This window comes from Aquila chrysaetos, chromosome 19 (assembly GCF_900496995.4).
Source record: "Aquila chrysaetos chrysaetos chromosome 19, bAquChr1.4, whole genome shotgun sequence".
NCBI classification, from domain to species: Eukaryota; Metazoa; Chordata; class Aves; order Accipitriformes; family Accipitridae; genus Aquila; species Aquila chrysaetos.
The window spans coordinates 16,306,926-16,436,234 of record NC_044022.1 but is presented as its reverse complement, the minus strand read 5'-3'; the positions used below and the strand labels follow the sequence as shown (position 1 = coordinate 16,436,234).

At 44.3% G+C, this 129,309-nt stretch overlaps 4 protein-coding genes across 10 annotated transcripts; 2 read left to right on the top strand and 2 right to left on the bottom strand.

Annotated features, from left to right (window-relative positions):
- Positions 1-13,222: 13,222 nt before the first annotated feature.
- LOC115353592 (high affinity choline transporter 1-like) lies at positions 13,223-20,917 on the bottom strand. The gene is made up of 8 exons (XM_030043245.2): positions 20,675-20,917; positions 19,521-19,634; positions 17,775-17,930; positions 17,132-17,280; positions 16,479-16,622; positions 15,332-15,485; positions 14,237-14,454; positions 13,223-13,744 (listed from the first exon to the last, which is right to left on the bottom strand). Exons 1-8 carry the CDS (start codon positions 20,850-20,852, stop codon positions 13,223-13,225), a joined length of 1,635 nt encoding a protein of 544 aa, XP_029899105.1. The 5' UTR covers positions 20,853-20,917.
- Positions 20,918-25,564: 4,647 nt separating this feature from the next.
- On the bottom strand, positions 25,565-41,502 carry LOC115353491 (transmembrane 4 L6 family member 1-like). 4 transcript variants are annotated; one of them, XM_030042986.2, is made up of 7 exons: positions 41,351-41,502; positions 39,405-39,565; positions 38,191-38,373; positions 34,712-34,777; positions 29,077-29,222; positions 28,109-28,295; positions 25,565-27,594 (listed from the first exon to the last, which is right to left on the bottom strand). In XM_030042986.2, exons 2-7 carry the CDS (start codon positions 39,426-39,428, stop codon positions 27,574-27,576), a joined length of 627 nt encoding a protein of 208 aa, XP_029898846.1. In that variant the 5' UTR covers positions 39,429-39,565; positions 41,351-41,502; the 3' UTR covers positions 25,565-27,573. The 4 variants fall into 4 exon arrangements, with proteins under 4 accessions (XP_029898846.1, XP_029898847.1, XP_029898849.1 ...); XM_030042987.2 differs by having other exon boundaries at positions 38,191-38,370; XM_030042989.2 differs by lacking the exon at positions 39,405-39,565 and having other exon boundaries at positions 38,191-38,370; positions 41,351-41,498.
- Positions 41,503-56,554: 15,052 nt separating this feature from the next.
- HEPHL1 (hephaestin like 1) lies at positions 56,555-92,504 on the top strand. 4 transcript variants are annotated; one of them, XM_030042977.1, is made up of 20 exons: positions 56,555-56,790; positions 66,092-66,336; positions 67,111-67,323; positions 69,135-69,314; positions 70,320-70,574; positions 71,614-71,782; positions 72,507-72,646; positions 72,825-72,956; positions 75,734-75,945; positions 76,396-76,546; positions 77,762-77,974; positions 80,818-81,031; positions 82,671-82,810; positions 83,633-83,773; positions 86,924-87,030; positions 87,479-87,701; positions 88,443-88,582; positions 89,196-89,355; positions 90,664-90,744; positions 90,823-92,504. In XM_030042977.1, the coding sequence occupies exons 1-20, from the start codon at positions 56,621-56,623 to the stop codon at positions 91,023-91,025; spliced, it is 3,489 nt and encodes a 1,162-aa protein (XP_029898837.1). In that variant the 5' UTR covers positions 56,555-56,620; the 3' UTR covers positions 91,026-92,504. The 4 variants fall into 4 exon arrangements, with proteins under 4 accessions (XP_029898837.1, XP_029898838.1, XP_029898839.1 ...); XM_030042979.1 differs by lacking the exons at positions 56,555-56,790; positions 66,092-66,336 and adding an exon at positions 67,399-67,485 and having other exon boundaries at positions 67,233-67,323; positions 90,823-92,501; XM_030042978.1 differs by lacking the exons at positions 56,555-56,790; positions 66,092-66,336 and having other exon boundaries at positions 67,161-67,196; positions 90,823-92,502.
- A 1,726-nt stretch (positions 92,505-94,230) lies between these two features.
- Positions 94,231-121,733, top strand: PANX1 (pannexin 1). Its single transcript, XM_030042980.1, has 5 exons — positions 94,231-94,492; positions 104,643-104,782; positions 115,464-115,687; positions 116,695-117,365; positions 119,418-121,733. Exons 1-5 carry the CDS (start codon positions 94,312-94,314, stop codon positions 119,501-119,503), a joined length of 1,302 nt encoding a protein of 433 aa, XP_029898840.1. The 5' UTR covers positions 94,231-94,311; the 3' UTR covers positions 119,504-121,733.
- The last annotated feature ends 7,576 nt before the right edge of the window (positions 121,734-129,309 follow it).

The following is a 129,309-nucleotide window of genomic DNA, read 5'->3' as shown; positions in this document are numbered from 1 at the left end:
AGCAGCCTGTCGCTCTAACCTTCGCATGTCATCTCACAGCTTGTCACGGGCAAGCCTGATATTATCTCTCTTCAAGTCTAGTCTAAAGCTCTGTCAATGAGCGCTGCTAGCTCATGAGCAAGGACTCTCTTCCCCCTTTGAGAAAGGTGAATCCCATGCGACACCAGCAGGCCTGGTGCCATGTAGACCATCCCATTATCAAAAAACAAAATTTTGGCAGTGACACCAGTCATGGAGCCGTGTATTAGTAGACTGGGTCTATCTGTTTCTTCCGATACCACTGCCTGCAACTGGAAGCAGAGAGGAAAAATAACCTGTGCTCCAGATTCCTTTACCAGCCATCCCAAGGCCCTGAAGTCTCTTTTGATTGCCCTTGGACTACGCGTTGCACCAAAAATAATAGCAAACTAATAATGCACTTCTGATTAAAAAAAATATTTATGTTCCAGTTTGGCCAGACACCAGAAGGTCAGTCATTCGTATAACCCTTCACCTCACATCAATGTCTGAAGTTATTGTCTACTGTCTAGAAAAGGGCTTGGTTAGTGTTACACTATACAGAGAAGCTAGAAAAGGAGCTTTTATCAATGTAAGAATCATCTGACCATTTTCCAAGGTACTCTAGTTCTACTTTGCTGACCCATGGTACTTTTTGCTGTTGATCATTAGCACTGTGAATTTTTTCAGTTGCAGAATTCAGCAAAGCAAATGGCACATCTACCCACTGTGTACAGAATGAAAACAATCTCAAAAAGGGGCAAATACAAAAGGGACTCTTATGTCTTCCTTTTTTTCTCTCTGAGTTTCAGTTCTATCCTCTCCATTACCAGAATACCACAAGCCTTTGTTGTCTCAAATCTTGGGATGCCCCAGGCACTCAAGCCTGTCTTCCATCTCCAATTTGGTCACTGCAGGAGTAGTGATATGTACAGATTGGGTGAGAACTTAAATAGAATTAAGCGTGAGTAATAATTAAGCAAAGCAATAATTAAGCATGATTAAGCTGGTGTAGTTGAAATGGACCATTTAAATATCTACACTTTAGTCTCAACAGCTCTTTTTATGTGGATCACCTGAGCATCTCTCCATTTCACTTGGCATGAATTTGGTGCAAAGAATTTACTTTGACCTGCCCTGTCAGCACAGCTGTGTCCTCACGTGGTCTAACTGAGCTGCCGAAACCAGAACCCTCTTTTTCTACCACTGATTTAGCTTGCTCTGGCTTTGCAGAAGGGCTGAGCAGGGGTTGCCCACAGAGTCTCTCCAGAGAGCCAGGCTTGATGCTCCTCACTGCCCGTGTTGGCTCCCATGTCTGGACATGGTGCCTGCGGGGCAGCTGGGAATACACAGCACCGAAGCAAATCGAGTCAAGCCCATCCGGCCCTGCAGAACGACTGCTGAAGCATGTTAGGCATGTTGCCTTTCAAATAAAGACTGTGATTGAGCAATGGTGGTGTAATTATGGTGTCTCCTGAGGAAGCAAGTATGGGTAATTCAGGGCCCTCACAGCCCAGACCCTTGCACATACACTATGGATGGTTTCCTCCTGGAGCACACAGACATCACAACGCCAATTATAGCCTTGGCCCGACTCCCCACCTCAGCCTGCGTGTGGTGGGGAGGCATTAGGAACTGCCCCAAACATACCAGAGATGGAAACTTCATTTATTTTTTCCCTCTGCTTTGCAGGAGTGCAGTGTGGATAAGTGGCTGGTGGAGGAGGTCACGCAGCACCATCAGTGACAGCAGATGACCTCCCAACAATCTTAGCACGGTGACCGGGGACGGGCTGCGGGTGCCTTGCCAGGGCCCAAAGGCCACCGACCACTTGGGGAGGTGTATATCTGACTGGCAAGTGGCAGGCCATGGTGCTTGGTGGCAGTCTGCATCTCCTGGTGAGGATGCTTCTCGTGGTACTGGGAGAGCCACATTCGGGGTACGGGAAAGGCACGCTCTGAAAGGGAAGCGCTGGTTTATGTTACTTGGGGCTGCGCTTAGGTGGTGCTAGAGAGTAAATATTCAAAACCTCTGCGATTTGGGTGTCTGGATGGGGAGTCCCTAAAATATCTTGTGAAGAATGGTGATCGGGTGGACTCAACGCTGCCCAATAAGGCACATGTCACAGGACGTGCCAGGGCTGCAATGTTTAAGGAAAAGGAATCTTAAATTCTCTTAGCGCTTTAGTACTTTCTCAAAACTTGATTTGAAGAACAGGAGATGCTGCAGTTTTATCCAGTGACAAAATCCTTACCTGACATCCCCACCAGATGGATATTTAGAGTGATACAGTCCAAATAAAAGTTCATAGACCAAACAGTGGCTTATGCATTCTCTTGCCTACAAGGGCACAGCTCGGGGAGCGGCGAGCGCAGGCTCTATCCTACCTCTCCTGCTGATCCTATTTCTTCCAGCTTCCCAAGAAACCTCTTTCTCCTTTCTTGCCATGCAAATCAGGATTGGCACCAGCGGTTTGCATTGTCCTGCAAGTTGTGCAGGGGAGAGGGGAACTGGGTAGGGTGGTGTTCATCTTTGGCAAACCAAGGCGGGGCTTCTCCCATATTGAATCTGCCTGCAGGAATTTGGAGCCTGAGTGAGTTTTAGTGTCACATTCACCTGTTGAAGGTAAGCATCCTTTCCCCCTTTGGTGTTTTATAGCCCTGGTGCACACAGCATTTGGATAAGGGCTCTTGGACATGGTGCTTGCTTTACAAAAAATGTGTAGGACCTAGAATCTGGTCCTTCACAGCAACAGGGCCAGTGTATGACGTTGTTGGACTCCACAGTGGAAGTACAGCTAGAAATTCCAGGTTTTATATCCAACTAGCCAGTTTTAAGTTTTGCTGTTGGTTTTAACAGTAGTGTGCCAATCTGACAGACATTATCTCCACTGCAAAGTTAAAAGCAGGGTCTAACATGGCCAAACCTATGATCCATATTGCAAGCTTGCCTTTTCTATGCTTTTCCCCAGCTGTAGTCTTGCCACCCTGTGGGGTTCATTTTGAGTTTCCAGGAAGGGGCTACACAACAGCATGTGCAGCTGATCAGCACAGAGCCTTGTCCAAAGCCCCAGGATTTGCTGGAGCTTCGTGTGTGTGTACTGGCCCTCACATGCAGAGAGACCACTGCAAGACCATGACCTCAGTATGTGTAGTGTTTCCTAGATTTGGGTCGTCATCATGAAGTGAATGGGAGGACTCCCTTGAATCAAGCTGCACGTGGAATTGAAAGAAGTGCTTGGTCCTAAGGATAGCAAGCAGGGGCAGTTCATCTAGTGCTCTTGAAAGGTTTGCCCAGCCTTCATCTACTTCAAACAGCATTTATTCTGTAGGTTTTACTTTTCTAAGTATCTCTTAGTTCTGTGCATTTAGTACTTTCTGCAAATTTAAGTTTAACTGTATACTTCTGTATCCCAGATTTCTGTTTCAAATGTCTAAACAGTTCTCTGTACCTGGAAGGGCTTTGGAAAGGTGGTCTCTTAATGAATTGATGTGGAAACATCAATACAGCAACTGGGGCAAGAAGTTTGATATTCAATCTGTATTAATCTCTGATCCTCATTAAATGTTTGATGTTTGATTCCTGCTTTTGGGACAACCTCTTGTAAGCCTGTGGAGGACCTGTATTTTAATTGGATGAACTGAAGGAGCCCGAAGACAGAGATTGCAGGTTTGATTTCAGCCTCATTTCCACTTTTTTTCACAGTCTTATTCCCAGACTGATGCATGCAAAGGTGACTTTCCTCCTGATGAGAGGGTTATATAGCCAAAGCAACTTCAGCAAGGTGGGTCTTAGACCTATCTTGATGGGATTAAGCAGTAATCTTTCATAGACTGCATGCAAATTAGCATGAATTCCTGCTAAGGTGGCATTAGTTTCCTTGAATTATGTGAGGACACAACATTGGCATGGCCTCAGTGACTGCAATGCAGTTAAAGGCTGTCTTTTCATTTATACTTTGCTATTCAGGTGTCCACCAGTGCTCACAGACACTAAAGAATTAATTTTCAGAGTAGTGTGTTATTCTCAGTTGCCTGAGCACCTCAGAGAGGGCACAGTTAATACAACCTGGCTACATTCTCGCTACAGACCCAATTACTTCCCATATCCCTTCTCCTCAAGCCCAGAGCAGTGGTGTGAAAGCCTGCCTCTAACCAACCACAGCCATCCAATGAGAAGCTACACCTCAGTGGTGCATAAAATAACTCATTTCTGGAAACCAAATGTCTCTGGTTTATGTCCAGCGTATAACTCCCTGTCCATAAAGTGCTTCTTACACTTACAACTAGTGACCAAGTAGTGAGGCCAAGAAATTAAAAAATAAAAAGGTCCTTTCAGTATGTAAATGGGCTTCTTTATCTCTGTTTCACTACCCAATGAATTGATGACAACTGCATAGTTCCTAATATTCAAAGTCCAGTGTGTGTGATACCTAACTGAGAAAAGTATTACTTGCAAAAGTCTATCCTGAAAGTTCCCCTTTACCACCCATAAACTTTCTGCTCCTCCATCATGCATTTCCTTTAATTAATGATGATATGATACAATGGGGTAAATTTATGCAACACTGCGGAGGCACAGGACAACACACACAGACCAATGTGATCAGGTGAAGCCCACTTTACTAGAGCATCAGACATCATTTTATACATTAGTTACATCTGTACATGCGTTTAGCTATTTTACTATTGGTTGCACACATTATTCACGCACTGTTCACGCGTCTAGTTACACTTAATGATTGGTTATATCAACACTGTACAAGCGCATAAACATAAAACATAATTGGTTATACTAACTAAAACATACGAGACTTGTCTCAGTCTAATTGGTCAAGATAAACTGCCGAATTGAGGTTGTTTGTGCCAAGTTCTCTTTATCGTGGAATGTGCACCTGTGTTTTTCTAATTGGTATCTTTCTTATTTTTGTCTTCTGTTTATTCTGTTCAAGGCCTTCTAAAGGCGTCTGGAATGCTCTTGCGACCATTAGCTAAAAATGTTCCACAACACAACACAGTCCTTTTTCTGACCTCAAAGGCAGGTTTGGATGAAGGTGGATGTTAGTAGGTGCTGAGCTTCTGGCCATTGTTCAGTATCTTACTGTCACTTTAAGCATCCTCCAGGAGGGGATATTTCCCCATAGGAGAGAATACGCTCACTTCGAGCACCATATGGTTATCCTGTGCTGTGTTCCTCAGTCCTGTTCCCTGTGTGTTTCTCTTCTTTCCTGTAGCTCTTCCCTCTTGTTTCCTTGCCCATACCAACAAACATTTTCAAACTGGCAGGACTACCTACCTGTTCCTTCCTAATTCCATCTAATATGATAATCACCAATTAGATAATTAATCTTTGCAATTAATTATCCTAGTTAGGTTTGAAAACTTAGTATGATTAAGGGATGTGCAGGGGAATTAATCTCAGTTAGGCATTGTTTCAAGCTGTCCTGCTCAGTTCTGTTGCATATCAATCCTCAGACTGTGCTCATCACGCTGTGATCTGAGCCCTGGCCAGAGCTGTGTTATGTGATGTGCAACACAACATTGCACAGTTCACCAAAATTGTAGAAATTGTGGAAAAGTTGGAAGTTTTTCAGTTTGCTTTAGTCCTATAGTGTAAAATTTCTCTCCAATCCTGTAATTATGTCAAGGTCTGTTATTCTTGAATTAAGAACATAGCTGAACTCTGGGAGAAAATAAATCCCATGTTTTTATTAAAGAAAACCCTGTCATGCCCTTGCTGCAATACAATGCAAGTGTCACAGCTTGCAGTTGCATAGCAAGAATTCCAGAGTTGTAAATATGCTTAATTTTTTTTTAATTCTGCTTTCTTCTTCTTTAATAATCACACTCTCTTTCCTTGTCTTTGCACAGACAACCTCAGGTCCAGTATACAGAGAGTCTGCTGATGTTGGACCCAGTTTAGATTTAGAAATCCAAGTCACACTATGGTCTTGACTTCTTCTCCGTTGTTGGAGCTTAATGGTAACAAGCAGGGCTCTGAGCATTTGTCAGCATTAAGCTAAAAGTGGTAGTGGTTGGTTACCTGAATGGTATCTGATGGCCCATCTCTGGCAGTGTTGGGAGAAGTAAGGAACTGAAGGCATCACCGGGGTTTGCCCATCTGAACTCACATACCCTAGGGCTCCCCTGAATGAATTCCTCCTTAAAACAGAGGATAACTTTCAGAAAAGCTTCCAGTTTCACTGTAGCATTTTCAATAACCAAGAATCCACCTCAATCATTGGCAAATCATTCTAACATTTAATGGACCTTACATTTAAAAAGGTGAGCCTCATTTGTAGTCTGAAGTTGTCTAGTTTTAACTTCTAGACACTGGATATTGTCATAAGCCCTGCCTGTGAGAGAAGAGAGACATTATCAAAGTTGTAGGAACATGCTCTGAGTATGATTCTTCTGCTCTGAGTATGATTCTTCCCATCTAAATTTCAACATTACAGTGCGTAGCATCATTTGGGGCTTCCTTTCAGGACAACACAGCCAAGAGTTGGTTTTAGACTGCGATTCACCTGATCTGTCTATAGACATCTGCGTTAGATGATTGTCTATTGGCCCATACTAAAGTGCATCTCATTTGACCAGCTGAGCACACAACGTGGACTGCTCCTCATTGCCTACCCAGTCACTGATAAGTGCAGTTCAATAGCATAATGCCAAGAATAAACCTCACTAGAGATTCAGACACTGGATGATAATTTCTACTTGTAATTACATTTCAAGACCTGTCAGTTAGCCAGTTGTTAATCCACCTAGTGTACATGGCATTGATTTTGTATTGTTCCTGTTTCTTAATCAAATTTCTGTCTGATACCATCTCAGACACTCCAGAGGAGAAGTAGTCTAAAAATGTCAAGGAAAACCAGGACAATGGAAGCCTCAGGGTATCTCAGTGGATCTTGCCAGCCCAGGTGACAGTAGAGTGCTGCCCACATGCTGGTGTTTGCTGCTTTAAGTCTGTCTGCTACAAATATTTTAACCACTCATTTCAGTCCCAGGTCCTGGACCACTGACTGTCCACTTTGCATGAATGTTCATTAGTGCATTCCCTGGGTCTTTTTTGGAGTGAACCATCTGGTTTCTTCGAAACCAAAACTCAGGTGCTATTCTGGAGACAGTTCACTCCAGAGGACTGAGATTGCACTAGACTGGGCTCCTCCAACTTCTGCAGTCTTCCACTTCTATTCCAGCAAGCTTTGCACCCCCACAGTCTGGTTCATTCACTCTACAACTTGGCCTAGGGGCCCAGGACTGCTCCATCCTGCAGAAACATTTAGTCATGTAGTCATGTAGACATAACCTTTGAGTCCACCGGGTCCTCTCCCTGCCCCATGGAGTCACCCAGCACAAGCAGCATCCAAGAGGCTTTTCATCTCCTTTGAGGCAGCTGACCAAAATCCAGTCCAGCCACTCTTAATCTGAAAGCTCTTTTTCCCATTTTTAGAATTTTTCTGCTCATTGTCATGCATAAACCACGACGACATCAGGAGCCTTGAAGAGTTCTTATCACAGCTGTATTCACATAAATGATCCAGACCTTTCTGGCCTTTTTGACCCAGCTTTTGTTAGTTTTCATAAACAACTGCATGCAGCCAGCTAAGATGGACTTCTGTTTTCATGGACAACTTTGGGTCCAGACCACTGTATGGCAATAAAAAAGGCAAAGTTTTATGAAAACTTTCTAGGATTCAACTGCTTGTTATTCTCAGTGACTAAGGTGAGAACATATCTGAAAGGAGCCCCAGTCCAGCCCACCAAAGGGATGCTGCTGCTGAATGTGTTTAGCCTCTAGATCATGCCACGAGATTGTCGTAGCATTCTTCCAGGGTCACAGAATTCACACAACTGCTGAGGTGGGAAGGCACCTCTGGAAATTATTTAGTCCAAGCTCCTGCTCAGAGCAGGGTCAGTGAAAGTAGGTTGCTCAGACCTGTGTCTGGTTGGCTTTGAGTAACTGCAGGGATGGAGACTGCACAGCCTCTCTGGGTGACCTGTTCCATTGCCTGACTACACTTACAGTGAAAAAGACTTTTCTTATGGATTATGCTGTGTTTCAGTTTGTACCATTGCCTCTTGTCCTCTCACTGGGCACCACGGAGAAGAGTCTGGCTCTGTCTTTTTTTTTTCCACCCTTCAGGTATTTTTGTACATTGATAAGATCCGCCTGAGCCTTCTCTTCTTCAGGCTGAACGGTCTCAACTCTCTCAGCCTCTCTTTGTATGACAGATGTTCCAAACCCTTAATCATCTTCGTAGTCCTTCACTGGACTCTCTCTCACCAGGGCTAAGCAGAAGGGAAGGGTCACCTCCCTCGACCTGCTGGCAATGCTCTGCCTGATGCAGCCCAGGAGGCTGGTGGTGGTTTTTCTCTCAAGGACACGTTGCTGGCTCAGCCCCCAGCCTGTCCTGGTGCCTGGGGTCGTTCCTCCCCAGGTGCAGGACTTGGCACTTCACTTTGCTGAACTTCGTGAGGTTCCTGTCAGACCATTTCTCCAGCCTGTCCAGGTTCCTGTGGACGGCAGCACACCCATCTACTCTATCAGCCACTCCTCCTTGTTTTGTATTATCTGCAGACTCACTGAGTGCGCACTGTGCCCCAACACTGAGGTCATTAATGAAGATGCTAAACAGCAGCGGCCCCAGCATCAAACCCTGGGGTACACCACTAGTGATTGGCATCCAGCTGGACCTTGTGCTGTGGATCAGAGCCCTCTGAGCCTGGCAGTTCAGCCGCTTTTCAGTCCACCTCACTGTCCACTTACCTAACCTGTACTTCATCAGTTTGCCCATGAGGATTTTGTTAGTCGCAGTGTCAAAAGCCTTGCTAAAGTAAAGATAAATAACCTCCACTAGTCCAGTGTTGTGAATTAAGCTGACCAGGAAAACTGCCCTCCAGCTGTGAACAGAAGTTCTCGACTCATGCAAAATGAATGTTAACCATGTATAACAGAGCATTCTTCCAAAGATCTCAAAATCCTTTTTGGAGTCAATTAAAATGCTGTCCTTCTTCAAGGGACTGGGAAAGTAAAGCACAAGTGAGTCAAGTGTGTTGCCTAAGGTAGATTTGCAAAGTCTAACTTGTGCATCAATACCTCCAGGGTCAGATAAGATAGCTGGTGGAGGGAAACAGAGGAGGGGAGGAGGAAAACAGACACCTTTGCCAAGGCAGATCCGATATTACTTCAAGACACCTGCCAAAAGATTTAAAAAAAAAAACATTTGGCCAAAGAACTGAAACAAAATACTGTCTGTTCTTGAGGTTGTTTAATGTTGAAGAAAGACACTTCCTAGCAGAATTAAGGAAAACTTTAGCTATACATCATTTGGGATGTTCATGCTTTTGTGTCTGATAATGGAAACCTTACTTCAGTTCACATTATTCTCCTTCTTCTGATTATTCCAGACAGCCCAATTTCCAGTCACAAAGATGATCCTGGGCCCTACCTGGGGGGCAGATAAAGACATGCAGCAGCATTCCCATCCCTGGGGATGATGGATTGCCTTAAGGTTTTAAGGATCAGCCCAGCAAGCTGGCTTTTTTTCTGGATTTACAAATGTCCTGCTGCGGGGGATTAATGCCTTCCAATTCTTCCCTTGTTATAGGAGCACAGAAGTCAGTGGTGGTCTAGAGCAGGAAAAGTTATTAGAAGACCAACAAGCTCTGCTAGCTGAGCTGATGTATTCTCCAGCAGAGGTTGTAGTAAAGTCTGAGAACAGCAAGGGAAGATTGATGCGTGGCATGTGGGGTAAAGCCGGAGAGCACGGCATTTGCATGGAAACAATGAGAGGATCATCCTGGCCCCACGCAGCTCATAGCGCATGTGGAAATATCTCCCTGAGAGTGCCAGAAATGTCTGGCAAACCTGCAAGTGTTTCTTTGCTTTCTTGCTGGACGCCAGCTGTTATTCCATTGAGGACACATTTAGGAAATCCTAAAAATGAGCATAAGTGAAAAGGAGAGGAGATGCAGATTTCCCTTCTGAAGTGTTATGTTCCTATTTTTCTCATCTATGTAAACCAGACATCCAAAGATGCCTGGTGAGGATCTGATGAGATGCTGAGAACTCACTGCAAACCAAATGCTTCCCAAACTGCAGGTCTTTTTTTTTTTTTTTTTTAATTAGACATGACAGATAGGGTATTATTAACCTCAAAAATGCCAGAAACAGGTAGCAGCTGTCTAAGCTGAGAAAAGTTAGTGAAAACTGGAACTATACAGAGTCACTGGCATGGACACATCTAAGACACAAAGGAGGTAAATCCACAAGTGGAGAGGTAAACTGAGGCCCTCCAATACCCCAGCAAATTTTTTATAAAAAGGGGGTAAGGAAAAGAAAGGAATACCGAACTGGAGGCAGTAACCTGTAAGAGGAATGATTTCATGGAAGCTGGGTCATTATCCCCCGTGCTGGCAACACCTCAAGGACTTTGGGTGTGCTGGACTGAAACAACTAGGCATTTTGTCATTAAATATAGGCTAGAATGGCTTTTGTATTTATTTTACTTGCAGCTAATTGCTTTCAAAACTTTGTCTGACCTTGATGAATGTTTTCTTATTAAGCTTACTGGGGGATGTTCTGAGAAGGGAGTCATATAAGGATGGAAAATGGTAAGCATTCAGGAGAGTTACAGTAATTGTGTCTTTGCCATTTTCATCTCTCCATGTGAAGCAGACCGTGTTTTAGTGGTATGAAATTCAGAGAAGCTTTGTAAGGGCACAGTGCCTCTGCTGAGTATGCCAGATACCACTTACAGTGCTAAGACTTTCCTATTTGAAGTCGCTGGGAGTTTTCTGTGGTGACGCTGAGTGGTGACATGATGGTGGTGGTGATGCTCTTCAGCAAGGTCCTACCCCAGAGCACTGTCCTTCGATGCTCTCTCAGGAAGCTGTGGATCTATTGCCCACGAGGCCAAGTGCATGAACACAGAAAGGCTTTAATGTCAAACTTTGAGACTCTACAGGGGAACAGCAGAATTTGGGCACAGTGGCATAGAGAAAAGATATCTTAGATGTAGTCATTTGCCTTTCAGAGCCTCTGGGTGGGATGGTTGGTGAGTGGGACGCTGACCTTGACATGAGGACACTGGAGTTTTACTCTCCTCTGGGCCGTGCAGTGGGTCTGTGCCCTTCTGCAAGTGCAGTATGTCAGCTTTGGTCTGCTCCACACAGAGGGCCGTACAGGTCCCCAAACTAGGTCACCCCTAAATCTTTCAGGGGAGTATGCTTGAATCAGCATACAGCAACTGCGATTCAACAACAAGAGCCCAGTTCTTCTGGTGCTACGGTAATGATAGCTTTGGTGTCTCCCTTAGCTATGCATGACCTCACATGCTCCCACTCAAATCACTGGGGTGTGAAAGACTTCAGTGGGTGACAGCCTAGAGCCATACTTAATGGTAATGCTTTTAATTTTCAAAACAGTTTTTTTTTCCCTTTTCTAGACACGTTATAATTAATATTTTGTGACAGTCTCTAGAGATACAGGAAAGAATTTCTGGTCTTGGTTTAACAAAGGATATCAACAGGACTGCTGTGCACGGGAAGTTAAGTGTTCCCAGGTGTTTACTAACACTAGGGCAAAGCATAAAGTTGTGTGATATTTTTCTGATGAGAGCAGAATCTCCACTTTGCTGAGGATGGGTATTCTAAGGGAGACGGATGCTCCATGTGGGGAGCAGAGTCATCAAAGCCATATTGAGAACTTAGGGCTGCCTGTCCTCCTCCCGAGCCACTGCGCTTGCCTTGGTACAGTTTGGAGTGACACGTAGCTCCTCGCTGATCTTGCTGCGGCTGTGCGTGGCGGCACCGGCAGAGTTTCTCACCTTGTGCATGCACAACGGGGTGTTCAGCCCGTGCTGGAAGCAATTCACTGAGCAGCACATTGGTTTCACTCTCGGCAGCTCAGTTGGTTGGAACACGCGCAGCAGCTCCCACAGCCACTTTGTAAAGGTTTTGTGGCGAGGGGCTGCCCAGAGTGCGGTTCCTGCTGGCTGTTGTGGGTGGGTTGCGACTGACCGCGGGTCAGCCACCGCACAGCTGCCGAGGGAAGTATAAAGTGACAGCCATCCGTGAGCCATCACTGCAGGATCCTTCTGAATCTTTATTTCAGCTCCCATCTTAACGACCCATCCCACTGTGGGATGATCTTGGTCCATCAGACTTCAGGCTAGAGGCCAAACTCACTAGATAGTTGGGTTGCTTTTCTTCCGACCCATTGAGAATTTATGCAAACAAGGTATCAGGGGCTTTTCTGTACAGACTTGGTGGCTTGAATCTTTTGGGATCTTGCCCTCAGGATTTCATGTCCCTGCAGGCAGGTTCAGGATCAGTTTCTAGCACCTTTCTGTCATCACAGTCCTCTGAGTTCTCACACACCAGTTTGTGTATGTCCCCCACACCATCCCACTGCTGTGCTTGGGTAACACCTTCACACGAGTGATTTAACTAGGTGTTTTAGAGAAGACTCATTCAAGAGTCTCTCTGGCACCTCCATTTTTCCAGCTGGTTGAGTTTTTGTAAATAGTGGCTATGTGAAATTTTCTTATCCAGTAATTAATGGCTGCTGCTTCATCTTGCTCATGTGTTTCTGCCCTACCAGGTCATATGAGAGGGGATGTCCTCTCCTCAGCCACATGTCAGCAGACTGGGCTGTATGGCCTGAGACTGCGGCATATGCAAAAGTTTTTGTGGTATCCAGGATAGCTTTGTAAAGCATACAAAGAATGGTGCAGAACTGATATTACTGCTGGACTGCTGTGGTGGTTGCACTGCATTCAGTAATCTGTGTTTTTATAGGTTTGATGCGCATCGCCATCAGGGATGATTATGCTAAAACTGTAGCTGTTGTAATGGGAACAGGTTTGCTCACCTTTTTTTTAAAGTCAAGAATACTCAATCTATTAAACATTAATTTGTTTCCTTTGTGGTAAGAAAAGTATGTGGCTTGAAAATGCCGTAAATGTTGGAGCATGATTTGTAGCCTTGCTTTCGGGTGGGGTACCGGGGCAAAGATTGTGCTCCATCACCACGCGCCTTTAATCACTGCAGACTTCGAGCTCACACATTCTCCTTGGATGAACAGAGCGCGTCTTTATTACTCTGCGAGGACTTTAAATAATTCATTACTAGAGAAAGCGAAGGGAAGAGTGATGCTGTTTGTGCTGTACTCTAATTGCTGAATGCCTCGTGACCTTTCAAATGAGGCCCCAAATTTAATCACGATTCTCTTCTAGCCCAACATTTGGTGAACCCATCTGTTTCTCCACCTGCCGCAGGGGGATGAGGGTGCCGGTTCCCCCTGTGATATTGCAAACATCCCACCTGCGGGGAAGGAGGTTTCTCTGAAACAAAACCACAGCCAGGTACGACACAGCAATGATGGTCCCCAAGGTGAGAAGCATGGTGAACGTTTTAAAGGGGAAGAGCTGACTGTAGGTCCCGTTCACCAGGGAGCAGCCTGGGTAGCAGATGATGGGGGGGATGCTCAGGGCAGGCTCCCCCGCCAGCACCCTCAGGAGGAGCCCAACCAAGAAGCCGGCAGCCGAGCCGTAGGTGTTGGTGCTGGGAGCGAAGAGAGCGCAGCAGAGCTGGGGGAAGAGCAGGGCATACACCAGCTCCCCGCTGAGGAACCAGAGGTCATAGACAGAGCTGGAGTAAAAAGCCAGACCGGCAGCCCCAGCCCCAAACACCAGCATGGAGGTCCTCATGGCCCATAAGACCTCCGTCTCTGCAGCCTGTAAAACAGAGATCGTGACATTACAGACACGGCGTTTACTGGCGGGGTGACCAGCACTGCCCTGCCCTGGGCTGGTTTCCACCAAGCCCATCTGCTTTCAGGCAGCGCTTGCCACCAGCAGCCGCCCAAGGCAGACACCCCTGGAGATGGAGCTGGACACTGTATTTTTACGGGTCATGGCTTTATGCTGTTTCCATTAATATCCTTGTCCAAATTTTATACCAGTCATTTTATAAAGAGCAAATCTTTATAAAAAGCATTTTATAAAGAGTAAATCTTTATAAAGAGCAAATACCAGTGTTGGTATTTGTATCCCTACTAAGGATATGAACACCCCTGACCTGTGTTGGAAGCTCTGGCTCCAGAACTCAGTTCAGCAGCTGAAGGACAGACACTTCTAATCGCAGACCACGCAGGCTGGATTAGAAACCATCTTGAAACAAAAGCATCTTGCCTGACACCAAAACTACTGAATGCTGTAACCAAGTACCTTTTTCCTCAGGATTTTCCTGTAGATGTTGTGAGCGAACATGGAGCCAGCGGAGAGAAGAGCTGAATCTGCAGAAGACATTGCAGCAGCAGCGATGGCTCCCAAACCAGCAATGGAGATGTATGCTGGGCAGAGATAGTGTAAAACAAGTGGCAGTATCATCGCTGATTCCCCTCTCTCGAGTGGACTCGGAAGACCATAGCTTGTCTGGTTCCAGTCTTTAAAACAGAACAAGGAAAAGTCTCAAATCCTTCACTGACATTTCCGTTGTCTTTGAAGCTGCCTTTCCACAGGGACCGGTCACAGCAGGGCTAAGGACTGAAACCCACTCAATATTTTAGGACTTGGATTAATTTTTTTGGATTCTCTTATGATCTCTTGTGATTCCCCTTAGCATGCTGCAGCTCTCACTAGATCAAAGATTTTCCTTTTCCCCAGTAGCATCTATAGAAATAGCTGTGCTTTGTGTGTTTCCAGAACTGGCACAGTTAAAGGTCAACCTTCTAGACCCTGCTGGTGAGGAGAAGGGAGTTTTGCTCTAATGCCTCTAGTAACAGATGAATTAATGAGTTCAACTGATTTCTTTAAATGTTCGGTGATCTGGCTGCTCTTTAACCCTTACTCACAGCCAGCACAGGACTGATCCCCTGGACGGGGGCTGTGAGTTTACAGAACTGAACTTCCTGATTCCTTCAAGCAGGTTTTCTTCAGAACCTTATTAACAATCTGTAGTAATATTGCTGGGTCTTACAGGTGGAAGGCACTAACAGAAGCAAGCATAAGATTTCTTGGAAAATAGGATTATACAGGGTTTTTCAGGCTCTGCCTTCATCTTTCCTCAACACAAGGTCCATGAAAAGCCATTTCATCGTAATGAAATAGCTTTAAACAGGTCTTGGGGCCTTTTAAATGTCTCTAGGTAGCTGTGCACTGAACCTCAGAGGGTACAGACCACCTAGCTTGGTGGCCAGGGCTATGCTTTTAGGTACACAGGACTAGGTAATTTGAAGTCTAAATCAGGACTTCTTTGGACCTTGTTTTAATCACATTTGACAAAACCACGTGCATTATTCAGAGGCGAACAATTAGTTTTACCTGTTGATGCTGCAACTGCACCAATAAGCACGGAAGGGATGGCCATTGAGAAGCACCCAAGTCCAGAGAGGTAGGAGATGAGCCTTGCCTGTCCTGGCGAGGCAGTGGAGAGCACTCTTTGGAAGTAAGTTTGCCATGGGATGCTCCCAAGCACCTGAAATGTTCAGATGTTACCAGTGGTACCCACCAGGCTGCTGTAGGGCATCATCCATCCATTCAGGTAGATGATAATCTTTACTGTTATAAAACTCTCACTTAAAATGCACAAACATTGCCCAGCTTTAACTATCGAGGGTGATATTTCTGATGTTTGACGGTGTCCTTTTCCTTTGTTTTCATTGCGATGGATGTGAAATTTTGATCAAAACAGGTTAATGGTTTGGCAGACTGAGAAAGCTGAAAAAATAGATTGCTTGACATTGCTTGACATACGTGAAACAGGCACAGAGGAAGGAAAAGAGAAGAAAAGTTTTTCAGTAATGCAACTTTTGTAAAACATCTATCCAAACTTAGCTGGAGTATAATCTAAAATTAAAAATAAAATCACCATTTTCGCTTTCTTAGCAGACAAATTTCATCAGATAAAATCTGAAGATTCTGTCCTCACCAAACAAGCTCAAGCTTCTGTGTGTCCCTGTTACCGATCAAGCAAACAACTTCCTGCAGTCTTGGCTATATTGGTAGCTCAAAAGTTGATTTGTGCAGTGGAGCCAATGGCACCATGCTTGCTGATGACCTGCACTCGTGTCATTTTAATATTTTTTTTCAAATAGAGGGAATTTTACATTATTGTGTTAAAAGCACACTATTGAGGCTGCAAGACCAACCTCTCACAAGGTAGGAAATGCCTCATTTAGGTGCCAGGAGTGGAACTAGTTGCCTGCATGGCCTTCATCAAGAGGTACATTCCTTCACGTCGGTAAAAGATGTAGTGTTCCTGCTGCTTCTTTCCTTCGCACAGCTGGGCCCTGGATCTCCCCAGTCCACTCAGTGTGCTGCAGAGTGGCTGAGAGAAGGTTTTACACATTGTCCTGCCCCTGCCAACTGTGCAACGTAGGGCTTCTGGCTGGAAGAACCCACAAGTTTTCCAGCAGAAAGTCCCCACACAATCCCTTGTCCCAACCACCTGTCCAAGAATACTCCATACCAGGTAGAAGAAGTCATCCAGCCACCTTCCAAGATACTGTTTTTCTATCTTCCCAATCCAAGGGTCCTGGTAAGATTGATGAGTTGCTGTGTAATAAATACTTTCCGTTGCAGAGTTCACCAGGGCAAAGGGGATACAGACCCACTAGGATAGAAACGGACATAGTTAATGATTTCCCCAGGGTCCATGTTCTTGGAGAATCTATTCAGATAATGAAATTAAGGTAGATGTAGAACATAAAGTAACATAAGATTAAACCAAGACTAAGTCTTCCTTTCTCCCCCTTCTTTACTCTAGATCTACATGTTTCTGGTTCATGGCATCATCAAGAACATGAGTCTGTAATTCGGGTCAATTGGTGCCTTCAGCAGAAAGATCTCTCTCCTTTCCAGCCAAGATCGTTCTGGACAGGTTCTGCAGACCTTACTTGTGAGCAGCTGCATTCACCCAGCAAGGCCAATAGCTTGTGTGAGCACTGTCTGAAATGCATAAGGACTGTAAGACATTTCAGGAGACCTGTTCTCCTGAAGAGGAACTGTAGGGCAAGGGCTGGTATTGGTAGAGTTATTTTTGGTCTGAGACATACCAAAAAGCAGAGCAGGATTTTTTCCCTTAGTTAGGAAAGTGGTAACAAAGAAATGCACAGGACTTGCCAGGCTGAGGATAATGAAAACCAGCTGGATGACATCTGTGTATGCAACAGAGTAGAGGCCTCCCAGTAGAGTGTAGAGTATGACAGTGCATGCCGAGACAAGGATAGCCAGAGAGCCTCCAATATCCAAGATGACCCTCATTGTTGCTCCTGCAGACAAGGGCAGCAGTCAGGTGTTTTAAGACAGATTTCATTTGTGCAGAATACAGAATAAATAAGGATATGCTATTCCCTTGATGCCAGCATACCACATTGTATGAGAAGCACATGGTCCTCAGAGAGTGGGCAGAGTGAGGGCTCAGGAGAGCCCATGTGCCCTTTCTGCTCTTGCTGCTACCTTGCTGCATGGCCTTTGCCAAGGCACCTTGCCTTCTTGCATCTGTTCTCCCACAGGCAAGAGGAAGGTACTAACTCCTATTACCAGACCTCTCTATTAAAATATCATGAATATATACTACTGTCATTTGTTTCACACCTAAAAACATATTTTCCAGAAATGAGAAATGCTTGTGTTCCTCTCACAAAAGGAGACACAAAGCACAACTTTCCACAGCTTAGTCCAACACAGTTCCCAAATAGGTATTATACTCTGATAGCTGTGCCACATGACCTTTAACAAATACAACAGCAAAGTAAGTATTTACCCAGGGATGCCAGGATAGCTGCGAACCAGAACACCTCTCCTAGGAGTGGTGGAATGAAGAGTAAGCTTCCCATCACGTTCCCATAAGTTTCTTGAAGGGGATCCATCACTGTCACATAATTCTTGGATCTCATTGGATTTACAAAGAAGAAACCACCTATCAATCAGAAGTGATGACATTTTGGTAGAATTTTGCATGTTTTATATTCCAGGCAGAAAAAGTAAGAATACTATGGTGTCTGGGTATCAGACCTGTATAGTGAGTGTGGAATTCGTACATAATGGAGAGAACAATGAAGCCAGCCAGACACCAAGGCCTCACTTCACTTGCCTATATGTAGGGTTTTGTCCCTCTGAGAGGTCCCAGGTTATAAAGGACATCTGCTTACAGGTTACAGATACGACCCTCTACTTTTGGTAGACCTACATCTTTCCAGAGTGGCTACTGGAGGCCAGGTGGGACCCCCTAGGGCACCCCAAATGGCACGAGATACCTGTGTGACTGTAACAGGAACTTGGCTCAGAGGACACCCACATATAGTCCCCTCTCCATCTCCAATGACCTACCAACCTGAGACACAAAGTTTTCTGAAATGCTTCCTGTGGAAAATGTCAGTGGGCAGAGTGAGGCATTGAAGACTCATATTTGGCTAAAAAAGACACAAACTTTTGTCCTTGACCATGTGATGCAACATGTTGATATTCGTTCCTTTTCTGGTTACATTTTCATTTTGGTGGCTTCATTGTCTCTTCCCAGAACTATATTGTTTTAATCTGCACATTGAGCTGAGTCCCACCCACCTTCATCTAAATATTAGACTTCAGACGTACAGCCATCTCATTAAAACCAAAGAATACGTATTGTGCCTAACCCTGAAGCTAACAGGACTGCTTGTCTGGGCACTACTGACCTGAGTAAAGATTGCAGGATCAGACCTGCACTCCTCAATTTCATTAGTAAGAATTACTCATGTAAGAAATGCTGGCAGTATATTTCCAAGCCTGATTCATATTCACGTCAGCTGACTCTTTTCCCTGACTTGAGAATAAGGGTTATTGTTCTTTTAGAAATTCCTGTGCAAGGTCTACACAGGTCTCCTTGCTTTAATCGTCCTGTGTCCCTAGAGAGTTATGCTATAACTCAGTGTGGACTGGAAGAAACTTTGGTCTTGGCAAGACAGCTGAACATCAGTGTGAGTCCGAGTCCAATAATTCTTGGAGTTAGAAATGGCAACTTAGGTATAGGACACTGCGAACTTAGTTTACTTTCAACAAAATAGTGACCAGCTGTAAACTGGGATAAGCTGGATGCACTACAAATTCATTCTGAGATGACACTACTCAGAAGAATGGTTTTAGTGGAAAAATCAAGATGGTATTATTTCATCACACAGAAATTTTGAAGAAAAAATTAAAATGATACCAATACTCTCAATAGTCAGTGAATAAGAGACCATGATAAAAAAGCAATATGCACATAGTCACATGCTTCTAAAGTTCTCAGATAAGATCTTTGTCCTATAAATTGCTCCAAGCAGGCAAAACTCTACAGTAGCTCAAAGTTACCCCTATTTTCACTTTATGTTTCACTTTAGAGGATAGCATTATAAATGCTTATTCTGGATCTGTGGGAGACTGAAGAAGCAGAATCACCTTTAAAATGTACTCTATACTCTGTTATGCATCTTAATATACTCATATGATTTTTTTTTAAAGCTTATGTGTCCTGATTGCATGAATTATTTACCAATAACAAGGGACAAGGCAAACCCCACAGGTGCTTGGACCCACAATAGTCCTTTGGAAGGCAGGTAGACAATTTCAGCTGTGCCGTTGATATATGCTCCTCCAACCCAGGTGGCTGTAAACATGGAAAATGGAAAGGTAAGAATTGTGATACGTATTCTCAACTAGTCTTGTAGAACACTCTGAGAGCTTGGAAACCTTTTCCTCACACGAATATTTAATCACACTTCTATTTTCTTTACGAAGTTTTCTCCTGCAGTGAGATGTGCTGCTAAGTACAGCTAACTGTATTAGAATCTCACCCTAAGTAATCTCCTAACTAATTCAAGAATGAATACCTATGTGTGCATGGAAAAGCTCAGTGTTTAACCATTTAGAGGCAATTTTAATATTCTAATTTTTAATTTCATTTTTCTCAGTGGAAGACTTTTGCTAGAGCAAACAGAATTGCCTTTGTTATCCTTCTGTGACTGATAGACCATCCTTCATGAGCATCACTTACACATTCTAAGAAAATAGACATTAGGAAAAAAAAATGCAAGCAGACATTGCAGTCAGAATACAAACCTACAACACAGGCTTAAGTGTCTTAGCCAGGCAAGTACCACTTGGTGAAGCGTTTACAAAGAACGGGTCAGGGCAGCAAATTTCAGATGATGCCAGGCAGCAATGAGAGAAAAGGGAAGCGGAGGGCAGCAGTCAGTGGGGAAACATTTTCTCTTTAGGAGAGAGACCAATGCTCACCATGAGTAGCAAGTTATTCCACACAGAACTGGATTGTTCCAGGAGTAAAATTCTTCTGTTATGCTGGATAACAGAAACTGGTTCAAGATTAAGACCACAGTCTTCCTTAATGAAAAGTGTCATATTCTTCAGTCACTCTTAAATTAAACTCTTTAACTCTTAACTAAACTCTTAAATTAATCTCTTTAATTTAAAAGAATCTACATAAACATTAGGTTTTGCTCAGTGTGAAGAGGTTTGGAAGAATCCATCCCAAAATGATTCATGAAACCATACTCCTTTAAAGCCACACTTAGGTAAAATCTGCCCTGACATTAAAGGAGTTCACTTGCTTTGAAAGAAAAGTCCCCCAGATCTATGTAAAGCATGTGTTTTAAGAAGAATTTTTAAAAGTCTTTTAAGAAAACTCACCCGTTGCAGTAAACAATCCAATGAAAACATTTATATTCCTGCCTCCAACTATGGCCATTTCAGTTGGGTTTCTGTTCTGCTGGTCCTTTTTGCTTTTCCAAGAAGCCCAGATTCCAGTAGCTAAAGTTAATGTAAAAAACACACTCAAAGATACCAAGCCTGGTATATTTAGAGCCATTCTCTGTTGCTTAATTTAGATCATAGAGAGGAATAATGGCTTGATAATCTTTGATTGAGTCCACAATCAGAGAAAAATAGAAAAAAATCAGAAAAAATAGTGCCACCTTGTAAAGAAACTGCTAAGTATTAGTTTGCTGTACTTTGCAAGGAAAGGTGCAGTACGAAACAGAGCCATAAACCCAAAAGTCTTGAGAACTGGATGCAGAGTCTCTGTCTTCAGAGGACTACTGGCAATTCTTCTGTCTTCCCCTTTCTTCAGAAGATATCCAATCTTATTTTTCTGGGGAGGAGAGAATAAGAGGGTAGGAATTAGTGTTGATAAGAGAAGGGACCCCTGATGTGGAGGTGATACCATCTTGGCTTAAAGGAGGGAAAATGTTATATTTTGTCTGATATGCAACAGTATGAAAATAATCTGTATTTCTCTAGGTTCTAGGCACAAGGTTAACGCAGAAGATAGGGCTAAGAATTTGTCTGTTCAAAGTTGACTGAACTAAACCCACAATAATCATCAAAATAAACCTAGGAAAGAGTAAAAGAAGATTTACCACTGACCAACTGAAAGAGCTGCACGCTGATATTCAAAGCAAGCGCATTATCATTTCGCTGCTGGAAACAGGCAGGAGAACAAGGTGTTGTTAGACTGCAATGAAACTACAGGAAAGATACAGAATTTTTTAGACTACTTTGTGAAATTCCCTTTAAACAGACATAATTCTGAGAAAAACTCATATAGCGTTAAGGAATTAAGGAATGTTTGTTACATTTATTATAGAGTTGCCACACCGCTATCTTTTTAGTTGCTCTGTGAATCTTTCATCTGTCCAGGTATGATTCTTTGTAACCAATTCTATGTAAAAACTGCCCTATTTAAGGCACTTGTTTGACTTTCCTGGATACTCGTGTTTATCTGCAGAGTGGGTAGCGCCTTTCCAGGCGGGAATCACAGATTTCTTCATCACTGATGAACTCTGAGCAGGAGTTTGAAAGCTCAAATCTTTAGGAAGGTTTTCTGCAGTGTGCCACCTCCTGCAGACAGCCAGGAGTAGCTGTGCGTGGAAATGACAGTGGCACAGGTTAAGCATGTCCCATGGGCAGGGCATGGTAGGAACACACGGGCACATGGGCGATGGCTGTGGGAAGAAGAGGGGAGAAGTGCAGGAACCCCATGTTTTCTGTGACACCTCTCCGTACAAGGGAAAATAAGGTTTTTGGTAAGTTATGCAGTGACCTGGTGGGAAGACTCTATAAGGAGTGTTTAAAAAAAAGTGAAAATTAAAAAAGATTAAAAGTCCAAGAACCAGATGATTATCCTGCCTTAGGAGAAATATTCCTCTATATTTATACTCAAATACTATTTTGACTGAGTGAGGGGTTTTAACTTTGAGCCAATTATTTACGTACAAAAAGGGACACTGTGCATTTTTAAGGCACATTTTCTAGGTGGTAATTAGGAACACTCCCTTTCATCTCAATTGCACCTGCTACAAAGTTGTAGAAATTGCAGCTGTCAGTGGCAATGGAGACATTGGTTTCTTTGGGCTGTCTTCCTTGCTTAAAATAGGATGTTTCAAAGACTTTAAAAATGCTATTTACACACAGACACACACTAAGCTTTTTTCTATGAACAAATGTTTTGCAGCATATTTCCTAGGCAGGAACAAAAAAAGGGTTGAAGGTGCACATGGATGGGTCTCAGCCCATTCTGCAGCCAGGCACTCCTGGGAGGAAATATCTGGTGTTGCACCCTTCATGTAGGGGTCAACTAAATTCTACATGTCCAAAGCAAGATTTGAATTTGTTCTTTGACATCGGCAGAAAACATCTGGACTGACTCTGCTTTTTTACCATCTCTTGGGAAAAAAAAAAGAAAAAGAAAAAGTGGCAGGCATAAAAATCTGCAGGGAAACTTCATCCAAAGACCCAGAGAGGTGGAAGGCAGATGTGGTAGGACAAAAGGTAAGTGAAAACATTACACAATGGGATGAAGGAGACTTAGAGAAAAAGTATGTGTAAGGTAGTTCATCTGAAGCTGGAGTGGTTTTGATGATATACAGTGCATGGAAAAAGGATTGTAAAAACATACAGTTATACCAAGAAGACCAATTCCTCACTGAATCTGTTGTTGTGCTCTTTTGCCACTAGATGACTCTCAGCTAATGCATCTATTTTACCAAAAAAAGAAATGTCACTAATGGAGAGATGTTTGAGGCGGGCTTCACCTCCCTGCTCATGACGGAGGGCTGCAGCTTTGGGTGCCAGCTGCTGCGCTCCTCACTTCAAGCTCCCTGCGTAACCCATGGGGAGAAATATGCAATTTTAGGATGTGATTCACTGACCTATTTTAGGTCCTGTGAGGCAGGACAGAGCAAGGGCAGATCTCAGTCTGCTGGACTCAGGGCTGCTTTTAAGAGCACTGTTACTGTACCCAGTAGATGTTTCGGGGCTTGATTTGGCTGCTTACATAGAGGTGGCTGGTGCCACCCGAGACCTGAGGCTCTGAGACGTCCACATGGGCGAGCAGAAGTTACAGAGCCCCTGGGAAGACACATACTCTTCTGGAGCAGCAGCCAGGGTATTCTGGTGTATCTCCAATGGTTCTGGGGATCTACTTGGAGGATACTCTGCTGAGCTCTTGCTTTCTCCTTATCACTTGACCTCGATGGAACAAACTCTGACGTGGGTGGTTGATAAAAACAGAGGAGTGCCTGGAAGAAAGTGAGCAGTGCTGTGTGCCAAGTTTTCCATCGATGGTGGAAATGATCCGCACCGTAGCGAGCACTTACAGCTACTCAGCTTTGAAGCTAACCAACTGGAAGAAATAAAGGTGGACAAAACAGTGGCCTCTCTGCCTTTGACAAAATCCTTGCCCTGCCTTTCTAGGTTAAATGTGCTGTGTTATTGATGATGAGCTTTAGGTGGCCCTCTGTGGCCCACGGGCTCAGGAGGAAAGGGGTGCTGCGGGGCGAGAGAGGTCTTGCAGGGAAGGGCATTTCCAAAGGGTGGCTGTCCCCTGTCACTCCTCTGGAAAGGGACAAGCCCAATGAGCTGGTGCGTGTAGGAAATGAAATAAAATACTCTGAGAATCTGGAAAAGTCCTTTTTTTTTTTTTTTTTTATTTCCTTTGGGATTTTTTTAAAGTTTGTTTGCAAAGAAGTGGTTGCCTGTGAGGAGCTCCCTGGGAGGAGAGTCACAGGGCTGGGGCTGGGGCAGTGGAGCAGAGGCTGTGGCACAGGGAGGTCTGCGGGTCCAACCTCTCCACCGGTTTGCTTTGCTCTGCTCGCCAAGAAAAACTGAGCACTGGGGCCTGAGGCATCTGAGCTATTTGCATCAAAACGATCTGACAGTTCCTCTTAAAATGAGGTGGCGTGGAATAGTCTGTGGTTTCCAACCCAGGTATTTGAATCATGTCCTTGATCCTGGCAGCTGAAACACTGGGCCATTGGTCTCCAAACATTTACAATTTTTCAGATGGTGTCCTTGGTCTAAAATTTTATTCCTATCCCAAGTCAATCCCAGGAACACTTTTTTTCTTTTCCAAGCAACACAGATTTGTGTGTGGCTGATATCCTGCATGAGTTTCAGATGCAGAGGGATAATTTAATTAGAAAGTAAAATATTTTTACTCCTTGTGTGAGAGCCTGCACCGTGAGTAATAAATATAAAAATTAAACAAATATTTTGTCATTATGCCTGTGTGAGTTTTTGACCATTAATTATTTAAGATCGATAGAACTAGAGAAGACAGATTGATAGGTAGATAGGTAGGTAGATGGATAGATAGAAGATGAACAGAGATAAAAGATAGATATAGAAGAATATTATGAGTTCCTTAGTTTTAGTAAATTCTTCATATGTACAATACATAAAATATTTCAGAGGCAAAATACTTCTTTTCCTTTGTTAGATTTCACTGAAATAATTCTTCCCATTTTGAAAAAAAAAAAAACAAATTAAAATCTGTAGTAATCCCAATTCTGAAACACGGTATTTTATCTTTAGTGAAGCCAACTCTGCCTAAACCAAAATTATTTTTATTAGTATTACGTAGCCATTTTTTTTACAGGTCTCTGCAGTGCTTGGTGCAAGGAGCCACCTCCGTTATGATGTGCTGGTCGGCTCCTGGAGAAGGCTCTGGTGACACTTCTGAGAGCTCAGGCTTTGACACATGTAGAAGGTGATTTGGGGCATCTGAAAAGCCATGAGCTGAAATGATGTCTCTGAATTTTAGCCACCTATCTTGGTTAAATTGATTTTTAGCATCCTTGTGTTTGCAAGAGATGAGCATTTGCTTTGGTCACCCACACCTCTGAGCTGCTAGCTCCAGCTGAGATACTTGGGTCTCTAGAGATCTGCAAGTGACACAGGACACGTGGGAGACCCTTGCCACCTCGAGTGGCATCTGGAGGCTGAGCAGGACGCTTTGCTGCACTTCAGATGGCACCAGATGCTCCTGTCTAGGGTAGACAACTGAATCTTGCCTGGAGAGGCAATTCGTCCTGCCTGCTTTAGACATCTCTTTCAGTATGGGCTGGGGGAAGGCTACGTCTCTCCATGGGCTCTGTGGCTTGATGCTCGACTCTTTTCAGTGGTTCAAGTTAGACAAGATGAATTTAACTCTACTTTCTGTGTTATTCCATATGTCTTCCTACCAGAGCTAGTTTGAAGTCGCAAGTCCTTTAGGTCAGACCAATCAAGCCAGAAAAGAACTTCAGAATAACAATATTTAATATTTACATATATCAGTGAGGCCAGTGATTGCACAGTTGACAAGGACAGAGGGTGTCCCCGTTAGCACACAGAGGTGACACTAACATCCCCAGAGCAGGACAGGTCGGAACAAGCAGATGGCAGCAGTACAGTGCGTTTACCTTCCTGTGCTGGTGTGTGCCAGTGGGGACCTCTCCCTCTCGCAGGGCTGGCACAGCCCAGACTGGCTTTATCATAGAGGTGAGAGTCAGGGAGACAAAACCGAAGGATGAGGGCAGGGCTGATATTTAGGGGCTGTGAAGAGTTCATAGAGCCCCTCTGCTGATGAAGGAGTCTCTCTTGGCCCGGCTACGTGCTGAATATCCTTACTTCTAGCTGCCTCCTTGACTCTTTTCCTGGTTGAATCAGTTGGCTTTATTTTGATGTCCACTTTATATGGTAGCACTGTCCAGGCTTCACTGCCAACAACGAACGTGAGCTTTTTAAGCCACCTGGCAGGTTTGGATGCACCTAGTCATGACTGCAAACTTCAGCTTTTTTAACAGAAGGTACTTTTAAGTTTTGTGGTCAAATTTCCTGCTTCTAGAGGTGAAGCTATGCTCCAAGGAAATGTACATGTGCTCCTCATCTAGCACAACTGGCATTTTCTTCCCCATTCTGTATAAAGGGGTTTGTGTGCTGCATTAGAGGATAGCACAACCAACCAACCATGTCTGCAATAACTGTGTTCAGGTAACTTGCTCCCATGCTACATTGCAGAAATATGAACATTTGACTGAGAAAACATAAATGTCTGTCTTTGAAAAATAGACTCCAAGTGCTTTAAATATATTCAGGTTTTCCTAACTGCATACATGCCTACAGTTTGGCTGACTTAGGGAAATCAGCGGCATGTCCAAGAAATAACCTCTGAGGAAGTCACTGAAATGATGGGGTTTCTGAAATTTGCCAGTCATGGACTTTAGCATCAAGGGCTTGATCTTAAATGATGATGAGGAATTAACGCAGTTCCTGGTTGGGATTACTGTTGCTGTAACACTAAGACTGATGCAATTTGTTGCCTTTCAGATTATATCTGTTATTTGCTACTATGCTGCATATAATCACTACCTTTATTGATTTAATGTTTATCTTTACCAGTTAATTGCTTGTCCATGTGATCTATTCTAGAACAGCCCTACAGACCTGTGTGGAAATTAGTGAGATGCCTATGGAGTCTCGTGAGGACAAAATTGGTGCTGAGGTTCTCCTCCTTTTAGTTAAACTGGACATTGTTAAACTCTTGCTCCAAACCCTACTGTCTATATTGACCCAAATGCCCCTCCAGGGCTACCATGTCTCTTAGATGCTCCTGAAGAACTGGTGTAGAAGTGCACTGGACTTTGTCAAACATGATAGCAAGCTACCAAACGAGCACAAGGGGATTTGGCTCCAGAGCGGCTGAGGGAGGCTGAAAACCGCGTACTTCAGTCGCTTCTGCAGTGTTGCACATGTCGCTCGATATATTCTCTGCGCATCCTAATTTAAATCTGGGAGTGCATGGGTAGCAAGTTAATAGGAACAAACAGGTGAGCTCAAGGTGGGATCTGGAGGGGACATGAGGTTATTTACATCCAGCCAGAGAGCACCTGCTTCGTGCAGCTGATAGATGCATACATTAATAACAGTTCAGTTCCCATATACACAAGAGGACAAGTGGTGAGCTTTGGTCTGGGGACCTTTGTGTTTTATGCACAAGTATGGCAGTCGGGACCAGGCAGATTCGTGTTTTTGCCAGTACCTGAGATTTAGTAAGAATATTTAGAGAGATGAAAATTTGGCATCTCAGATCTAAATGATCTAGCCTTTTTCCACCCTGACTTCTTTGTAAAAAATACATTTTGCCCCATGAAACTCCTGAACATTTTGGGCTTTCTTTGTCATCCCCCTAGAAATACAGCACAGTGCACTATCCTTATTGTATGTGAATCGGCAGCTCGGGGCGTGTCCTGGCATTCCCTGTAGGTCATTCACATTCCAGAAATATTTGTCTGAAAGGCAATGAAAGAAAGATGATTAATTAATATTCCAGAGGGATATCAGACTTACTGCAAAAATCTTGAACAATGAAAATAAACAGCGAAAAGGAAGCAGTGATGATAAATGAAACACGAAAGAGGTTTTCTTCTATTTTGTAAAATGACATTTTTACTACTGTTGACCACCTAGAAGCACCTCCACTTCTCATCTCTCTCACTTACAGCTGCTGGGGGGTCATTATACTTTATCAAAATAGCTTCTTGAATAGGAACACAACCATGCAACTGAGTATGTCAATACATCACACTGCTCTGCTGTTTTGAAATATCTGAAGACCAGGTTATCCCTGACTACAATGTGAGGGAGAGAGAGACAGGGTGCAAATGCATCTGTACTGCCTCAGCTCCCCAGAGGAGCTCATTCAGGGGCTGTGAAGATCTCTCTGGTCATGTACCATTCCCAGATCCTGAAAAATAAAAGTGATAAGAACATAAAGCACTCTGATACCTTTTACTGCATACCAACCTTTCTTTTCCTCATACATGTGCCACATATAAAGCCGGTAAGTCCATTGATGACTTGAATAAAACAAAGAATAGCTTCAATCACACCAATGACCAGAAGAATAGAGAAAAGGACAATATTCCAAAGGATTATGTTTTCAGGTTCTTTGCAAATGCTCCATGTTGTCTGGTTGAACAAATAACTGTCTCTGTGATAGAGAAAAATAATTGACAATGAATACATTTCTAATAAGAAAATAAAAAATTGAGAATGCTTTCTGTGTTTTCTGGCATTACATTTTCTGAACTTGGTTGCACAAAGTGAGTCTCAAATTCTACTATAATTGGTGAAAGCTGGTGATTCTCTTCAGAATTGCCTTTGCAGAGGTGCAATTGATGACTAGAGAAGAAAGCCACATCTGTACCTGCGCAAGAATCTCCCTTTTGTTTTATGGCAGTGCTAATAACTAAAGGGAAAGGTCCCTAATGGTTTTAAAATGTGTCTCCATATTCTCCTTTCCTGCTGTGGTATCTCAGCCCAGTCCATCCATCATCTCTAGCTCTGGCTTGAAGAGTGTAGTTGCCAAGGATAACTTTAAAGAGTTAGAAAAGACTTTCGCTTTGCTTTTCAGAAGCAGGCAGAGTAGATTCAATTCATGATGATTTAACAGATTAATGTGGCATACTTACCAAACATTTCCTTTTGACTCTGGCGGGATTCACAGCTCAGCAGCCTTTTGAAAGTGTACTGCAACTTGCAAAAGGGGCTGCTGACAAGCACAACAGAATAGACTCAGGCAGTTTGCCCAAAGATGATCTTTGGTCAGAGGTGACCAGCTGGAACATGCTGGCTCAGAGAAATATGAATTTATTTGTAGACCAGGTGGACCATCAGTTCACTTTGGAAAAATTCAAATTTGCTATAAAAAGATGTGTGTGGGGGGGCAATTAGGGAAAGCAAAGTTGGAGGAGCTTGTACGTCATACTTACTCCAGAGTGTCGTTCCTGAAAGGGTAGAGGTATTCTCCATCACCTGTGTCACACAGAGGGCCCCCAATCAGCCCCAGTGAGGAGATGACCACACAATACGCTCCTCCCGCGAATCCCAGCACAGCCAGGACCACTGACAGCAGCATCTGAAAGGGAAAAGACCTTCAACATCACATGCACAGAAGTATTGAGTAACATGGAAAGCTTACACTGAATGGCAAGGGAACGATCTTTATCTGTTTCTTACCATATGCTGAAACTAATAATAGTAGTATGATATTTGTAGGAATAAAACATAGTTGAATTTTTCTGACTAGTGCAGCTATCCTAGCTGTGAAAGGATTTCAGACTGTATTTGTTTTGCTTTTAAAAGTGGGAATGCCCAGAGTTTTAATTAATCAGAGTTTTATACTTGACCAATCAATTATGAAAAATCTGGTGGTCTTCTTTCAAAAAGCCAATATGAAGCCAGTACTGGCTTGATGTAGTCCACATCATGCACCTTGGCATTTCCAACTCCACCAAGAGCACCTTTCTCAGCCCTTGTACCAACAGAAACTAGCAAGCAACTACCGAACCAGGTATGAAAGCAACAGAAGATGCATTAGTTGTTTTTGCTAATTGATAAGGAAGGCAAAAGAGCCTTTCTTATTGCTGCTTTCCTTCATTTTGCAAGAGCATGACATGTGGTTACCACTGCTCGTGTTGAGAAATCTAATTGTGCTGCGTGTGGCAACGAACTAGCAGTGACTTCGAATTATATGTAATGCACCTGTACGTTTTACACTGGCCACTCCCACAGAAAGTACCTTTGCTCTGTTTTGGGGTAGTTTTCTATTAGTGGATGGAATGCATCTGGTTGCTGTTTGTGTATAGAAACAAGAATCTCAAGCAGGTGCTACTGGTGGTGTATCTGGGACAGGCTTCCCACTAGTCTTGTTAAGAGTCCCTGCCTGTGGTTGTTCACAACTCTGCCAAGAAGGAGAAGAGAAAAGGAAACTCTGGAGCAGACAGACAAAGCCGGGGAAGACCTGGACTGGGGGCAAGGCAGCAGGACTGCCTCGGAGTCAGGGCAGAGGCACGACTGAGGAAGCACATGGGAAACACTCCTGTCCCAGACTTGGGTTTAAAGCCACATACCTCTGGCAACATTTCCCTGTTGCCAGCAAATACCAGTGAAATCTAATAGCCCACAAGGAAGGTAAGAAACCTTCTCCTAATGCCAGCTGCTCCACACAGTGCTGCATTACAGGGTCAAATGGAAATATCCACCATCCACGTTGCAGATTTGTGACATAGTTTTAAAAACTATTCACTATCCAAACATGTACAAGCTGGTGAATGCAGTTTCCAACTTGCCAGCAATGACATTACTGTTTTCTGTACACCTTGCATGCTGCCAGTGTGTGAACTGACTCATTTTGTGTGTCCTTTTGCCTCTAAAGCAATCCCTGAGTTAGAAGTTGCTGGGATTTCTCATGAGATTTATTTCATCATAACTGATTAATAACTCTGTCTTTTTCTGCAAAGCTGGACACTCTTTTTGTCTTTATCTGCGTGTTGGCTGAGTTGCCTCTTAGCAGAGCTTCATTGTCAGCAAAATGTAGGTAATTTAGTATATTGTCCCAGACCAAAGCAGTGCTGGGTTGTAGCTGATGCACTGTCTCTCATAATAAGATCACCAGCCATGCCTCGCGGTGAAGGTGAGTGACTGATACTCTGTCTGAAACTCCTACCTACGCTGAACCACTTCTCCCCACCTATTTTCTCATTTACTTCAACTGTGCATTCTGCATCTTGGTTGAAGGATCTTAATTATGCTAATGATTAGTTTCAGCACAGCGTAGCAGTATGGGCATCCCAAAGACAATTATGATAGAAAAAGTCAAATGGTCTTTTGCTACCACTATGTTTTATGATAGTGGTTAGTACTAGTAGTATTCATCAGTACTACCCTTGATGACTGTTCTTTGACGCATGATTTTCTCATTTGAAATCTGTTGCCTGTGTAGCTAGCTTCGTCTCACCTATTTATTTCCTTTACTATGCGCATGTTTATATAGACAAAGACTACTTGTCACTGAAGAAGGAGTCTGAAGTTGCTGCAGCTGTTAAATTGGCTCTCCTGGGCATTTTCTAGACACACAGTGGCATTTCTCCATTATATCCACTCTTCTGGAGTCTTTTCTGGAGGCTTGTCCCATATTCTATGGAAATCTAGCAATTTTATTAACTATCGCAGCATCTCAACCTTTCAGCATTTTCCCTAGCTGTACCATCTTCATTTATCACCTTTTTTTGAAATTTTTTATTTCCTCATTTGTGTCTTCAGTTGCAACGTGAGGTCTAAGCTGGGACGCTGGAGTTTGTTGAAATTAGTTTCCCATGGTGTTTGCCTGTTCTCTACCTCTTGCAAAGCTCATCATTTTTGCTGCTTTTCTTTTAATGTTTTCCCTGCTTTATCCTTCACACAGTTGGATTGTCTCTGGTGAGCTGATGAAGACTTTTAGCATTTATTCTTTGAGCATTTGCATCAGCTGCTTTGGTGAAGTTACCAAGTTCCTCCTGTCCCAGCTTGTGCTGCTCTTTATTGCCCTGGTTCTTGTTTCATGCACATTTCTTTCTTCTCTGTTTCTTTCTCTGGAGGTGTTTTTTGTGGAATTATTATCCTGTCTAGTTATCCAGATATCTTTGCTTATCTATGTTTGTTTGTCTGGAAAGCTGCTATGGTTATTCTTGTTCTACTAGTAACTCTTATGGAAGGCTTAGAGAAAAATACTGGAGTATATTTGCTGATGCAACAACAGAAGCTGTATTTTGGGGGGGGGCCTTTTTTCCTCATTGTGCCAGTGCAGTGGATGAGTTCAGATGCATACACACTAAGCTGCAAGACACGGAAGCTTTCTAAATCTGTTACTTTCCAAAATCATTACTCCATAATGCAAGGACAAGAAGCCATCTAGGTATGTTTGCAGGCAACAGTTCAAAACGTATTAACGAAAAAAACTTACTCAATGCAGCACATAATCACTGTGAACTGGAGAACTCAATAAGGTGAATAAAAGGATGAGAAATTTACTAATTATTATTACTGCTGTTGATACTTCAGCAGCATGTAAAGGCTGCCATGAAGTCTGAAACTATTAAACCAGGGATTGCACAAAACATAATAGGATGGAGTCCCTACCCTGAGGAAAATGGTTATGTTCTGATTGAATAATAATTCTGATCAGTATTAGTTCTGTAGCCTTTTTTTTTTCTATGAAAAGCAATGCTGAGTATTCAGTGTAAATTATAATTTTATACCTAAGGTCCCCAAAGCAGAAAGGTGGACAATCTAACCTTTGGATTACAGAGTCTCCCGAGTAGTTGCAGTGTGGACTATTTCTCTGCCAGTAGGTAGAAGTTGGTGGAGAAGCCACCAAGAGCTGGGGACCCCATATCGGGTCCACACAGACCCACCTCGCAAGGAGCTCTGGCACCTTGGGAAGTCATAACCATCATGATGTTTGAACCAGTCCCAGGGGTCCTCTGCTCTCCAGCGCCTGGTGATTCACACCATACCCTGCCTTGGGTGTACGGTTAGGGCATCTGAGCAACCCTGCTGTGGGTGTCTGTGCATTTCCTCCTGCTATCCCCAAAGCAAAGTTTCCCTGAGGTTTCTTCTCCTGAAGCAGCATATCATTAGCCTTCAAATCTCCCTGCAATACTCACCTCTTTTTACATGCTTGGAAATCAGTCTTCCCCAGGAGCTGTGCAGGGGAAACTGTTGTTTTTAATGCCATTCACAGCCACTCGCTCATTGCTCATGTCCCCATCTCATCTCTACATTGAGCCATGTTCTGTTTAAACCATGGAGTGACTTGTAGACCTTCACCCCTTTCCACCTCAAAGAGGTGGGCAGTTCCCACAGTCCCAGAAGACAGCATTTTCAAAGCCATACCATCCTCACTGAGCCTATTGTCTACTTTGGTTTGAGTAGCTTCATCACCTGCCCATCAGCTAGCTCTCTTTATACAAGTATCGTAGCACATAATCAAACTGTTTTCTCCACAGTGTCTATCGTATTCCTCTCTAACAGCAAATAAGGAAGAGGAGGAAGAGCTTGTAGGTAACCGATCAGTGATGGGAAGGTGCAGACGGGGCACCTGGCACCCATGGGTGCTGCTAGGAATGGCTCAGGCAGTGAAAGGGTGGCGGAGGGGAGTGGAGGAGGGTGGGGGGTCTGCGGATGTGGGCTGCTGGATGGCACTGTGCTACCGCCCGCGTCGGTGGGCTGGGGGAGTGAACCCAGCCCGTCTGGGGAAGTTTGACTCTTGGCTCTGTAATATTTAGTGCTGGGATGAAGGACAGAGAAGGGAGACCTGAGATGCTGGGTGAACTGAGCCCAGTTCAGCTGGATTTCCCCTCGTGACTTACCACGGTCAGCAGAGCGTGGGAACACCCACAGTACGGCTGTTCTCCACCACCGCTTTCTACGTCATGCAAAATCAGGAGAAGCAGCCGGCTCAGCCACTGGGTTCAGGGTGCCTAGGCTCACACCCCTGCTCTGCAACTGGCCTACTTGGCCATCATTAGCGTCTTCTCTGTGGATGTGACCTTTGGTAAAATCAATATAATGACATGTCCCTTGGGATGTACTTGCAGACATCCTAATGAAGAATGCTATTTTGGTATTATGAATAATGAATTAACTTAAGTAAAACATCTTGAAGAGGTAAAGGTCTTCTCATGGATCAAACTAAATATTAATTGAAGAGTACAGAAGAGACATGCTTTATTGTATGTAATATCTCATTCCAGGCTGGTTCTGGGAAGGATGCAGACTAAAAAAAACATTTCTAACTCAGGTTATTCTTGCTAATAATGATAGCCACACAGAAGTCTGTGCCCAGGGCTTGAGGATTAATGGAGATGCCTGTATAACATGTTGCTTTATAATATTCTTAAATATCAAGGGAAAAAGTCTCTCTGGCCTTTCTCTGGATGACAGAGAGCCCAAATTGCATTTGCACCTTTCATGTGCATAACGCTTGGGCAAATGTGTGCTACGGGTCAAAGCCTTCCATGGGGACCAGCCTTCAGGAAGCAGCGCTGGCTCCTTAGCGCCAGCCGCAGCAGCTCAGGCTTTTGGCATGGGCCTGCAAAGTAGGGGATCTCTCTGTCCCTACAGAGGGAAGCAGGGATGAACCTGTGGAAAAGCAAATTGCCATGGAAGGGTATGGAGGAAACAGGACCAGGTGGAAGCAGCAGGAACAGGCAGCTGTCTCAATCTTTAGATTGCCTTGAGCAGAAGGAAGCTGGAGCCATGTTTTACTTTATGTGGGGTGAAGTGAAGTAGCTTTGTGCCCCTCTGCCCTCAGCGTTGTGCGTAAATGCTCCAGCACCTGCCCTGGCTGGGTATGGTTTCCCTCATGTCAGTGGCTGCAGTATCATAACATTCTTGTTGGCTAACTGAGCCCTCAGCCCCAGCCCAGGGACGCTGTAGATCAAGTTCCTGTTCTGCATTTCCCTGACATGGCTGTTGATGGTGGTGTGATGGTTTGTCATTGTACGTTTCCACCTGCTAAGCAGCCATTTAAGAGCTATTGTGCAAACCGTCTAGTGCCATTTCGACACATAAATATCCACTTACCCCACATCTGTTAGCGCAACATCCTGCTCCGCCTGCTCCCAGCATCATGAATGCCGGCAAAATAACCTGTGAGAAAAGCACAAGCTGAATTGGTGTGCAGTACTTCTGCTGGGATGGTTTTTAAAGTCTAGGAGCTGGGGCATCATGCTCCTCAAATGCAAACCACCTTCTGCCTCTTCTCTGTGAGTTACACCTGCTTAGGTGTCGGTGCTTGCTGAAGAGTAACTTGGGAAGAAGCGTGGGATTACAGCTAGAGCTGGCTGGCAAGTTTCTGGTACAGAAATTCTGATTGCTGAAGCTATTCTTCTTTTCAGCAGGGTTTTGTTGGGATTTTTCAGGATCAAATGTGTCAGTTTTGAGAAAACGGAATTTCTTCTCAGAAGAGATGCATCACTGGAGTAAGAATTATGCCCGTTTAAATTTTCTGAGCATCCTACTCTGGATTATAATTGGGAAATCAGTCTTAAACATCCTGAAACACACCTGACTTTGGTTCTTTGTGCTAAGCTTCTGGAAAAGCTACAAAATGGACTTCACAAGGACATCCCAGTTCGCACCAGCTTTCTCCACAGTTATTATCAGGTGGAGCTGGACTGATACAATGAAATCAGTAACCATCTGTGTCTCAGGATATAATGCCACTTTACAGAGGCACTCTGGAGATAGGAAAAGCTGGATTTAGTTTGGCAGCTAGAGGGCAAGCAAGCTTTTGTGGGTGTAGCTGTGTAGCCAGAGCACTCCTGCTGTCTTGCCTCTGCCCACCACCGTTTGTGTAGGCATCTCAAATAACAACGCAAGAAAATGAGTATTTGAGAAAGTAGGAAATGGTCCCTATAAAGTAATGAAAGAAGGGGAACCCCCCAAACAAACAAAAAAAGTAAAAGCTGTAAAACCAGCCTGACTAGATGTTGGAGAGATGTTGTCCCATATAGGGCAGGAAGAGCAGAATGTCCATGGGGAACAAAGCTCGGGGAATTTATGTGTGCACTGTCAATATCTCTGTTAGACTGTAAGACAGTGTTATGAAACCTGCTTAGATTTGGAGACCCCTAAATATTTTTCAAAGGATTTGCTCTCCATTGCCTTTTACGCACACCCCAGGGGCAGCCCCCGGCACCTGCAGTGGTCACTGGACCGCAGCTAGAGACCTGCAGATGTAGAGCATTGAGGTTAAAAAGACATTCCTCTTCCTGAAAAGAAGTAAGCTCTTAAATAATCACAGGTGGTCCCCAAGGCAGCCTCAGCCCCAGCATGCCACTATCTGGCACTCAGAAGGAGAGCTAATACCTCTGCCTATCAAACCAACACTCCCTTTCCTCCAGGGCTGTCTTCTTTGGAGGTTTCACATCTAAGCTGCGAACACCTCTGTGTCATTTATTAGCCTGGCTCAGGATGAAGGGTTTGCTTGGCAACTTCCTTTTTTTTTGCAGTGTCTGATTATAAACACCTGCCTTTTGACATGGGAATGAAAATTTGCTAGATTTGGCTGTTGTCAGTAAAATGAGGGCTGTGCGTGAGCCATGGCTCAGTCAGGCATTTCCCAGTGTTGCACATAGGCTTTCCATCAGGAAAGACGTTACTATGACACATGGAGCCAGTCTTCCTTTCTTTACACCCTAAACTTTCGAAATAAGGAAATGGAGAGGTTTTCACGTCATATAAATTTCCATTAGAGAAGCAGCAGAGGAGGAGGAAAGGGTGAGGCTGGCTGCTCAGCCAAAGGCAGGTTTTCTAGCTCACAGAGCCAGGCCAGGCTGTTATGAAGTTTCCCCAAAGTCCTAGCTCTGGAGGCTGTGTCCTGGTTACAGGGAGATCCACCAAGATCGGGCAACCTGTTGGCACGACTTCCCTGAGTTTCCTTTGGCGAGAAGCTGGGTGCATGGGGGAAAGCACTGCAGCCTGGTCAGTCCTCACTGTGGGGTCAGGATACAGACTGGGCTGCAGTCGTGGGGCATTCTGCCCCTTGCTTAGCTCCCCAGGAGGCCCAGAAGCCAGACTTCTTTTTTCCATGCTTCCAGCACCTGGAAAATGGAGCTGATGATAATGCTTTCTTTCCCCTTCTCTTCACCTGTGGGCATTTGTCATGCTGTTTTCTGGAAAACACGTACACTCAACAGCATTGTTTGTGGATCAATAATTACTCCTAATGCTGTATTTTGAAGGTCAATGCAAATTTTTCCTCCCCTCTCACTTGCTGTTCTCATTTTTGATGTATGTGGTGCTGGCCACAGGCAAGCCTCTGTGGAAGCCTTAAAAGAAGGCATGTTTTCAATGAGCCTGTGACGCTCTCATGCCTAACGTCTGCCTTTCCTTTCATTGAACGCCAATGACTCCTGGGCTTGCAGTGATACGAATTTTCCACAGGTCTCTCATGTAGTTCCACTTCTTCCTTTAGGCTTACTTCCACAAACTCATGCTTACGTTCAAGCTCGGCATGAGTAATAGGCCCAAGTGGTAGCTGGAAGAAGAAGCAGGCAAGCTGCTGGTGGAGAACAATTTACTGAATGATCTTATACCAAGTTTCTGCTTCAGGAAGCATGAGTCTGAACCACATCCATTGTAGCTTTTCCATAGACTTACGTGGTAGCTGCATCATAGCCTGACTGTGAATGAGATTTGCTTTTTTCTAAGTAAGTTAATTATTCCTAAACATTCATTTTTCTGACGTGCAGGTAGCCAGCTCTGTGCCAGTTTACCATCTGCCCAGGCTGCATAACAGCCAGTACTTGTCATATGCATGTTACTCGCTCGGCTTTTTATCTGCATTTGGGTGGATAATTGGAAGAGTGTAAAGGGAGCAGGCTTTCTAATGAACTGGAAAAGATCAGTATTCCCAAACCTGTTCCCTTCTAGTTATGGATATTCACAGAAAAGTGATGAGTGGTGGAATGGAGAACTGGTTATAGAAGAACACATACAAACCAGATCAAACCCAAAAGGAGGTAGGTGGGTGTGTGGGAACACAGCGGGTGTTTGGGATTTAAGCCATTTGGAGCTCCACATTCATGGAGTGTTGGCTGGGTCTTTAATGAACACCTATTGAAACACGTTTTAGTTTTGCCCTTCATGTTTTTTTGTGAATTATGTGAGCATAAAATCAGTTAGAGGGGTAACGAAGGGGTGCAGACAATAGTGAAAACTCACCACTTCCAGCCGAGCTTAGGACCTCAGCTTTGCTTTGACTCATGGAGGATGAACACCCATGTCACCCTTCTCCACAGTGAGAAGTCAGTCCTATTGCTTCCTCCCGACTTGGAGACCTGATATTTATTTCAGGAATACCTTGTATTCCTGTGATTAGGGACTTTTTCAGTCTTGAATGCACTTTCTCAAACCAGTACCCAACTTCCCAGTTAAGCTGCTCAAATGTTTATGTGAAACATATTTCTATGACTTTTTTTGTTAACAGAGGTTTTCTTAGCCCTAAATTCAAAACAAAACAAAACCTATAAGAAACAGTAACAACACTTCTCTCTTACCAGTATCCCAGCTCCCAGAATGCCATGGAAAAACCAGACCAGATCAGTTATCTCGCTGAGCTGCAGAACTTGTCCATTGGGGAAGTACAGGAGGATGTTGGAGACTATGGCACATGCCGCCAGTGGGAACAGGGTGATCCCAATGCACTTGGAACACTTCCCTGTGCACATGGTAGGTCTCTGCTGAAGAAAGACGCAGGGAGGTTTGGGTTACTGCAGTGCAGGGAGCATGGGATTTCAGCAGTTTTCTTTAATAAAAGAAGAGTCAGTTTTGAAGCAAGAAATGTTCCAGTTAAGACTTACAGAGATAATCCTGTTTTACAGAGCCTGTTCCCTTCAGAGACTATATTGATAATGGAATTAGGAAAAACTGGAATGTTTAACTGAATTTATTTAGAATTGCTAGGACTAAACATGTGTTGATATGAAATGAATGGAGAGTTTCATTTTAGTTCTTCATGGACAAGTGTCTGTCCATTGGGAACATCAGTAACAAAACCATGGCCACACAAACTGATACCCTGGCTGGCAGATTTCGTGGTAGGGCTAAGGCCTTGGGTGGAAAGGGGAGGTGGATGCACCAGGTTGTCTGGGACCACTGTCTTGGGAAGCTGATTTGAAATCTCCTGCACTGAAGGTCTACAAGAGCAGGAAATGACTGCCAGGAATGCCATAGAAACCTTCAGCCCTGCCTTGGCGCTGGGGCTATTTCAATCAAAAATATGTTGTCAGCAAGAATCGGAGAAACTTTCCTTACTGTTTCCTGTGACGTGCTTATTCTGCAGATAAGGGTAGATAGGACTGTGGGTTACAGGTCTGTATGGCACCCACCCTAAAATATCTGAAAAACTGGAAACATGTCTAATCCTGTGGCTATTCGCTAAGGGAAATCACAAAGCTGTCCCACCTCATTTCCAGAGATCTGCCATAAGGTGTAAAACAGCAGCTTATTATTTCACAGCGGTCAGGTCCTTCTTTTAAAATCAAAGACTCAACATAAATGAAGCACTGGTTGAAAGGGATCTCTGCAGGTCGCCAGTCTGACCTCCTGCTGACAGCAGGACTACCACCGACACTAGGTCGCTGTGTCAGCCACGGCTTTTTGTAGCTGAGCTTTGAAAACCCCCAAGAATGGAGCTACCACCACTTCTCTGGGTGACCTGTTGCAGGGCTGCCCCAACCTCTTGGTGAAAAAGTCTTTCCTCATGTCCAACCTGAATCTCCCAAGCTGTAAACATGGCTGTTGCTCCTCGTTATTTCCTCTCCCACCACTCCATCACCTCTGTCACTCCCTTCCAAGTTTGTTGTAGGCTGCTATTACATCCCTCTTCACCAAAGTGAACAACTTCAGCTCATACTGCACCCACGCTGTGATCTATAGCCAAAGAGAAAAGGCTGATCAGTACAAAAGTGGATCCACAGATATTTCTCCATGTCAGGTTGGAAATTTCAGACTACTGGGTCAGAGATTATTGAACTTTCACACTGCCGTTAACTTTATGGCACAAACTGATCACAACTTCTTCATGATGTTTTATCATAGCTTCACTGCAGCTCAAGGCTTTCAAATGTATAAAAATACAAAATATCAATCTGTGGGTTTCTGTCCTCACAGAAAGCTGACAGTTTATGACAAAGATGGTTTTGATCTCCTTTGAGCAAGTTAGAAAATTGAAGAGAAGGAAGATGATCTGAACACACACCATTTCAGTACACAGGCCTGTGTTACACATGCATACACACAGCCACACACGTGCACATGTCTATGCTTGCTACGTGCAAATCGTTTTTGTAATAACCGAGGCAGTAAACAGTGAAATGTCCCTCAATTTAGTCATGTGCATTGGCTAATCCTGAAAGTTTTGTGACAGAAGTTGGTGTTGAGAAGGTATTAAGCAGGCTAGGAGTACAGAAATCAATCAAGGTTGGGTTCCCAAGCAAAAAAAAACCAGGTGAAAGACAGTATGAAGATACTTGAGAAAGCCAGAGACAGGCTGAAGCCGGCTTCATTGACAGAACGAAGACAGCGAAGAGATGAGGTAAGGCATGAAGACAGACCGATGTCCTCAGACCTCTGTAACTGAGAGGGATAACAGAAAGACTTTATGGGATGCTGTATATTTCTGTCAGGTAGCTGAGACTGGCAGAGACTTCTGAGTTTGCATTTCTATAGCAAAAAATTTGCATTGTTCTCTGCTGCTACGAGTTTAATAAGAGCACTATGCTTATATGCCTTTTCTTCTGAGCACTCCACAATAACATCATGCTTTTTAATCCAGCTTTAAACCCAGTTAACTGACATTAAACTATTCCAGAAGGGAACATTTTTAACAAAGATTCTTCTTGGTTTACGGTTATTACCTACTGTTTATATAGTGCTTAAAATTGGGCAGGGCATTTTGCAAGCCTCTGGAAAGAGCTCCAGCTCAAAGAGATAAAAATCTAAGCAGGCTGACACTGTGCAAATGAAAGATGAAGTGGGGAGGGAGTGAAGGGAAATGGAAAGAATATTGGATATTTCACCTGTCTTTCTCTGAAATACCCAATGCATTTGCTATTTTTTTACACTGAATTTTGCCTGCCTGCTTTCCTGTCTCATTCCAGCTTTTGCTTTTCCATGTGTTTGCCCAACATCACCTACTTTCCCTCCCCAGAGAGAAGCAAACAAGCACAGGCACAGCCTAGCCTTGTTCTATAAAAGCTAAGTCTTGTAGGCGAGTTATAAATTCTCTTCTGCATCTTTCGTACATAGCTGGAGGGCCCAATTCTCGCCCAATTCTCATGAAGAAACACGATGCTGCTTTGGCTGGAAGAACAGGGGTTTACAGCCCATTCTCTCTGACCTATCTCAATACCACTTCAAACTGCGAGGAGAACTTACCTAAACATCAATCACCAGACCTAGCGAGAGCCTCTACCACCAAAATCAATGCCGCTTTGCTACCTGTGCACATCAGAGGATCTGACCGTGTTATTACAGCTTAGGAAAACACTCTGGATTGCCAGAAGTGCTCAAAACACTTTATTAATTCAGCAAACAAAAGCACTTTCTACAGCTTCGTTAAGCAAAGCGGCTAGAGCAAGCTTCTAATTTTTAACTAGGGTTTTAGAAAGTTTTGCTTTTTAATGCTGAGGGAAGCATGTAAATACCTTTGCTTACCTTCTACATGGGGCTAAGATGGCCTCCAGGCTCCAGAGCTCCCCACAGCCAGCTGCAGGCTTTCCAGCTCCTCTCTCCTGGAGCGTGGCAGTCTGAGGGAGGCACAGCGATGTTTTCGGGTGATGGCCTCTATTAAACAAATAGCTGTTTCTCTCCAGAGAATGAGGAAATACCCCAAGTTATCCCTGGTTGGCCAGTGCGAGGTTGGCGTGTCACCCAGCGTTATTGATTATTTTAAGGCAGTGTTCCAGTGGTCAATGCCTTAGCCCCCCGGGACATGCAGATTGGAGCAGCGGAGACCTTTTTACTGCTGCAACCATTTCATCCATGCACAGTTTGGCAGAAGAGGAAAGGCAGGAGATGGCAGGGATGCAAGCGTGCAAAGAAAGACAAACGACGGGTGCATGGCAGAAAATGTGGTTGAAGCATGAGATGGTGGCACAGCAAAGTCTGGCCATTGGCGTGGAGTCATCTTCTGCACAATGGGTTGTGGCTGTTAAAATTTGGCACCTACTTTGCTCCAAAGCATGCTGCTGGGAGAGCTGAGTGAGGAGAGTGGGAATGGGAAGGGAAGGAAAGAAAATTCTCAAAAAGACAGGGGGAAAAAGAGGGAGAAGGGCAGAAAGGCTGAAGAGAAGGGAGAGTTGTGACCAAGGGAGGAAGCAAGGAAAGAAAAACATCATTCCAAGGAGGAGAGAGTGGGAATATGGAAGCGAAACTGAAGATTTGCTTTGGCAGAGGAAAAGAGAAAGGTAGGAAAGACACCAGGGATAGGCCAAGAAATGAAAAACACAATGAAGAGTATGAAGAAACATTAAAATTAAATTGGGAAAAGACTCATACTGAGGAAAAAGGGACTTTCTTTTGTAGAAAATGTGATAGTAATAACCGTTAAAATATGTCCAAACACTAAAACATATAAACATATGTTACTTGGTAGATTAGACTTGGCCCCAGTCATGCTGGGAATATGCTCAGGTCCCTCTCTGACTGAAAACATCCCCCCTCTGGCAGGCACCTGCTGTTGCCTTGTTCTCAACATCCAGATGGAAGGATGACTTGATCACAAAAACGTTAATGAAAGGGGCAAGTGAGTGAAAGCAAAGATGCAAAATATTCCACTCTCCACCCTGCTGTCTCTCATCTTCATTCTTTAATCTCACTACGAAAGATTGGCTGTGTAGGGCGGCATTCATCTCACATGACTTTGGATGTCCATGAGGTAGATGTCACCCTAGACTACATTTATTCCTAGTGAGAGAAACAGACATATTTAAGGAAAAAAAATCACAAGATCTATTTTAGGAGTTACTGTAGGGTTACAGTAAAGCATTAATGGAAATCTAGATGTTGGCATCTGTGGTCAGATGAATCTCATCCATGAGGACTACCAGCGTGGCAGGGTAGCTGCAAAAGCACAGGGGCAAAGCCTGGGACTTCAGTCCCCAGGTTGCATATTTTAATACCACCAGTGTCAGAGGATGCAAGGAAGGTTGTCTTCATCACTGACACACAGCAGTGAAAATCTTTAAAAAGCCCATAGAGTGATATCAGGCAAAGGACCTTCATTACAATACAGATGGCAGAAAGGAGGCAAACTGAACTGAACCCAATGCCCCAAACTTCAACTGACATCAGTGGCAACAGCATTTCACCATGTTTTTTGTGGTGGTCCTTCAACCCCAAGGAAAAGAACAAAGTAAGTTTCAGACAGTCTTCAGACAGGGCAAAGGCACAAGCCCTAATGGCATTTAAAGCATTTAAAGAATTAAATTGTGAACAACTTGAAGACCATTAGCAATTTGCACTGACAGCTGGGGCACCTGGGGGGGATCTGCCTGCTTATGTAGAGAGTTAAGAAGCAAATAAGGAAACTTCATAATGATACTTAAGATGAACTCTCCCCCTAAATCTCATATCCTGGTTGCTTGGAGTTTTTATAGACTCTTACCCTGTAACATCTCTAAGGTACCACCTTTACCATCCTCACACAGCTAACACTCTCATTTGGGCTCAGCATCCTTGATTTTGATTCTGCTTTTCTCTTATTTTGCCTGGCTTATAGCCCTCCAGGGTGATGCGCAACACTCACCTCTAGTTTCTCATCTGTACTGTGTCCCCAGCACTATACATTGTTTTACTGACCTTTTTAAGTTTCTTCTCTTAACCTTCCAAAGCCTACCCCGTAGGCCTTCCATACTTCATCTATTGCTTATCATTTAGTGTCTAGACTTGATACCTAGACTTGATTGTGTCTCTTAATTTCAAATATCTCTCAGTGCCATTCTCTACTGAATGCTTAATAGTTTTTCAAGCAAGTGCACCATGAGCAGAACTGCTATTGTATTAGTTTTGTGCTTTTCCATTTACCTACAGCAACTCCATTTGTTGTCTTTTGTTCTATTACATAGATTTTAAACTGTTTGGGACAAGTTCAGTGTTTTCAACTATGTTTGTACAACACTTTGCACTCAAGGGCTTAACCAAAGACTAACACTTCTAGCCATTACAGAAAAATAAAAATACTGGTAAGCTATATTAAACACAATTCTCTTACTGCTTCAAGAATATCTTTAGATTTGCTCATTACTGAGTAGGACCTATATTCAGTCTTTGATGAGATCTGAACTAAATACTGCTCATTGTGAGGTACAGAAGGAATGCCAAAAAGAAGAGCACAATAGAAGTCTGCATTAACACCAGAAAGCCTGACTCCTACCTGTTTTTCTGAACTGATAAACAAATCCTAAAGAAATGAAGAAAAAAACCCAGGCTCTAAAACACTTTTAGAAAAACTGAGTTTTCTCTGTGAAGTGTTTAGTGGCTAAGCTGAGTGTATACGATTGTGTACATCTATTTTTCCCCCTGCAATATTGACTTTGAAGGCAATGAAAGCATTTTGTGTTCCACTGATCAATGCCTCCTGATTATATTGACTTACTGTACATTAGCTCTGGTCCTCCTTTTATTTATATCCTTTTAGGCATAAAATCTTTCTTAATTTTCCAGTTACACATAGTAGCACGGGTACTGAGAGAGGAAATGTAAATATGCGAAAAATCCTGTTCATCATGCTAGAAATGAAAACCATTCCAGCCCTACAATTTCCCTGGGTGGTGCAATGTGTGTTAGAAACTGAAGAATTACAGCCTTGTGCAGGTTTTTGAAGGGCATATCTGACTGCCCACTTAACTCTATTAATAGATCTGCTCCATTTGGAGTGCAGCTTCAGTGCACTAACGAGAAAATGCCCTTTTTGCTGTTGATACGTTGTGTAAAAAGGAGCCAGGCAGCTCTGCTCTCCTTTATTTTAGTACAAACCTTAAGTGGTTCCTCTGAAGTCAAAGCTTTATTCCAAGTACACAGTGACACTCCACTCAATTTAATTTATTCCACTTTGGCACCGTGACACAACTTATCTCTTGCTGCTCTTTCCTATGACACTTTGTTGTTAATGTTTTCTTCAAGAGAGGGAAAGGGAGGTTGATTTTCCTGAGGAAGAATCAGGAAGCAAACTGCTGTTAAGAGGCTTTTTCCGAGATGGGCTGGCTCTGAGAAAGTTCACGAGCTTGGGCATTGCAGCCAATCTGCCCTGGAGCCCCAGCTGGCTCTCCCTACTCTTGCAGCAGGTACCCAGGTTAACATGCCTGCTTGTATCCAGGAGCGTGCAGATGCCCTGTTAAGGTAGAAACAGCAAGGTGGAAACAGCAGTACCGGCATTATTCAGGTTTTCCTTTATCTAGAGCATCCCAGACCCACATAGCCCCAGCCAACAAAGAGCTGATCGCATGGCAAGAGCACCGAGGAAGATGAGGAGCAGCTCAATGCCAAAAGGCTCAGGTTTTGAATCCGATCAGAGATAGCCATAAAAAATAACTTTGAATAATTGAGTGGTGCAGGTTAGGGTGCTTATATTAAGAATATATATGAGTCTGAAGAGGTAGAATGGAAGTTGTTCTAGACCAAGTTTGAAATAGGCTCTCCCCATTCTTTGAGGGTATATTCACTGGACAGTACTGTCACACACAGGCGGTCCTAACACACAGCATATGCTGGTCATGCACTTCACAGCGACAACAGCTTAAACATCACACGGATGGATCTTTCCTTCTTTTCTATTTTACCTATTTTTCCAATTTTTTTTCCTTCTTTCTTTTCCCTTGTCTCTCCTTTTTATGCATAACCCCCTTTCCTACATCCTTAGACTCTCCCCTCCCTGAGGTGACATCCTGCTGAGCACAGGTTTCCCCCTCCGATGGCAGCACACACATCGTTGCCTCTGGGGACACAAGTGCCACTTCCAAGGGAGAGGCCTTTGGGAATAAACCCCATGGTTATCAGTGAGCCTGGAGCACCCCAAGGTTGCACAGCCAACGCTCTGTAGAAGCACCTTCTGGAATGAGGGGGAATGGTGCTGAAAAAAACACCCAGCAAGACCTTTCCATCTAGCAAAGTATTACCCCCTGCTTGCTTGTATGTGTGTATGCTCATCTGATTTATCGCAAAGCTCATTTTATTTAATTACCTGAGTGTTTTGTCCAGGGACAGCACTGTGCCAGCCCCACTGTTTTCTAAAATGGCAATGAACCATGACCTGTGGCCAAGGGTTGTTTGTGCTCCTAACACAGAACAACGCTGTCGCTATCCAATATTAAAATAATTAGAGGTTTGTGCTTTCATTTTGCTGGTTTCGTGCAACACTTCTTTCTGGTTTTGGCTGAAAGGCATTTCTCATCCCTGTGTTTTGTCACTGGGGTTTGTCCAAGTATGTGCTCAGGGTGCAGGTGAATTAGGAGCTAAAAGCAGTACCCACTGGAAAATGCCCCTATTTACCTGACCAAATGGGAGAAATGTTACTTCTTCTGGTGACCCTTCTCCTCCCTTCCTAACTTGCCCTGAACTGCCCTGGGTCTTTCAGAAAACCTTCAGTAAAGAAGAATAAATATTGGGTATATACTGAAGAAACATGGGTTTTGTCAAAAAGCACTCATTGCATTTTTTAGAGCTGTTTGACATCATCAGGAGGGAGGGTTTCTGTAGTCCAGGGTGGTGGTTTTGGTCAGACTGAGACACGTGGCTTGGCCAGGTAACCTGTGAGAGATTGAAAACTCCGGTGTGAGGCTGAGGCACCCGGAGCAGCGACTCCCATCAGAATGAAAGCGGAGGGCAACAGCCAAGAGGTTAGAAGCGATCATTAAGTGGTTTGTTATTGCAAGGGGGACCATCCTCTCGTTTACCATCCTCATCTGGTTTTGTGCCAAAAGAAAAAAAAAAGGAAAATCAATACTAGTTGTGTGTGCGTAGCTGTAATGTTTCAAACAAGTACATGAGGCCAGGTTTGTAGCCAGAATTACTGCTTGCTAGTAAAAGTACTTACTACTTACTTTACCTGTACTGTAGAAACTGATATATGTGGAAAAACTGGATAAGCCTTGGAAATACAGCTGGTCTTCAGATCCTGAGGTCCGTTTGTTTTTTCCAGCTGGTGCTGGCTGGTTGAAGAAAGGACGATCCATCCTCTTGCTGACCCTGAAGTCGTTAGTTTGGGCCCACTGTGGAACAGAATAGTGTTTTAAATCTCCACATATCATATTTAGCAGAAGGCCCGAGGCAATTAGGGCAATATTTCCCAAAGCGGGAAGTGCTTTTGGACATTTCTTAGCACTGCTTGAGTTTCTGAAAGGGATTCTCTGCTTGCACAGACAACCGCGTCACAAAATTTTCCCAGAAATGAAGCAATCTCCATCTTCAAACCGTACTTTTCTGCTCCTGTGTCCACTGGAAGGCAGTTTCAAGGCTTTTTTGAGGGTGAGGGGATGTTGAGGAAGGTGGGCTGCAGGCATTTTTGTTTGTGGCCTAAAATTAGGTACCAAAAGGAGACATAATTAAGGGTCCTTTCTGAAAAGGTGTGAACTGTCTGTCTCCATCCTTGGAGATATATCATCTCCATCCTTGAAAATATTCAAAAGCCATCTGGGCATGGTCCTGGGCAACCTTCTCCGGATGGCCTTGCTTGAGCAGGGGGGTTGGACCAGACCTCCGGAGGTCCCTGCCAACCTCAGCCGCTCCGTAATTGTGTGGCTCTGTGAAGGACGGTGATACCCCAGAGAGGGATAGCAGCACAGCGCTGGTGTGGGTCAGGGGCACCTGCACCGCCCTTTGCACCAAGCACCGTGCTCACGTTAGCAGCGGTGGCTCTGTGCCGCCATGGGCCTTGGTCCCTGTAGCAGAGCTGGCTTGAGTCCGCAGCTCCTCCGCAGCCGGCAAGGGGAAGACATCAAAAAGCTAGACTTAAAAAGATGAAGAAACCGTCTGGCATATGCCGCTGTCATTCCTCGGTGGTGTAATCCATTCTTTGTATTAAGGTGTGGGCCTAACCCGAGCTAAGGGCAGGACGTGCGTTAACTCTGCGATGATGGCAGGTCTCCAGAGGCCAGGGAGAAAGGCAAGAACCTGGGGAAGTGTTGAGAGGGAAGATGCTGGGTGGAGACAGGATCATAAAAGAGCTAGGTGAGAGATGAACCCACACACATTAAAAAAATAAAAACCTGGAGGGCCTCCTCCAGTAGGCACATCTCACCCTGTGCAGCTCTGGGGCTTCGTGCCTGCGTCTTGCCCCACCGGCGGCACAGGGAGGCAATGAAACGGGATGGCTGTGGCCATTAGAGGGAGCTTGGTGAGAGCCCGAGGATGAAATGCTGACTTGGAAAGCTGAAGCAGTGCGTGGAGGACAGCTGGTTCAGCATTTTAAACTTATTTTTGATATCCTTAAGATGCTTGTATTACTGTACATAGCTATTATGAGATAAGAATGCACTTCCCTATGAACTGCCAGAAACACTGCTGCCTCTTCCTTGCAAGAATTGCTTTCTGAAAGAGGCTGGGATTCTTTTAAGAGCAGTTTAATAGTTTTATAACAGTGCATGTCTGGTGGGAGCTTGCATCAGGCATCCTCACCCCACGATAATCTCACCAAAAACATACAGCTGAGGTTGTCCCAAGCCTGTTCACCAGCTGATATTAAATGAACTGGATGCTTTTACTTGGGAAAAAGCAAACAAGAAAACCATTTGGACTCATACAGCAGTCAGAGGAAGGTTCAGCAGTTGCTGGATTCACCCAGGACATTGCAGATCCAGCTACAACCTCCTTCTACTCATGGGCTGAAACTGCCCCAGAAGGAGGTGAGGGATGCAGATGCCCGACTGCTGGGCTAGCCTGGTACTCCCTGGCCCAGGATCCACCTCCGCGACCCTTCACGCTCTGAAGGAAAGGTGGGATGGCTCAGATCAGCACGTCTCACCCCAGAGCATCCCAGTCCCGCTACACCGCTGGCCTTGGTCATGCTTCCCACCCCTTCTGCTGAGCCAGCGCCAGCCCTTTCGCAGCCACGCGTGAGAGGTTTCAGCACCTGGCTGGGAGCCACTTGGTTTTTTCACTCCTCTATCCATCTGCCTGTTTAGTCAGGCATTAGATAAAGGAACAAATTACTGCGGAGCATCTCATCACTGTATGTAAACTCCTCTGTGGTGTGCACTCAGCCCCTGGCACCTTGGGGAAAATGAAAACTAATTGTGAGAGACTCACTGGGTGCCTGGGAGGGAAAAGGGATGATCCGCCACCAACCCCATGCTCATCTCCTTCCTGCTGAGCAGCTGATTGACAGCAACCTGTTACCACCAGGAATTTGTCTTACATATCCAAATCCTTCAAACTGTTCTTTGAGAATTTTGACTTTTTTCATGAGTGAAATATTTTCAGTCCTCATGGCTACAGAGAAAAAATTCAAAGCTTGAACTGCTAAAAAATCAGAGGCCAAATAAGAACTAGCATTTACAATCTTTTGTAAAAAACCTTGCCCTTTTTGAGAGCCTGACTTGTGGTTTTTAAATAACCCAGAACAGTGATACATGCTTTTTGGCTAACATGGCACTTCTTCTAAAAAGCAACTGTTGCAAAAAAACCCTATGTGAGGTAAGTCACTACATGCATTGCTTTTCTTTGGGTCTGTGCATCTTTCCTTGCTCTTTGTCTGGTTTATCTGGCTGGTAAGATTAGGAGCACTGCAGGGCAGGGAGGGTCCCTGTCTGTGTATTTGCACTGTGTCTTGCCGCTTGTAAAGGAAGCAAGTAATCATCACCCTTGCTGCTTTCATGTCTACTTGCACAATAGAAATAATTAATAGTAATAGTAATGCTTTGCCTATCTGCGGCTCCTTTCATCTGAAGACCTTAAAGTGCTTGACGAGCATTAACTAAATTAGCTTCCAAATACCTGGAGAGGGAGTCAGATATAATGATCCCCACTTTGCAGATGAGCACACATGAGGAGAAGCGAAGGCTAACTGAGTGCTTACAGTTAGTCAGCTGAAACCAGCTGAAACCTCCGTCGGGGGAGGTTGCTCAGCACTTCTGAGGCTCTGGCTGTTTTCTCAGGTGCCCAAAGGTGGGTTTCGATGTCCACTTTTTACTTCCAAAATATACAGACTGTGGACCTATGTGATCTGCCCCAAGTCCTGCAGGAGCTGGAGAAAGCATTTCAGGCACCGTGATTCATGAAGTTTCCCATTCGGACTACTAACCTGGCCTGGGAAAGGAGGAAGCTCTGCTGACACCACGTTGGCATCACTGTGAGCAGGCAAAGCCACGGTCACTCTGTCTGAGTTAGTCCTGATTTCAGAAATGCAAGCAGACTCCGACGCAGAAACAGTCCTGCTCGGACCCAGGGGTGGTGCAGCCACATTTGCACCATGCTGCCTTTCACTTCGTAACTCCTTTTGGAGAGGCATCTGCATCTGAGTTGGCAAATTTGCTCAGTCTTGTATGCATGGTGCGGACTTACCAAGCTGCATCCCTGCCACGGTGTTCGCAAGCCCTTAGTTGCAAAGAAAGATGCCAAGAGCCCTGATCCAACTCTGGGGTCTTAAATCACAGTTATCTTGTCTCCTGCATGTCTCTGTTAAACTTAGGGTGCTCTGCACCTCCGGCAGGGGAAAGGAGAGACTGGGCAAGAGCTGGGCAGAAGAGAGAAGAAATTTTCAGTAGGGACTATATAAGATTCAGCACTAACTCAGAATGATAGAACAAAGGCAAATGATGTTTTGGAAGACCACAGCAAGCTCTTAAAGGTGATAATTGGGTTGGTGGAAGGGAGAGAGGGTTTTTTTCATAGACTGTGGAATTTCTAATTCTGTATAAATTATTTTCCTTTTTAATACTAGACCTGAAAGGTTTCCATTTCAGGAATGGCACTCTGGCTGTAACATAGGCTTCTTCAAATAGGAAGCAACAGAGTCACCGAAGAGTGGTAGGGATGTTCTTTATTGCAAAACTTCATAGAGACAGATGAAAGACTCTAAAAGTGTTGACAGCCATCTGCAGATCCCATAAATCACATCATTTCACTGTGGGTAATCATCCAGGCTTCCACAAGGTCATGACATTTTCCCCACTTTCTCCTTTTCAGGCAGAGAAACTGGACAGAAGAAGTTGTCTGGACAGCAGGTAACTTCTGTTAGCTCCTCCACCGCACACAACACCCTCCCATTTAATCAGCAGACCCCAAGCAAAGTGTCATGCCTGCTGGGAATTTGCAGGTTTATAACACTCTTGGGGATGGCTTGCCTGGCAGAGGTGAGTTTGCAACAGTTTGGAAGCCACTTGTGCAGATGCAATCGCATAACTTCTTTCTTTTCTTCCCGCAACGCTTGATACCTTCCTTTCTGCCACCTGCTTTAAATAGTCCTGGTTAGTTTTCCAGTGCTGGTGTTTCTTACCACAACTCCCCTATTTGCCCATAGAGAAAATGGGGCAATGATCTCATAGGAGGAAAACGAAAGGGCCACATTTCCTCTAGAGTAAGTAAGTAGGTCAGTGCCATGAGACGCGATGGAAGCGGATCCCATGATGCCCACGGGGCGGCTGGGGGAGGCTGGGCAGGCAGTGGAGCTGCTCGGGGGAGAGCTGAGGTGGACCTTGGCGCTGGCCCTCCTGCTAGCAGGCAGCAAAGGTGGGTATGAAAGGGTTTCGCCATGCAACTGGGCCACAGCATCGCTCCCACACAGAGTGAAAGTCCAGCGAGACCCTGGTCTCCACCACCCCCGTGCTCAGAGGGAAGGTGGTGGGGCAGGAGGGCTGCCGCCTTGCTTCCAGCACTGGATGGGGAGCCAGGAGACTGGGCTGCCTTCCTGTGCAAGCGCCTGGAAGTTACCTAACCTTTCTCTTTCCTCATTTGTATAATAGGGTTAATAAACATGCTCTGCCCCACAGTGATGACATAAAGTTAAGCTCTTTCATGTTAGGTGCTACAATGGGCAGCACCATAGAAACCCATAAATAATGTACCTTGAAGTTCTGTCGAGGTATTAGCCTTGTTTTAACAGTGCAGATATTACATGAGTTACTACACGCAAGAAGCTTCTCTTAATTAGGATCAAAACTTCCTTTTTTTAGCTTTGTTTTAATGGCTTTTGAGGCTGAACACATTTCACTCGCCCGGCCTATTTGGCAATTTATTATAATCTCTTCAAACTTGCAGCTCCTTTCAGTACACTGTTAAATGCTTTCCTTCTCATTATTGCAATATTCAAATTGCAATATTACAATCTTCAAATGTAAGTGGTTTTTTTTCTGATGTATAATTAGTTTCTCTAAAGTCTAAATTCAGATACGGCATTGTCCTTTGTTGTTGGTGTGGCAGATACAGGATTTGGCTCAAACCCCTGATGGAAAAGACAGGATTTGTGGGCTGTTTCTGGTACAACAGGAGACCGCTTTTCCATTTCACACTTTGGCTCAAGATTTGCCCACAACTAGTAAGGTACCAAAGCAGCTGTTCTGCAAGGAGAGTGTCTGCACAGAGATGTACAGAGAAAATCATTCTGCCCTAATGATCTCCAGACAACCACTGTGGTAAGTGTCCAATTGTGACCCTGAGCTGGGTGCATGGACTGAGCCCAAATGGCTGGAGGGCAACGCCAGGGAGCCGTGCGGGCTCTGAAGTGGGAAACTGCAGGGCTGGGTTCAGTCTCCATCCTGCCACAAAGACTTCTGGGCAGATGTGAGTCAGACCCACACTGGGCCACCTGTAATATGGGCTACAGCTGCCCTTCTAATATCCTCACTGATCACAGATCCTTGTTACTCTTGGAGTTTCAGCAGCTTTTTTGTCTTTCTGTCTCCAACAGTTTCGGTGTTCAGACTTTAAGTACTCCTGGGAAGTGCTGCACGTGCCAAGGAAGCCTTTCTCACCAAAGTGCTATCCAGAATTGCAAGTAGAAGTGGTGGATGCCTTGGAGGCCAGTTGGTTTTTGAGCTTTCCAACCTGCCAGTGTGAACTCAAAAGATTTAGATAATTCAGATACACCTTGTGTGACTATCCAAGGCTATAACATCAGGTTTACCTTCTGCTCACTACTAGTGCAACTCAGAAAATGATTAGAATGTGAAATAGAAATTGTTTTTCACAGCTGTACTATGAGGCTTTTGTATTTAATATGTGTTCACGGCTGGAAAGTGTGGGAAAACTGATGAAGGGGGAGGATGGCTTGGTTAAAAGAGTGGTGTGAAACTTGGGAGGGTATAACTCAGTTCCCAGCTTTACCACAGGCACTCTTTGTCACCTTGGGATGGTCACTACAGGCACAGCTCCAGGTTTGGTGGCAATACCCGCTGAGGGTAATCTTATGCTGGAAACAGGCAGACTAATTCCCCAACCTGGACTGCAATGCAGTCACAAACCAACATAGCAGAAGGACCAGGAAAGGAATGTCTATGAATGGGAACTCTACTGCTGTCAAGAAGAAGCAGAGGGAACAGGGTAGTCAATCTGAACATCAATTCATCATCTGCTCAATGGAGAATGCAAGCTGGGTTTCAGTAGTAGGCAGTCTGAATAAAGTGCTCATCTCCAAACTCATGTCGCCTAATTTCAAGGAACTGCAGAAGATCAGCACATCCAACATCTTTTTTCATTGACCTTATGGCCATTGCCAGGTTAACTTAGGTATTCTAGTTAATTCGCTAACATTAGTTGGCACAAGTCTGGGCTTTAGTGGATTAATTTAAGCTAATTATTGCAATCATTCCTGATGTACTTAAAAAGAAAGCTCCATTGGTGATGTTTCAGGGCTCATTCACAAAGTGGTACTCAACATGTTCGTCCTTCACACCTATGAACATTGCTCCTCATTACAAAACCTGGAAACCCAGCCATGCGTTAATTTTAGAAAGTCACAGAGGAACCAGTATCCAACTCTTTTACTGAAAGGATCCTGAATGAAGTGACAAACTTAATCCCATTACCTCACTGCCGGAGGGAAGCTTCCCAGAAATTTTCCTGATGCAAAGGCAAAACAGCTATTCTTTCATCTTTTTCTGAGTCATGTCCACAGCACCTCTCTGGAATGTAAATGTGCCTGGGTTTAATGATGTGACAAGGTAATTAAGTGTTAATGTGTGGATGCAAAGGGTATACAAGTTGCCAGATCTAGTAAATGCTGAAGCCAAGCTAAGGCGTTTACCAGACTTACAACACATTGCTGATATAAGGTGCTAATGCCCACACATTATTCCTGTTACAGAAATAATTTTTACGGTAATAGACAAAGAAATTAACTTTGCATTTGAATTTTGAATAGTTATTCTAACAAGAAAGCAAACAGGACCCAATCTTGGGCGCATGAGAAGCAATAGAAAAAGTAGGACATAGCACTATTATTATTTAAATTACTACAGGGCAGTCAGGTGCCAGCTCAGAATTGGACACTCCTCCTTCCTATTCCCCATTAGCTCGATGCGCTTGGGATATACGAGTCCACATATATAGAGATTTATGTTAAACACATAACAGAATTCTTTAGTTACAAAAAAGCAAACAGACAGAAGGTCAGAACTGTCTGGATGAAATTGGCCCTGTACCTGGTTGTTAAATATCTCTAATGCCATGCAAATGGCTGATTTAAGCAATTCAACTCTACACAATCTCATTCAAAGTGCATGTTACCCTCTAAATAAACATATTTCCTATTCAAATGCAAAACCCTTACTACTTTATGACAATGAATATTTGCATAACAGGCACCCAGTTCTGTAAACTCAGGTGCTTGAGTGACAGGAGATGAAGTTTGTAGCTTGCCTGGGCAAGCTACTCTGGGCAATGGAAGTATTCACTGCAGGAGGCTGCAGGGTCCCAGGCCCCGTGTAAAGACCACAGTGGGATCCTGCTAACCTCCAAGTGTCCCCTTGGCCTTTTCACAGCTTCATAGCCCACCAGCCGGCCTGTCAGTCCCACCGCAGTTGCATGTTTGATAGCTGTGCCACCGGCTGGCAAAGCCTCTGTCTGTCCTGTAGTCATTGTCTTTTCTTTTGCTTTCTAATTGTGCCTTTTAGAATCACAGTACTATTGGTTGGCATCATTTGAGTAACCAAGTGACACAACAAAGCAGTGGAAAAGGAAGATGATTTTTAAGTATCGGTATTTTGAAAGAGGGGGTATTGATTGACAGGCCAAGAGGTTGGGCAGCGTGTGGTTTGCAGCAGAACAATGAAGAGATGAGCAAGGTCTTCAAGGTTGTTAGGAAGTGTGTGGGTGCCGCTTCTGAGGATCAGGACCTCTGTTCGTACAACATCTGTATTGTCCTATCACTTCTCCTTCTCGTTGTTCATCAATTAACTGACTTGAGATAATGAACATCAGCATCTACCAGAGAGAAGCTTACAGCTGAGGGACTCTTGCTTTCACAACTATGTTAAGCTGACCATTTGTAATTGTCTGACTGTATCCTTACCCACGTATACTGGGCTTTCAGTCCTCATAGCTAAAGAGATGCAAAGCATAGCCTAAAGAAACCGAAAGCTTCTTTAGTAAGATACTCTGTGTGCCTGTGTGCCTTCTCTCTTAATTTAGACGAGACCTACTGTGGTCCAGGTGGCTGGAGGCTGGGGTGCTGTGAACTTCACCTGCTTTTTGAGTTATCCTCTGTGTGACTTCAGAGACATCTGCACACCAGTGATGGAGAGAGGCGTTCAGCACAGCCGACCGTACGTGTGGCTGTCGCTGTCTCATGCCAGCCGGTGAACCTCACGCGACTGCCACGTAAAACCACATTCGCATCACTGAGGTAGGTCTTGACTGACTTCATCAAACCTGTGGTTACCAAATTCATTTGTGAAGCCTCTGGCACCCCTAGCCATGAGTAACCATTAGCTTCAACGGGAAGAGCTCAGATGGTTCTGGAGCCGAAAAGGGAATTTCACAACTATTAAAGCTTGCAATGAGTCTTAGGAGTAATGCTGTATTCCAGAACTGCAATTATTTCTGTGTTTAGTTGGTTAAAAATTAGTAAGAGAGCAGTATGATTTTGCAAAGTGTCTTGCCACCTAGGTGATTTTTGGGGGGATTTTTCCTAAGTGGTTTAGAATATCCTATCAAGTCATACTTATATAGGTTTACACTTGGCTTTGCCAAAATGGTAATAGAGATGTCCTCTTAGAGGAAGTTAAGCTATAAAGGGAGGGACTGAGTTTCTAGAGAGCTACGTGGGCACGTTAATTACCAAGGTTAATAAAAGGGTGATCTTTGTGTGCCTCAATTCTTAGTTGTCCAAATGGAAAGACTTTACAAAGGCTCTAATTTCCAGAAATGTTTGTAAAAAGTGACTTCATTTTGGGCACTCTAAAACTGAATGTATTCAGATCACTTGCAATCTTAATAAATGGGTCAGAAAGTCCTAGAAATTGGAGAGGTACAGATAAATTCTTTCTCTCTCTCTGATAAAGCTGGATTATAACCTAGTGTCATGTCATTGAAAAAACCCAGTGAAGGCAGCAAGATGTTAACTTTAGAAATCTCAGACATGATAAAGCAGTTAAAATAAAAATAAATTTAAAAAAATTTTTAACAGGTATGGCAAATACGCCACCCCCCCTCACCGCAATATGCCACACCACCTAGTCTGGAAAAAGGAGGACAAAAAAGCATCCATACTTCCAAAAAACCACCAACTGGCTCTAGCCTGGACAGGTAAATGAGCAATTTATGCATTCACCGAAGGATTGGCAAAGGTCCTGCCATGACAGCAACCTCCTCCCTAGCCCTGCTCTGCATAGCCAGCCTCTCTACCTATCCCAGTCCTAACCTGCTGAAAAGGAGGAGCTTTGCTCTGTCCATTCCTTATTTATAACTTGTCAAGACCTGGGAGGGAGGGGTGAGCTCTCTGTTGTGCATCCTGCTGCTGCCTGCCCGCTGCCAGCCTCGCAATCACAACTACAAATGCCTCCCGCGCAGCGTGGTGGCTGCCTTCGCGCTCTTGGGTTCCTCTGGCTGTTTGCAGTGGTGGAAGCAAAGACCAGAACCTATTACCTCGGGATTGTGGAAGAGAACTGGGACTATGCACCGTCTGGGAAAAATCTGATCACGGGACAAAACCTCTTAGAGGACAAGTAAGTCACTGGGGGCTCTGATAAACTGGAGATGTATTGACAGATCCAAAGAAAATTGACTAATGTGGTTAATGTTGCTGTGAATGTCTTAAGATGGTCTTTTTCTTGTTTTTCTTCTGATGATGTTGTCATAGGCAGGATTTCAGCTTCAAGGCAAGAGTAGACTTTGCTTGACTTCTCTCCATCGTGGTTGATTAAGCAAAGTGATAGTTAGTGTGTATTCGAAGGACACATAAAGGAACTGATATTTGTCAAAAAAGTGTCAGGTACTGGGCTTAAAATCCCCTGTGTGTGCTTCATGGAGATGCAGGTATTTCTGGCACTTGTCCAAAGGCAAACTGCAACTTTGCCATAATCAAGCACAGCTCTGCGATAAGACATAGAAGTCTGTTTAACTGGCAAAAGACAGTAAGTTTTCTCCCCTTGAGACAATAAAAGCTGGGAAGCTTGGTATGACATTGTAAAATTCTGATTTTTATAGTACCTACAAATGAGATACAAGCAGGTGGTCCATATATCCCTGCAATATATGCAACCATGGACACCTCCATTTAGGAAATCTATTTAGATAAGTGCTTAAATATACAAGAGCAAACGGTCACACTGAAGTCCTGGCAATCACCTGTGCTGAAACTGGAGTTCGTAGGTAAAGCGCGGTGATGAATCGTGCCTCGGCCAGTGGAAAACAGGCATCTGTTCTCGTGCCTGCACTGCTGGGGTTGGCTGTGTGTCCCTCCCACACCAGAAGAGCTGGCCTGGACATTGGATGGGGTTGGCAAAGACCCTTGGTGCCTCTCTACAGCATGGGCTTCAAGCGTGTATGGGAATATTTTTAAGATTTCATTGATATCTTTGACGCCCTAGAGATAGTTTGGGGGTCCTTCCTCTGAGTCTAGGCTTGGGTTTGGGGTGGGAGCTGTGAGGGAGTGAGGAGATCCTGGTGTCCATACCAGGTCTGGAAGCACATTGGGAGCTGGATGCTGTGTCCCAGGAGTTAGAAATGGAAACGTCCTTTCTGACTTTTCAAGAAATCCCAAGCAATGGCAGACTTTTCTCTAGTGGCCAGTAATTTCAGAATCACTCTCAGCTGAATTTCATAAAGGAAATTATTTTGCCACAAGCAGGAGGCAAGAAAGAGTTTTATTTTTCAACACAAATTTGTGCTTATGCTCTTAACAACTAGAGGTTCCAGATAGCATCCAAGTCAATAGGTATTCCCTTTATAGATAGAATTCAGGGTAATAGTTTATTCACAGCCCATGAAAACAAGCTTTGCTGGAAAGGTTATTCTTCAGTTGTGTTAAACTCTTGAATTTCTCACTTACCTACTCTTTTTAGCAGAGGGTAACTTTCTCCAATCCCTAAACTGGAAGACCTCTCACTAAAAATAGTTCACCTTTAAGTGAAGGGCAGCTACTTGTAAATCCACATCAGTACCACTGAGAGATTGGAATCTGTTCTGTAAATTGTACTTTTAAGGCTGTCTGCACTTTGTGCTCCCTGAACGTCAACTGGCACATTTACTTTAAAGTCTGTGACATAAGTGTGATGCCTTTTACACGGCATGACAGGGAGGGAAGATAGCTTATGTCTTCAGTCATCTCTGTAATGTAATAATTACAGAATGTTAATTCCAAAGGGTTTACCCACAGAGGATTTTAATGTAGACTATACATTCAAAGCTGGGGAGATGTTTGCGATGAACTCCCTACATGCAGAATAATAAAGTGATTCTTGTAACTAGTTAACTCCATTTCCAAACTGTATTGAATTGAGCCAGAATAAAGTGCTATATTCTGGAATAATAGCGTGTCTGTGTAAGCATGTGGACTAAATAGTGAGCCAGTAATAGCTATTTTGACTATTTAGCTCTTTAGAATAACCTCTAATGTGAATTTAAAGCATTATACTAATGGGCTACTTTTCAGCTAATTAATTGGTTCCTATGGATATTACCAAAAACATAGTTCCATAAACAAAATTTGAGGATCAGTTCTTAGGCAGAGACAGGAATGCATTTTGAGCCAGCTGTGTTCTGCAAGCAGCAATGCTCTGGCTCTCTGAGCCTAGCACTTCTCACCTTGTGATGCATCCTCACAGCACCCATCTGATGGGGCACTATCCCAGTTTTATTGATAGAGAAGTGAAGATAAAGAGGTTGCAGACAAACTGATTATCTTTAAAAAGAGTCAGTGCATATACATAAAGGAATGCTCCCTTTGATTCCAGCTAGCCCACAGAGATATAATCAAAACCACTTATTCTTCACTACTTAATAAAACTGCTGAATTAGCAAGAGTGTAATGGAAAGTGTTACGTTACCTGGATCAGATAGTGAGATTTAAAAGATGATTTTCAAAGTTGCTGTGCCAAAGTCAATAATACCTTCCTCAGCCTTTAGTTTTTAGCAGTTAAGAAGAGAAAGGAGACCTCGGTAGCTGAGGCATGGGGCTGGAAATCAGGTGAGCTGGTTCTGGCACAAGGCACGGCTACGCTGCTCAGCTCCCGCTGTGCTGGTGCTGAGTGAGCTGCCTCCCCAGCCAGGAGCCGTCGAGCTGCATCAGCACCTCCCTGGGTGTGAGCTGAAAGGGCTGCCTCTCTCAGAGGTGATTAACCCAAATGCAGCCCTGTGTTAACATAACTATTCTGCTTGGAGGTTAATTTTTATTATGCCTTGTGTTGCTGCAGTGCTCAAGGGCCAGCCTGCTGCTTGCACAGAGCAAGTATCTTGCTGTGCATCAGTGCTTCTTATGTAAAGAGAGTAATGAGGCTGTTCACCTCTGCCATTTGTCTTGTCTACTTGAAGCCTCAAGCTGTTCCACTATTTCTCATAATTTGGAGTGTTATGAATGCAATCAAGACATTTCACTCTTGGTTCTCCCTTTGAAAATTAAGCTGACATTTTCTGAAGCAGACAGGACTTTGGAAATCACAGATCCAGATTATGGCCACTGAGTGTAGGTGAGCTGGGAAGGTGTTCAACATCCCCTCCCACCTGATATAACTGGTGAAAGAGTTGACATCATTAAACCATGGTGGACTGGACACACAGGGTGCAAGGTGCTGTCAGTGCTGCTGGATGTGCTGCAGATCCCAGTGAGATTTTGTGGGTTAGGGCATGAATATTGCTGCAGTAGGAGGGTGAGCTCAGACATTGCCTTCTATCTTTAATGGTCACACAGGCAGCAGCCTTTCAAGAGAAAAATCCACCTAGGTGTTGTGGCTTGCCATACATCAGTCTTTCCCTCCCTGCTGTGGCTCAACCCTCAGGATTATAGTTTGGTTGATAATCCGTTTGAATTAATTTGGTACTAGTTGATATGATGGATATTTAAATCTTGCTCTGCTGGTGGTAGATGTTATTAAGTTTAGCCTGATGTAACAGCTTATCCCTTCTCTTTAGGCCACCAATCCTACATTTATCTGGGCCAAGTCTTGCACCCACCAACACTAACGGGTGTTTTTTGTTACCACAGCATCAAACACAGTTTGTGCAATGTGCCTATGAGGAGATCCCACCCAGATAAATGACAGTGAAACTATCGTCACAGATGCTAAACTAATGGCGAAGTCATCACATGGCCAAATGACCCAATTGCATCAGTGGAGGTGATAATTGTGGGAAGGGTCAACATCAAAAGGGCATTTGAGGTGAAATCCTGGCTCTAAAGAAGCCTGAGAGGAGTGTATTGACTTCAGGGGAAGCAGTTTATTCTAGGAGAGAAACCATTATAGCCACACTTAACCAGTGACACCTCAGAACTTTGCCTAAGATTTTATGGGTTTGATTGACCTCTTCTGTGGCTCGTGTGGGTCAGAAAAGGCCTAAAACATCCTTCGAGGACATTGTGTCTCTCTCTTTTGAGGACACACTTTGTTGTTTGATGCTTGTGGTCAGGGCACCATCTACAAATGTGAGCTGGCACCACTGGTCCCCCTCCCTTGGCCGTTCCTCTAGCACAGCCATTGCATTGGCCTTAGCACAGGAGTCATGGTTTGGCAGAGGGTTACCCTGAACACGTTACATGACCCAGGGGTTAAAATGATTGGGGCAGTCTGAAGCCATGGCCACTGTCCTGGCTTACTCCAGCCACAGGAAAAATGGGGAACTCTGAGGAAAAAAACCTGTTATAAACCCAGCCACAGAGTACGTGAAGAGGGTAGAGAGTAAGGAAGGTTTTACCACCAACAGATTTTAGGGAACAAACCCATAAAGATAGGTGTTTAAAAGGTTGTCTGTGTAAAATCTATGGGACTTTAGTGGAACAATGGTAATAAAAGAAAGTTTGCATTTGCCTACAGTTGCACCCAGGAATGTACAGTGGCTATTGGGCATGTTAACCGCAGGAGAAAATTTGGGACTCTACGTCTGGTAGTTATTCGAAGTGCTGATTTTTCAGTGGTGATTACAGAGGCTAACAAACTCAGCAGGCTTTGAAATTGTATCAGTGAGGGATCTGGCTGCAGTCTACTGAGAAGCTGTTTGCTTGGCCAAGCACAATGTGTAGCTCTTTCCTTTTCTTACTGCACACTGTATTATAGTACTCATGTAAGCACCTCTTGAAAAAAATAACCTGTTAGGTTGTAGCTCTGTTTCTTAAGATCAAAGGTAACATAAACACAGTAAAAATGTTGGCAAAATACTTTTTCTGTGTGATAAAAGAAACAGGTGTAGAAACTATACTTAACTTATGGTCCTACCCTAACTCATGGTACTACCCTGAGAAGGCAGGCTATCTGCATGTCTAGTCTTGATTTGAAGAAGAATCTACATGACACTCTTGTTTTACTCTTTCTCTTATTTGGAAGAGTCATAGTGCTCATCATTGCAGGGAGATGGATGTCTATAATTATGTTAATACTTATTTTTAAGGAATTAGAGTTAATTCCCCATTAATAGCTCCCTGTCCCACTCATGTGCATTGCCAAATTTTCTTGGAGCTTAAGAACTGCTGAGAGTGGTCAACTGGCAAAATGAAATCAGGCACAGAAATAAAGGCAGGATTTGCATGGTTTTCTCAGTCTGAAGAAGACTTCTTAGGCCCTGATTCACCAGCCTGCTTACCTCTATATGTAACCTCAAGACTGGCCTGACTGGAGGAGATGAAGGAGGGAATTAGGAAGCTTGCGCGGGTACAGCTCCAGAAGATGGAGTATTCCCCTTTCCTATAAGAATTGGGACTGGCTGATCATCACGACTTTCTGCACATGAATTGCAGGTTGACAACTGAGTAGGAGGGAGATAGTCAAGATTTAGAAGAGCAGCTTTTGCATCTGCACAAGACCAGAAAGATGGAAGAGGTTCAGGCAGCCATATCACAAAGCCACCAGGAGGATGAAGCAGTTTGAAGTGAGCAGGGGAGCATGAAGAAGCAGGGAGAAGGTTTGTCTTCTTGTGACAAGAGAGAAATGACAGATAGGAACCATTTTGGCAGGGGTTGCCCCATAGAATGGGCACATTGCAACCACTGGAAGAAAGAGGCAAAGGCAGATTCAGAGAACTGGATGCGGTAAACCATTGCAGCGTTTGGAGAAGCCACTGCTGCAATAACATATTGGAAAGTCAGTGGGTGGGAAAGAATGAAACAGGAGATGCACCTGAAGGGGATGTTTAACGCAGTGACTGAAAATGTGAAGTGTTTCCCAAGGAAGCAGATGCCATCTAAAGAAGACAGGGAATGGTGTTTGAGAACTATTGTAAAAGACAGGAGATGAAAGGTCAGCAGGACACTGTCCTGAAGCTGAGAAAATCTCCGAGGGACTCTGGAGACAGGTGGTAAGGAACTGCGGGGTGGGAGATGTGCTGGTACAACTGGCACTGGCAGCACTGAGAAGCTCTCACTGAAAGAAAAAAGAGGGACAGGGGGCAAAACTCTGTGTCCCTTCGGTGGAGCAGCAGGGGCTGTGGCACTGACCCTGTGCCAGCTCCCTCTGACACATCTGCTGGCTGCACTGCGGCACTGGGTAGAGGTACCAGCCCCACGGTGTGGCCACATGCCCGTGATCCAGGCACCTGGGAGCGCAGAGAAGTCACTTAGACATGCATCCTTTCTATGAGCTTCCTATGGCTGATACCACTAGCTCCAGTGTGGGTAGTGGTAGTCTTTCTCCAAAGGACTTTAAGCACTGTAATGTGCAGCACAGCAACACTTGTAAAGAGGCACAGAGGTACCAGCTACTTGCAAGGCTGAAATGGGCACCCAAAATTCCTCCTGGATGAAATGGGGCACCCTCAACATCTAGACTGGGACTCACAACCACCAGTGTGCTCTGTTCTCGGGTACTGAGGGCAACCAAAAGGACTTGCTGAAAATACATGTCTCTATACAGGTAGAAGAACTGGGCTCTACCCCTCCCAGACAGAAGGAGGAGTGAGGCTGAAGTGTCTGCACTCCAAGAAACTCCCAAATGTCAGGGCATTTTGGATAGGAAACTCTTCTGCCCTTTGCAGAGTGAGGATCTAGAAGGAAAGGAAGCTGTGAAAGAGCCTGAGTCTGTAACGCAACAACAAGGGCATCAGTGACATGTAGGATTTGTCTCCCAGAGTTGATTGGTTGTTTTCTTTTGGACAATGGTTAAACAAAACCCATAATTAACCAGGGCCAAGAGGCCAGTTTGCTCCTTTCATGCTGTAATCCCTTTCTGGCTCCATGACGCTTGCGTTGCTTGATGTCCTGCACGGAAGAGCACCAGCTACGTTGTGACTGGCTGCAGCTGATACCCACTGCACTGACAGCGGGGTCTAGCTCTGAACGGGGGGAGGATTTGAATAGGCCTCGTTTCAGAAAGCTAGTGCTAAAGAGTCGTCTTTTCCTGACTCAGAGATGGCTTAAAATAGGAGAGAGGCACAGATCTAGCCAACAGAGATGCTACAGCAAGGCTATAGGCACTGAGAAAATATCTGGTGCCTAAACCTACAGGGTTTTCTCGGGGTGATTTCTTGAACTTTAATACCTAACTGGATTTTGGGATCCCTGATCTATGCAATTAAAGGAGTTAGGCTCATGTCAAGCATTTGAAAAAGCCTGATCAAGAAGTGCATTTTTCTGGGGTGAAGTTCTCCTGCAGGAGAGGCAGTGTATCCCAGGGGTGTGAAGTTATGGGAGAGTGTGCAATGTTGTCTGGCCAGAAAGCCAAGGGCATAAGGGCACTGTCATCATGGGGAAAGCACGGTGCCATGGCAACACCTCATTTAAAATATTTGGTGGCTGATGAAAATGGAAAAAAATTCTGCTGAAAAATATCTCCTGAAAATAAGTGCTTTCTGAAAAAAAAAGATCTGTTTGATTTTTTTCCTAGAGAAAGTTTCTTATCAACCATTTTTAAAATCAATTTATAATTTGAATTAGGGCATAGCCACATGAATACAGTGCCATGAGGTAAGGAAGCACGTGCATTTACACTGCACTACTACTGACACCACTTACTACTCTGTGGTAAGGGCTCTTGTAGGAGCTCTTCCCCCGAGGCAGTGGAAGGTATCTTCTCAGTCAGCGTGGTGTGACTTGCCAGGTCTTGATGTGCACACAGACAGTTACTGCAGACCTGCTAATTCACTGAAAATCCAGACTTCTTGGCAACTCATTCCTTAACCACGCTTTTGGGGTGTATTTATCTGATACACATTATTCTGTGAAGAAGCAGACTGAGAAGCATCGGTCCCTTCGCCTTCATCCTAGCCAACTGTTTCTGCCACAGCAGTAGCATTGGCAACATTTTCATTTGTGCCAAAATAGCTCTTGGCTTGTTATAAAGCACATTTTTCAAATGAAAAAGCGTTCTTTTTGGAGGCTTTTATATCTGGATCACTTCAGGGATCTGGTTTAGACAGTGGCCACAGAGGTGTAATGACCACAGATGGGGGATGTTGTGAGTTATGGTGTCAAGCAGAGATGGCTTGAAAAGGGGGAGTAGTGGATCTTATCATGAAGAAATTATAGCAAATCATACATTTCAACTCATGTGACAACCAACACTTAGGTTGCTGGCACTGCACAAAAACACCTAAATGAAATGGGTTCAAACAGGTGAACCAGCCAGTCACAAAAACTCAGTATAAATATGAAATTGCTATATTTCTGCCAGTGGTACTTCATGAAAATTTAGCTCAGCTTTTTTATGAGTTTTTTAGGAAGCACAAAAGTTCAAACAGTCTTCAGGGGATGCAAAAACTCATGGAGCCATCAACTATAGTGAAACTGGTCATACAGTCCACTGCTGGTTGTGTAGCAAAGGGGTTCATTTCTACCCTTCTTGTGTGGGATATTTAGGGGTGAAGAATGTGTACCATACTTGTCAGCTGTAACCTGGAGAGAAGTAAAAAAAGATTTTATATCATAACAGATGGGATGAACATGGGTTGCCAGTATGATGTTATACTTAAAAGGGCAAAACTAATTCCCAGTTGTGTAAGAAATGTTGACTGGGAGCACCTCTGGCTTTAGCTGGAATATTACTTGCCTATTGTGTGAAGCTCTTGTGTTCAGACTTCAAAAGAGATAGAGAAATATTGGAAAGCTTTCAGAAAAGACCTTCGGGAAAGATTTGTGGCATAAAGAACGTCAGTGTACTTGGTTTGTCCAGAAGAATGGTAGGTGGCAATTTAGTCAATTAATTAAAACTTATGCAAGTGCCTGCATAGAAAAGAACTCTTGATGGTATGTGGCTTCTTTGATCTGAGAGAGGGCTTGATGGGAACCAGTGGCTGGAGTGTGGAGCTAGATGATATTAGACTACAAATGCAGTTCAGGATTTGAAGGGAACAGGTATTTAATAGCTACAGTATGTCAACCACTGACTGTATGGTGTGTTCTCCATCACTTGAAGTTGCTATAAAAATAAACTTTGGAATTAGAAATTATGCATTTCATGCAAAAAATATTTCATGCTACTCTTCTGGGGTGTCAAACGAGTTGATTAGAAACGCTCTTATTGGCTTTTGAAAAAACTTAATTTGGTTTTGTTTTCCTTCTGAACAGTCATGCTTTCAGATGTGAGGTTTCAAACCTTCAAAAGAGGGAGAAGCTGCTAAAACTGTACAGAAAGGCCTGAGTGGCTGGTCCTCAAGTGAAGACTCGTGGTAACCATGCCAAAGACCAGACCTGCAAGCAGGATGACTGTAACTGTAGAGAAAAGGGCTTAGACCCTGCTAGGGCTGTCCAGGTTTACTCCTCAGCTTTCATTCCACCAGCTGCGTGATATGTCCCAGGGAACTATTTATCTGCACTGCAAGCACCAGTTATTTGATCAACTCTTAAAGGAGTTTTTTTGTCTCTAAATTACTTTCCCTTCCCAATACTAGGTTTGCAAGTGTGTATGCGACAAGAGGAGCCAACCGGATAGGACGTGTGTACAAAAAGGCTATTTTTAGGCAATTCACAGATGACACTTACTCCCAGGAAATTCCCAAAGCAGCCTGGCTGGGGTTCCTTGGGCCAGTCCTGAAGGCAGAAGAAGAGGATGTCATTATCGTCCATCTAAAAAACTTTGCTTCCCGCCCATACTCTGTGCATCCGCACGGGGTATTCTATGACAAGGACTCTGAAGGTAAATCTGGTTTGCCTTTTCCTCTGGAGTAGCTAATATCATGGCTAAAAGTTTGTCCAAGTATTTATTGTTCTGGCCATTGACATCAGAGGACTTTAGATCACACTGTCATAAACTCATCAGTAATTGCAGCTGATGACTAAAACCAGGAACAGCCTTGTCTCTTAAAACTTTTTGCCACAAACATTCGACGCCTGGGATAAATCCAGTACTGAAACAGGTTAGGTGGGTCTTTTTTCCTGAATTATTTTCCCAAATTATAAGTCACCAAAGCATCTTCCCTCCTTCCTTCTACTTCTAGCCTGTTTGAATGGATGGAGTTCTTGTAAGTAAATGTTTGCATCTGTATAGGGCTATAACAGGCGTGATTTAGTTTTCAGAATCCCAAATCTATGCATGTGTATTTTGGTTAGAGGACTATATGAATTTGCCTACATTCATTACTCTCACCAGTTTTCTGTGAGAAGATACACAATGTTAGCTGACAAAATGTGTAGATGGCTGATGAGAGTAAAGAGACGAGGAAAAATTAGAGCCTGTTAACACATTTTTAAAGCTTTGTCTACTGATAAATAATGGATTTTAACTCTCAAGATTTTTTTGACATTTTTACCAGAACTTCTGAGTTTTTTCAAAATTTCTCAGTGATTCTGTGTTTGTGAGTGCTACTAATATTTTATAAATCTGTGATAAAATAGAATAAATTAGACATTTATTTAAGAAAAATAGTTAGGGGTGGGGCTAAAAGCTTCCTTTTTTCTTTTAATGTATTAGGAGCACTTTACCCTGATGGAACCGGCGGTAAAAGCAAAGAGGATGACTTTGTGGTTCCCGGTGGAAATTACACGTACACATGGCCAGTAAGGAAAGATTATTCCCCAACTTTGGCAGACTCAAACTGCTTGACTTGGATTTACCATTCTCACATTGACACACCAAGAGATATTGCATCTGGTTTAATTGGGCCACTGCTGGTTTGTAAAAAAGGTACTGAGCTAGAAACACTGATGAAGCAAGCCCCTCTGCCAAGCTTGGCATCTTAACAGTCATTTTTGCTTACAGGTATAAACATGATGGTCTAGAGTCTATCCCTACATAGCCCATAAAAAGGGGCAAGGAATAGCTGGGCCATTCCAGGAGCATCCCAGGGTAGGTATTGTAGCTCTGGGACAACCCCCTTCCTGCTCCCCTTTGGCTTCACGACAGATTTGCCTCGGCTGGTGGAGGGACTGCAGCATGCTCTGTGGCCAGCCGGTTGTGGCCGAGACCAAAAATAAGCGTTCCCAAACTGGGATCATTTCAGGACACGCAAAGGACTCATTGCCCAGGAAGTGAAATTAGGGCTGGGCAGGTGACTTCGGCATTGGCATTTGCATATTTGAAACCCCAGTGTTCTTTGTCATTTTTTCCCCATATGGATTATATATTTATTTTTGCTCACTAGTTGTATATCACAACCATACGGGGATGTGTGCTGAACAGCTGATGTGACAGCCTGTTCTGCGTACTTTATAGCCTGCTAATTTTGTGCTGGAGCCCTCAGGGACCATGTACCAGGTCTCTCCTCCTTATCATCTGAGCCATTGCCCCCTCTCCCCCTGGGCACGTGTAACTCTGCCACCTCTTTCCAGTACCTCCCACAGTACAAAATCAGCCCTGATTTCACATACAGAACATACAAGTGAAGCAGGTTTTATATATGAAGAAGAAAAAGACTTCAATGTGGAAAGGATAGGCCTGGTGTCCAGCTTAACTCACACAATTAAAATATCTCAGATTTTTATTCTCCTGGAAAGCCTTTGAAATCTGCAGAACTGCCTGAATGTGTGAAACAGCCAAAAAGTATGCAATAATACATGAAGCTAGGAGATAGCACATTCAAAACAATCCCAGCCTGAAAGGCCAGGTTAACTGCATGTTTGGTCTTGAATTCATCAAGGTGGATATCTGCATGATGCTACTGCTGTAGTCCTTCATCCAACAGTGGTGGATGGCTCCTTACAGGACTGACAGCAAGGCTCTGGGGCTCCCTCCCATAGGAGACAGGGGAAGCAAAGTTTCATGGGTTCAGAGGTAGACTGGACGATTAGATGAAGTGTAAACCTGCCAATGGTTGATAATAGACTGCTCAGTATCGCCACTCCTATGGTCTCAGGTTGTTTCCCAAATGGTCACTCAGATAATGGTATTGAACTTAGCCTGAAGAGATTATATTCATCCTGCTTTTTTAAATTTAAGTATCTAGTCCTAGATAATTGTTGAGGCTTCCTCGTTAGTCCGTGGAGAGTGAGACACATTTAGATGGCCATTCTGAGGGTATGGTTCACCAGTCGCTTCAATGCAACAGAAATGCAGGCTGCCACTTGCCTCTTCTTAATTCCTGGCCAAAAAAAAAAGTCACTGGTTTGTGGCTGGATCAGGCCCATGATGTGGCTCACTGTAAGCACACAGGTGCTAACACTGACTAAAGGGCAGGGTTAGGTGCAGTAGGCCAAAGATGGGGAAAATGGGACCACAGATATTGGCAGGTACTTGCACTTATATCAAATCAAAGAGATCCTGAAATATCAGCTTGACTTAGACGAGATGAACTGCCTTCTGGAGGCACTCATCTGTTCAAAAGCTGTTGGAGGGGAGTCAAGATGCCTTAGAAGAGCAAAATTAGGTGAGATTCATCCTGCCCTATAGATCATGGGCAGAACACCATATTTCCTCGAGTGCTCCAAAGTTATTGTCACTTTTAAATTCAATCCCCTCCAAGGCTTTTTTTATCACTTTCCTTTTCGTTTGCAATTTAGGAACTGCAGATGAGACCTCAATAGAAGGGACTGGTGCTGCTAACGCTTTTGCCCTGATGTTTAGCATTGTAGATGAAAACTTCAGCTGGTACCTCGATGAGAATATAAACACCTTCTGCTTAGAACCAGCCTCAGTTGACAAAGAGGATGAAGGTTTCCTGACCAGCAACCGAATGCATGGTGAGCAGGACTCTTGAGCAAATGGTGACCTACAGCAGTGACCAGGCTCTTTTCATTTCAGTAGGACTTTCTGTCCCTTCTGATGTCTCTCCTTTATCTATGTTAGCAAGGAATGGGTCAGGATGTTGAAGCACTGTGTTGATAAAGAGCCTCTCCCTAAATACAGCACAACACACTAGTTTGCAGAAAGGAGATTTGGCTTTCATGCTCAGCTCTGCCACTTGTTTAGCATTTTATCTTAGGCAACAGATTTAAGCCATTTGGTGACTGTTTGACCAGCTGTGAAAAGAGAAGAGTAAACTGCAGAGCACTTTGAGATGTTGTATTGGAAGAGTCCAGCATTTCTCAAAGGGCCTTGTGGATGGTGGGCTGGATGGAACAACCATTCCTGCCCTTCAGAGATCCATTGGCCAATAGTACTTTGTGGCATTTGGAGAGCTGGTGCAAGTTAAATCCAAATATTTCTCTGTATTTTGGTTGTTCCATGGAGCTTAGGAACTAAAATATTTTGCAAAATATGAGTTTCATTCTCCTAGTGTCCTGATACATTGTCAGGTGTGGAAGCTGAGCAACAGAGAGCTGACTAGGCTGATTTCACTGATATCATCATTTTCAAATCTTAATTGCTTAAGCCTGGCATATAATGGTATATTTATGACTCAGAATAGGAGGAAATAGTTTTCAGACATGCTAAATAGCTGCAGAACAAGTTAACTTCATTATCAGGCCTTTTTGGTGATGACTTGGCCTTTGCAACATCTTGATATCACCCAGGAAGTTTTTCACAGACCCAGCCAGAGAATTTGGGCCATTTGATCATCCAGAGCTGTAAGCTGTGTGTTCAAAATGTTACTCTTCATCAAGGAGCATGTGAGGGCCTTATTCAGTGTGGACATTCAGACAGTTTCTTTTCTGGGCCAGGAAAGGATCATCCTTAGAAATGGGGTCGGAGGCACTTGGCACTTCTCTTTTACCTCTCATAAAATCTCATACTTTTGTTTTTAGCTATTAATGGTTATATTTATGGCAATCTCCCCGTCTTGGAGATGTGTGCTGACACTTCCATGTCCTGGCACTTGTTTGGCATGGGAAGCGAGATAGATATCCACGCTGCATATTTCTACGGCCACACGTTCACTAACAGAGACCAGAGGGCAGATGTCATCGGTTTGTTCCCAGCAACATTCATCACAGCGGAGATGACTCCCAGGAACCCAGGGAGGTGGCTGATAACATGCCAGGTTAATGAGCACTTACGAGGTACGCTGCTATAGATCTCCCTGATCCTTTCAGAAGTTCCGGTCTCTATTAGACTTGCAAAAGGAAACTGAGAGATATTTCCAGGGGAAGCAGGATTTGACACTTTTTTTGTGACTAACTGAACACTTTGGAACTATTTCACCAGATAAACATCATGAATATGAGATTAGTCACCAGTGGAAATTATACAAGTTGGGCCAAATCTTCAGCTAGTATGAATGACTTAGCTGTGTAATCCATATGAGGAAGGCTTGCTAGACCCAGCGCTGACACCATGCTTTCTATGTAAACCAGAGATTTTGATGAGCAATGACAGTAGCCTTCATCATCAGTTTTTATTGTAGATAAGTACTTACACATAAAGAAAAATCATGCCAGCTGAACACTTCATAGCTTTTTCCTTTGCAGAAATCAGACAAAGACTGGCAGTGTTTTCAGAAACCTTTACGTGAAGGAATTTGACAGTGATGTTGTGATACTTGTGAGGTGCAAGAGCCCGAAAGCACGTATCATAAACTAGGTCTCATGACAGAAGATAGTGTATAATTATCATATCAGAGATGAGTTGGGAGAATTTTTACTTTTACAAACTTGCACTTTGATTTCAGTGGGATTTGCATTGGGCAAAATAGACTTGATTCTGGCAAGCAACAAATCTCTTCAGTGTGGTAATAACCAGCCTCTATTTCAAAAAAAATCAAGGGGACACGATGCCATTTTGCACACTTCAAAGGCACTCTGACCCACAAAATCATTCTACCACCCTTACCCAGATTAAGGAATTAAGTAAATAAGCCCACTAAAGAGTGTCATTGAAGTCACCGGGCTTCACCTGTGGCATAAAGTACCACCTTGCAAGAGAAGGGTGCTAGCATCCAGCCCAGCGTAGGCAGAGGAAGTCTTTAAAAATAGAAATTTACCCTAGTAATTGTTTCCAATCCATGTAGCTCCTAGAGAGTTTTGAATGTGCATTTGTACCCATGAGATTGCTGACTCCACAGATGGCCAAGGACTGTCTCCAGACTCTTTCTCCTCCCAGGTGGCATGGAGGCACTATATGATGTTCAGATCTGCCAAAAAAACCTGTCTCGGCCTTCGCCACTCAGTCACAAGAGAAGATATTATATTGCTGCTGAAGAAGTGCTCTGGAATTATGGACCTGACGGTTATGATAAATTCACTGGGCAGGGTTTAAATGCCACTGGCAGGTAAGCTTTCTTGTCCTCTCCTGTTGTGCTTTAATTTCAGGAGTCTGGGTGAGACTTCCCCAGTGATTCACCAGGGCTAGGTCCTGCACTGTTATTAATTTTAATTGAAAGGGGCAGGGAGGAATGGATTTAAACAACCTTGTCGTAAGTTAGATTCGTAACTGCGATGTTCAGAGTTGCCTTCTGGAAGCACTTATCTTGCTCCATTAAGTCCATGGAGAAAGTGAGTGCTGGTGAGGTATGCAAAGTTCAACAGAGTTAATGACTCCGTGTTGAGACTCCTCAGGCAGCTTTCATACTTACAATCGGTGTATTTCAGAGGTGCCATAATGGTAGATTTTTTTTCCCCCTGTTATTACTGATGAAGATGAATTGTATTACAGTATCTCCCAGGAAAGCTAACGAGGATTAGAGACACATTGTGCACAGGTAATGGCACAAGTCTTGCCCTAAGGTAGTTAGAGGTAAGTTGACATAGATGTCTCCCTAAGTAAGTTGGGGTTAAACACATGAAAGTCTAATGCACAATGAATGCCCATTTGTTAACTAATTTATAACTGTAATTCAGACCAGTAATATATCCTTTCGTCTGCTAGAAAAGTGTATGCAAACTAGTAACTCGGGGGGTCATTTCTCCCATGTCTGGAGTAATAACTTTATCCAAAATGAAGGGTTCTGCCTGAACCTCCAATTATTTAACCAGTCCAATTTGTTAATTCCACAGTGAATCTGCAATATATTTCACACAAGGGACTGACAGAATAGGAGGGCGATACTGGAAAGTTCGCTATGTGGAATATACTGATGCAACATTCAGTAAGAAGAAGATTTGGTCAGAGGACATGAAGCACTTGGGAATACTTGGTACAGTGAATATTTTCCCCTCCTGTCATTACATCGGGTTTGAATGCAGATCCACTTGGATCCAGAGGGGAATTTTGCGCATGCAGCTTCTAGTCAGCCCTTGCTTGTTTAGATGGAGATATGTTAGAGGGTAGTTCTTCTAATACCTTCCCTCCCTCTCTCACTCCCTTTTTTAAAGGCCCCATTATAAAAGCAGAAGTGGGAGATACAATACTAGTTACTTTTGCCAACAAAGCCAAAAGAAGCTACAGCATTATGGCCCACGGCGTAAGCTTCAGCAAGCTGTCAGAAGGTGCTCCCTACTTAGATGGTAAGTTCTGACTGTACTGCTGTATCATCACATCCAGAATACCTGAGTCTAAAGATTTTCTCTTGCTCTGCAGGTTTGTCCTTTTTGTGGATGCTAAGGCACAGAAGGGATGATTTGATTAGTTTGTACCTACCTCACATGTCACAACCCATGGGACTCCCCAGTCTGCCAATATGCTGGCTGGTTCTTCCTCTTGGACATGTGCCAGACAGGGCGTCTGAAACTAGCTTAAGTCCATGTTGAGCAAAAGTCACAAGCACAATCCAATTTATATTAGTTCTAATCTAACATCGCTCAACTGCAGTCAGTGGATCTCCTCTGGACATGCTCCAGAATTACAAAGCTTAAGATCTGGCACGATGCCCCTGCTGAGTCTTTGGATATAGCTATCCACATGGTCTGTGCTGCTTCACTCCTGATTCTCTAATCCACGTCAGGCATTGCCCTTGCTTCACTGTCAGGATAGTCGGTGTCAGAGGCAGCTTTTATCTGATTGACCTGGAATGTGAAGCAGCAATAATCCTTATTAATCCTCACAAATATATAAATGTTGAAAAGGAGCATTTACTAAAGGCTTCTTCTTGTTTTGTGCAAGGACAGGATCTTTATCACCCAAGTTTAACCATTAAGTGTTAAATGTTGTGTTTATTTGGTAGGCATCTTTTTCAGTCAGTGACAAGAAACAAACCCTTCAGAGGGTGAGAAGTCCCATTTACTTTGAACACCTATTTTAGGAGACAGTATGTCACCCTCTGGAGATGTGTTTCTGTCTCCATCGACTAGAGAAGCAGCCTAGAGTTTGGGTTAGGGAGTAAGCTTTAGATGGCTCAAGTAAGGTGAGATGAATCCCATCCGTAGTGTCTACAGAGATAATATTGTGGTCTCTGAAAAGTTTTTGCTGCATTTGCAGCACTGAACAGAAAGGTAGGTTTCTTGTTGTCTAAATTGCTTTGTTTCCACTGCAACGCATCAGAAAGAAACTCATGGGACATAATCACTCTTTTGAGAACTGTGCTAAGAGAATTAGGTCAACATGTAAAACTCATAACATCATACAACAAAATCAATACAAAAGGCTTTATTAAATTCTGTTGTCTCTAGTTGCTGAATTTGCAACACAACAAATTTGCCAGCAGGCCCCAATGCATCACAAAACAACTGGCTTGAGTTCAGTCCTTAAGTTATCTGCACACATCCTAATGCCACCCATGTCAGATGTAGTTCCCTGATGGAAGTGCAGCTTCCCCGCGCTCACAGTCCTGTCATGCTTTCATTTAACGCTCCCCAGTAATAGTCCCCATCAGCACTGCACGCTTTGGTGTTGGGAAAAATCAAACCAAATCCTACAATTCAGCGGCAGTGTGCGCAGCACACCTCTGGGTCTTTGGAGAGGAACCTGACTCCAGATTCATCAACAATCTTTCTGGCCCTTCTTCTCTCCTTGTAACCCTTGTGTCTTGGATTTCCATCGTATCTATCTACAAGTGTATACATGTAGAGGCCCTACAGGGGCTGTAGGTTTACACTGAAGGTAAATGATTTTTCAAAGGCTGTGCATTGTCTGAGTGCAACTTATTAATGTGAAAATACTGTACATAAATGTACCTACAGACATCTACAGATGTCTGCAGACATCTTTTTTCAATTACGCTCTCAGGAAATACTCTTCCGTGTTGCATTTGACACTTGGCCAATCTCAGAGGGTTTTTAGCTCCAAATCAATGTTCTCCTTATTGAGCACTGTTGCAGGATGAATCTAGTAGTATCAGATCAGTACTGTTGAAGCAGTACTGGACTTTGTATTGTGGTTTGCAGCAAATAGTATGTGTTCGTATGTAATACTGCTATCTTCACTCATGTCTAAGTTTTCAAGAGGATTTTCTTGGAGTATTAGCAAGGAGTATTAGATTGGTGCAGTCTGCTGCTGCCAGACACATCTGACCGTGCTGAGAAAATCCAGTCAATGGATGCCTAAACGTTAAACAGAATTTCTGATTTGATCTTCCTCATAGCAAAGACCAGAAAGGTTATGTAGTACTTTTTTTCTACAAAGGGTGCAAGGCTGACACCTTTTCCCAACTTTCCTTTCAAGTCCCTTTTGTAAGTCCCCTCTGAGTGGACAAAAGCACTCTTTCACAGTGGCTAAATTACACAAGGGGTGCTACATCCAACCTGTGCACAGCAGCAGATGATGGCCCAAATCCTTTAAAAGTAGCTTCCAAAAAAAGTAATAGCAACTGCCCTCTGGAGACTCTGACAGAGGTTCCTGTGCATTGCTACAAAATCAAAAAGAAACAATTACCAGGATCAGATTTGGTTTGAATTTCTGAAGAGCCACTGATGCAGCTCCGCTCACTGATGTAATTGCTTTGTTGGTGCTTAATGAAAAACTGGAGTCTGCATCCGTGCCACAGATGAATCTCATGATAGGGCAGGTAAACTACAAACATTAGAGGAAGCCATTTAAGCACAAAGATGAACTCTGCGTGTCTTGTCTGATTGAATCCAGATAATCCAGATAGCATCAGAAGGTGTCTGGGTGAAGCAGCTAAACTTGTTCTGCGGGGAGCGGGCTTGGTTGTCCCCATGGCACAGGACTCCAGTGAGATGTCCCCATGGCATTAGTGCTCAGACTATGGGATGGTGCTCGAGCTGTGGCTGCAAGGGGGAGCTTGTCCACAGAAATCAGCAGCTATGTCTGACTCCCAGCTAACACTTGTATTCAGGAAGACAAAACCTTCCCATTACCTTGGTGCTTCTCAATTTTCTCTCTGCAGGCTATATGAAGCCAGGAGCCCACGTTAAGCCAGGTGAAACCTTCACATACAAATGGAAGGTGCCTGAAAATGGAGGTCCAACAGAGAGTGACCCCCCATGCCTGACCTATCTGTACTACTCAGCCACTGATGCTGTCAAGGACACCAACTCCGGCCTCGTGGGGCCTTTGCTGGTCTGTCGGAAGAACACGCTGAATCAGGATGGGACGCAGGTGCCCAGCGTGGACATTTGCTTGTCCCTAACAGCAGGGTGGTGCTTTGCGGGGGTGGGGAGGGGGTGTCCCATATGGACTAATTTGCCCAGTTCCCAGCTCAGTTTTAAGAGATTAAACCTATGTCATTCCTTGGGGTAAAAGCTGACATAAGGGGATGGCTAGGAAGATGAAACTGTCATTCCCCAGTATTCTGGCTCATCCCTAGGTTTTCTATCTTTTTCATGCACTTATTAGCAAAGAATGCATCTTTCCACCCTAAGTAAGTAATGGACACTTTATTTGTCCTGGCTGACAGAAGAGTGCCAATCCCTGTCTCTGCAAGGACATAGTAAGAAGGCAGCTGCAATTCTGGGGGTAAAGAAAGCTTTGTTAAAAAAAAAATCATTTTTATTTGGGTAATTCTGCACAGACTTTTTTTTAATGTCTTGGCTTCCTTCTTGGCTACAGAAAGGAATAGACAGAGAATTTTACCTCCTCTTTTCAATCTTTGATGAGAATGACAGCTGGTATCTGACGAAGAATATCGAAGCATTTACTGGAGACCCTTCAAAAGTAGATGAAAATGATGCAGGTTTCAAGGAATCCAACAAAATGCATGGTATGAAATAATATGTGTTAATGGTACCTTGTCTTCAGTCATATTAGGAAGAAGAATTAGCAGATTTTATCATCATTTATAGCCAACTGCAGTGTACTGGGGGGTGAAGTGGAAAGCTGTCAGTCAGCTTATGGCCAGCACCCGATGCCCTTGGAGCACATGTTGAAACCCCAGTCACATTAGCAATGAATGCATCCACCTACCAACTACACCTGGAGAAAGGGAACGGAGTGTAGCTTTTAGATACAACACCTGGGTCCCTAAAAAGGCATAATGCCAGAGTCAAGCACCAACTGCAGAAGAGGCCAATGTTCACTGGTGATTTAAATTTCACTGCTGGCCTTGGCACTGGCTCAGACAATGAAGGTCCACCTGCCCTGCTCTGCCAGCTCCCTCTTGGGCAGTGACCACCTCTGGAAGAGGAGAGGCAAAGACTATGGGAATGGCCAATAATATTTTAAAACATCACTTCTGGATGAAAGTATCTGACTTCAGTGTGCACCTCCTCCAAGTTATTCCTGACATGACAGATATGAACAAATCACATAACCTCTCTTTGCTTTAATTTTCTGAAGAGCACCAAGAATATATATTGTTAGAGAACCTCAGGGCTTTCTAGACCTATCTATTTTATTCTTCCATTATGAGGTGGTATCTCATACTAAAGTTTTGCTCTGCCATAATATCTTTCACCAAGTGATCACAGAGAGCATTGAGGATTAGGGAGTTTAGCCTCATAACACCCTTGTGAAAGAAAGAGAGACATTTTGGAAGTAAAAGTGGAAATCAAAGGTCAAAATCACATAAAAAGGCTCCATCAGAACTGAATTTAGAACTCGAACTCTTTACAGCCCACTCCATGGCCTTAATGATCCGGTTATACATTCTCCAGGCTGAAAGGAGGTACCTAATTCATACACTTAACTGCTGTCTGTGAGGCACCCTGAAAAGCTCAGAGGAGAAGTGCTACATTACTGCAAAGGGCTATTATAAGATTTTACAGGCTAAAAAAAAAGGTAGAAGCTCAGAGTTTATAGGAATAGCATTTAGATATTAATTTGGTGTCATGCAGTGCTACCTTTGCTTCACAAAATGCCCCTTTAATTAACACCATGACTTGTTGAGTCATGAGTCTTTTGCTGGGAAGGTGGTAGGAGGCTCCGTGATGAGTTTACATCGACGTGCTGCAAACCGGACTCTTCTCTTCTCCTCCAGCTGTCAATGGCTACTTGTTTGGTAATCTGCCAGGCCTGGCCATGTGCAAGGACGACAAGGTCTCCTGGCACCTTATCGGGCTGGGCAGTCACTACGACATGCACGGGGTTCATTTTCAAGGAAACACCATCGACCTGAGAGGGACGACGAGGGACGGGCTGGCCTTGTTTCCTCATTTATCAGGGACAGCGCTGATGCAGCCAGACCGTGTGGGTACGTTCATGAACTTATCTTGGTAGTGTGGCACATGCAGAAATCAGGCAGACAAAATAACAGTTGGTGAGATGCTCTGCTCTGCCCGAGGGAGCCTGAAAGTGTGAAAACCATGGGGACCTGGCGTAGCTGAGAATTCAGGCTGGGCTGCTTTTCTGGGAAGGTACTATAAATCAAATATGTACTATAAATCAAAAATTACCAAAGAGCAGAGGCTTTGATGACCTTGGGATAGGCAGAGTAGCAAGCAGAGAGATGGCTAACGGGATGCTCCAGAATATCTATAACTCTCAAAACAGGCTTTTTTAGCAGAGATAAAATTCACTGCTCTGTAGATAGCATCATTTAAGGTATTTTAGGACTTTGATAATAGTTTTTCAATAATAGTCTGTAGGAGTTTCTTCAGAAGCATATACACTAAAGATACTTTTAATTCTCATGTATAATCCAGTGATACATCCTTCAAACTCAGAGGGGGTGAATCGTTTGCTGGAGACACCTAGAATATAAGGCTTAGTGTGAGTCCTGCTGTGCAGTTTCATGACAGATGGTGGAAATGTATGGGATATGCATAAGAAAAGAATCTGCTGTCTTATAGTCACCAGTGCCAGAGGTCTAACCTCGCATGTACACAACGCCAACAGATATTTCTATGGGGTGCTCCGGCCAGGAGCAATGGCAGCCAGGACCCCCCCACACATATAAAAGAAGCCCCCGGGGAGCACTGGTGACAGGGATCGCAGCGAACAGGGCGGGCAAACAGGACGCGGCGCGGCAGTTTGTGTGGCAGTTCGTGCAGTTGCAGGGAATGATGAGGGAAGAAACAGGAAGAGCCAGCAGATCAATGCCTGGCTCTGAGCCCGGTGTCAGTGGCAGAATTTGGGGTTTTTTGATCAATGGGTTGGTCTCCACAACACCAGGCCTGCTGGCAACAGACGGGGTACGCCTGTCTCAAAGGGGTAAAAGGATCTTTGCACAGGAGTTAGCAGGGCTCATTGGGAGGGCTTTAAACTAGATTTGAAGGCTGAAAGGGGTAAACCAAGGCTCACTAGAGGTAAGCCTGGGGCTGGCACACCAATGTGTGAGGGACGGTGTGCTGGCAAGGCCCTTCGTTCTGCCGTCTCAGTGGAGGTAGGGGATGGAGATCCACGCGGCAGCAAAGACGCAAGGCTTATTGATGTGTTAGAAACCAGGGAAGCGCCTGAGAACAGCCAAGTAGGAATTAGGGCTTCTCCCCCCAAAAAGGTGGCGGGATCAATAGCCCAACTGAAGTGCACCTACACCAATGCACGCAGCGTGGGCAACAAAGAGGAGGAGCTGGAAGCCATTGTGCAGCGGGAAAACTATGATCTAGTTGCCATCACGGAAACAGGGTGGGATGACTCGCACAACTGGAGCGCTGCAATGGATGGCTATAAACTCTTCAGAAGGGATGGGCAAGGCAAGGAAGGAGAGGCGGTGGGGCAGCCCTGTGTGTTAGGGAGTGTTTTGACTGTCTAGAGCTTAATGATGGTGACGATAGGGTTGAGCGTTGATGGGTAAGAATCAGGGGGAAGGCCAACAAGGCAGTTATCATGGTGGGAGTCTGTTATAGACCACCCAGCCAGGATGAAGAGGCAGACAAAATATTCTATAAGCAGCTGGGAGAAGCCCTTGTTCTCGTGTGGGACTTCAACTTACCAGATGTCTGCTGGAAATACAGTACAGCAGAGAGGAAACAGTCCAGGAGGTTCCTGGAGTGTGTGGAAGCTAACTTCCCGACACAGCTGGTGAGGGAGCCCACTAGGGAAGGCACTGGACCTGTTGTTTGTGAGCAGAGAAGGACTTGTGGGTGATGTGATGGTTGGAGGCTGTCTTGGGCACAGCGATGACAACATGGTCAGAGTTTTCGATTCTTGGAGAAGTAAGGAGGGGGGTCAGCAGAACTGTTACCTTGGACTTCTGGAGGGCAGACTTTGGCCTCTTTAGAAGCGTGGTTGAGAGAGTCCCTTGGGAGGCAATCCTGAAGGGCAAAGGAGTCCAGGAAGGCTGGACTTCCTTCAGGAAGGAAATCCTAAAGGTGCAGGAGCAGGCTGTCTCCCCATGTGCCGAAAGACGAGCTGGCAGGGAAGAAGACCAGCCTGGCTGAAGAGAGAGCTTTGGCTGGAACTCAGGAAAAAAAGGAGAGCTTATGACCTTTAGAAGAAGGGGCAGGCAACTCAGGAGGACTACAAGGATGTCGTGAGGTTATGCAAGGAGAAAATTAGAAGGGCCAAAGCCCAGCTAGAACTTAATCTGGCTACTGCCGTAGCAGACAATAAGAAATGTTTCTATAAATAGATTAGCAACAAAAGGAGAGCTAAGGAGAACCTTATCGCTCTCTACAACTACCTGAAAGGAGGTTGTAGCGAGGTGGATGTCAGTCTCCTCTCCCAGGTAACAAGCAATAGGACAAGAGGAAATGGCCTCAAGTTGCACCAGGGGAGGTTTAGATTGGATATTGGGAAAAATTTCTTCACCAAAAGGCTTGTCAAGCATTGGAACAGGCTGCCCAGGGAAGTGGTGTAGTCACCATCCCTGGAGGTATTTAAAAGACGTGTAGATGTGGTGCTTAGGGACATGGTTTAGTGGTGGACTTGGCAGTGCTAGGCTAATGGTTAGACTTGATGATCTTAAAGGTCTTTTCCAACCTAAACAATTCTATGATTCTATGTAAGCATCCCCTTCGCTTGCCTTTCCATACAGCATCACAGATTAGGTTTGTCTGAGGACAGATCACAGATGTACAAGGCACAGGACCTAATTTGCCAAGCTGCTTTTTCAAGTTTTTAAATTGCCTAAATCTCTTGTGCTTTCCTTTCCAGGCACATTCAAAGTGGTTTGCAGGACTTTTGATCATTTTGTCGGTGGGATGAAACATCTCTACGAGGTCAGCAGCTGCCGTAATAACACCCGCTCCCAGCAGCAACACGGAGCCATGAGGCTCTACTACATCGCTGCGGAGGAGGTGGAGTGGGACTATGCCTCAAATAAGAGCTCGGCACCAAAGATTTACAATGTCAGCAGCAATGAGGAAAGGTACCCAAAGCAAAAAATGCTTATGGCATGGGGCACACTCATAGTGGAGGGGAAACTTTGAAGCATCCTTTCACGAAGCCAGCCTTGTACTTTTTAGGAGGGACTCTTTGCCAAACAAATAAGAGAAAATGTATTTATAAAGTGACAACCTCTCAGACTAGACTAGTTCATAGGCAGCATTTTCAGATGTTTTTTGTCTCAGAGTGTCTTATAATGCTGTTGAACCCAAGAAGGCTTCCAGCCCTGGCTCGACCCTACAATGATGCCCCCCAAGCCCCTCCTCTCCCTTCCTCACACTCCCCAGTCTCCCCATCCCAGTGCTCTGGTTTTGATAGAGAAGAAACCCAGGTGAGCCCAGATGTGACCCAGATGTGAGCCCCTGCAAGCACTGCAGATGCATTAGGGAGGTGCTGAGCCTGCCTCACTGCAGCGTGGTAGCCCCTGGCTTCCATGGAAAAATCAGGACACTGTAACCACTGCAAGTGAATCACATCTACACTGCACTGTGCTATGGAATAAAAAGCATGTGCAGAAGCTACACGTTCCAGGTCAGATTGCATAGGGACATCTCTGAGACCACTTTGGTGAAAGCAAAAAGGAATGAGAAACGTATTCCAAAAATAAACCTTAGAAAAGTGGCTGGGAAACTGCACCCTGTAAAGAGGAAGAGTACCGTGGAGTCAGTAGAACATACACCTGAAGAGTCACAGGTGATGAAGTGCGTTTAAAGAAAATATTAACTCCAGTATTGTCAAAGGCTGCTGTTGCACAAACAGTATATTATTACAGTAAGCAGTATTCCTGGGGCATTTTTTTGCTGTTATTTAGTGTGTTGGGAGCCAACCTCGCAACTCCCCTGCCAGGGGCACCTTGGAGATGAGCTGCCAGGAGACAGAGCTGCTCTCAGAAGAGAGTGGACGCTCTCCTCTGCAGCTGGTGGCGAGTGTCCTCTGCTGGCGAGTCAGCCCGCTGGGATGCCACGGGAGCAGCAACAAACTGTGGGTGACTGCACGAACCTGGAGGGCACAAAAAAGCATCCTCTGCCAGGTGCAGAAGGCAAAATACATTTCGCACTTTATCTTCATGCTGGGAAATGATCCAGCCCTGCGCAGTACTTAGCAGCAGGTCCTGCTGGACAGGGTAAAGCAAGTCCTTCTTACCTCAGATGATGGCATTTGCTTTTGCAAATTAGGCTTCGGTTATCATCTTCCTGTAGTTGACTAATAGCCAAGATAGTGAAAGCAGCCGTCATGGCAAGAGGATTCAGGTTTGCAGGGACAGGCAGTATCTTTTATTGGAGTGGGGGATGCAACTGGAGAGAGTGGCCAAACCCACTCTTAGCTTGAACTTCACCTCTGCTCTGACAGCTCTCTGGTGAAGGATTTGTGTTCCCAAAAGTTTGTGGTGAGTGCAAGGTATCCTCAGCTTTACCTGTTTGAAGAGGATGTACATTTAGTGAAGATTATAACTGTCGTTATTTGCTGTTTAAAATCTCTTGCAGCACCCAGGGCTTCACATCAATCAGCACATTGGACCAAGCTGTACATTCTTATCACATCTGTTGTGAATAACACAACAGTTACTAGTCTTTAGGTATGTAAGGTTCAGTGCTTTTAATCTTTGCCTTTTTATTTTGCAGCTACGGGCATGTTTTCCTGAGCCAAGCGGAAGATCTGATTGGTTCAAAATACAAGAAGGTGGTTTACAGGGAGTACACAAACAGCAACTTCACGCAGCGCAAAGTGAGGACAGAGGAGGAGGAACACTTGGAAATCCTGGGCAAGTAGCTCTCACGGCTCACAGACTGAGCCTGATGAGCGAGAGGATTGTTTTCCAAAAACTAAGAGTTTTTCCAGCTCTGTTAACATGGAAAACAAGGAACACTGATGCTTATTCCAGGTTATCAGTGATTTTACACCCAATTTGTGTAATTGCTGAGTGTAAAGATGCTTTCCAAATTAGAGAATTCATTCTCAAACATGAATAAGGAGTTTCCTAAGGAGTATTGACAGGGAGGATGTCAAAATGGCAGTTCCAGGATTCACCTTCAGAGCCTGTAATGTGAGGGAGACACTTGTAGGCAGATTAAGTCAATATTAAGGGGCTGGATTTGCATCTGAAATTGGGCAAGACAAAATTTTATGCATGTCATAAAATAACCATCAGGTCATGGTTTTTATGGGGTGAGAAGTGGGCAACAACTGGTCATAAAGTAGTCAACACTCTCTAGTAATATATTTGACATTTCCTTTTTTGCAGTACAAAAGTAAAAAAAAAGTTAAAATAAAAAAGCTGCTACCAGCTTAAGAAATAAAATTTTGGAAGATACAAAAACCATCCACAAGAGTTATCCTTAAAAAGCTGTCCAAACGCCTGTCTCCAGAGTGAACAATTCTTGACCGAAAAGAAAAAAGATTATTTATATATAGGGAGCTTTTCATCAGCTGAGATAACAAACCAATTTTGATGACTTTGATGAAAGAATAGAAAAGCCCAAGGGTTTTGAGAAAGACCTTGGCTCCTCTCCTAGGCCAAGCTGTTGAAAATTTGTTAAATTCAGAAAAGCATCATTAATCACCAGCATCTTCTGGTTTACTTTAGGGCCGTTACTCCATGCTGAGGTTGGTGACTCTGTACTGATCATATTTAAGAACAAAGCCAGCAGGCCTTATTCGATAAGCGCACATGGTATAGAGGAAGTGGGTTGTGAAGAACAACCTGAGACACCAATTACCCTCCCTGGTAAGGCTCTTCTTTTTTTTCTTTGAGCTACAAAGGCTGTATATAAAAGCATTTTAACGTATGAATGATAATCCCTCTTTCAAGCTTATGCATACCTATATGTTCTTCCAGGTGTAATACGCTCAACGTTTATTCAGATATAATTCTGTGTTGTTATACATGTAGGTTCTTGATCAAGTGAGCATGTTTGGGCAGAGAACGACCTTTTGTTCCTACCAGGGGTAGAAACAGGAACGTAATATCATTGGACAACCTCCAAAAAAGGCAGAAGCAGGCGCATAATCATGGCAAGAGAAATGTAAGCCAGCACTGCATTTGGCTCCAGACTGACACTCTGAAAATGTTTTAAAAATTGAGAAAGTCGGTGGTAGAGCTGCAGTTGGCAACATTAACTCTGCCTCTCTCGTAATCTACACAGAATTGGCATGCGCATTCAGAGTTGATGCATAAAATGCAAAATGTAGCTGTCGTGAATTAAAAATCTTTGAAAAAGTGTACCAAGTATGCCTCAGTTTCTAGTGAGGAAAATAGTGGAAAGTAGTTCTCACAGCATTGAAATTTTTCATATAGAAAAATACCTGTTAAGATTTTTATACTTCAATTTTTGTGTTGGGTTTTACATTCTAGTAGGAAGTAAAACTCAAACCCAGGAATTATAGTCAATCCAAAATGTACATACCTTCACTATCCAACACCCCTACAATTTTTTAAAAAGTATTTGTGAGTTTCAGTGCAAAACTAAATGAAAAGAAATTCTGATGTACTAAACCTCTTGGCAAGCTGAAATTTCTTTCCTGTAAATAGCTATATTGATACAGTACAATCACACAGAAATTCATGGCCAAATGTGAGCCAACATCCGTCTTGCTGGAGTCTGATGAATGAATACCTGCGGTTAATATATATAAATTTATAAAAAAAGGAGCTGATTTATATGATTCCCTTGTTTTGTTATTTGCTCCATGATGTCGTTGATGCTATTTTGTTGGCAGTTGAGGTGTAACACTGGCAACACTACTGTCATGTCTCCTGTGTCCACGTGGGAGCAGGCTTGGGATGAGTTAGACCAGGGAAAGTGCGTTTGACAGTAAGCCAAAGGAAAAGACTCTTCAGCAAGATCTAAAGACAGACTTTTCCTTAGGAGTTTGGAAGCAGCAATTAACACGGAAACCAAGTCCCTAAAACCAAGAATAATTCCTGAGCACTTCAGTCCCCACCACCATCACCTAGAAAGCCTCGCTGTCTGTCTTCCTAGGCCAGGCTGGACTGCTCACCCCAAGCTTCCCAGAGCCCATTTAGTTCTACTAAATCCTGAACCAGTCATCAGTCAGATTTATGTCCTGCTAAATTGTGCTCCCAAGAGCACTGCCAGCTCCTAAAGAGACTGTGGGTGGCATGGTAAAGAGGTGCAGAGAGCAGATCCATAGCAGCCTAAGCCAAAACAGCTCTCAGCTGCCACAGCTTTGTCCTCTCCCTGTCCATTCCTCCATTTACCCAGCAGCAAAAAGGGAGAAAACATCCATTTTCCTCTTGTTTATCAGTCTTTTCAGGGGTTATGCTTCGTTTGCATTTCAAATATAGGTCTTTGATGCCATCTGAAGTGTCTCAGGTTTTAAGCAGAGTAGGGGTTTTTCCATCTACAGCCTCCAAACATCCTGAAGTGAGGAGTGAAAAACAAGGAAGTGGTGAAGGACCATGGCCAGGGTCTCTTCTCACATCATGCCCTCTATAAAGGGGTGATGACATGTAGGTTAGATACAAGTGGATGACAAACTCTTCCCTGGTGTATGCCTCCATGGCATGAATGCTTCTGAGACCAAGGGGTTTCTTGTTAGTGTTTTCTGTCCTATTAGTGTAGTGTAGTGTCTTGAAAGCCTTTCTGATTGCTGCTGAAGTGTGTAAACCCATGCTGTAATGAGCAGAAGGTGCTTGTCCTGTAAGATTAAATGATATTGCAACACTTACGTGTGACCCATCTCATATAGTATGATATTTGAGTGTCACCATTTCTTTTCTTGTAGTTATTGCTGTACGATAAAACTCACTATTGCATCATTCATCAAAATGTTGTAGTGGTTCAGTGACACAAAAGTAGGCCCAGTCACTTCACAACCATTTAAGCTTGAAAACTCTCCTTCACCCTGACGCCCACAGCTGTTGGCAGCTGTTGGGTTGTGGCTGCACTAAGACCATGGCCATGAGTTCTGTGATTTCCTTGTTTTCCCTTGATTCATAGCATGTCCCCAGCTGTTCTTGGCTTTTATCACCCTGGAAGATTTCTGGGTCAGAGACTGCCTGGTTTAACATTTCTCCACCACTTAAAAGGGCAAGGTGTTGACCACATCTTGGTCTCCTACCCTCCCCTGCAGTACCAGCAAAAAACCAAAGCAGGGAAACACAGCACAGGCAGTTCGTCTGAACACAGATGTGTTTGTGTTCAGCGTAGAGAACTGATCCTCATCCAAATAGATAATTTCCCCATCAGATTGTTCTGGTTATTTTTTAAATCAGAGGTCAGGGAATCTCTGATCAGGGAGGGTGTGGAGAGGTGATGGCTTTTGGTAAGGGACAGGGGTTCTCCAGTAGTTGCTGGGGAGCAGGGGCTTGGCTGGGAAAGGAAAGGATGCCCCTGTAGCTCCCAGTCAGCAGGTTGGTACCTATTCAGCTCTCCTCTCCTGGCCCAGAGCTGATACACTGCCGCAGCACCATCTGCAAAATCCCAGTGGCAACTGCCACATCTTTGTGCCCTTTTCAACTGAGAAAGTCCAAGAAACATTTTCTGGACCTCGGCTCCCAACATCTTCAACTGACCTTAAGCATCGGCATCCAAGATCATTGATCTGCTACAAGTTTTGCCCAAGGAGAAATACAAAGAGTCCTGTCTCCAAACTTCCCTCTGTGGGATGCCATTGTTGCCAGCATCATTTGCAGATCTCCTTTTCTGGGGTCTACCTGCCTTCATTTACACCACTGGAATCTCATCGACTTCCTAGAAGGCAGAATCACATCCATATCGCATTGCTGCATGCTTCCACAGATAGTTTTGATGCAGATCATTTTTTGATGAGAAGGGTAGCAGATCTCAGTTACATACTGTTCAAAGCCTCTAATACCCAGCTGCTCTTGGTAAAATTGTTCTCTCTGTTTCAGGGGAAATAAACACCTACAGGTGGAATGTCCCGGAACGATCCGGCCCTGGTAAAACAGATCCAAACTGTATCACTTGGGTTTATTATTCAACAGTGAATTTTGTGAAGGTAACCAAGAAATGGTCATTAAAGATTACATTGCTTTGGCTAAAGCATCCTGCCTTGCATAATGTTTCTGAAAGGATCCTGCTTCACATTCATGCAAGGACCACAGGCTAGAGGAACAATTTACAGAGCTAGATGCTTTGTCCTCTTTGATAACAGTTGCACACCCCTGGGTAATTTAAGCTACTGAAATCCCCAGGGGTACACCATGGTAATGTGATTCCCTCCTTAAAGAACAGTAGAAGGGATTGGGGGTGAAGGCAAAGCATTGCTTTAGTACATTAACATAGGGACATGTAGAGAAAGATATCTCTAATCAGACAGAGCAATGGTTTTTTCTCATCTGATAGGAAAATGGAATTTCATCTTTATTTAATCTGTAGTTAATCTGTATCTATTTCATAACTGGATGAACTGAAAATTTGTAATGCATATATTTATTTTATTTCAGGACACATACAGTGGTCTGATTGGGCCTCTTGTAGTTTGCAGAAAAGGAATTCTAGATGAAAGAGGTCTAAGGAAAGACATTGATCGTGAATTCACTCTTCTGTTTATGGTGTTTGATGAAAATGAATCCTGGTATTTGAAAGAAAATATTGAAACATACCTTCATAAGAATCCTGATGATTTTAATTCCACTAAGGACTTTGTAGAAGGCAACAGCATGCATGGTATGTAGGACTCGGTAGCAGGAGCCAAGAGGGCAGAGGTTTATTTTTCACAGCCCTTTTAGGAAGGCATTGGACTTAGCCTGCAATTACCCAACCATGTGACTACTTCATAAACTGCAACTCTGGAAACAAAAAGATTTCATGAGGCCCAGCCAAGATATTTTTCTAACGAGATAGTTTAATCTTATACTCTTGGAAAAAGGCTGCCCTGCCAGACTTCCCTTGCCATTTGGGAGCTGTGTTCCTTGCAGGCTTGTTCTGTAGGAATGTAAGGATGACATTTTAAAACTGTGGCTGTAGTAACAACGAGCCCAGGAGCCAGGCAGAACAGACTGGACGGGGTCAGGAACAGCCCTGGCAAAGCAAACTTTCTACAGATGGTACCCATTTTAGGCAATGACTCTATTCCCTCTTTTTCCATGTAGTTTCTCAGCATAAATCCTGTTTGTTCAGGAGTTCAATCTCAACCAGTAAAAAAGCTATCTGATGCTTTTCAAGACAGAAAAATGGTTGCTGCTGTGCACTTAGTTGATTTGGAAACTGAAACAAAAACGTGACTGTCCTCCTGCAATGGCAGTGGTCACTATGGAGATCCCTTGCCCTGGCCACACATGCCCGTCCCCTCTCTGCCTGGGCACCCCTTCTTCCCGGGGAGAAAGTGTGAAGGGTGCCTGAAGTGGAGGTTATCGTCACCTGTACCATGGCTAGTTATTAATCAGTCCTATTTTGTCATTCTTCCAGCAATCAATGGGAAGATTTATAACAGTCTCCTGGGTCTAACGATGAATGAAGGTGATAGGACAAACTGGTATTTGATAGGAATGGGCAATGAAGTGGATATACATACAGTTCACTTCCATGCGCAGACCTTCATCTTCAAGGTTGGTAAAATTATTCAAAGTAAAACCTTCATAGTGTGATGGGAAATTTCTGCAAAAAAGTCCAGGTTCTAGCCTTGTTTTGCAGCTTGGGCACAGACCCCTGGGCTGATGCTGAGGTCGGTGGGAGTTTTGCACGTGAAGGAAATACAAAATTAATGAGATCCTTGCAAAGCTTCTACTACTCTGAGCCTGTTATGAAACATGAATAAATGTCACTATTAGAGGACATGGTTAGGTTAAATGCATGTTTACCCATGGGTATAAGGGAAGATATAGGGAGGAAATCAGAGAGTTGTGCCTGCTTAGAGTGTGGTTTTTATGTTGTGACAGCTTGCCACTGGCAGGACTATCTAAAAAATCTGTCTTTCAGAGAAACACCTGTGCTCAACCAGCACTTGAAGCCCTCAGGAAGGGCCTCCTGTTGTTAATTAATTAATTGATTAAATGAGAGGTGTCCACAGACCACAGTTTCCCTGGATGAGGCTCACTAGAAATGTGTAACAAGAAGTGTTTGATCTGCCTTGAGGAGCTGAAAGTTTAACTGGAATATTTCAGTGCCTGTGGGGGCTATTTGAGGCACAACTCTCACGATGCTTGTTTTGCCTTGCCACAGACAGATAAGGACCACAGAGGAGATGTATATGACCTTTTTCCTGGAACTTTCCAGACAGTCGAACTCTTAGCAGAAAACCCTGGAACATGGCTTCTGCACTGCCACGTAGCCGATCACATCCACGCTGGCATGGAGACCACCTACACCATCAATAAGTCAGGTGCAGTATCAGAAACGTGTCCTAGGACTCGGAGGTGGTATTGCAGCTGATCAGATGGAAGGCAGGGAGGAAAGGAGGAGAGCTAACATCACTGCTGCACCCTGCACGCTGGTGGGAAGCACCTGTACATTACTGCCATGGCTAGTTAGCATCATCTAGGGACAGGACAAACACCCCTAATGACATGGCAAAGACCGTAATCTTTGCTGCACGCTGCAACTTAAAAGCAGTTGGTGCTTCACAAGAGTCCTTCTAAGACAGTGGCAGCCTGCAGACCGTTAGTCATCCCCCGGTGGTGCAGAAAACAACTGCAAAGCTATTTTTCAGCCTTGCTGCCACAGAGTGTGCGGGAGGGGCTGCAGACTGGTATGGTGCTGGCTCCCAGAGCAATTTGAGCTCCTTCCTGCACAGGCAGAGGCCAGATGAGATGCAAGATGCTCCAGAAAATGATTCTTCATCCTGTCCAAGAAATAGACGATTCTTTGACTAAGAAAAGTTGGTAAACTTTTTGAGTGGAGCTGGTCCCTTCCACGACTTGTGATTGAAGCCAAAAGTGCTTTGTGAAGCCTCCCCACATCACATAATTTCAGTAAACTTCTGTATCCAGCACCTCCTGCCTGGATTCCCATTGTGCTTGCTACTTTCCTCCGCAGGGGTTGCAACAGTGCCAGCAAGCACACCTCGTACCTCTAACCCTGTAGCAGCAGGATGACAAATATAATGCCAAATGTAGCCAAAATACTCCTTCCTCTGATAAGGTGAATTTATTTTATACCACATATTCATGTGGGCTGTGAAACTTCAAATGAACAAGCGAATGCAGATCTGAATCGTAGAATGGTTTGGGTTGGAAGGGACCTTGAAGATCATCTAGTTCCAACCCCCCTGCCATGGGCAGGGACACCTTCCACTAGACCAGGTTGCTCCAAGCCCCATCCAACCTGGCCTTGAACACTGCCAGGGATGGGGCATCACAACTTCTCTGGGCAACCTGTTCCAGTGCCTCACCACCCTCACAGCGAAGAACTTCTTCCTTACATCTAATCTAAATCTACCCTCTTTCAGTTTAAAACAGTTACCCCTTGTCTTGTCACTACAGTAAGTAGTGAAGCAACAGAGACACCTACAGAGAAGGGGGACATTGCCCATGGAGCTGCCTAGACTAATAGCAGTGCTGATCTAATAATGATTTCTGTTCAGATCAGCAAGGTAGAACTAATTAAATTAAATCAGCATTACTTTTGCAGAAGAGAAAGAAGTATTTATTAAGGTTTTCAACTTAACTATGCTTTTTCTGTCTCTGCACAGAGTGGGAAGCTCCTTCAGAAGGAGGACTCACAGCTGGAGCATACAATACAACTATTGCAAATAATGGAACCACTGCAAAGGGTAAGGATTTTTTTTAATGTCATTTAAAACTCTTTGGATTCATGCATAGATTCTCATGAACTACTTCTCTTTTAACAGATTATGACAGCAAAGGGGGCAATTTTTTTGGCAAAACTTTGAGTTCTGGAGAAGCCAGCCTGATACTCACAGCCTTTATTTTCATTGGACTTGTTCTGCTGTCAACAGTATTAATCATCTTCTGCCTCATCACCCGCCAAGGAAGCAGGATCCATTACATGGCTCTGCATGACAAAAGTGCACTTCTAACAAATTCCCCGTAAATCCCCACTTTTAGCACTACTCACAGAGCTGCACCGGATTTCATGACATGCTGCTAATAAAACTGGAGCAAGACATATGCTGATAGTCCTACCCCGTAGCCAGCACTCACAAGAGCAAACATGAGCTGTAGCGTTCGGCTCCAAGATCCACGTACCACCCATCACCATTTCCACTCCTCTGGAGTTCAGTTGAGCTTTGTCCAAGATCAAATTTGGCAGCCGAGCAGAGCAGCACACCTCTTGGCATCCACACCGGCTGCACAGGATTTCCACGGGAGTAAGGAGTGGGCAGTATGGCATCCGTGCGCTCTGTGCAGAAACACGGGGTTCACGCTAAGGAAGAAATACCACCAGGGACTGTTTTAAGCGTGCCGGCTTCCAAAGGAGCAGGCATTAATCTGGAAGTCCCCGTGTTTTCCCAAAGTCTGGCTCAATAAATTCACTGACGTTTAAGCGATTCTCCTTTTTTTGCCCTGTTAAATGAGGAAACTGTGCACTGGGGACAGATTTTTAAAGGCATTTAGGGACCTACCAATATATTTTAGCACCTGATGGAGTTCAGCAGTGCCCCTACTGTTATTTTCTAACAGCTTTTGTTAATCCCTTTAAAAATCTAGCCCTGAGCAACCTCTGAGAAAGTTAGTTGACTTTGTAATTGCTGCTCATTGTGGTCCTGATTCTGTACCTCTTCTTTGCACCGAGTAGCACCTCACTCCCCACCTGTAATGAAGCCATCAGGAGGCTGATCTTTGTGCTCTGCAAGGAAGACAGGCAGAATCAGGCCATGTTTAACGATACTTGAATGTTTATAGCTCATTTTTAATTAGATAGTGCTCATTCTTGCCTGCTCACGTCAGCTACCACTCTTGCAGAGGAATGCCAGAACAAACAGGTCTGTGAAACTGTTTGTCCAAAATTGATTTTGAATGTAAATTCAAGTTGCTGGGTTTTTTTATTTTATTTTTTCCACTTCTGTGTTTTGAAGTATGTTCAAGTGTAGGAAACTTTACTGTCCATCATTCTTCTTGAGCTTAATTGTGTCCTGGATTGATGTCCAGTTAACCAGTATGTTGAAGTTTCTTGGATGTTTTTCAGTTATTTCTCGATTCTTTGTTTTCCCCAGTCATTTAAGAGCACACACGTGAGGTAGAACTGCAGGACTGAGCCCAAACAGAAGTTACACCATAGCAATAAACGCTTACAGACTCATCCTCTAAATCTTCCCTTTGAGCTGACAAAACCAGATGATACTCTAAGCCCTCTCATCTTTCTGTTTTGTAAACATTAAAATTGAGGTCTCCTGTTCTGTGCAGAAACACTGTCTGTCTGTGCAGAACATTTGCTCTCTGTATACCTACAAAATTAAACCCTTTCACTTAAACATACGCTATTAATAAAGGAAATTATTTGGTACTTTCCTTTTAGAGTAGCTAATGAGTCTGACTTTTTAGAAACAGAATCATAAATACCTTTTGACCGTAGAAACTAGCCAGACAAAGTGATTACAATGACAATAAAAATCTGGTTATTTGTATGAACCTTCTGGCACAGTTCATTTCCCCCGACATGCTTCTCGGCTGGATGGCAGCTGTGAAACAAGAACGAAGCCTCCAAAGGTCCTCAGGGCCTCAGGACGTCACCGCTGCTTGTCCAGGTGCCACAGCCTGCCACAGAAAGACAGCGTGAAGCATCACACAAAGTGGAAAGCATTGAGTTTACCACTGCCTGCCCCACGGCCAGCTGTGCCCCGACACCTGTGTTGAAGGACAGCATCTGTGTTGGGCTGACGCACCAGTGGGAACAGAGTAAAGCAACAAAATGAACAAAAGAACAAAACAAAGAAGTTACCAGGGCAGGCATGTTCTCCACAGAGTGCTACAGGCCCCCGAGTATGAAAAAATCTGGATTATGAACTTGGGTAGCAGTTGGCAACTGCCCTAGCACCAAAAGCTTGGAAGGTGACACATATACAATCAACCTTTAAAAACTTCCCAGAGGAATAAGCAGCTCTGACACTCACATAATGCAAGCTGGCTGAAACTGTTTTTTTTTTTTAAAAACCAAAACAGAAAAGTGTCCAAAGGAACAAAACAGATCATGGAAGAATCAATGCTTTCTTTTTACTTAAAGAAAATTGTGCCTCAGCGAGGTTTTTGAAGGATTCAACATATAGATAAGAGACCTGGATGAATATAGCCTACTTACATTTCCATAAGACGTTTGAGAAGGTCGTTAGTTTAAGCTTCTTAAGGAAATGAAATCACCATGGGATGACAGGAAGGGTCCGTGGAGGTTAAATAACTGGTTAAAAGACAGGAAAAAGTGGTCAGATTTCTTGAAAGTCACTCACGGGGTGCTGCAAGGACACTTGCTCTTCACTATTTTCTGTAAGTGGTGTGAAAAAGGGTGACTATCATAAGTATGTGTAGCATGAAAAATGAGTGATAAAAAGATAAAATTCAGGACTGATACATTTACAGCAGTACTTGTGGAAAAAAATCGATCCTAGCCCTATGTGCATCATACCGTCTAAGCATCTCAGAAATGGGTTCTTATCTGTAATAGTTTAATGGCAATGTTAGTGCTTTTTAGTGGGCAGAAAGGCAAGTGAATGTTAGGAATCAGGAGGAATTAAGAACAGACCAAACCAGAACACAAGTTGGTACTATTGCGTAAATGTCTGGGGCACCTGCATCTTGAATGCAGCGTGAGCCACATCCCCCGGCCCCATCCAGGAGAGGGCACAGCAGCACAAGAGCAGCACAGAAAGAAGAAAAAAGGGAATCGGTGTTGTAGAACAGTTTCCATGTGAGGAATGATTTCCTTGGATTACGGCTTGGAAAACTAGAGAGGACAACGGAAAGCAGGTAGGGTAGCGGTTTTATAAAGGGAGAGTCGAGGGCAGAAGGGGGCAGTTGGTCCCTTTTGGCAGAAGGAGCGTGAGCGAGGGGAGCGCTCCCCGCAGAGCAGAGCGCGGGGGGCGGCTCTGCGGGGCGGACAGCCGGCTCTCTGACTCGGAGGGGGCGGAGGGTGCTCCGAGGTTACAGAAAGCGACTGCACGGAGCAGGGGCGACGGGCGCGGAGTGCCGCACGGGCCGCCTCCATCCCGGGGGACCGCCCGAGGCGCCTGGCCCGGCGCAGAGCCCCCGCTCCGAGCGCCCCTGGCGGGGACGCCCAGCCCGCGGCCGGGCACGGCCCCCCGGGCGGAGCCGGGCGGGGGCGGAGCCGAGCCGAGCCAAGCCGACCCGGGCCGGGCCGGGCCGGGCCGAGCAGAGCCGAGCCCGCCATGGCCATCGCGCACATCGCCACCGAGTACGTCTTCTCCGACTTCTTGCTGAAGGAGCCGCCGGAGACGCGCTACAAGGGGCTGCGGCTGGAGCTGGCGCTGGACAAGATCGTCACCTGCATCGCCGTGGGGCTGCCGCTGCTCCTCATCTCCCTCGCCTTCGCCCAGGAGGTCTCCATCGGTAACCGGCCTCACCGACAGCCCCCCGGTGTCCGCCCCCCCGCCCCGTCTCGGTTGTACAAAGGGCTCGGGGCGGCGGAGCGGTGCGGAGCTCCGGGGCGGGGGACGCGGAGCAAAGGAGGCGGCGGGGCGGGTGTCAGCGCTCCGTGGGGGCTCAGCCGGCAGCTGCCGGGAGGGGGTTCCACTCGGGGGTAGGGCAGAAGGCGCCTGTGGGCCGCGGGGAGCGCGCAGGAGGGAGAGCAGCTTCCCGGCAGAGCATCCCTAGCAGCAGGCGGGGCCTCCGTGCGCTCTGCCCCAGGTACGCTGGGCGTCCCGGCCGGCCTTTCCCGCTCCGCGCCAGGCCCTCCTCCTCCTCCTCCTCCTCCTCGGGGCACTCCCTAACCGCCGTCGTTCTCTAAGGCCTCCGGAGCAAGAGCCCTGTCAGCTCAGCTGCTGCTGCATCTCCTCCGGCGTGGGGGACGTGAGGAGCGCGGCCGAGCCACGCCGCTCTTTGTTCCCCAGCGCCGCCGAGCTGGGCCGTGGAAACGGCCCGTGTGCCGCCGCCGCCGGCCCTCGGAGTGCTTTGCGGTAAGAGCTCGCTGCCGTTCAGGGGCAGGCGGGGGCAGGCGCCAAGGAAAGGGGCTCTCGGACCTCTGCGTTTGGAGCGCGGGTGGCTCGGTCGCCCGTGGAGGGTGGTCGCCTGCCCCGGGGACGGGAGGCAGGACGGGCGGTGGGAGCTCTTCCCGAAGCTTTCCCCTGCCCTGCTGCGCTCCCGCAACTGTTCCAGTTCAACTTCTGGTGTGAGTCAGTAGGTGAAGCTACGCTTTACAGGAGAAGGGCCAAGTTTCCCAATTATTTTGGCATCTTTTTTTTCCCCCGTCCCCAAGTTACAGAAGCGCATCTGCAGCAGCCTAGTAGCCAGCCCTTTTCAGAGTCTGAAATGATGAGGAGACTCTTAAATCCGAATGACCGGGACTTGTAACTTGGGGGCTTGCTTATAAAATCTATTTGCTTGTAAGAATTGCTCTGCATTTAAATAGCAATATATGAATGAAGATTTCAACGGTGAATAAGCAGAACTGTCCATTTTGAAACAGGGGTGAATTGTAGGACTTCGACCCTTTCAGAAATAGTTTGATTTACTGCATGTACCTGTTTATTGGCATTCAGTGTCGTATACCTGAGATACATCATCTATAGGTTTGAGTCAAGCAAATGACAAGGGACTGGAAGCTGGAATGGGTCTGTGAATTAGTGGTGAATCTGTGCAAAACCATCATGAATAGCATTAATCGGATACTAGACAGCTTAAGCGATAAGGCGCTTCAGACCGCTGTATGTGCATCTACCTACACACCTATTGCGATAGACGTAGTTTTGACCCAAAGCACTGTGGCCTGCAATAACCATGCAGAGGAGTGAAGGACAACCAGGCCGGGAATGCCAAGACCAGATCCGAGCCCTGTGGCAGCTCTGGTCAATCAGAGACAGGATGGATAGAGCAATATTTCTGTAAACTAACCTGCTGCTTTTAGTTTTAGATCTGCTACTGATATACGCACATTTCTTACTCTTAAAGCAATGAAAAAGAGTGCTTGCATTTCCATATGCTAGCTCGTATATGGGCCCCTTAGTTCTTCCTTCTGCTTCTCCTCTAAAAGTGCTGGATCCAGTTCAAAACAGTGCTTATGTATCAAGGTCTCTTTTATGAGCTCTACAGAAGTATTTATTTCATTTTCCTTCCTTACATAAAGCTCCAACACGCAGTTGAATTTCAGAGTTTGGTAAAGTGTGCCTTTCTTTCAGATGAGTTAAGTTCTCATCTTTGCTAATCAAGTACTTGGGCCTCAGTGCACGCTAAATATAACATATTTCAGTATTAAACTAATTCAAATTGAATCTGTGACTGCAGTAGATTCACAAAGCAAGAATTAAAATGCGTGCTACATCTTGCATGTGCTTTATTTTGCTTATAATCCTGAGAACCTGTTAGAAGAAAACATGGGGTTTAAAACTGAGCTCTTCTAGTTGAAAAATAAATATGAAAATAAGTATGCGAATTATGCCAGGCCCCCGGTGTGAGTGAAGCTACACCACGTGGTTTCCATACAGAAAGTGATACTATTACTGCTGTTCCGGCTGTCGCATATTTCCCACACAGTCCTTGCGGCTTAGCAGGCTGGCTGCTTATGGGAGATCCCGAAGCTGTTTCCATTAAGGCTTTTTGGGGGATAGAGAGGGTCTTGGGGGCTGGGTATGCCCGGTTCTGTGAACACTAGTGTTCAGCCAGTGAGACAACAGAAAGCAAGGATCGGTTTCAAACACTTCCTGATGTAATTGTGCTTTGAAAAAGCTCAGGAGTGCTAAACTGAGAGAAAATGGTAGGGTCCATTTTAGGTCTGAAGAGGAGCAACTCGGAATCAGGAGTGGTTGTGAAAGCGTTATGTGAGTCGCAGCATGGAAATATCTCTGCCTCTGGGTATAAAAATTGAACACCCTTTCCAAAAATGAACGCTCAGCTCCTATTTCTGTTGGGATAATTGCGTTCTTCTAACCTAAAATTCTCTCGGCACCTCGAGCTGTCACCTTTCCTTCCCACTCTACTTTCCTGTTTCATTGCAGTGTGGTGACAGATAACTGCAATTTTCTTCCTACATGCGGTTGCAGTTAATTGTGTGAAATTATTAAAATGTTTACAAAGGCTGCGGAGGTTTTCTGAAGCCGCCAAGTAACTTCTAGTTTTGATAGAAGTTTCAGGAAATAAATGAGATTCCAGTTGGGTATCGCAGAGGATTTCTCTGCCGGAGGCACGGAAAACCCAGCTGCTGTGCTGAGCCAGCGAGCATTGCTGAAACTCCTGGGATTGGTGCCTGCACTGCACTTCGGCATCCTTCAGGGGCAGGAGGAGAACTATATCTTAGAAACCCATAGTCAGCTGCAGGTTTGTGATGATTTTAAGCTGGTTCTGGTAGTGCTTAGCTGTGATTAAGCTGTTCTCTGCCAGCCCTGGGAAGCTTTGCTGCTTGAAATCCTGCAGCTGTTGTCTCTTTACAGCTAGACCTTGTTTTATACAAATTTATATAATTTTATGTAATTTTATATAATTTTATACTGGGGACTTGAAAATGGAAATAACAATAGGATTGTGAGGATTGTGTTGTGTATGCTTATATTTGTTGTGATATGGCCCAATATTATTTCCTTATATTATTTCCTTATATTATTTGGCAGTTCTTGGAGTAAATATACTACAGGTCATCAGGTAGTATGGTGACAGAAACCATATAAATATAGCTAAATCACCCCTCCCTCTTATAAATGAAAAAAAAATAAGGGCGCCCTCAGCAATCTATGAGCCACAAATCAGCAGAATTTTATCTGTGCCATTTTTCCATGACCATGTTTTTAATAAGAATAGCTTTGAGCCAGGACTGAGATTCCAGTTTTTAAACTGTGCGTGTATATTGTGAGATATGCTTTCTTGCTGTAAACAACTTAGCTGAAAACATAGATATTTATTACCAAGACACTGCTTGTAGCAGGATACTGCAGCCCTAAGCAGGTACAGTCAGTTGAGCAGAGAGGAAATCAAAACAAGCTGCTTAATTTTGGCAGAGGCTTGTTTTCCAAGTTAGTTCTGGGAAAAATATCAGCGGCTGGCTTGGGTTGCAGCCGAAAGAAAAGCAGATGTGAGAGCTCCCCACTTGACATCAAATATTTGCATCTTTTCCCATAGGAAGGTGATTGGGAATTGCTCATACGTGCTTAAGCCCAGCAGCTTCTTGTCACCAAATGATGTCTTCTGACCTTCTGTGTACAGCAACTTTCTGGCACCGCCGTGCAGCGGGCAGTGCGTGCCGGCTGCGTTCACTGCGGCTTCGCGTGGGAGGTGATGGCTGGGAAAGGAGACAAGGAGGGAGGGAGAGGGCTGAAGAAGGGAATCTCGTGGTAGCCACCAGCCGTCCTTACTACATGTTCAGTTTGGGTGTTGGTTGTGCATGGCTCATACATAGCTGGTATGAATTAATCCTCTTGTTTTAGCATCTCTGTTTTATAATATCAGAAAACACCTTGGAAACCTTCCTAGGACACAGAAACCATCATGTGTTGAGTAAAGACACCTAAGAAACTTGGGTATAACCAGCGTGAAGGCCTGGGTAGTGCTACTGCCTTGTCAGTTGTGGCAGGATGCTGGGTTAGGAAGCACCTGGCCATGGACCAACCCACAGCATCTGCATGAATCTGTCAAAATGAAGATTTGCTGCACTAAAAAAGTCTTATTTCCCTCTGATGCTCTCTGATGCACCTTACCATGCTGGAGGGTGCTCAAAGGTGGGAAAGCGGAGCCTTGCCATATACCCTACACACCGCGGGGTTAAGGTCCCCATTGACCACTGTGGGCTTTGCCAGTGGTGACAATCCTTGCTTGCCCCCCTCAATTTCCACCTAATTTTTGGGAAGGCTTTTTTCCTCAATTTGTTTGGTTTAGTTCCCATCCCCCCAGTTGGCTGCCAGTGGGATTTGAGGTGCTTTGGCCAGCAGAAAACACAAGGTGAAGGGTATTAGTGGGGAGCTCTGGGTGCTGCACCCGACAGCTTCTGTGGGTGCCACGAGGGCAGCAGTGCCCATCTGTAGCATCCCTTACTGCGTGTCCAGTTGAGCCTGCATCTCTCTATACAAGTTAATCATGTTTCTCAAATAGTCATGAGAATCAAATATATAGAAAGGAAAAAAAAACCACCACAATTGTGAGACTAAATTACAACAAATGTACAAAAAAAATAGCCTTAACTCTTGAATTAGGCTCCTTTCCTCTCCTGCTACCTCCTCGTTGGCCCTCCCTGCTGATGTCCCTCTCCCTTCACATTCAGAAGTTGCTGGGGAGGCTTTTGGGAAATACTCCTATCTTGTGACTTCCGTAAGAGCTAGGGGCTAAAGTTAAGTTGGGTGTAATCAGGCCAAAGACTATTACTATGTCAGCTGCTGGCTGAGAGCTTGAAAAACATCTCCAAGTGCTGCCGAAGCAGGCTGTATGCTAATAGTTGACATTTGCACACCTTGCATTTAGTTCAGCAGGATGCTCTGAAGCCCGGGGGCATTAATGACAGGACTGAGTCAACAAGTGTGTGAGTAGCATCAGTCTAGAGCAGCCAGTCGAACGGTGAACTCCAAAGCATCTTTCGTTAGAGGTGCAGACCCCAGAGAACAGCAGCATACGCTGTGCTGCTCTTTGGCATATAGGAGTGTTCAGTAAAGAGCAGAAGTTGCCAGCATCAGGAACAGGCCTGCCTGGGAAGCCAGGACAAACTTGTAAAAACATTTACTTTCATGTAAAGTCTAAGTTGTCTTTTTCTGTTTAACTTCTACAGAGCCAGGTTTACATTTCCTATGGAAATGATGGTAAGCTGCTTTTGGTGCCAGAATTAATTTAAAAAGCATCATGGCCCTCTCGTGTTGCCTGAGATTTGGGGTGCCACCAATGTTGGCGGTGGAGCCAGGTGGTCATCGCCGGTGTTTTGAGATGTTTCTCCTTCAGGTGAAGGGAAACATTTTTTTTTTGTTTCCCTTAAGTCTCACTGGTGGGAATTTCATTCACAAGTTTTTTCCCATGAATCAAAAAACCTATTGCTCGGAAGGCAATTCTTGATAAACACCCAGCTCTTTTCCCACTGCATGATTTTGAGACTTCTCTGAGGGATAACTGGCAGCCCTGTGGAGAGGGAAAGATACTTGCTGGCTCCTCTGACCCACTCCACTTAAACATTGCATCACCTGAGCTTTACATTCTGCTACTATTTCATTGCCAAAGTAAACCTCAGGGAACAGGTTCTTTACTCCAGCGCACGCATTTGTCTCTCTCCATACTTCTTTCTTAAACATAGTGTTTATCCTGTTTCACCCAACCTGCCACTTTGGTCCATGAGAAGCATCTATAAATCTAATAAAATCATTCCTTCTGGTCTGCTCTTAATGCATGTGTGTATACCCACACATACAGTTGCTTCTTCTTTGGCATGCATTGGGACATCTTTTTTCATATTTTAAAATCCTTTTTAATGTTGGGGTGGAGGATGTGCATTGGATGGTGCCTGGCAGTCTGTACATTGTATATGTGTGCCTTGATTTTCTTGTCTGTGGGTTTTTCTTTAATGGCTGCTAGGAAGAAAATTAACTCTATCCCAGCCGAAACCAGGACACGTGGATAATTCTTGCTAGATAAAATCAGGTGTTTGGGTATCGTGGCTAGTTCATTTTGCCTTGTGGAAAATTATAGTAGTAATTAATGGCTAGGTTTTAATTCAAGCTTATGCAAATCTTTTCCCAGTGGTTGCAGTGTATTAGAAACCAAAAAATTACTTACTGAAGGTTTAATCCTGTCAACTACAACCACCTGATCCTGGTTCAGGAAAAATAGTTCAGCATATGATTAACATTGATTCTTGGAAGTACTCTCTGTTAGTTGTAGTTTCTTAATTAGATGTTTAAGTCAGAAGAGGGGTGTTGAGCCACTGGGGAAGAAACCAGTCCAGCTTGCCGGCTTTGCGCTCTCTCTGGTAAGGGATGCAGCCAGAGGATGCTGAGCCCTCTGCTCGTCCTGCCTGGCACCCCGGCAAAGCACTGGGATACTGAACAGGGACTGTCCTTCAGATCTGAGATTTTCCTTGGGATTCTGACAGTTTCTTTTTGTAGGTAGGTTTCTTTCTTTGGAAAGCATCTGCGGGGACAGTAGGGTGGGAATCGCAGAAGTGACTTGTATCCTGCTCATTTAGAATCCATAGCAAAATTTCCACCTCCATTTGGGCAAAAGGAGCCGGAGTAGGCCCGCTGCTTGCATCTCAACTCTGAGAAGTCCCAGCTGGGACTGGGGTGTCGTCTTTTAGACACCCGACAGCAGATCCTACCCAAATGAGCTTGCAAGACTTAGGCAAAGCAGATGTGTAACCAAGGCCCAGGACCTCCACCCGCGGGCAGCCCCGTGCGGGTTTTTACAGTGCTGTACGGGAGCTGCAGAGGAGCCCGTTGCAGAAGAGAAGGTCCTGGTGCGGACACGGAGGACGTAGCGGGGGGCTTGTTGGCAGAGCACCCGTGAAGACGTGCCGCGGCTGGGGGGGTGACAGCTTGGCCTTGCTGCTCGCCGGCAGCCGTGACTCAGGCTTGAACTCTGCGCTCGGTCGCACGCCTGCGAGTAATTCCCGCTGTCGGCGACCCGCTCCCTCTGATAGTCTTAGCACGCTTGTAACGGTGACGTTTTGTCATACACGGCTGCACACCTGTTGCTGCCTTAAGTTTCTGCAGCCCTTTTGGGTGGTCTCTCTTTAGCGCAACCATAGTACGTGGCATTTTTTTTATCCTCATTTGTTTGCAAAAGTGTAAGTCAAATCCCCATCGCTCCCTCTCCGAAGTTGATTTAGTACCAGGGAATGATTACAAAAAAAGTGTGTTGCCAAGTGTAATGGTAACTTAGCCAAAGACTGTTGTGGCAACTGCTTAACGAATGCAGTCATTTATTATTCCTCATCCTTCTCGCCGTGTATTTTATCTCCCTGTTGTTGTTATGGGCTTGGCTGCTGCTTTTCTTTTGCCCCTTCTATTACTTGTGGGAGCGAAGGATGGGGAATGGCTTCGTGTCACCAAGCCAGGAGGCTGTTCCTTTGATAGCAGAGGACTATTAGCCTTTCATAAACTAGCCCTGTGCATGTGTGCATGCACAGCGGTTCTGTGAAAGGCATTTGGCCCTTTGCCTAATTTCTCCTCTAATAAAAACTACAGATTTTCTTTTTCACTTCCTCCAGAATAGCCCAACATAAAGTAAATTATCTGTATAGATTTATTGCTATTACTCCTTTGGAGGGGAGAAGGAAGGAAAAAAAGATGGAAAATTGTGACCATTTCCAGAGGCATTTAATAATCCGTGTGCTGTGCAGATTATGCACAGAAACATCCTCTCCGTTTAAGTCTTAACATTACCACTGTTAGTGCAAAGTTGTATTTTACATTAAGAAGTGTTTATAACCAAGACTGCAATAAGTTAATTAAAAACCAGTGTAATAACCGGAGTGTCCCCAGCTTCTGCTTGACGTCGAGCTCTATCTGCTTGGCTCCCATGTCAAGTTGCCAAAGGTTTCCAATGTCCCTGCTGAAACCCTGGGGATCAGAAGAGCCGAGTTCACTGCTCTGCTGCACCACTGGCATTGCTGTACCTATTCTGGTATGAAGTTGTGCACGTAACTCTTTGGAGAAGGAGGCTGGCTGCCTTTTTCCTCACCAATTTAAACACTCCCATCACTTTCAGTAGTTTCCCACCCCTTGACGAGAATGAACACAGGGAATGTGTTCCTTGTTGCAGATACACAGACATGAATAGGACAAAGCATCTTTCTGAATGCTCCTATTGCTCGCCCTTTGAAAGGGTCACTTGTTTGCTGCTTCACACCGGGCACAGCCAGCAGCAGGAGGTTCGTTAAGTGATGAGAGCAGAGCATAAATGGTCCCTATCTAGTGGAGAACAGACACTCCAATTGCCTGCTCTTTTATTTTTTTTTTTTCCCCCTGCAGTGTATTATTTCTTGAGCTTCCACAGCTAATGGAAATTCTCTGGAAAGCAGAAACCCCTGAAGCTTTAGGAGACTGCAATTGCTTGTCTGGTGCCAACTTTACTAAATCACATGAGCTCTGGTCTGATAAACAGTAATTTGTTTTCCATAAGGGAGGCTTGTGACAGGTCAAACTATGTCCTTATGATACTACAGCCTTGGAAATAATTATAATAGTGACTCATAAGGAAAGGCTTTTAATTATAATGCTCCTTGACTATGCTACATTGTAAAAAGGCTATACAAGTTGCAAGGCAAATGTGGTGGGCTCCTGTTACAAAAGAAGTTCTTACTCTCTAAAAGCTAAACCAGCAAAAAGGCACAAATGATACAATCTTAGACAAAATACTTTTTCCCTATAAAGCACACAGCAATGCCATTAGTGCTAATTTTGATGAATATATTAAGAAAAAAAAAAGTAGCAATATTTCCTTCCTCTTGCTCTTTTGATATTGGTGTTGTGTTGGAGGAAGCGTGGGAGGTTGCTCTTGGAAGAGGGATGTTTATGGAAGAGCCATCTCCCCTTTGCATGCTATCCTGTTTCAACATTTAGGAAAGCCTGCTCGAAGTGTGTGGGTTTTATTGCTTTCACTGCCAAAGCTTCAGAAAGAAAATCAAAACCCTTCATCCTGTTTTACTAGCTCTCATCCAAGGAGCCACTGATACTCCACATCCAATAACCACTCTTCCTCACTGAGGTATGCTGCAGTAAGACTTAACTGGTGACTTAGCTGGTCAGAGCAGAATTTGACCCTAAGGCTGAGGCTGGCTAAATAGCTGCTCTTGCTGTCAGTTAGTGCCCTGACCTTAATTTGAAGCTCCCGAGCAGCTCGAGAGGTGCTGCGAGTAAGTGGGGATGGCGGTGGTACGCCTGATCCCGGGCACAGCATGTCACTGCGCGGGTGAGGAGGGGTCTGGTGCCCTCAGGAGGTGTCTGGAGGCCACGGTTGCTCTGCCAGAAGTTACCTGAGGAAATCCGTGTTTCCACATGTGTAACGTGAACCCCTCACAAAATTCACACGCAGTCTCGGAGGCAGAAGAAGTGGCAGCACGCTGGGCCAAACTTGCCCTTGCGTCACTGCAAGGACTGCGGGAGCGGTGTTTGAGGTCTTGTTTCAGTAAACGTGTAAGCAGTAGGCTGTGCACTTGGGAAACACAGCGGCGTGATGGTACATGATGGTAGTAGCTGTTTCCTCCGGAAACCAGCCTTTATCTGATCACACTTTATATCTGCTGGTTCCCCTTTGGCCAACCTGAGTCAAGTGCAAGCGAGAGAGACATGTCTTGGAGGTCATGTTCCCCTCAAAATTTAAGAAAATAGGCCTAAAAGACAGGTGCTTCTAATATACTGCCTCAACCCTTAGGAGACATCAGAGAGTTCCTGCGGGAGTTTAACCCTTTGAGTGCAGTGGGAATTTAGTGACTCTCCTCCCTGCAGAGCTGCTGTGTTTCGTTTGATGGCTTAACCTAATAGCTTTGAATACCACGAAATCTCGAGTGTGAGCTTTTCCTCCTAAACTTGCTTTCTTTTTTTTTTAATCTTCCAAGGATGTGATAACTTTTGCTTTGTTTTCCCAGGTGCTCAGATAAGCTGTTTTGCACCCAGCTCCTTCTCCTGGCGACAAGCTGCTTACGTGGACTCCTACTGCTGGGCAGCTGTGCAGCAGAAGCAACCATCCCAGAACAATTTAGAAAACATTCCCCTGTGGCTGCATAAAGTATGTACAGATCTCCTTCTCCTGGAAAAATTGTCCCCATGTAGAAGCCTGCCTTTGCCTCACTTTTCTTGCTCCTCTTCTCTGCTGTAGTCCTTGGCTTTGACTGAACTTTATTTTTCGAGAGAATGTTTTCTTTCCCTTACTTCCAAAGAGGATTGTACTAGAGGAGGTATTTTCTGCTTCTAAATAAAGGGTCTGTCATGCTATAGTAACAAATGTCACCAGTTATCTGACACAAGAGTAATGTTAATGTTGCTGTGTTGCCCTGGAGCTGAGTGCCTCGCCTGGCTTTAGCCAGGAACTATTTTAAAATCAGGATACAAGACACAACAACTGCCCTAATGCTTGTATCAAAAACTTACTTTAGGAAAACAGGATAGTAAAAACATTTTGTATTTTTATTGTATTACACTTGGCCAGTTTTGCATGGAGAGGAACTCATGGCAGATAGATAGGCATTTTGGGAGAGATGAAATCCATCACTGGTACCAACAGGTTTAACCCTGTCTTCAGTGTGCTCTTCTGAGCTTCCACAGGCTTGCAAACCTTGCAAACCGTGAGCTGGCTTTCACTGCTCTGGGTAAAGCATCATCATACTGAGTGCACAGAAAGAGACTTATTTTATGGGTAAAAAGTGCAGTAGGTACTAAGATACTTGAGCTGGCTCGAAGCAGTTGGCTGAGCTTTGGCAGGAGTTACAAACCCTGAGTAAATGCCATGCCAGTGCCTGGACCTGACTCAGCTCGAGAGGCAGCATCGTCCTGTTTGGGCAGGGCTGATTCCAAAGAAATGCTGTTGGAGCGCTGCAAACATGGGGGGTTGTGTGCTGCCTTCCCCAACCCTTTTATTACTTGCTCCAGCAAATAATACCCCTGACACCTGGGAGCGGAGGAGGACCTGGTGTTAGAGGTTGCTCCGGTCTGGGACCTGCAGCACCTGTATTTCTGGGGTTTGCTGCTGTATGCTGTACCTCAGCTTTTATTATCGAGTCAGCTGGTGGTATCTCCTCTGAAAGACTCTTCAGGGCTGTCTCTGATTCATTTGCTGACTCAAATCGCTAACTGTGGGGATTTACTACTGCCTTCTCCAGTTAGCTCCACTCATAACCTTGAGCCAAGAGTCTTGCGTTTCATGAATATTAAAGCCAGACTTGTTGGTTTCTAGCCTGAACTCTTCCTTGCTCAGTTAGTGCTCCACTTCCCTTCAGCCAGGCTTTCTACGGGGGCCAGTCGAAGCTGCTGGGACATCTCGCAATGCAGGTGGCTTGTGTGGATGGAAGCTCCACCTGCAAACCTGGATACGTTGCTGCCCCTGTCTCTTGAGGGAAGGAGTTCTTATTACCCGATTTCTTTATGTTGAATTTCATGTCATAGTCACCTGCTGATAGCTGTAAGTCTCCTAGTTTGCCAGCTGTGACTAATAGCTTAAGTAGTCATACTTTTATGGTGCAACCCATGTTAATTTGCTGACTGGTGCTGTCTCAGGAGTTGATGCAGGGCCCTCCTCCCCACAGTTCCTCCATGATAGCTTAATGGTGTGTGATGTTTCCTTGTAAATACCCTGCAGATTGGCTGCAAGAAGTGTGCCTGAACAGCCGAGTCAGAGCTTGTAGTAGAGGCTGGGTGCTTCCTCTTAACCTCCTAAATCCATGCTTAGTCACCTGCCTTTCCACTGAGCCAGGCGCTGGGAGCTGCAGATGCTCTTTGGAGGCCAGTATTAATTAATATCCTTCCACTCGTTGTTCATCAACTTCCATGCTTAGCAAGTTCCCAGGGAAGGAGCAGTGTTAAAGCTATTAACGCTGACCTTTGGTTCCCCCTGTGGTGGGAAGATCTGAAGGTGTTTGGTTATTGTTTGCATCCAGGGCCAGCAGATGCCGGCTGCACTGCTGGGTGGCCGATGGCTTCTGCAGGAAAACAGGGCTTGGGTTGTCTCCTGGTGCAGGCTGTGCGCTGCAAGGTACGTACAACCTCATTGCTGTGCAGATTTTGGCTAGATAACCATTTTTAAAATGGGCAGAGCAGAGCCTTTGTGGGAGCACAATGATGTTATTGAGACAAGGGAGCCTTCCTAAGCGCAGGTGAGAGAAGATTTGACTCCGCAGTGCAAGGGCAGGGATTCACGGAGAGGGACAGCAGGGATTGTTAGGCCCAATTTTTCCTAAGACAACCCTTGAGGCTTTTTTTCTGCTTTCTGAGCAGCAGTGCATTTATTTGCAAAGCATCACACGTTCTTTCTAATACTCTGACTCAGTTAGCATCTCGCTATACTGGCGTGCTACAAGGCTCTGTAAGAAATGCTTAAGGAGGCATTAGGTTACAGTTTGGGGGGATTGAAGTTGTAGGCCCCAATTCCTGATTGAAATGGATGGGTTTCTTTATGGCATACTCCCTGTGCTCTTGTCAGAAGTGCTGCAAAGTTTGTGTCCTAGGACAGTGCTCATCATGGTATAGAGTGGAAGTAGGACCATGTGGCTCTTGGTGAAGAAGCCAACTTGCAGCAACTTGCCCTGCTTTTGTTCTAGGCATCTGGTTGCTCTGAAGGATCATCAAAACCAGGTTGCATTACAGAAAAACTGAAACCTTCCCATTTCCCTCCTACTTCAGAGTACAAGTTTGCGCTGGGATTTTTGGTTTTTCGATCGGTAAAATGTATGTTTCAGTTTTGGACAGTCCCTGAAGCTTGGGCACCTTTACCTGCTGTCCTTTCTGCTCTGGGCGATCTCTCCCAACACTTGAATGTAACAGTTTGGAAACTTGTTTTGGAGTGGAGAGGAGGAGCGTACTGCAACTTTCTGGGTTCCCTGCCTCTCTAGTGGTCTGTGCACTCCCAGAGGGTGCCCAGGGCCTCTCTCCTTGGAGAACATGATTTTTGAAATTTCCAGTGATCCTGGAATAACTCTTCACACTGGATAGCCCTTAGCAGAAAGCAAAATGAGTTGTGTACTCAAATGCACAATTCAAGAAACAAACTATCTGCAGATAGATAAATGGAAAGGAGAGACTATGGTACGTCCTGCCTATATTCTTCATTTAACACGAAGATTTCCTCCTCTTTGTCAGTGAAAAAGCTGACAAAATGATTATATGGTTGAGTCCTCTGACAAGACTTATCTTCAGGTTTGTCATTCATGAAATTAGTCTGGTCAGGCTTCACTCTTCTGTTGTCTCTGTTTTTTTCTGGGGTTTTCCATTCAGGCTTAATTCCCTCATGAGGTTTCTTGTGTATATCTGAAGTGTCAGAACAGAGATACTGGTTTCTAAAGTATTTGCTCCCTCTGTGCAGATAGTTTGCTTTCTGTCTCTAAAGATGAGTGCTCCACCTGACAACTTATTTTGATAAAACTTAGCTTGAGCCTTAACTGGGGAATAGAACCAAGCTTTTGGCCATTGTGAGTGGGCAGTCCTTGCAGTGTAGTGGAAGAGGAGACTGCACTGCCAAGCCTTTTTAATCTGTAGTGCACAGAGAAATTTATACATAAACACATGCAGGAGAATAGTGATCATCATCTTACTGGCTCTTCATAGCCACCAGACATGATAGCAACCAAGCAAGCAGGAGCAGTTGGACATTGAGTGATGACCTCTCCCTAGCCCTGAAATCTGGATTGCTAGGATGGAGGTGCCTATGATCAAGAGACTTCTAGGGATGTTTTTTAAATTACTCTATTTTCTAGTCTATTATTGATTGGGGAGAATTAAGGAAGAAGATAAAGTTAAGCAAAGTAGAGGTAAAGGAATTAGATGGTTCTTCAGAAGAAGGGTATTCATACCAGTGTGAAATGCAGGCAAACATTTCATCTGACTGACAGCAGAAAGAAGAGCTCTTCACACACGGCACAGCCGGGAGAGGTCAGTTGTCTGACTCAGTTCTCTGTAAAAGGGCAGAGCAAGTGCTGCGGGACTTGCTCAAAGCATTGCATACAAAGAATGGGTCTGAAGTCTTTGCGTGCCTGAAGTGAAACTTATCTTGTTGAAAATATTCACTTTTTGTGATAGAAGTAAGATTTACCACAGCCCTGTGGGTTGTTCTTTGAATTGCTTGTCTGTAAATACACCAAAACCCCCCTGAGGTTCTTCATTATGTTGTTGGTATGATTATAATAACGATTGTTATCTGGTTCTCCTTACTCACTGTTTGTGCAACTTCTTAGTTGACTGAGGACTTCTCATGCTTCACCTATAAAACCCCACCCAGAGGGATTAAGGGCTGTCAGAGCAAGGAAACCTGAACGCAGATGCATTTATAAGCCATTCTTTGAGAGTAGCATTAGAGCTACTTCGGTCACATTAGTCATACTAATTGAAACTGGAGAAATACAGTTTTTAAGCTGTATCAAAACAGAAAGTAAGTAACAGGTGGGGTAAAAAAGGTCATGTATGGTTTGAGGTTCACTTTCAGGTCTGGAGGCAGGATAGTATCTCAACCAGTCATTTGTAGCTCACTTTTCTGCCCTGAACACCAGTGAAACATCTCCCATTGACTCAGACAGGAATAGGGTCACATCCAGAGGGAGCTTAATACCTTTGCTTCTGGCAACATGTCATTGCTGTCATTAGCCTGTTTGGGGGCTGGTGCCTTTGCTTAGGCTCTTCCTGGTGGCAAACAGAAATTTGGAACTGAAGAAGCAGACACTTCACCATAATCTTGTATTTTAATGAGAAATATTTTCACCTCAAGTGAGTGAAGACAATTCAGTGCTTCCTTCTTTGTTGAGTACTATATGCCAATGAATTTTTTTAAGGCTGTAATTCAGACCTGCGCAGCTTAACAGCTTTGTGCTGTTGTACTTAAAGTTACTGTCTGACCACTATTAGGTATGGTGGAAGTCAGAATGCTTGCAGTCACTTCAACAAAAACTGAAGATGCAGTAAAATTAGAAAACTGTTGTTTTCTAAATGCCACTAAACTGGTTCTCATGTTCTGCCAGCCATCTTTATCCAGACCTTAGCAAGCTTTCTGTAGTTTAGGTCCCTGAAAATGCCTTTTGGGTCACACCACCCTTGGCAGCTATGTTTTCTTTGGATGATAAAAGCATATTTGAGTTTATGAAGAAGTTTTTTAAATGCCCTTTTAACTTATTTGCTCTGTATTTACTGTATCTTAGCACAGTTGAAGCTGGGAATGTTATATAATAGACTATTTTGTAGTTTAGTCTGGTTTTTCCTTTCACTTTCAGGAGAGTGTGAGGCTAACACGTCTTTAAAAGACAGTTTCATGATTCCAGTGTCTTATGTGCTTATCCAAACAGATTACTCAAACGCATCCTCTTCTATGCTCATGCATGTGTTCTGGTTGAACAGTTAGTCGATTTCTAACAAATTAACTTAAACAGACTGATGTCTTCAAAGCTTATTTCCCTGGCCTCCCAATAAAAGGTGAAAAAAATCATGTCATGAGAATATTAGGAATTCACTTTAATATTTGTAGTTCTAGCACTGTATGTGCATTTATCAGTGAAAGGCTATGCGTGTGTATCAGGAGCTGAAATGTAGCGAAGATGGTTCATATCATTCTGAATATTTATCTGAATGTAGATGTGCACAAATTCTGGTAAGGCAGAGTTATTTTGGAAAATATGCACTCAGTTTGTGTAGATAATCTTCATGAGAGGAGCAAATGCAGGCACTTGAATAAATGGTCATAACTTCAGAACAGTTCAGTGTGTTAAATAGGCATGAGATTTCCAGAGTTCGGACTGCATGCGTGCAGGTTATTTTTCTTCTCCATTCATAGTAGCTAGTATTGATTTAAAATTGCTCAACCTGTTTATGGTCAGCGACATAAGAAAACAGCACACATCTATGAAGTGCATGTGTTTTGATGTGCACAAATTATTTGCTTTGATGATAACCTTCATAGCCACTTTTGCAAGTGTAGAACACAAGACTGGAAACAACGTGTTGTGCTGAGATGGGGGATCAGGGCTCTGCATCGTAACGCTACTGGACATCCTATTCCCTAAGCTCTCACTGTCCAGAAAGATTATGCTTTCTGTGCTGCAGGGCTTGGTGGAGTGTTGTGCCACAGGCTACCAAAGAGCCTGTGTCAGATCTGGTCCTCGTTTCGTCTTTGACTGCCCCGTGGGATTGTTATTCTCCGAGCACAGCTGTGAGATAGAAGGGCACTAATTCTGCAGTTCCCATTTCAGTTACTTGTTGCAGAGCAGTGATGTTGAGCACACACGACTTTAGCCTGGATGGAGGAATCCTTCTCTGCACAGATTTCTGCTTGGATTTCAGTGCCTCATCAGTACCAGTTAACATAGGCTTCGGCGGTTTCTGGTGTTGAGTTGTCAGATGTATCCTGCTCAGGTATGAGGTACTCCTGGCTTTCAGGGGGAGTAAGGATATAGCCTGTAATGTATACAGAGCTTAAAGGTTTGTCAAGTGAAATGGACTGCAGCACTACAGAACGAGGGGCAGCTGACCTCTTGGCTTCCTAGTGCTCTGCTTCCTCAGGAGCTTGCTGTCCCACCCAGCGTGCCATCAGACTAAGGGACAGGCAAGGCAGGTGAACCTGCTTCCATCACCTTTAGCTTTCAGGAGCTCAGCAATACTTAGCAGAAAACATATAGGGGACTCTAGTTTGAGTCCCTGGTGCATACGCTACTAGTTTTGTCTGTCTCATGCTGAACACTAATCACACAGTACCTATGCCTAGTACCTTCCAGAAACTTGGATTAGCCTAGCTGAAGCTCTCCTACTCTGGTTTTGAGTGCCAAACTCGATGGGCTTTGCCTGTCCTTTTCTCCTTTCAGCTGGGTGGAAACGAAGACTCAGGGCATCCAGGCTGAAGCACGGTGTTGTAGCCCTGAATGCACTTTCACTAACGAAGTTCAGAAAAGAGCATTTTGAACCATAGGATATTGTATCTGTTCTAATCTGTTTTCAGAGGACCTTTCTTCAGTTATGCAGTCTCATACCATCTTACATCCAATACTGTGAACTTGCCATTGAAAAGGAACTTGATAACTAGACAGCAAAGGAAAAACTGAGTTTTACTTTTAGGCCAATATCTTTCTATGGCGTATCATTGACCATACACTTCTTGAGGTCGGTGACATTTCCTATTTAACTTAAATACTACAAACTATCCAGGACTGAAGTAGCATTTCCTCCTTGTGTCTTTGGTGCCTTGGAAGTAAACACATAAACCATAGAAGAATGGCGTATGGCACATGTTCATCTGCGTATGAATACCACGGAGTCGTCTTCTTAAAATGGGAAGTCATTATGTGTGACTGTAAAATGTAGTCAGATGAGCTGGATAATCCAAATCTGTTGCTCTGAAACCTATGACTCGTGCCAGATGACTTTGCATTTTCACTTCTGCCTGTCGGTTCAAGGCCTTAAATTTTAATGATTCAAAACAATTTGCTAGTTATCTAACCCTACTGTTAACAAATAGAACAAGCGTATCTTTCATTTTTAAAAAAGCCAGAATCCGAGAAGGATGGAGTCATGCATCAAGTGCTGTGGAAGGGCTGACAAATACAGGCTTTTGTTTCCAAACAAAAAGAGCTGGACTAATGGTCACGCTGCTGCTCTGGTTTTGAGACCATTCAGAAAAGAGCTGCATAGTGTTTTCTCATGCTGCCATAAGCTACAGCTTTGGGAGTGATGAGAGCCTGGCGAGGGCAAGCCCAGTAAATGCGTGGCAAATGTGCCTTTGCCCCGTGGTGTGATGCTTCTAGGTGAAAAGGCAGTGGTGGAGGAGTCGGGCAGAGGAGGAGGTGCAAGGGAAGGTGGCAGAGGCTGGGTTTTCTAAGACAATTGTCTGTAATGAGGCAGGGGAGATGGGGGGGACTGGAGGAGGTCTGGGGCAGAGCAACAGGGCTGATGCCAACGTGCTACACAAGTGCAGAACGTGCCCACGGAGTCTTTTCCTAGGTATAAAGGAAGAGATGGGGACTGGGACAGTGGAGGTTTGGGGCTGTGACTTCAGTGTGTCAACTATCTTGCCTCTTGAGGCTTGTCTTGTAGGCCTTGGGGTGAAGAGATCTCAAGGATTAATCAGATACTGCTGGCGGTGTTTCCAGTTTTGTGGCTCAGAAAGGGAATTCATAAATCCTCTGATGCCTGCAAAATTTCGAATGAGTGAGTCTTAAAGCCAAGTGGTATAAACCAATGTAAGAAGCTTTGGTCGCCCCTTACTAAATCAGATGTTTCTTTGTTGTTTCTTTCCCTGCCTGGCACCAGTGGAAGGGTGCTAAGGTGTGTGACATAGAAGTGAAGTCAAACAGGCTTTGCAACAATCTTATACAAGCTGGCATTTGTTAAGGCCTGTGGAAAAGGTGTTGCAGCAGCTTAGAGGAGCTTAGATAAGTTTAAGCTGTGTTCATAGATAGATCATTTCTATTTCTACATAATACAGAATTCAAAGGACTGAAAGAGCCTGGACATGAAAGCACAAAGCTTTGGGTGGACCAAGGCATCCAGGACTTAGACCTGTGAGACCTGGTGGCATTGTCCACAGTGATAAATATGAAGGGCAGATTCTTGAGCTGTTGGGTTTGAGTTGATGAGGTGTCTACAAAACCATGCTGGACACGCCAGAGCTTTACATCTCAACTGGAAAGGATAGACTGGGAAAAAAAGCAGGTGATCTGAGGTTATCTGCTGCGTGCAAAGAGGGCAGAGAGGCAGGAGGTCAGAAGGAATCCCCAGCATCCCTCTGGCCTGTGGGGTCAATCCACCGCGGTGGAGAGGGGACAGACCACAGCTATGGTACGGCAGTACAGGGTTGATGCTTCTTCCTTGCTGGTGGGGAAGAGCTACCTCTGGTGGGATGTACAGTATGATTACAGTCAACTCTGCTTTGCTAACTTAACGAGGTTTTTGAAACAATCTTGTTACTGGGTCAGCCCATCCCTGCAGGATCTCTGTTTCAGTTTTAAAGGTGAGCCTTGCTTGAAGTTTTCTTTCCCGAGGGCTTGCTAAAGACTGAAGTAGCAATTTTGGCCAAGTTCAATTATGTTGCTACTGAGCAGAAACAGTTCAAGTTTGAATTTATAAGAAGGGTTACAAGGGAAAGCTGACCTTTAGATACAGCATCCTCGGTTTTCTTTGGCTATTCTGTGCTTTTCGCGTCTTTGTCTTACTGAGTGTCACAGTTTTCCAGTCTGACTACTATGTAGAGATCATGCACATCCAGAATGATGGTTCGTATTTTGGTCTCCAGTTGCTGACGCGGTTCCTTTAAGAAGTCAGCTTTTATTTATGTGCTAATATGTCATATGCATTCCTAGTATTAATGATAATATAGGATTTTGCTTTAATGCTAGGTAATATTAGAAGTACCTTTCCTGGATAAAATGTTCAATAACATCAAATTACTTATTTTGTGCATACAAAACTTTAATTGCTCTTGATTAATGCAAACACAAGTTAACATATTAATATTAGGTCCAGATTCTCATCTTGTTAAATATCTACAAATGTAAGTCAAGCTGTTCCCCTTGCACTGATTAATGACTTCAGTCTAAGTTTCCTCTAAAATTCTCCATTGGCTTTTTCAATGAATGCGCATGTGTGCATGGCTGTAACATTTAATGTGCCTTAAATATCTTTCAAATTTGTTCACCACAACTAATTTAGAACTCCTTAGGAACTGGTGCTGGATTTGAGTTAAGTGTGCTTACTGTCAAAAGTTGAATGTAATTAATTAGAGTTCAGCCAAATTTGCAGTACATTTTATTGACTAACTGCTTGTCTAACTAGATCTTACATCATGTCTCTGTAAGGGTAATGTTATGTATGAATGTACACCTTGAATATAATGTCACAGTAGATAGAAAATACCATCTTCCCAGCAGCTGAAGGGAATCAGAAATTAAATCTCATGGTGAAAAACTTCTACTTGTCGATGACTAGAAGAAAAACGGAAAGACTTCAAGCTGTTGTATTTTATACCTGCTTCAGCCCTTTCCCTAAGCAATGGGGACTGTGTAAGGGCTGACTTCTCAGCACTGGATTAGCACCAGACCATTCTGATGCTGTGTGTTTGTTTCTATTTAGGAGTTATCTAAAAATATTTAAATACCCTTAAATATTACAACCACACTTGCATCCTTTACAGTCACTGTATGTCATGCGCTCTGAACAGATGTGTGTGTTTGCAGGCAGATGCAGTGCTGTAAAGGGTCTATTCATTAACCTCCTGACAGCTAATGGAGAGCAGGAGAGATTTTGCTGGTGTTTGGAGCATTTTAGTTGCTATAAACAGTGGTGACACGTCTGGGAGGGAGAGTTGTGTGACACTATCCTCTTCTTCCAGTCAGCCTTTCTGACAACTGCTTTGATTGCCTTTGCTATTTGTTGTTCCCCAGGTTAATGCTGCCTCTCAATTTCAGCTCCAGCAGTGCAGTTCTGAATATGCAATGAAAATGTTATCAGGATCATGGTAACTTTATTCTGCCCCATTTTTTTTTGTTGGGTTTTTTTTTTGGCAAAGCTCTTAAGCAGCAGCAAGGTTGCTGGAGCTCTCTGAAAAAGAGGTTTTGCTTTCCTGCGTATCCCCAATAACCACAAAAGTGGGTTTTACTAAAAGCATTTAAATAAAGTTATAGGGAATTTTGTAGGCTTATAGGGGATTTAATACACTTATAGGGAATGATGGTGACGGGCTGACTTATTTTATATACACATGGAGCCTAATCTGAATTTTTTTCTCCCTTCAGTTCTTTCCATACATCCTTCTGCTCGTCGCTATCCTGCTGTATCTACCATGTTTGTTTTGGCGCTTCACCGCAGGACCTCATCTTTCTTCAGACCTGAAATTTATTATGGAAGAACTTGACAAAGCCTATAACAGGGCAATCAAAGCTGCTAATAGCATCCGCAGCGGAGACCCCAAGGACCCTACTGACTTAGTTGCTGCTGTTAATGAGAACTTGACACAGAGGTAAGATGCTGGGGCTTGGCTTTCTTTGTTCTTTTCCTTAAACTCTTTAACAGATGTGACACCTGCACTCTCTTAGAAATTTATTGCAAAGGTTTGAATGGTGACCTGACACACTTTTAAATTTGGTTATAAAAAAGAAGATATCCGAAATCATTACTGTGGGCATGTGGAGCTGGAACTTATAACTTTCTTTTTTTGAAGAAAACATTTGATGAGCTCTTCAGATTCCTAATTACCTGAGATGTCTTGATTCCTTTAGTTGTAGTAGGTGTAAATTAGTTTTACCCACCACAGCATAAGAAAACGGGAATGGCTGCAGCCCTCAGTTCTCAATGCTCTTGACAGTCGCTTGCACACTTTGAGCAAAGTCTGTTATTTGTCATCTCCTGTCCTTTCAGATCTAGGTCTGCAAAGCTTCTGTTTAAAGAAAAAAAAACTAAACACCAAAACCAACAAAAGCAAAATGGGTGCTTGATCAAATTGGTGCACTGTTCTAACCAGATCCAGTTTCTGCTTCATCCTAGGTCAGGGTACCTGTTTCGCTTTGCATGTGGGGGTACAAGCAATGCAATGGGGACTTAGGTCTGTTCTTTAAAATGTGGGGTTAGGTCTCAACAAGTAAAAAGCCCTCCAGTGTGCTATTATCGAACAAGTGCTTGGGAAGTCTGCTTTTCCTCATGGATTTCCTTACTATATCTGTTTTGTATTGGAAAAGAACAAAAATATTTTTTTGCTGCGAGAGCAATACTTTTTTCCATTTTCCAATGTTTGAGCTCTCTTGTCTCTTAGGTGGCTTTTCTGTATTGGAGTATCAATATTCTTCATTTATCTGCTATTCTGTTGTTTTTCTATTGACTTCAGTAAAACTACCCTTGGTTTACCCCAATAAGAGGGATTCCAGTCTTGTGTCTATTTTAGAGTACTAGGTTTCTTTGAGATTTGAGGTAGGTGAATGCTGCAGCATCTGGCCTGTGTGATTTGTTGGTTTTTTTTTTTCTCTCTTTCAGTTTGTGGGAAATATCTGAAAGCCACTTTAAATACCCAATTGTGGAGCAGTACCTGAAGACAAAGAAGAATTCCAAATGCTTAATAATTAAATACATTATCTGCCGTTTACTCACGCTAGTAATTATTTTCATTGCATGCCTCTACCTGGGCTACTACATTAGCCTCTCCTCTTTGAGTGATGAGTTTCTTTGCACTATCAAAACTGGGATCTTAAAGAATGACACAACTGTTCCAGAAGTGGTTCAGTGCAAGCTTATTGCTGTTGGTGTCTTCAAGGTACTCAGCTATATTAACCTGATAATGTATCTTCTAGTGATGCCGCTGGTAGTGTATGCAATGTTTGTTCCGTGGAGGTGGAATTCGGGTATTCTCAGAGTGTATGAAATCCTGCCAACTTTTGATGTTCTGAAACTTAAGTCGAAGTGTTTTGATGACTTAAGCCTTTACCTCCTCTTTCTTGAGGAAAATGTAAGTGAACTTAAATCATTTAAATGCCTCAAAGTGCTGGAGAACATTGCAGTTTCTGGGAAGTTTGATGTCATGCAACTTTTGGTAAACTTTGGTACTACTAAGGCAGATACCATAGATGGGAAGAGAGGGACAGCTGTGTTGGAGAAGCCTGAAGAAACAACTACAGAAGAGCTGGAAAAAAATGCAACAGAGCTACAAGGTAAGGTGACCTGCTCTTTCTTCAAAAAGAAAAAACACCACATCTAAATGAGCTGGTATAGAGAGATAAGGAATCCATTAAACCAAAAATTCATTCATGCAAAACAAAGCAGGTTCCATATAGATGTGTATTCCCTACCAAAAACATTTTAATATATTCTACAAGAAAACAGACCTGCTTAGACCTTGCTGTGTTGTCTGCACTATAGCTGCTATAACTTCATGTATGTGCCAGAAGATTGTGGTGTTACAAGTCAGTGGCACAGGCTAGATGCTGAAGTGTCTCTTAAGTTGGTGGTCCTTGCTGACATCTCTGCAGTAAGAGGCTTCAGCTGTCTGAACTTGAACTCCTTAAGACCACCTGCATGGTAGAAAAGCACTAGATTGGTCTACAGTTGGTTGTGCCTGAAGAAGCTCCAGTGAGAAAGCTGGTGGTTTCAGGACATTTGTTTTTCAAAGATTAGCTCAAAAGAGTAGTAACTGCTGCTTCTGCTTTTCATTGAGGCTTTGGCAGAAATCTTAGATTAATGTAAAAATAAGTCTGATGCTCAGAAATGCCGCTGGCAGAGGAACAGAAAATGACAAAAGAAGGGAAGTGGGACTGGGGCCAGTGAACATGCTCCTCTTCCTTCTTATGCAGAGAGAAAGGAAGATTGATAGTGAAGCGATTTTTGCCAAAATGGTCTGAGTCGATCTGGATCGGTGCAGCTGTTCTCTGAGTATTCCCACCAGTTCCCAGACACGAGCGGCTCTGAGCAATCGTTCTTATATGAGTTGTAGTCTTAGATTCTGTGCTAAAAAAATGTGGCATATCTTAAATGTGATTCCAATTCCCTTCTCGAGTGCAGAATTGAAGAAGAGAAGCCAAATATCCGGGAGAGGCATAAAGGGATGAAAGACCTTTCTTCCCATTTGATGTAAGCATGTGCTGTCGTAGCTGTGCGCACAGAAGCAGCAGGACAGCAGTGCCTACATCCCCTGAATGAAGTAGTTCAGACTCTGTGGGCTGCCTCTTCACAAAGTCCCTGACTCACGGAAGGGAAGGTGCTTTGAAACGTTTAGCAGCTGACCTGAGTAGGCGAGCACAATGCTGAGGGCAAGTTAAAGAACTGTTTCAAAGGCAGGAAGAAATTAAATCTACTTTCTCTTCAGAAAGCTATGCCATGTGCTTAATAAAAAAGAAGCAGCAGCACCCAGAGGGTAACTGTTCCTCTATACTTTGGTCAAGCAGTTCTGGCAGGCTGAGGTTTGGAGAAGTCAATTTATACGACAGGGGAATTCAAAACAAACAGGCAGAATTATTTTCAAACTAGAAGAAGCACTTCTGGCAGCCAGCTCTAGTACAGAAGTTTGGAGTAATTCTGACAGAAAATAGTTTTTGTCTTAAATGAGTCCTTTTTTTGAAATGACAGGTGGGTGGGTTTCGATAGGAGAATTTAAGAGCCCACGGTGGAGGTCTCTGCTCAAGGAGCTGAAAAAGCTAATACAAAATCTGACTCATTTTTATCTGAAAGCAGAACTTCGGAGACTGTTTTCATCTCACAAAAACACTTCAAAGACTTGTTTTCCTCCAGAGCGGAACAAACTCACGCTTGACGCTCTATTGAAATGCGCTGCAGAAAGAAGCTGCCATTTCATCACCAGCTCCGGCTGGCGCAGCCCTCTCCTTCGGCCCGGGTGCAGCTGCAGACTTCACCGCCCGTCAGCAAAGCTTCGCCTGTGGCTCATCATCTTTTCTTCTGCCACTAGTGGCGTCAGCCTGTTTTAATGAGCGACCGTGTTGGCAAACCAGTGGTAGATGCTGACTGGACCGTACGGGCAGGAGAGGCCGCAGGCACGGTGCCGCAGGTGGGGGCTGCTCAGCAGCTGCAGCACAGCGCAGGACAGCCAGCCTCGCCCCGCCGTCTCGGCGGCAGTTCCTTTGTCAACGAGAACGTGGCGAGTGGTTCGATGGCCTTTTCACTTCTTTACTTTCTCGTTAGTTTTGTCAACGAGACTGTGTCGAGTGGCTTGATGGCCTTTTCACTTCTAAAGCTTTACTTTCTCTTTTTAGTTTTGACAGACCACGATGCAAGTGGCAACGTGAGTCCGAGAGAAGATAAAAAACTTCGCCAAAGACTTATAGATTCTTCGTGCTGATGCTTCCCCGCCGCAGCAGGCAGGAGCTTTGTGCTGCAGGAGGGCTTCTCCTCCGCCCTCGCTGCACTCAACACAAGGTGCTGCTCATTGAATGCAACCGTCTCGATAGCCTGACAATTCCTCAGAGGCCAAACTGGTTTACAGACTACTTGTTGTATAATAGTCACCAAGCACGTACCTGAAAAAGCATGTTGTAGGCTTCCATTATTTATTAAAAAACCAAAAAACAAACCACACAAGGAACAAGAACAAAAAATTTCTTATCATGAGTAACAAGTGACATGCACTGAATGCAATCAAAGCTGGCAGCAGGGAAGAGCTAGCACTATACAGGAATGGGAAACATAACCCTGTAGGTAACAAAAAGAGAGGGCCACGTTGCATTCTGAAGTGTTGCTCTGCCCAGAGCAGCCATCTCCATTCTGGGGTTTGAGGCATCTTGGGGCTCGCTGCCCTGGAAAGGGGGGGAGGGTTGTTTTTTTATTTTAATGAGTCTGGTTAATCTGTACCAGGCAGTGGCTGGCCACTGATACTGGCTGTGCCTTCACAGGAAAAATAGAGGTTGCTCTGTTCAGCCTGAGATGTCTTGGTTAGCCATCTCAACATTGATGTCTGGGATTAATTACTTGGCACTGATGGAAAAGAAACTACAAACAGGCTTAGTATGAGGGGGTACTGTAAATGTTAGGGATTTTGAATTTTCTATGTATTCATAAGTTAATAATGTCTTAACACTTTTTTTTTTTTTTTTTTTACAAAATGTAATGATATGTAAGCTAAATGTTAGTTTAATTTCTATTTCTTAGTTGTTTTGGTCTTAGTGACTAACTAATCTGCCTTGGAGTTTGGACTGAAGATCAGTGAATTTGGTCTCATTTTTTGTAATGGTTTGTAGAAGTTGTTCTGTAATGTTTGTATATGTGAAATTTGTTCCAAGGTGTTCATAGTATCAAACACAATATTAGTTGTGCTGTTTTCCAAATCCCACTTGAGAAGATGGTCTTATTTGTATTACAGTAGCACCTGAGTGCCTCAGCAGAGCCAAGCACCCGATAGGCAAAGTGAGGTGGATTGGAACAGACAAAAGAAGGGAGAGCATCTGTAAGTTTGAAAACTGTCCTGGTTTGTTATTGGACTGTTTTGGGAGAGTAGCATTCAGCTTTAGCGTTGTGCCCCTGCCCAGGACCTCTACCTTCAATGAACATTAAAATGATCTCTGTCTTGAATTTTAGATACAAGGTGAGGTGGGTTTAAGCACCACAATGGCAGTGTGTATCTGTCACAAACGTTATATGCTCACTTGTTTTTCCATATTGTCCATGTAACGGAAATGTTTTGCCTGTCACCTCTTCCGAGTTGTCTTTTTAGACAAAGTAGAACCTCTTTTATAGCTTGGTAGGACTTCCATTTTCCCGTTGGTCTATGTCACCTGCCATTGTGTTCTCAACTGTTAGCATTCTCCATTTGGCTGAGGATGAGGGGGAAAAAGAAGTAATTGGTGTTACCATCTTTGCACAGAACTGTTTATGTGCTGCAGCAGATTTCAAAGAGGTAGTGCACCTACTTGAATTTGGCAGCTGTTGTTAAACAAGTGGATCCCAAAGTGCTGCCATGCTATACTTCAGGCTAGTATTACAAGAACTCTTCAGTTATTATATGGCTTTCAGCTAAGACAAGCCTTACTTAAAAGAAAGTCTTTAAAGCCATAGTATTATGCTACCTCTGCAGAGGACAGTAGCACAGCTGCAGTCCTAATGTCTGTTGCATTACCAGCAAGAAACAGGGCTTGCGTTGGATACTGGTGGTCCAAACTGCTCAGTTTGACTGCCATACTTCTCCCAGCAAACTTACAATCCCTCTGACCCTTTCTAGATTTTTTTCTGTCTGGCTGTGCTGGTGTGTTGCTGATGGTCCTTTACATATGGGTAATGCAGACGCATATTGTGAATTGTGTGTTTTGAATGAGGAGCTATAGTGCAATACTAAGATTTTGTGATGTGGATCTGTGTTTGAACTGTTTGATGTAAGTAGAATTCTCAGTCTTTAAAACTCGAAGCTCCTGAAAGCAACGTGTTCATGTTTCATGTTGGATATGAACCTCTTTTCACTAATTTCCCTTTTGTATTTTAAAATACGACTTGCTGCAGTGAATCTCTTGTTGTCTTCTAAAGTGCTCAATAAAATGTGTATCAATTCTTGGTTATTTAAATAAAATCAGTTTTGTGAACTACAGCAGTGTAAGTGACTGAAGGTTCCAGGAACAGTCACATGTCGCCATCTGAAAACTTGTAGTGCAATACATGTCATCTGACGCTAAAGCCTGAGTAAACTTTTTGGACAGTAGTTATAATTGTGTTCTTTTAATTTTTGTTCTCATAAAATTGTCAGAGCAACATGAATTGGTTCAAAATCTATTCAGCCTTTAAAAACTGTTGAGAAAAACTAAAGCACATGATAAATAGCCTATCTATTGTGTGAGATACTATCTAAAAATTGGCCGCATTCTGAGCACATTTGAACTTTTCAGCTGTATCTTGCTGTTTTAAGATGTGTTTCTGCAACTGCCCAGCTCAGTTCTACTTATATTTTAGTGGCACTGCTCCTGCTGCATTTTGCTGTTTTCAAAAGATGGGCTAAATTCCAATTCAAGGAAGAGTCCATCTTCAGCCTCTTCATCACTACACTCTTTCTAGAAACAGCTGCATCCATCTGTCTCTTTTTAAATACTCCAGAAAGTAAAATAGCAGTGTTGAGATTCAGGTTTGGTCCATGCCACCGTTGCCTGACCCTTCTCTCTCCATCACTTGGGTATTAATAGTCCTCCAAATGCAGAAGAGTTGCAACTAGCTCCTCTGCATGCTCTTTGCTTTACAACACTGTTCAATGGCTCTTAGCTACCTTGTGAGGTTTAAAACTTTTGATATAAACTGCATTACACAGAGAGAGAGTAAAAATGTTTATTCCAGTAGAAGATGGTGTGCCTCTCTCTAAAAGCAGGTGTACCCTGCTGCTTTTCCTCCTCTGGATGTTGTCAGTCACTTTCAGAATAAAGAGTCTATTTTAGGTCCATGTTTTGTTTCTCCTACTGGGAGCAGTGGGTGGTTTTTTAGTGGGAGTTTTGATGACAAGTTTAGGACTCAAGCCTAGAGGCCCATTTAATGAGCCTATGGACAAAGGATGACCTGGCTGCACTTCGTGAGCATGAAGATAGAAATCAGGTCGTGAGTGGTTTTCTGAAGATGGAGGTGGTAAGAGGGATTTAACCCCCACCTCTACCACCACCATCACTGTCTGCTATCTATGGTGGTTTCTGTCTGAGTTAAAACTTTCTAAGGAAACCACTTGGTATAAATCTTCATTCTTCAGTAATGAGCGTCATGTTGCAGAGATGAATAATCAAAATTATACTATTATAATTGGTTATCTTACTGTATCATACCTGTATGAACCAGACTTCCTCACCAATGTGCACAAACCACAGGAAGCTCATCGTTCATTATTCTTCTTCACTGAGTTCCCATTAAGAAACGTAAGTTGATTTTATGATGCTGGGTACTGATTCAATTTTTGGACCGCCTGAAGGGAAAACGGCATCGAAGCCGTGCACAGCCACCCACGCTCGGAGAGACAGCCGCAAAGCCGGGAGCCGTGCAGCTCAGCACCAGCACCAGCACCTTGCCCAGGGGCTGGGCGCGGATGGGGGCACCGGCAGGAGCGCGGGGGTCTGCGCCGTGCGGACCCGGGAGGGTCCTGAGCTGGGTCACCAGTCTCTAACTGCTCTATGGAGCTTTGTGCCTGTGTCCCAAGAAAGCGGACGCACCACGTTAATACCTGCTCAGAAATGTGGAACTGGCCTTTTTGGTGACTACGTAAACTGGCTGTGTGGCCCAGACTAATGAAAGGGTTGGAGAAGTCTTGTGCAGAAGATTTATCCCATGCTGTCGTGGTTTAACCCCAGCCAGCAGCTAAGCACCATGCAGCCGCTCACTCCCCCCCCCCACACCCAGTGGGATGGGGGAGAAAATCAGGAAAAGAAGTAAAACTTGGGGGTTGAGATAAGAACGGTTTAATAGAATATAAAAAGAAGAAACTAATAATGATAACACTAATAAAGTGACAGCAGTAATGATAAAAGGATTGGAATATACAAATGATGCACAGTGCAATTGCTCACCACCCGTGGATCGATGCCCAGTTAGTTCCTGAGCAGCGATCCCCCCGGTTTATATACTGGGCATGTCGTCACATGGTATGGTATGGAATACCCCTTTGGCCAGTTGGGGTCAGCTGCCCTGGCTGAGTGTCCCCTCTCAACGTCTTGTGCCCCTCCAGCCTTCTTGCTGGGCATGAGAAGCTGAAAAATCCTTGACTTTAGACTAAACACTACTTAGCAACAACTGAAAACATCAGTGTGTTATCAACATTCTTCTCATACCTAACTCAAAAACAGAGCACTGTACCAGCTACAAGAAAGACAATTAACTCTATCCCGGCTGAAACCAGGACACATGCTAACTGCTCTCAGCTCACATTGTGTACAACTTGAACTTTCACAGTAGTATGATTGCTTCCCTGCCCAACTTAAATCGAACTCCACAGGCATCAAAATCTGAATTGTCCAAGTTGTTGTAAGGGATTTTATTGATTATAATTTACCTTCATCCAAAGGAACTGTGTGTCATATATTCTTCTAATAATGAAGTTAAAGAAATGGCTATGCTCTGTGCATAAAAAGCAGAACAGCTTCTGCTATCATGGAAATGCAGTATATTCTAATGTACTGTTGGAAATTAGGGATAGTTTGGACTTTACATGCACTGAAAGGATTTTGTTGACCTGCCTTTCAGGGTTTTTTTCAGCACCTAGGCTTGTACTGTAGACTTGCTTTTCAAGGCTCACAGGAACAGCCTTGTTTCTAACTTGTGGATCAAAGCACTTATTGTATTTTAAGAAAGTGCTTTGAAGAAATTAATTCCCTATTCAGAGCAAGGTTTGGAAAGGATACCTACCCATAGTTGATAGAGAGGAGAAAGAAAATATTAAATAACTGCTTTTGAACACTGTCCGTCTGTAAACATGATAAGGCAGGGCATCATGAAAAACTAACATGTAATCCCATAACTGAAAGTTATGTCATTCATATACACAATGGGAAGCAAAATTAAGAGTGAAATGGTAGTTTCACTTTGTAATACTACTGTTCTTTTAAAAGCTGTGTTATAATGTTACACAACATTGACTTTTCATCAGTATGAGAGAAATATTGACTCCAGGGAAACATAATGAGAGAAATATTCATTTTTCTAACCTTGTGTTAAAGTAATGGGGAACTGTTAACAGAGCATGAGATTTCAAGCAGGCTACAGTTGCCCAAAACATATTTGAATTTTAAGCTGAGCTATAAGTTCCTGCATGGAAATTCTCCAAAAGTTTTAATCCATGAGGTTTTTCTCAAAATACATCAGCATTGTTATAATCCCAGCCAGTTTTAGTGTATGTTTCACAAGGGAATTAAAAAACCCCTCTCTGTTTTCAAAATTCCACATGTTTGAGGAGCTAAGACATTTTTTTCAACCACGTGAAAACAGGAAATAAAAGGTGAAAGGTGACTTTTTCTTTTATGTGATATTCTTCTGAAACCAGTCCAGAGAGCTCCAAGGCCGACCAGCCTGGAGAAACATGACTGCAGGTTCATTATCATCTTTTGAGGAATATCCTATTTGCTTATTTCGCTCTGTAGGTAGCAGAAGATCAACCAGACTGGGCTGTGATATGCTGCAGACACAGGCACAGATGCACGGAAAAGCAAATAAAAAAGTTATGAAGTCAGTAAGACTAACACTTCACTGATTTTATTTCCTCTGTGTTTTATGCTACCCACATCTCCTTCCTCTAGCTTGCCAATTTGGGGATTCATCCACATACTGTGAAGAGTTAAGACACTTGCTACCAGCCGCACAAGGCGAGGCTGTGGGTCCAGAGGAGTCAGGTCGCTGTGTATGTGCCAGCAGCGGGGAGCAGACCCCTTCCCACCCAGGCTGGCTCTCCTGCGGGATAGTTGTCCTGGAAGTGATGGTTCTCCGAAGTGGAGAAGCTCACTGGAAGGAAAGAAAAGGGCTGGGGGCAGACCATCCAAAACAATTCCTCAGCCCTTCAGATTTGCTTTCCTTCCTGCAGCTGGGTGCTTCTGGGGAGCGTTGGTCTGCTCTAACGGCGAATGCTGCTTAAAGTAATGTGGTGAAACCTGAAAGTCCATCGGTGGTTCCTCCAGTAACATCTGCAAGATCATGGTTTTCACATGGCAGGTAAAATCCTAGCATTTGTTTAACTATTATTATTTCCTAAGGGACTTCTTGAAGTGTTTCGAGGATTGTTCTCCTTGCACACAAATGGTTTCCTTACTGTTTTATTGTTGCCCTGTGAAGTGACTAACACTTCGTCACCTCTCAGGAGATTAGCTGGTGTGGCAAGTGTGCAGCCCATAGTTATTTGATCTAGCTAGTACACCGGTGAGGTACCAAGAGTACAAGATCTGGGAATGCAATTGCTGGTGGTAAAGCTGTCCAAAAGTTAAGTTACTTCTCTCATATTTCCTCTAAAAGGAGATGCTCTTTGGGAAAGAACTGAGCGGTTTTGAGCGTGAGGCAGAATCTGGGAAACAAAGAGTGCTCCTTAGAGGAACATAATAGTGACAATGATACCAGACAGCTTGAGGAAGCAGAGATTTTCTGTACATCGTTGTAATTGTAAGGCAATCACATCACAGCCAACTGGGTGGCTGAGAGAGAAGTTATCATAGCATTAGATTGGAATTTGGCTGTTTTTTCCTCATAATGGCATATGCAACTGAATATACTAAATTACTAGTATAATTTTCAAAAGTAATTACTCTATTAAACAATAAAAAAGTATATTTCTGAGGTGACACAATGTAATGAGAAGAATAAATCTATTATGGCTTTCTATCGTTAAATATTCACACATTCATAGAATCATAAAATCATAGAATGGTTTGGGTTGGAAGGGACCTTAAAGATCATCCAGTTCCAACCCCCCTGCCATGGGCAGGGACACCTTCCACTAGACCAGGTTGCTCCAAGCCCCATCCAACCTGGCCTTGAACACTGCCAGGGATGGGGCAGCCACAGCTTCTCTGGGCAACCTGTGCCAGTGCCTCACCACCCTCACAGGGAAGAACTTCTTCCTCGCATCTAATCTAAATGTACCTTCTTTCAGTTTAAAGCCATTACCCCTCATTCTATCACTACACTCCCTGATACAGAGTCCCTCCCCATCTTTCCTGCAGGCCCCCTTTAAGACTGATATAAGGTCTCCCTGGAGCCTCCTCTTCTCCAGGCTGAACAACCCCAACTCTCTCAGCCTGTCTTCATAGGAGAGGTGCTCCAGCCCTCTGATCATCTTCACGGGCCTCCTCTGGACCTGCTCATTCACTTGCTACAAAACATTTTCATGTTTTCAACCCTCCCCTGAAGGCCTGTGACACAGAACTCATATTATAACACTTTATTTTATTTTTTTTTTGGTACTAAAATTTGCATCCTGTCTTTTCTTCTTTAGATTTTTTTGATGTGAGTTGCCTCGCCTGTTTACAAACTCTTTATATCATTGAGATTAACCAAACACCTTCATGCAAATGAAATTCCTTGCCTACGAATGAAGTCCCACCCAACTCAGGTGCCTGCTGAATTAGTCCTCTACAGTCAGAGCCTTGCTTCCCCACATAGTCCAGGGAAAGTGGTAGGTGCCTTTGAAGGAAGGCATTTGAATGGGTAACCAGTCCAGGCACGAAAATAGCCTGGGCTCACTGTGTTTGTGCTACGTGTTTAATTGCTTCAGCTTTTGTACCCTTAACTTCATATGCCTAAAGCAATGGAAGTGAAATCTCTCAACCAGCAACAAAAGAATTGGGGTTTTTTGGTTTGCTTTTCCCCTCTTACTTGTGCTAAATTGGGATGAGAGAATTACGTGATGCTGCACAGTTCAGAACAACGCCTCTGTGCGGGGAGTCTGAGCTGCAGGATGAGAAACAGACCTGAGGGCTACGTGTCTGTTTGACAGCTGGGCATCTGTCTGCACTGCTGAATAGGAGTGCCAGGGACCCAGGCGAAGGTTTCGGTCCCTGCTGTCCTCACTGTTCAAATATTAGCTCATTCCTGAGCCCTGTCTCAGGCTTTCTCCAAGACAAATTCTGGGCAAGCCTCTAGGAACAGTTCACTTCAAGAGCAGCTCCCAAAAAGCAGTAGGGGTGAGACCATACCAATCTGGTTCCCACCACCCTACACGTCCCTCTGACATTACCCATCAAGTTTTGCACCATCAGAGACTCTGATGGCATGCTTTAGGACATCTGACACATGTCCTTAGCTTCATACTATTAAAAACTATTCTGGTGGCCTCTGGCAAACCCATCACATTATAATGCTTTCAACTGAAAAGCTTAAAAAAAATGTAATTATGTCTGAATATCCCCATACCCCTGTGAGCCCACAGGCTCAGAGTCGAGGACTGTGTACCATGTCATAGCTGGTCTGCTCTAGATGGACCTAGGCCTACAGACTGTGGAAACAAGTGAGTTGACACCTCAGAGCCAGGAATCATTTGTAGACCCTCAGTTATTTACTTTGATAAGCACACCTGTCTCATCCTAAAAAGCCCTGCCTGCCAGATACAGCCCGCAGAGAAAAGGTACACCTAAGACGTGACTGAGAGACTGTTCTGAAGGAGGTGGAAATCTCCATGCATTTGTTCTGTAGATAAAGGCAATTTTTCTTCTGGTCAGGACATTGCGGTGATGACCGGATTTATCCTTGCCTCTCTAAGTATCATCAAAAGGCTCTGAGCCTAAGGCTCAAAGAGGTGGGAGCTTTGACCCTACTGTGACTCACGCTGGCTCACAGAAATCACTTCAAGCCTGCAAACCAGAGGACAGGCTGTGGGGTACGTGGTGCCCAGAAGAAGAAAGGATGGGCCAAAGAATTTCCCTGTTTCTGTTTCTCTAATGCCAGCCCAGAGCTGCTCCCCAGCCCACCATGTCATCCCGGGGAAGGAGCAGGGGCTGCCCTTCTGCTGGGCTTTGCAGGATGGGGAAAGTAGGGGAGAATCCCATCCTCAGCCCCCTTCGGCGGTATAAGGAAGATCAGAAAATAAAGGAGCAAGCTACCCAGTCGTGACGTACCAGACGCAGAGGCTGCGGGACGGTACGAGCTCTCTCAGCCGGGCCTCCAAGAGCGGTTCTATCGTGCGGTGCCTCTGCGGGTGCAGACTGCCACAGCCCACGGGCTTCCACCCAAGGCTGGCAGACTGCATCAGCAGCAGGGCTGGCTACGTTCTCTCACCAGCACTCAAGAGATTTATGAATAAGGCAGCGAATAAAAGTTATTCTCAGTCTCCTGGGAAACTCCTATTCTAAAGCTCTGTCTGTGCGTCCACATACAGTTTCTAGGTCAGTCTATTTAGAGGGATAGGATGACCCTGAAGCTCTTGAAACACTTTTCCACTACCTGACACTTTATAGTAGCTATTTGTTGCTTCTTTTTAAGTCTAATGAAAATCTAATTTTAGTGAGAATACCTGCCCATGGCCCTGTGACGGCTGTGCTTGCAGCACACAAGTACAGAAAACAGAGCTGAAACTCATCTGGTAAGTCCACGCATGGGTCATGGCTCAGTGCTGTGCAGATGTATCTACTCACGACCAAGAGCCGTATAGCTTCATCCAACTGTTGCTCAGCACGAGCTCCCAGCTCAGTAGCTTCACTGCACAAAAGTAGCCTGCATCCTGGAGCA

Bases quoted from the DNA above. Each gene is read 5' to 3' on its own strand.
- LOC115353592 (XM_030043245.2), bottom strand. From the start codon at position 20,852: ATGGCTCTAAATATACCAGGCTTGGTATCTTTGAGTGTGTTTTTTACA. The intron at 19,635-20,674 runs GTGAGTTTTCTT...CCATGTTTACAG, and splicing joins TGGATTGTTTACTGCAACGG to CCACCTGGGTTGGAGGAGCA. The intron at 16,623-17,131 runs GCAAGTCCTGTG...TTTCTATCCTAG, and splicing joins TTTTCATTATCCTCAGCCTG to TGGGTCTGTATCCCCTTTGC.
- LOC115353491 (XM_030042986.2), bottom strand. From the start codon at position 39,428: ATGTTTACAGCTTGGGAGATTCAG. The intron at 38,374-39,404 runs GTTGGACATGAG...GTCTTTCTTCAG, and splicing joins TTACAGCTTGGGAGATTCAG to CAGAGACCTACCATGTGCAC. The intron at 29,223-34,711 runs GTAAGTGGATAT...TTTCCCTTTCAG, and splicing joins GTTGCGCTAACAGATGTGGG to ATGCTGCTGTCAGTGGTCCT.
- HEPHL1 (XM_030042977.1), top strand. From the start codon at position 56,621: ATGCCTCCCGCGCAGCGTGGTGGCTGCCTTCGCGCTCTTGGGTTCCTC. The intron at 70,575-71,613 runs GTACGCTGCTAT...TTCTCCTCCCAG, and splicing joins GGTTAATGAGCACTTACGAG to GTGGCATGGAGGCACTATAT. The intron at 82,811-83,632 runs GCAAGTAGCTCT...GGTTTACTTTAG, and splicing joins GGAACACTTGGAAATCCTGG to GGCCGTTACTCCATGCTGAG.
- PANX1 (XM_030042980.1), top strand. From the start codon at position 94,312: ATGGCCATCGCGCACATCGCCACCGAGTACGTCTTCTCCGACTTCTTG. The intron at 104,783-115,463 runs GTATGTACAGAT...TTCTCCCTTCAG, and splicing joins TTCCCCTGTGGCTGCATAAA to TTCTTTCCATACATCCTTCT. The intron at 117,366-119,417 runs GTAAGGTGACCT...TTCTCTTTTTAG, and splicing joins AAATGCAACAGAGCTACAAG to TTTTGACAGACCACGATGCA.